The sequence below is a fragment of the Vicia villosa genome, linkage group LG1 (assembly GCF_029867415.1).
Source record: "Vicia villosa cultivar HV-30 ecotype Madison, WI linkage group LG1, Vvil1.0, whole genome shotgun sequence".
In the NCBI taxonomy this organism is placed as follows: domain Eukaryota; kingdom Viridiplantae; phylum Streptophyta; class Magnoliopsida; order Fabales; family Fabaceae; genus Vicia; species Vicia villosa.
In genome coordinates, this window is record NC_081180.1 from 54,373,620 (window position 1) to 54,517,798 (window position 144,179).

Below are 144,179 nucleotides of genomic sequence, written 5' to 3' on the forward strand. Positions count from 1 at the left end.
GTTCTGACCTCACCCACTTGCCCGGTTCTAGGCATGGCAACAAACCCGCACCTATGGGTATTCACCCGAACCCGCCCCGAAGTTAATGGGGAAAAACTCGCTTTAATTGGGTTTAGGTTTGGATTTTCCCCGATTATAAAATATGGGGACGGGTCGAGTAATGGGGACAATAGTATCCACCCAGAACCCGCCCCGTTTATTTTATTATGTACATTATTATTATTTATATTTTATAATTTAGAATATTAACTATGTGGCCAATGTTTTGATATTTTGATTTGTATTTATTATTTAAAATATTTGAAATGTATGTATGGAATTTTTTGAAATTATTTTATTTTATTATTTATAATGTAATTTGATTTTGGAAAAAAAATAAGTATTTCTATTAAAAAATTCATTTCAATAAATGGATGGTGGTGGAACGGGGATACCCGAACCTAACCCGAACCCGTTTGAGTCGGGTTTGAGTTTTAATTCTCCATCCCCATTTGGGTTTTAGGCAGAGAACGAGGATTGTTTAAGGATTCGGGTTTGGGTTTGGAGAGGTAATAAGCATCCCCGACCCGCCCTGTTGCCATGCCTACATGATTCTTTTCCTTATTGGGTTTGGGACTCCCGAAAGCATCATGTCCATGAGAGCTAGATTTGCCATGGTGTCTGGGTGGCATTGCCTCTAACATATTTCTTCAAGTAGCCTTCTTAGATCATATGCGTTATCTCCTTCTTGAGTTGATATCAGTCAGCGGTATAACTCTCATTGACCTTATGAAACTTATACCACGTGTTGGGTTCGAGCCTTATGACGTCTGACTTGAGTGTTCGAGGTATTGGAATATCATGCATATGAAGAACTTCACTCCATATTTTCTCACGACGAGTGTTTAAGGGAGTGAAGTTCTCTACAAGTTTCCCAATCCGTTTAAACATCACCCTATCTTTAATGGACGAGTATGAGGAATCAAGTCTGCTAGCTTTACGGTCTTTGATATCTCTATACTTCTTTTCGGATTTGCTTTCCTCACCATTTATATAACATTAAGCATGTGTCACCACCTTTTCTAAAGACATTGCATTCTTTTGAACGAGAGATTATTAAAATGCCCCACCCTCAATCCATTTTGGAATGATCCAACAAACATTTCCTTATTGGGGGTGTACGACCTTAATAGTCACCTCATTAAAGCGAGAAAAGTATTCCTTAAAAAATTTAAAAGGATCTTGGTGAATGTTGATGAGGCTGATGGTAGATAATTTCTTCATCAGGTCCTCGTAGTTGGTGACCGAGACGTCATGGTAGGCTAATATACCACGTTATGGTTGCATCTCCGAATGTGCTAGATGGAAGTTTGCATTTTAAAGAATTAGAAGCTCTAATAATCACCATTTGCATGTTGATGGAGGCGATATGTTCATATAAGTCGTTGTGCCCATCAAACTTAGAAAACAAAGACGGGTGGAAGTTCTCTAGCGCCCTCATATCTCATCAGAGAGAGGTTAGGAATATATGATTTTGATTTCTCCGGGAGTGTCAATCTTATGCTGTATTGCTGGATGTGAGAGATGTTGTCTTCTAGAGTTTGGTTTTGACAACGTAAGTCATCAATAGCGGCTCAAATTTCTCGTGACGCTCACATCATCATCAAACTCACCATCAGTCGGAGTTTCTACCTTCTTGTTTACCATGTTGGATAAAATGGTTAGAGACGTGGGTAACAATCTAGTTGAACGTTGTGGTGTTTATCCATATCAGTTTTACTGGTGCCCACAACGAGTGCCAATTGTATTTGCTAAAAGTACAATACGTGACAACCCTTTGTAATGTATGACTGTCAGAGGTTTTTAGGGTTGTTATGGTGTTAGAGTAAGCTCACGTAGCAATAGTGAGAAGCTCTATATACTAGTGTTTTTACAAGTTGAATTGAATGTCCCTCTTAACATCAGGGTTAAGGTATTTAGAGAAATCTCTTAGGTCTGAATCTTAGACTTCAAGAAAGTAATACCATATTTCACGAGCATGGAAATCATGCAGATATCTCCCATATTATTGTAGAGAATGAAGCTTCCTTTTTTTTACTTCCTCCCCCACACCATTATAGATAAGGAAACATCACCTCCACGTTTTCACAGAAAGGCGAGTGATACGAAAAATAGTCACCATAACCACATGATGGACACTCACTTCAATAAATGGACGGTTAGAAAGTTAACAAGGGCGATAAATTATGTCCTCTCCCCTTAATGAACTTCCTATACCGCCTTTGTGAGTTTTTTTTTTTTTTTTTTACGAATATACCTATACATAGCCCATACTCCTTTAGTACAATAATTCTATTTTGTAGAAAATTCACTCAATTTTATGTTGTAGTGAATCCCAATCGTTGATTTAAAATCAAACAATTTGAATATCAACTTTAATTTCGTGCAATAAAACAATATCAACCATCGATTTAAAATCAAATGATCCATATTCGATAGAGTGTCAATTCCCTCCTTTGTTAGCTTGTACCTGCTTCTTTCTTTGTACTAAGTTGTAAGTAAGAAATCGGTGCAATCCAAGGATAGTGCATAGTAATAAATGATTGGATGTTGAATTGATGACAACCAAAAAAAGCCAAACAAAGTTACACATCCTATTAAACGAGCAAGGCAGGGCCAGCAAATTGCAATTATTTCACTTAAAAAAAAAGCAGCTTTTATAGTAACTTATTACTAGTAATTACCTAGTCACAATTCACTTGCTCATTCCCCTTCTTATTGTGCTGTGCCATTCTGAAAAGATGAGATAGTGAGAGAGGATAGAGAGATAGCCTAAGAAACGTAACCAGAAACCGAAAACTCAGAAGAGAGAATACCCAAACCACACATTCTCTCTCTCTCTCACACTATCATCATCCATCAATGCAATTGTAAAACCATGTCAACTACCTTCTCCATGGCTTCTTTCTCTCCTCTTACTCCAATCTCAACCACTCATTCTTCTTCACACTCCAGACCCCATCACCTTACCCACCACCACCACAACACTCTCACACCCAAAAACCTTACTTTTTTTACCCTCTCTCCCTTGAGAGTTTCTGCTGGAACTTCTGATTCACCTGAAACTGCTGTCAAACCACCACCAGAGAACATCTCTGTCGGTACAAATGGTTCTGCTTCTGCTGTTACTGCTGTCGAGGAAGTTAAGGTTTCCAGCGGGTTTGTTGACCCTAGATGGGTTGCTGGGACTTGGGACTTGATGCAGTTTAGGAAAAACGGTACCACTGACTGGGATGCTGTTATTGATGCTGGTAATGTATTTTAGGCTAAAATTTTGTTCTTTTATTGATTTTATCTGTGAATGTTTAGCATGTGTTTGGTTCTGCCGTGAAAAAAATTGATTTTTTTGAATGAGTTGATTTGGTAATATATTCAATTAAACTCAGATCCATTTTGGGCTATTGATATTATGCTCGCAGAATTACAAGTGTTGGTAGGGTTTCACATATGGAAGTAAACAAATTTCAATAACTATGAGTTTTGTAGATACTAGATAGTACGATTTACAGTGTTTATTTGAGAAGTTTCAGTTCTGTAATCAAGACTGGGGTATAGATGCATAGTGATTAGACTCATATGTTGTCATCTCCTCGTATTTTATTCTTTATTTCCAAATAGTTTAAGCTTCAACTTATCGAAGAATCAACTGAATTTCTGTTTTGGTCATTTCTATACTCAGAGGCGAGGAGGAGAAAATGGCTCGAGAATAACCCAGAATCATCCAACAATGACAGTCCTGTAGTGTTTGACACCTCCATTGTACCTTGGTGGGCATGGATAAAAAGGTTCCATCTCCCTGAAGCTGAACTACTCAATGGTTAGTTTTGTTTTGTATTCTATAATGATATGTGGGAATAAAGGTTTTTTTTTTCAACAAGAGAAAATAGTTCTGTCAATCACAGATCACAGTTAATAGTGGTTTATCCAAATTCCGCTACGCTGCAGCACTGCTATTTGGCAACATTGCCATGTTGTAACGACATAGCCTCTATTTGACAACACTGGAAAAAAAAATCATCTGTTTACCTTTTTTTCTTGGGTGTCATGCAGGTCGCGCAGCAATGATAGGATTTTTTATGACATATCTGGTCGATAGCTTGACAGGAGTAGGTCTAGTTGATCAAATGAACAACTTCTTTTGCAAAACTCTTCTGTTTGTAGCAGTGGGAGGAGTACTTCTCATCCGAAAGAATGAGGATGTTGATACTTTTAAGAAGCTATTGGAGGAGACTACCTTTTATGACAAGCAATGGCAAGCAACTTGGCAGGATGAGAACTCAAGCAATTCCAACAAATGATTACTAGGATTGTTGTTATGTAGTCTCTTAATATAGTGTGCTCTATTAATAACATTGCAAGTGAAGAAAAAAGACATGAATATAATTTAGACATTGTATTTCAATTCCTTTTATGGTTCTAATGCGTAATGATAGAGTTTTTTGCGTTCGCAATGCAAGATTTTTCGCAAGTTAATGTGAAATTGGGTTGTTAGTTTGAGTAACTCTTAATTTAGTTAGATATAACAAATGGTTTGAAGTTGAACTGGTCAAATGAATCAATCCTAGAAAAGACAATACAATCAGTTGTACTTGTTTGAATTATCATCATTAGTTTTCCATTAGTTGAGGCAGTGATTGCAGCTGTGAGATTAGGAAATGCCATGCATCTAATACAAAATGAGTATTTTCCAGTTTTCAACTAATCAAAAGTTTGGTACCAATATGTCATTATCGTTGAACTGACTACAATATTTATTAGAAAGTCTCGCACAACTATCTCAATTAACCAACTAACTCTAAGATACCAAAGGCCTAGCTGAAAGGTAAAATAACTAAGACAAAAATTCTCCTTTTGCAGTAGTAAGCAATGGTGTATCTGATATAACTAAACAAAAGGAGCAAAAATTATTGAATAACTTCTTAAGCTTCCCAACCCCTCAAAAGTGTTGCACGGGCGACACGGTTCACTGCCAAAGAAAAGGCTCCCATTCTTAGATCACATTCATGAATTTTGCACATTGCCTTGATGTCCAAGAAAGCCCTGCTCATGTACCTCTTCAGCTCACGATTCACTTTTTCTTCATCCCACATAAAACCTTGAATGTTCTGCAAACAACATAGACCCAGAGTGAGACTCAACATTATATTATACGAGTATGTATATATATATATATACAAGGGAGAGAGACTTGAGTGTTATTTTTTATTTCCTATTTACCTGAACCCATTCAAAGTAGCTCACGGTCACTCCACCAGCATTAGCATAAATATCAGGTATGATAGTGACTCCTTTCTTAGACAAGATCTGGAAAAACGAATTCCATTAGATAATAAGTTCTGAACATATATGTAATAAGAAACAACACTGTTGCAAAAGTAACATTACCTCATGAGCTTCAGGGTCAGTGGGGTGGTTTGCAGCTTCTACGACAAGTTTAGCTCTAATATCAGCAGCATTTTCCCTTCAACAAGACATAACAGTATTAAGTTGTGGTCTTGAAAACCAAAATGTTAGTGCGTAAATTTAATATAAAACTAAGATTAAGTTGTAGCTCTTCAAAATGTTAGTACAAATTTAAGATTAATTGTTTGTTCTTGGTTTAAGTTTCGGTGACAGATAAACATACTTGCTTATAACTCCACCCAAGGCGCATGGGATAAGAATATCACACTCATGGGTGAGCACATCATCTGCATCCATGACATCTGCTCCTTGAAACTCGGTCAAGTTCCCATTGGTTTCCTTGTGTTTCAGAAGAGCAGGGATATCAATTCCATTGGGATTTCTGATGGCACCAGTGATGTCACTAACAGCAACCACCTTACCACCTCTATCATAGAGAGACTTAGCAGCCCAAGTTCCCACATTTCCAAAGCCCTGAATAATCGTTATAGAAATCGTCATAAAAATGAAATTAATATCTGTTACATACTATATCGTTTTGACATGGTGGTGAATGAATACCTGGATGACAAATGTGTGATCAGAAATTGACTTCCCGTTATCAGCTAACCAAGCCTCAGTAGCGAAAATCACTCCAAGACCTGTGGCTGCCTCTCTTCCCAAAGAACCTCCAAGATCCTAAATGCAGAAACATTAATTTAAAGCCAAATTCACAATTACTAATATACACAAGAATAAGAGGTTTTACTTTTGATGTCTCCAATGAAACATTAGTATTTGATACTTACAATAGGCTTTCCGGTCACAACAGCAGGTGAGTGTCCGTGAAACTTCGAATACTCATCCAGAATCCATGCCATGGTCTGCGAATAAACAGATCAGTTAAAAGGAAATACAAAACTGCAAAATTGTTGGATGCCGGTATCATAGAACGGGACATAAAACAAGTAATACGTCGTAAAAACAATACCTGAGCGTTGGTTCCCATATCAGGAGCAGGAACATCTCGTTGAACACCAATGAGATCGTGAATCTTTTGGGTGAAAACCCGAGTTAGACGTTCTAACTCACTGATGCTTAGATCCCTTGGGTTGCAACCAATACCACCCTTTGCACCTCCGTACGGAATGTCAGTTACAGCTGTCTTCCATGTCATGAGCTGAGCTAGAGCATTCACCTCATCAGGTTCAACCTGGCACAGACAATTTGAGAATTTAATATTCCAAAGTATTATAAAGTATCAAATTGTTAACATTCATAAGAGTATCTAAAGTACCAACATGTAACGATTAACACAACAGAACAAGCACACTGAACATGACATTTATATAAGAGAAAAACCAGTGCACAAAAGAAATAAGCAAATATCACCTAATATCAAATCCAGTGCACCCAAAAAAAAAAAATCACAATCCTTTTGTTACTTCCAGAAGCATTGTTCACAATTTTGCTTGATTACAAAACAATCATAACCAAAGTAACCACATTTAAAAAAATAAAATAACTCAAAGAAATAATCAGAAAACACATGCATGACACCCCAAATACAATTTTTCAATAAAAAAACTCCAAAAATTTTTTTTTCCATCAAATCAAATAAATCAACACTTAAAATAAAAAATATATTAGAAGAACAAATAAGAACCTCAGGATGATAACGAATCCCTCCCTTCATAGGACCACGAGCATTGTCATGTTGGATCCTAAATCCAACATAAGAGACCAGAGTTCCATCATCTTTTGGGATCGTGCATTCAACCTACAAATCACACACAACAACAGAGAAACTAAGAAACCCATTTAAAAAAAATCATTTTTTTACGATGCAGAAAGAGAAAAACATGCAAATTAAAACAGAGGCCAAAACAGAGGATTGAATTGAAACCCCAAAAGAATGGTTGATAAAAGAGATAATGAAAACCTTGATCTCTCTGAAGGGAATGAGGAGACTCTTCTCAAGTTTGGAATCCAAACCGAGAATCCTCGCGGCACGTTGGAAATTGCGGTTTGTTGCTGCTAAAGCATTCATGGTGATGAATTGAATTGCAATAGAACAGTGAGAGAGTAATGAAGAGCTAAGTATTGTTGATAGATCAATAAAAACAACAAGATTGAGAATGAATACAAAAAACACAATAACTCGGAGTTTTATAGGTTAAACGTGTCGAATAATACATTGAACAACGAATGGAAGGAACTCAAATTTTTCTATGTTCATAAATATTTTTTAATTTTATTTTTCACTTTTTCTCCAATACTTGTATTTAGTCATATTTCTTTACTTTTTTCGTAAAATCCATCTGTATCCACGTGTGCATTAATTATATTATATTAATTATATTATAATAATATTTTAATTATATTTTTGAAAATTTATGCAATAATGGTAATATTGGCATATAAATTAGTACCTTTTTCGAGAACAATTAACGTTGTTACAGTTGCTGGACTAAATACACATGTATCCACATGTGTATTCTTATCTTATACTATTACTATGGGATTTGGTGACTTCTTATCCTTGAATTGACCTTATCTTGCACAAGATTAAACTCAATACAACTCACTAAATTAATTTACTTTTTTCATTCAAACTAAAATATTATACTAGCATATTCTTCTAATGTTTGGATTTAGCATAATATCTTTCTCGTTTTAAAATATTTTACTAAATAATCAATTTACTGGCGTTTTAAAATACTCTATCAATTCTGTTTTATAAATAAAATCTGATTTTCTAGATTTATTTAATAAATAATGTATTTAAACTATATCTAAGTTAGATACATTTGAATATTTAATAATTTTAAAATTTATTTAAATAGGAATGGAGGGAGTATATAAATAAGATAAAAAATAATATTTTTGTTTGGACAATTATGTAATGTTATACTTTTTCATTCTTTATTATAGTAAATTTAGTTTCTTTTAAGATGAAAAATTATATTTTTGTTTAAAAAATTATGTAATATTATACTTTTTTATTCTTTATTATAAAGTAAATTTAAATTTTTTAGATTAATTAAATAAATAATGTATTTGAATTATATATAAATTAGATACATCAATTATTTATAAATTTAAAAAATCAAAATTTATTTATGGAAAAGAATTGAAAGAATAATTATCTTTAAATTTAACATAATGTATATTGTATTGTTTATATGATAAAATGTCACTATATTATTATATGTTGATTTGAAGTTTAATTAGCGTGACGGTCTCTAAAAAAAATTATTAATTTTATGTGGATTTTTTTATTTAATAAATATTATTATTTAGTCATTCAATTTTTTTAATGCTAGTTAAATTACTCAATTTCATTAATTTTAATTATAAAAAATTAAGGTGTATCAACATTTTGCGTGTTCCACCAAAAATCTCATTAAATTTTTTGATTTTAGTCATTATATTTTCATGTTAATTTTAAATTTAATTTGTGTCACGGTCTCCTAAAAATACTTATTGATTTTATGTTGATTTTTTATTTAATAAATATTATTATTATTTAGTCATTTAAATCTATTAGTGCTAGTCAAATTAGTCAATTTCATTAATTTTAATTATAGAAATTTAAGGTGTACCAACATTTTGTATGTTCCACCAAAGATTTCATTAATTTTTTTAATTTTAATCATTCAATTTATTTTAAAAAATTTTAAATGGTTAAATAAAAGTCTATCAATTCTTAAACCATAAATACTTAATATTTTTGGAATTTTTTATCATCTTTTTCTCTTATCATATATTCATCTTGTAGTATAAAAATATAAAAGAGAATGCAAAGTTTCTGAAAGAGTGTTAATAGTTTAAAAAGGTAAACAATACTTATATTTAATGTTTTTAGAATAAAAATATTTAATTTTTTAAAAAAATAATAAAGTTTATTTTATTGAAATTACTTAATTTCAATATATTGAAAATTAAAATGAATAATTTATTTAAAGAATATTTTCTTTATATGAAATGCTTAAAGAATGCTTCTAGAGTACTGGTTAGCTTGACCTAAAAATAAATTTATATTTTGATCAACTACTAAATCCAAAAAACTTTAAAGCACACATTTAGGCTATGTTTGGATATCATAAAATCAACGGAGTGATATGGAGCAGAGTGGAGCGGAACGAAGATACCATTCTATTGTTTGGAAATTTTAGGACGGAACAAGGTAAGTTGTTCATTGCGCCTAAATTGGAGGGTAAAAAAATGGTGGTAAGTGATGGAGTGAAATGGAATCGATACCACTCTATTCCGCTCCGTTCCATCCGTTTTTAAATTATCCAAACAATTGAATATCATTTTATTCCATCTTATTCCGCTCTGCTTCATAGGGTTTAGAGTTTAAGGTTTCGTAATCTATTTCTTCATATATTACTAGGAGTTTCTAAGTTATCAAATCCAAGTTATAAAACATAATTTCTAATAATATCTTTAGTTGCATCAATTTTATGCAATGTAATTAATATATTAACAAGAAGTTTTTCTTTTGATATTGTTTGGTTATGAATAGAACAGAAGGAACATGAAACAAAACATTAAATGTGTTTCACATACTCATTCTTTTTATTTTATTTTATGTAAATATAAATTTATTTGATGATAATACAAAATAAATTATTTTTATTTTATTAAATTTTTCATTTAAAACTTTATAAATTTTGATATGAAAGTGCATGAAGATGATGATAAAGATGATGAAGGAGAATGTGAGAGAAGATGAAGAAATATCAATAAACGCTTCAGGAACGCGACATACTCCTATTATTGAGCGAAATTGTGTTGCATTTTAAATATTAAGTACAATATTGTTATATTTATAGACACGGCTGGTCCAACAATTAACCTTGAATTTTTATTTTCCTTTTTCGAGTTGTGTTTTTTTTTTCTTTTATTAGAGATGAAAATGACACTGTATCAGCTCAAAGACAAGGCTTTTGATTGTTATCCGAGGTGACGGCGATACGGTGGCTAACGTGTGGGAAGCAAATATGACGGTGAAGAGTTAAAAGTAAAATATATACGTGAAAATGTGAAAATATATTAAGGAAGGAGATGTGAAATTTTATATTAGCATAAATACATTCAAAAGGAGGTGCTTTTTATATTTAAAATTTTTAGCAATTAATTTTGAATTTTTATTTTCCTTTTTTGGGTTGTGTTTTTTCCCCTCTTTTATTAGAGATGAAAATGACACTGTATCAGCTCAAAGAGAAGGGTTTTGATTGTTATCGGAGGTGGCGGCGAAACGGTGGCTAACGTGTGGGAAGCAAATATGACGGTGAAGAGTTAAAAGTAAAATATATACGTGAAAATGTGAAAATATATTGAGGAAGGAGATGTGAAATTTTATATTAGCATAAATACATTCAAAAGGAAGTGTTTTTAATATTTAAAATTTTTAGCAATTAACTTTGAATTTTTATTTTCCTTTTTTGGGTTGTGTTTTTTTTCTTTTATTAGAGATGAAAATGACACTGTATCATCTCAAAGAAAAGGGTTTTGATTGTTATCGGAGGTGGAGGCGATACGGTGGCTAACGTGTGGGAAGCAAATATGACGGTGAAGAGTTAAAAGTAAAATATATACATGAAAATGTGAAAATATATTGAGGAAGGAGATGTGAAATTTTATATTAGCATAAATACATTCGAAAGGAGGTGTTTTTTATATTTAAAATTTTTAGCAATTAACTTTGAATTTTTATTTTTCTTTTTTGGGTTGTGTTTTTTTTTCTTCTTTTTTTAGAGATGAAAATGACACTGTATCCGATCAAAGAAAAGGGTTTTGATTGTTATCGGAGGTGGCGGCGATACGGTGGCTAACGTGTGGGAAGCAAATATGACGGTGAAGAGTTAAAAGTAAAATATATACGTGAAAATGTAAAAATATATTGAAGAAGGAGATGTGAAATTTTATATTAGCATAAATACATTTAAAAGGAGGTATTTTTTATATTTAAATTATAAACAATATTAAAAACTAAAAAAAATAGTTTAAAATATCTCAGTAGAATTTGACTAATACAATTATGATTTCTATATCGACATTGTTAATATGAAAGTGTTTTAATTAATTAACAATTAAAATTTGATATTGTAAAATATGAGAATATCTATTGACCCAATAATTTTAAAAATAAACACTGAAAATTTGTATTTTAAAATAACGAGATTTTCTTCTAGTGTTTGGATTTTACATTTTAACATAATATCTTTCTCGTTTTAAAATATTTTACCAAAGAGTCAATTTACACACATTATAAAATATATAATTAAGATAAAAAAATAATATTTTTGTTTGAAATTTATGTAATGCTATACTTTTTCAATCTTTATTATAAAGTAAATTTTATTTTTTTAAGATGAAAAATAATATTTTTGTTTGAAAATTATGTAATGCTATACTTTTTCATTCTTTATTATAAAGTAAATTTAATTTTTTTAAGATGAAAAATACTATTTTTATTTAAAAATTATGTAATGTTATACTTTTTCATTTTTTATTATAAAGTAAATATAAATTTTTTATATTAATAGAATAAATAATGTATTTGAATTATATATAAATTAGATAGATTAATTATTTAATAAATCTAAAAAACTTATTTTTTTTATTGATTTATAACCACCGGTTTAGTCCGGTTCGGGAGTCAGTTCTGTCATCAAGTGGTTTCAGTCCCCAATTATAATTGTGGGAGGTCGAACCGTGATCCTCCCTTCCAAGTAACTTAAAATTTACTTTTGAGTGATGCTAACAAATGATCCAAAGACCCCAATTCAAATAAATTGAAAATTCCTTAAATAAATTATTTGTTTCAATTTTCAATGTAATGAATACAAGTAATTAAAAAATAAATTTTCTTATTTTTTTTATAAAAAATCAATTATTTTTATTTATTAAATATTAAATACAAGTATTACTTATCTTTTTTAGCTATTAAACAATATTCTTATTTTTTAAACTATAAACAAATTGCCATAGGACACTCATTAGCATATCATTTCCCTTTATTTTTTTATAAAAAGTTGAAAGGATATTTATCTTTAAATTTAACCTAAGGTATATTGTTTATCTAATAAAAATTTAATTTTAATTTTAGGTTTAATTAGTTTTAAAGAAGTTCCTTAATGATAATTATTAATTTATGTTTATTTTTTATTTAATAAATATTATTAATTAGTCATTTACATTTTTTAGTGCTAGTCAGATTAGTCAATTTCATTAATTTTAATTATAGAAATTTAAGGTGTGCCAGACCAAAAATCTCATTAAATTTTTTAATTTTAATCACTCAAATTTTAAGTTTCGTTAGTGTCACTCAAATTTTTAATGATTGCTTTTATGTTAATTTTTTATTTAATAAATATTATTATTTAATCTTTTAAATCTATTAGTGCTGAAGAAACTCAGAACCACTTATTCTTTGAGTGTCTTGTGGTTAAGGGAGTTTGGAGGAAAATACTGAACTGGATTAATGTGAAACACGAGCCCTTGAATTGGGATAGGGAACTTCCTTGGCTGGTCGCGAATTGCAAAGGGAAGAGTAACAGAGCAAAAGTACTGAAGCTAGCAAGTACGGAATGTATATATGAGATATGGAGATATAGAAATGAAAAGAGCTTTAACACAAATACTCAAGATAGGGACATTGTAAGGAAAATAATAGAAGTAATAGTTTACAGGGGGTGGTATAATTTGAGGATGAGAGAGTATATAGTGAAGCTTATGCTTACTAGCTAGATCTCTTCTTTGTGTTTTTTTTGGTCATTTGATATTGTTTGGGTTGGATCCTAGCGATCGCCTTGTATAGATCGTTTTTGAATTAATCAAAGTATTTTTATTGGTTCAAAAAAAAAATCTATTAGTGCTAATCAAATTAGTTGATTTCATTAATTTTAATGATAAAATGCATCAACATTTTGCGTGTTGCACCAAAGACGTTATTAAAATTTTTAATTTTGATTATATGATTTTCTATAAAAATTAGTACTTATACCCGTGCGAAGCACGGGTTAAATGTTTTCTAAGGTATTGTTTGGCCCAACTTTTTATCTACTTTTCTTCTCCTTATAAGGAGATGGAGGGCCAAACATATTTTTTATAAATCTCTTATGAAAAAAGTAGTTTTTTTTAAGACATAAAACAGAATAAAAGGAGCTTATAAAAAAGGAGTAAAAACTAACTTTTTTGGAGTTTAAAACACGTGGTCGCGGTTCGAATCCCATTGAAAACATTTTTCTTTAAAAAATTGACACTTGTACAATAGACCGTAAGTTTTTTAATTTTTTATATGGTTAACAATATTTAGAGTTATATTTTATTTATTATTTTTTTCTTCTTTCTCTGTTTACATTATCATTTTTGTAGATACTAGTATTTTCCAACTTTTTATTCATTTTATATATTATATATTGTTTTATTGTATAATCATTTTCAATAATAATATTATTAATTTCTTATACTATACACTAAATTATATATATATATATATATATATATATATATATATATATATATATATATATATATATATATATATATATATATATATATTACGAAACAACTTTTAAGTTAAAAATAATTTTAAAGTTTAAAAAATTATCATAACCAAACAACTTTAACTTTATTTTAAAAGCTCTTATTTTTAACTTTAACTTTAAAATAACTTTTAAGACTTAAAAAAGTTGGGCCAAACGAGCTCTAAGTAAAAAGTCTCATTTTAAAAACACTTATAATTTACAAATTTTACTTATAGTTAGATTATTATTATTATATAGATAAAATATCATTGTTATTAATAATATAAATAAAAAAGTTTACTTACCTAATTTCTTTTTGTAAATTATAAAATAATTTGGGCATTTCTAATTTATTAATAATATGTGTAAGTTTTTTAAAAAAATTAACTCGTGAAATAATTGTATCAAAAATTAACTTTTTCCCGTTAATAAAAATATTTGTAACTTATTCCCGTTTATAAAAATAATTGTATCATGAGTTGAATTTTTCTCGTTTATAAAAATATTTATAACTTATTACAGTTTATAATAATAATTGTATCAACAGTAAACTTTTTCATGTTTATAAAAATATTTGTAACTTATTGTTGTTTATATAATTGAATTAATTAATTAATATTTTAAATGTCTCCCATAAAATTAAATATGAGTATTATCAATTGAATAATAATTAAAACTATAATATAAATCTTTAAATTACATAAAAGAGTTTAATAAATATGCATTGATGCTGAGAAAGCTTGCAGAAGAAGGAACTCAAAAGATAAAGAAACATCAAATCTATTTGGAGGACGGCGGGTCGTGCAACGTTTTTATAAATAGTAAATAATTATGTTAAAGTAATGATTTAAAAACATAGATAAAAAATATACTATTAAAAATAATAAATAAAAATATGTCAATTTGTGCTTGTGATCCAAATATGAATTAATTGTATAATGTAGAATTATTTTATTAATTTTTAAAGGAGAAATTATGTTAATTCAATAAAATTAGATATGTAAATTAAATAGTCTCGGTCCCTAGAGCGTGTCTATTTTAAGTAGTCTCAACCCGTAGAAAATATATTAAATAGATCTTTTATTTAATATATAAAAAAATAAATTGAATAAAAAGAATGACGAATTTGTGTTTTTCATACATCATAATTGTCTCATGTCTAAAATAAATATTTATAGCAATTTTTAATATAAATATAATTTGCATAGATATATAATTATGTGTAATTTCAATGTACATACTTCTAATACTAAATTTAAATATATCATAAATATTAAGTTGTATTTTAGTTATAAACTAAAACTCGTTTTAATATGAATCTATTCAATAATAATAATTTATATTAATATATGTTTTATGTAATAAAACTATATCATCTCATTCACTAAAACAAAAATAAAAATGTCAAACTACATTAGCCTCTAAAATAATTTACTAACACAAATGAAAAATGACTCTAATGATATTTAAAGATAAAAATTTGAATATAATGTAATATATCAAATTAATTTATTGATCTTTATTAAATATAGTAAGAGAATATAAATTGTCCAAATTTTACCGTATCAAATTTTATAGTAATAAATTTGCGTATTAATCAATTATTTTAAAAAAAATTAGAATAAATATTAACATTTTATTTTAAAAAATACAAACTTTTTTGATAAACTAATATTTCAATATAATTTGTTATACTTTAATAGTGTTTGTAATTATAGTTAATATATTACATATATTTTTTATAAAAAATATCACAAATAAATAAAATTTATAGATACAAATTATTATATATAATTTTATAAATTTTTTAATAAGATAAAATTTACATCAATACTTTATGTTAAACAAATTTCAAATTCTCAAAATGATATTAAATTTAATTAATTATTTAATTATTGTTATAAATTTATACTTGGTTATAGGTTTAAAAGAATCGATATGTCACTCAAATTAAGTTCTATGTAATGGTCCATAAGAAAAAAAAAACTCTGAATATAAAGAAAAGGATAATGTTAGAAATAAAAAAAATTCTTTTTACCGTTGTTATGACACAAAATCTAACACCCCATACATACATTGCCTAGGATATACGTATATGGCATTAAAATGGTACTCGAAAATCATAAACATAAGCAGCGGAGTGGATAATATATAAGTACAAGTACAAAAGCCCAAACTGTTATGGCCAAAATACATAAGTTCTGGCTGGTACAAATACATATCCATAGTACAAAAGATGATAATACAAAAGATCATGAACTACAAAAGAACACATCGCCAAGAAACACCATCTCGAAGCTAAGGCATCTTACCCTTTCCACGATCCTGCCTCGAACCACCTGTAAAAATAATAATTGGAATGGGGTGAGATTACTAAATCTTAGTGAGTCTCCCTATCCTACGGGTTTGCTCAGTTCTACAGGGAACATGCAGTCAACGGATCCACCGAGGATCCGGGTTACCTCACGGCCAGGTACAAATACAAACAAGGGTACACCATCATTGGAAGTCCCATAACTATCCAAGATGGCATCAACAACAACGGGCTCAACGCCACCACAAACAAGTGTGCAGACCCGTACCCATGTACGAGGAATCCAGGAGTAGAATCTGCCTGTCTACCTAGGCTGCCAAACCACACCCTCGGTGAGTTACTCCTGTACATCGCGTCAAGAGACTCGCACAAGACCACCGCACTATGAGTCAGATGAATCCCATGTGACTTACACCTACTTGGCTACACAATCTCATCTGTGATGAGTTACCGTAGTGACCTCCTAAGTGGTGTCACTACCCCATCAATCATGTATATACGCAGGTGGTTATCCAAATGCGAAAACGCCTACATGACAGTACAAGCCCACCGGGCGAAAGCCTAGTGATTATCTACGTGACATCACTAGAGGTGAGTCCGAAGTGATGTAGCCTACGTGGCATCACGACCCCACCATACCAAGCACGCCAATATGTTACATCAAGGTGGGAAACGCCTTTCAAGACCCTCACCTTCATATTGCAATGGTAGCTCAGGTGCATAAACATACCGAGCACGCATGTGTGTCACATCAAGGTGGGAAACGCCATTCAAGACCCTCACCTTCACACCGCAACGATAAATGATGGACTAAGTCCATGAACAGGACTTACCACCTAGTAGCTTAGGCTTACTCCGATTCAAGCACACACACAGTATCAGCCATCACACAGGCAATCACATCCAAGTGTTCAACCGGAACAAGTGGAAACATCAATAATCATGCCACAATATAATCCACACAATTTGTATTTCACAACATACAAGCATATTCAAGGGATTACGGTCATATCATGGTCTTATACAAATAAAACACTTATCAGAATGTTATACAAGTCATAAGAGGCCTTCGATTCCGATACGAAGCGAAACTGCACTCAAATGGGAGAAATATCAATTCTGCACCAGACTAGTTCGCTACAGCGAACTTCTGTTCGCTACAGCGAACTCAAACAGAAGCTAAACTTCTTCAAATCCAGGTCAGTTCGCTACAGCGAACTCCAGCGAAGCCCCGATTCGCTACAGCGAAGGAAAGTTCGCTACAGCGAATAAATCAATTCAACTCCCAGGTTTATTCGCTACACAGTTCGCTACAGCGAACCATTCGCTACAGCGAAAGAAAGTTCGCTGCAGCGAACTCTGCAAAATCAGCAAAAATGCAGAACGCGTTTGGGGTTCCCAAACCCCAAAATTTCACATGCAATCATTCTAGATGGAGTAATAAGACATGGTAAAAGTACATACACGAATTACTACTAGAATAGAGTCTAAAACATGCATGAATAAGGATTATAGAACACATACTCTCAATCCCTTAATCCCTCACATTTACATAAACCCCAAAATGTTTTCCCCAAAGTCTCTATCTATGAGACTCACCTGATTAAGCTGGGGAAGAAGCTGCGAAAATCAGAAGAAGATGGTTGAATCAAGGATGCATGCAAGGTTGATGATGAAGTTGGAAATGGGTTCTCTTCTCTTTTCCTTCTTGTTTCACGTTCTCCCTCTTCTAGTCTCCACAAAATTCTGTTTTTGTTCCAAGGACAAGAAATGAACTCAGCCAAACAACCCCTTAAGAAATTTATGTCTAGTGCAATGACTTAAGTGCCCTTCAACTAAACTCCAATTACTAAGGTGCCACTTAGTCACATTCCAACTATCTATACTTTCCACACATATATATATATATAATCTCTTAAAATAAAATTGGGACATTACATTCTCCCCCCCTTAAATAGAATTCGTCCTCGAATTCGAAAACTTACCAGAACAGGTGAGGATACAACTCCCGCATCTCTGATTCGAGCTCCCAAGTGGCTTCGTCAGGACGCGACTCCTCCCACAACACCTTCACAAGAGGTATCTCTTTGTTTCTCAACGACTTGCTAGCATACTCCAAGATACGACAAGGTTGCGGTTGGAAGGAAAGATCTGGTTCTACTTCAATCGTATCTGGCAGGATAGGATGAAATGAATCCGGCACAAACTTCCGTAACTGAGACACATGGAAAACGTCATGCAGCCCGGATAGTGAAGGAGGCAACGCTAACTGGTATGCGACTTCACCTATCCGTCTCATGATCTGATAAGGTCCTACGTATCTCGGGCTAAGCTTGCGAGTCTTAAACGGTCCTTTCAACCTCAACCTCGGAGTCACCTTCAAGAACACATGATCTCCTACATCAAACTCCAACGGTCTCCTTCGTTTGTCCGCATAACTCTTTTGTCGATCTTGAGCTTGTTTCATCTTATCTCGGATCATCTTAACCTTTTCTGTGGTTTCTTGAATTATCTCCGGTCCAAGGATTCCCTTCTCACCAACTTCAGACCAACACAACGGTGATCGACACTTCCTCCCATACAAGGCTTCATATGGGGCCATACCGATACTCGCATGATAACTGTTGTTATATGCAAATTCTATCAAAGGTAAGTTATCTTTCCAACTTCCACCAATTTCCAAGATACATGCCCTTAGCATATCCTCAATGGTTTGAATAGTCCTTTCTGTTTGTCCATCTGTCTGGGGGTGGTTAGAAGTGCTCAAATTCAGATCTGTACCCATCTCTTGGTGAAAGGCTTTCCAAAATCGGGAAGTGAACTTCGGATCCCTATCTGACACAATGCTAGATGGTACACCATGCAATCTCACAATCTCCACTACAAAAAGCCTCGCAAGGTGAGAAACCTTGTGAGTTGTCTTAACCGGTAAGAAATGCGCGGACTTAGTCAAACGATCCACTATCACCCATATCGAGTCATGCCCACCTAATACCCGTGGTAGTCCCACAATGAAGTCCATGGATATACTGTCCCATTTCCAAACAGGAATATCCAATGGTTGCAACATACCACCGGGCCTTTGGTGCTCTATCTTCACTTGTTGACAAATCACGCACTGCTCTACATAATCAGCCACATCTCTCTTCATACCAGGCCACCAAAAATTCCCTTTCAAGTCTTGATACATCTTGGTCGATCCGGGGTGGATGGTGAATTTGCTCTTGTGAGCCTCGTCCAGAATCAACCTCTTTAACTCCGCATCATTTGGCACACACATCCTTCGTCCAAAAAGAATGAGTCCATCAGGTGTACGAACGAAATCAGGAAGGTTTGCTTTAGCCTGCAATTCTACATCATTCCACTGTGCTTGACGGATCTTTTCCCGCAACTCATTCTCAATACACAAGTTACTTATCAACACACCCGTTGGTGCCCACACAAATTGTAAATCCAGATTTCTGAACTTCTCCATAAGGTCAAACTCTAACATCATCAGTTCTGCAACTTTAATCTCCTTTCTACTCAAGGCATCCGCTACCTTATTAGCTTTACCAGGATGGTACTTCAAATCAAAATCAAAGTCCTTCAAGTACTCCATCCATCTCCTCTGACGCATGTTAAGTTCCTTCTGATCAAAGAGGTACTTCAAACTCTTATGATCGCTAAACATCTCAAAGTGAACTCCATACAAATAATGTCGCCACACCTTGAGTGCAAACACAATTGCAGCGAGTTCGAGGTCATGAGTAGGATAATTCTCTTCATGAGATCTCAACTGTCTAGATGCATAAGCTACAACCTGTCCATCTTGCATCAACACTCCACCCAAACCTTTCTTAGAAGCATCGCAAAACACTTCATAGGATCGGTTTGGATCTGGAATCACCAACACTGGAGCAGTAGTCAATTTCTCCTTGAGTTTCTGAAAACTCTTCTCACATTCCGAATTCCATTCGAATGAAACTTCCTTCCTTGTAAGCCTGGTCAAAGGTAATGCTAGCTTAGAAAAGCCCATAATGAATCTCCGATAGTAACCTGCCAAGCCTAGGAAACTACGGACCTCAGTTGCATTCTTGGGTCGTTCCCAATTTATCACTGCTTCTACCTTTGAAGGGTCTACAGCTACGCCGCCGCCAGATATGACATGTCCAAGAAACTTAACTTCGGACATCCAGAACTCACACTTACTAAACTTCGCAAACAACTGCTTCTCTCTGAGAACCGACAACACAATCCTCAAATGCTCCATGTGCTCTTCGATAGTCCGAGAGTATATCAATATGTCGTCTATAAAGATTACCACGAACTGATCCAAATATGGTTGAAACACCCGGTTCATGTAATCCATAAAGACAGCAGGAGCATTGGTTACCCCGAATGGCATAACCAAGAACTCATAATGACCGTATCTCGTCCTAAAAGCGGTCTTAGATACATCCGAACTCTTAACCCGAATCTGATGATATCCCGACCTGAGGTCAATCTTCGAGAACACACAGGCTCCTTTCAATTGATCTAGAAGGTCATCAATCCGCGGTAGAGGGTACTTGTTCTTTATAGTTACCTTGTTCAGCTGACGATAGTCGATGCACAAACGCATACTACCATCCTTCTTCTTCACTAACAAGACTGGAGCTCCCCATGGAGAAACACTAGGACGAATGAAGTGTTTCGCCAACAACTCTTCTAGCTGACTCTTCAACTCTCTTAGCTCTGCAGGAGACATCCTATAAGGGGCGATCGAAACTGGAGCGGTACCCGGAACAAGATCAATAGAGAATTCAACTTCTCTTTCCGGCGGAAGAGAAGTAACATCCTCAGGAAATACATCGGAAAATTCACACACAACCGGAATCTCCAATACACTCTTCTTGTCCTTGGAGTCCGACGTAAGAACCAAAAGGAAAGACTTCTCTTGAGCAAAAAGGTAATTGATCATGTTAACTGTACCTTCAAGAAGATGTTCAATGGCATCGGTTGGTGTAGTCTCCTCAGCCGGAATGAAGATAGCCTTCTCTTTACAACCGATGTAAACCGAGTTAGCTGACAACCAGTCCATACCAAGTACTACATCGATCTTCTTAAGAGGTAGACAGATGAGATCAATCACGAACCTACGACCATTGAAGGTAATAGAACACTCCTTGCAAATTTCTCGAGCTTCTACTACATCGTCCGTAGCCGAAGAGATAATCATAGGATTAGGAAGAAGACTCGTTTCAAAACCAAGCCTCCGCACACAAGGATAAGAAATAAAAGAATGTGTTGCTCCACAATCAACTAGCACAAACAAAGGTTGGTTATTGACATAACACGTACCAGCAACAAGATTAGTGTTCCCTTGGGCCTTCCTAGCGTCCAAGGTGTAAACACGACCTGGAGTCCTTTCGGGAGCATCTCGCATAGGACAATCCTTCCTAAAATGACCGAACTCTTGACACTTGTAGCATTTCACCGGGGCTGTCCTACAATCTCCATAATGCTTCTTGTTACACTTGCCACACCAAGAAGGTTGAGTAGAGCGATCACCATGAACTTGTTTCTTCATAGCTGGAGAATTGCGGGGTTTCAAATGCTGCCCCGACCTTCCTGGTTCCCTACGAACCGGCTTATTCTGTTCTCTTTCATCATGGACTCTCTTCAATGTGTTCTCGGCAACATAGCATTGCCTCAAACACTCAGCATAGGTGGTAAACTCCCTTTGAGACACACTGTGCACAATATCGGCATTCAGCCCCATAAGGAACTGATCAATCTTCCACAACTCATCTGGTGCATAGGCAGCTTGTCTGGAATAGGCAGCCATGTCCTCAAACTTCTCAGCATATTCAGATACCGACATGTTGCCTTGCTTGAAAGATTGAAATTCACGCTCCTTCAAAGCACGCACACTGTTGGGATAGCATTTCTCCAAGAAAGCTGTCTTGAAATGTTGCCAATCCTTTGGAATCCCCCGGTTAGTGAAATACGTAGACTCCGTATTCCACCATCTACCTGCTGGCCCCTTCATTTTCTGAGCAGCAAAGATCACCTTCTCTTCCTCTGTGCACTGAATAGCCTGGAATATCATCTCCATAGCATATAGCCAATCATGCGCAATCACAGGGTCTAAGCCACCCAAGAACTCTGGCGGATCCATCCGAAAGAAGGCACGAAAATCAGGCCCTGCTGCAGCCTGAGGAGTAGGAGCAGGAGCAGTTGGTTGTTGCCCTTGCATGCCTTGCATCATTTGCATCATCATCTAATTCTGTTGTTGCATCTGTTGCATTATCTACACCCAAGGCACACCCGCATTCTCAGTTTCAGGCTCAGTCTCCACATTCCTTGTTCTGGGCCTTCTGGGACCTCTGCGTTGTTCAGCCATCTTCCTTTTTGTCCTACACACGGAATCAAGTTGATCAGGCTTAATGCCATAAGTAAGACATAAGGAATCATGCCGACACTACACATATGAGGCATAATTATGCTGACTTATGATGTTTCGTGGCAAAGCCGAGAATCGACCTGCTCTGATACCAACTGTAACACCCCATACATACATTGCCTAGGATATACGTATATGGCATTAAAATGGTACTCGAAAATCATAAACATAAGCAGCGGAGTGGATAATATATAAGTACAAGTACAAAAGCCCAAACTGTTATGGCCAAAATACATAAGTTCTGGCTGGTACAAATACATATCCATAGTACAAAAGATGATAATACAAAAGATCATGAACTACAAAAGAACACATCGCCAAGAAACACCATCTCGAAGCTAAGGCATCTTACCCTTTCCACGATCCTGCCTCGAACCACCTGTAAAAATAATAATTGGAATGGGGTGAGATTACTAAATCTCAGTGAGTCTCCCTATCCTACGGGTTCGCTCAGTTCTACAGGGAACATGCAGTCAACGGATCCACCGAGGATCCGGGTTACCTCACGGCCAGGTACAAATACAAACAAGGGTACACCATCATTGGAAGTCCCATAACTATCCAAGATGGCATCAACAACAACGGGCTCAACGCCACCACAAACAAGTGTGCAGACCCGTACCCATGTACGAGGAATCCAGGAGTAGAATCTGCCTGTCTACCTAGGCTGCCAAACCACACCCTCGGTGAGTTACTCCTGTACATCGCGTCAAGAGACTCGCACAAGACCACCGCACTATGAGTCAGATGAATCCCATGTGACTTACACCTACTTGGTTACACAATCTCATCTGTGATGAGTTACCGTAGTGACCTCCTAAGTGGTGTCACTACCCCATCAATCATGTATATACGCAGGTGGTTATCCAAATGCGAAAACGCCTACATGACAGTACAAGCCCACCGGGCGAAAGCCTAGTGATTATCTATGTGACATCACTAGAGGTGAGTTCGAAGTGATGTAGCCTACGTGACATCACGACCCCACCATACCAAGCACGCCAATATGTTACATCAAGGTGGGAAACGCCTTTCAAGACCCTCACCTTCATATTGCAATGGTAGCTCAGGTGCATAAACATACCGAGCACGCATGTGTGTCACATCAAGGTGGGAAACGCCATTCAAGACCCTCACCTTCACACCGCAACGATAAATGATGGACTAAGTCCATGAACAGAACTTACCACCTAGTAGCTTAGGCTTACTCCGATTCAAGCACACACACAGTATCAGCCATCACACAGGCAATCACATCCAAGTGTTCAACCGGAACAAGTGGAAACATCAATAATCATGCCACAATATAATCCACACAATTTGTATTTCACAACATACAAGCATATTCAAGGGATTACGGTCATATCATGGTCTTATACAAATAAAACACTTATCAGAATGTTATACAAGTCATAAGAGGCCTTCGATTCCGATACGAAGCGAAACTGCACTCAAATGGGAGAAATATCAATTCTGCACCAGACTAGTTCGCTACAGCGAACTTCTGTTCGCTACAGCGAACTCAAACAGAAGCTAAACTTCTTCAAATCCAGGTCAGTTCGCTACAGCGAACTCCAGCGAAGCCCCGATTCGCTACAGCGAAGGAAAGTTCGCTACAGCGAATAAATCAATTCAACTCCCAGGTTTATTCGCTACACAGTTCGCTACAGCGAACCATTCGCTACAGCGAAAGAAAGTTCGCTGCAGCGAACTCTGCAAAATCAGCAAAAATGCAGAACGCGTTTGGGGTTCCCAAACCCCAAAATTTCACATGCAATCATTCTAGATGGAGTAATAAGACATGGTAAAAGTACATACACGAATTACTACTAGAATAGAGTCTAAAACATGCATGAATAAGGATTATAGAACACATACTCTCAATCCCTTAATCCCTCACATTTACATAAACCCCAAAATGTTTTCCCCAAAGTCTCTATCTATGAGACTCACCTGATTAAGCTGGGGAAGAAGCTGCGAAAATCAGAAGAAGATGGTTGAATCAAGGATGCATGCAAGGTTGATGATGAAGTTGGAAATGGGTTCTCTTCTCTTTTCCTTCTTGTTTCACGTTCTCCCTCTTCTAGTCTCCACAAAATTCTGTTTTTGTTCCAAGGACAAGAAATGAACTCAGCCAAACAACCCCTTAAGAAATTTATGTCTAGTGCAATGACTTAAGTGCCCTTCAACTAAACTCCAATTACTAAGGTGCCACTTAGTCACATTCCAACTATCTATACTTTCCACACATATATATATAATCTCTTAAAATAAAATTGGGACATTACACAAAAAATAATAAAAAGTTATTGTTTGATTAGATTTATTGGAACATAATAAAAATAAATAATAAAAATAATAAACATTAATAATAATTTTTTATTTTTTTTTGAATCAAGGTGAATTTATCATTAATTCAAAAAACAGATACAAATCATGCGATCACAAGGATCCAGCAAAACAAGGAAGACTAATTAGCTCCTATTATGTATATCATAAGAGTAAGTCAGCTATATGGTTCCTAATACGTTTATCAACCCAACTCCTATGGACTATGCACTCTGAAATAGCCTGAAGGATGGCAGTAGAACCTGTACCAAAGAGCACACTGTTACGATGGGCCCATATCCCATAGATTACTTCAGTAAAAGCAAGTTTAAGAAGCCTGGCTCTCCAACCCTTCTTATTGAAATTTGCAACAATCCAGTTCAATTCATCGTTCCAGTTCAAAGGGGTATGCTTAAACCCAATCCACTCCAATATAGTGCACCAAGTAGTCCTGGGCAGATTACATTCAAAGAATAAATGCTCTTTAGTTTCAACAGATGATTTGCACATGCTACATATGTTATCCTGCGTGAAGCCAAAACGAACCATTCTATCTTTTGTTGGTAACCTGCCATGACACTGCATCCATAAACAGAAAATTGCCCGAGGCCTAGCTGGGTTCAAAAACATAAGCTGGCTCCATATAATTCTGTCAGCATTCAACAAATGACCATAAATCTTCTGCATTGGGAATTTCATCTCCTGAGTTATCGTGTTCCACTGATTATGAGGGATGATGTCCCGTTGTTTCATGACATTAATAATAATTTTAATTATTATTAATAATAATTATTATTGATAATAATAATAATAATAATAATCAAAATTTTAATACTAAAATTAGTATAAAAATTGAAATATTAAATGTAATGAGAATGAGGTATATTTGCATGGTAACGGACAATAAAGCTAAGGATGGATTATGTATTAAAAAAAATTCGTTTTTTAATTGGAATAGATGTATCAAAAAAATGAACAATCTTCATCTTCAAGGCTCAAAGGTAACTGAACATTCTTATTAGTAATGTTATGGAACCCACCATTATTCCAAGTGTCATCTCCTCTCAGCTTCTTCACGGTTCACACACACAAAATCAAACATTTTCAAATCTGAAAATTTTAACAGATCAAAAAGTAATGTTACCGAAAAAACAAACATTTTCAAATCTGAAAAAGCAACCAATGATGTGGAACTTGAGAAATATCATATACTTATAACAACCATTAATATCCTTACCCCTAATTTTTTAGACATGATTCAGAAAATCAATATCTACTAACAATTGCCTAGACAAACTCCCAACCAAAACCTTTTCAATTTCATCCAATTGCAAAATCACCTAACCACCGCAGCACCGGGACCACAAACTCCGGTCAATAACGAAGACACCAACGCAAACTCAACTCTGGTCAACAAAGAAGACACAATTAATCTCTTAAGTTCCACTCAAACTGTAACCAAAATCAAATCATGGCAAACAAAAAGAAAACAAACTGACAAAGAGTGTTGCAACGGCGGTGATGAATTCCATAACATAACCTTCCGACAGATCTGAAACAGAGAGAAATAGAGAGATAATCAAGAACCAAGATTTACATCTGTTGTTCAAAAACTTTAAAAGTTTATGAACTTCAGAAAAAACCAATCTGTATTATAGAAATGGCTCTGAAATAGGATTAGGGCTCTCTAGGGTTTATATTGGAATACAGTAGAATCCAAAAAGTTTGTATTTTAATGTATGAGAAAAATCCAAAAGCCATCAAATATTGTTTGAATCAATGAATAGTTTGATTAATGTGTGAAGGAAATATCAAAAGGGCATGGAAATGGTTGGAAATGAAAAACTGAATTGATTTAACCGTAAAAGTCTATCATATTGGAAGAATTGGAACTGATGAATTGTGTAAATAAGTTGGTTCACGGTTGAAAGAATTTTTCGAAAACTAAATGGTCCATAATTATTATAAAAAATTATGTATATTAAACAGGGTAATAATTAATTATAAATAATAATGATAATACCAAAAAGAATATACAATAATTTTAAAAAAATGAATTATTAAATTAACAACTATAGTAAAATTTCTAAATATAGAATAATAAAAATAGTAACTTCTCTATAATAGTGACACTTATCAGAATTGCCAAAAATTTCATTTTGCTTTATTATATTGTATGATTTCAAACGGTTAAATATTAAAAGTCTACAAATTCTTAAAATTTTTTTTGTCGTCTTCTCTCTTCTTCATCTTTATTATCACTTTTAAGTAGTAAAAAAAAATTAACTTATATTTTATTCAACTATTAAATTTATAAGGCAATTTTTTTTCCACCCTCGTGCTTTCTCACAAATTCTCAATGAAATTTTAAAAATGATTTTAAAATTCAGTGATGCATCTATGGACATATTAATTTTTCATAAAATTTAACGCAAACGAGTGAGTCACTCTATTATAATTAATTTTGGAATGAAAACACCCTAGTATTTTTGGATATGCATATCTAAAAGTTCTCTATTATTTATTCTTTAATTTAGTATCAGGTATATCCGGATAGGCAGACCTAGTAGGCATACGTTAACAATGCAACAAATATGTATTTACTAATCATTTTCCTATTGAGAAAAACAGTTGAAAAATAGAAAAACAATTAAAATAAAATTATAAAAATATGAAAGTACAACTAAAAACCAAATAAAATCAAATTAAGTGTCGACAAATTTTTACGGATTTTTTCGAAAAATATAAAAACAAAAATTAAATTAAATAAAATAAAAAAACAAAGAATTTAGGGTGGTGTCCCGTATTTTGTCCAAATAATTGGAGTTTGATCCCTAATTTTTTTCTGATGAAATGACATGTAAAATTTTGATTCAGAGTTGATTTTTTAAAAAAATTAATTTTTTACGACAGGTGTCGCAAAGGCTAGAAACGCAGGAACCCAAAGGACAGAATGCAGGGATAGAATTCCTATGAATCTAATTTTAGTTAAAATCGATGGAGAATCCACAAAACAATGCAAATTTCAATGAAAAACGTGTAATAAATAGGGTAAGGTGTATTTTAGGATATGTTTCTCCAAATTCATCTTGGAAATTTTCTAAAATGCATTTCCGGACCAAGTTTTGACAAAAATGAAATAAAGTGCGTCCGGAAAAGTGTCTCAGAAAATTTCCAGAGACAATTCGAATTTTCAGAGGTGTAAGTCACACCATAAGAATAAAAAAAAATGGCCAACTTTAAAGCATAAATCTAAGGTTTCTCAATATATTTCTTCATATACTAAAAATTTCTAAGTTATCAAATCCAAGTTATAAAAACATATTTACTAGTAGTATTTTTTTTCCTATATAGTTGAGTTGCATTAATTTTATGCAATGTAATTAATAATATCAACTAAAAAAATTTCTTTTGATATTGTTTGATTATGAATAGAACTGGAAGGAACACGAGGCAACAAAATATTAAACCTTCAAGGGTTGGTTTCATAGACTTACTTTATTTTATGTAAATATAAATTTATTTGATGACTTGAAGGTTGCAAATTAAATTATTTTTTATTTTATTAAATTTTTAATTTAAAATTTATAAATTTTTATATGAAAGTGCATGGAGATGATGATAAAGATGACTAAGGAGATAGGAGAGAAGATGAAAAAATATCAATAAATGATTTAGGAACGCGGCAAAAAAACTCTTACTATCGAGCGAGATTGTGTTGCATTGCAAATAGAAAGTGTAGCATTATTATATCTACAAAGACCGAATGTATTTTAAAGATTGTTCAACAGTTTTTATGATTCTAAGCAAAGGTGTTTGGTTTGGTAAAATTAAATGACAGAAAATAAATTAAGATTTTGGTGTTGACGGTAAAAAAAATAGTTGGGGTTAGATTTCATTATTTGTATCCTCATGCATAATCATCAGTCAATAATATGATATTCTACACAACTATTAATACATCCACATGTTGCTCTCATTGCAATACATATGTGAGTCAATTACATGATATCAGTTATATTACATAATAGACAATCTCTCTCATTTTAACCAATACAACAACATTAAGTTCCAGCGGTGAATACATATATCAATTATCAATACACAAACGAGTATTAAGCTTAATTGATCTCTAGTCATTAGCACCCAATAGAAGAGGACTTATCTCTAGTAACGACTGTAAAACCCTAAATTCCCCACACGTCAAATTATGAAATAAATCAAGTATGGATCACATATACACCTTTAGGGTATCACTCATCATTAAACAACACTTGTTATGTAACACTTATAATTTAAAATAAAACATTTAAGTACACCTGTCATCGCATGCTTACCTTCACTTAGAGTATCATCGCATTGAAATTCATCAAATAAATATGCGTCAAAATTGTTAAGTCTCATAAAGGCACGTTATTTGAAATTAAAGCATATATGGAAGAAGCCCCCACAATCAACATAACTCAAAACATATAAAGTATAACATCCAACTCTCATTTAACAGAAATATAATAATAAAATAACATCGTTCACCCACTCAATGTTACATAATCAAAGCATTAAACCACTAGACATACGATAAACAAATGAAAATAACTCCACGAGCTATTTCCCACTCACGACAACAAACTCTACTTCTGAGTATCTGCAAGATGTCCATGGTGGATAACATAAAGCAAAAGGGGTGAGAAATATACTTCGATATAAAATAGTGTAAAGAATGAAACATGTAGATTAAACATACAACATACTAAGCATCTAATACACAACAACAACATCATTTATCTCACGCTTTTCAACCAGATCATGTACATATACACGTGAATGTAAGTGTGATTCATAACACCGACACGATGTATGTGGAACCAATCAACTAAGCTTCTTCATACGAACCAGGTCCACCCTTCTAGACCCCAAACCCACCCTTATAGGTTCAGAACAAGCTACCAGTCCACCCTTCTAGACTTGCAACCTGCATCTTTCAATAACAAGGACACAAATGACGCATGACATATAATTGATGAAACAACAACAACATCAACAACAATATTTATAATCCCCATTCTAACTATAAAGTACAACGAGTATGTACTTCTACATAGTTATCCATAAAGCATCAATAATATGCATTTCATGCAGTCATTAAACATCTCAAGTAATCGCACATAACTTAATCCCTTGTTGTGCAACCATAATAACCACATCCATGAATCATACAATATTTCAATAACAACATCAAAACATCCTTAAACCAGTAGCCAACAATATCCAAAAATAGTACAACTCCCAGAAATCGGAATCAACGTTCAATTCCAAGCAACAAAGCAAAGAACGCTCATCTTTGCAGCATGATGGTTTGCAAGTCACAAGCGTGACACCCATCAAAGCCTTCAAGGCCATGAGGCCTAGGTCGCCATGTCGATGGCCCCCCCATTGATATGCAGAATGCATAATTTAGTTTTATTCTATAGAGTTCAACTCAAAACTCTGATTCTCCATCTCAAGCACTCAAATTGATCAGAGAATCAACATATTAATATCAATCAACCTACACCTATCAATTAACATGCATAATCATCAACTATTCACCATTTTTGGCAATTTAATCGTGATATTCATATCACCTTCATGAACACAACAACATCCAACAATTCATATAGAACAACACATAATTTTCGTGAAAAAATCACTATACAAAAATCAATACAATCATAGCAACTATATCATGTACAAGCATATAATTCAGATTAATTCACATAATTGACCAATTCAAAACATTTCACAAATCAAGGTGTAACATAGAGAGGGTAAGGGTCCCTCTTCTACCCTTTTTCATGCTAAATACCAATATATCTAAGCATTTCCCCTTACCTAAATTATCAACACGAATTCTCTCCAACAATGGAGAATCCTCTTCTCCTTCCTAAGCCCTTGTCTTCCTCTTATTTTTCTCTCCAAAACCTCATTTACATACAGTTAACAAACTCTTATTATTAGTACTATTTATTTTACCCTAAAAACAAATAACCTAATTACATGTTGTCTATTATGTCCCCACTTATTCTCCTAATATTCATGATACCCCTCCTTGCTCTTGCTACCTAAAATTCTCCATTACCTTTTTAATTAATTAATTAAAAACTAATATTTTTATTACTTTTAATTATTATACGATGCACATCCCTTTTTCCCAAGCAAACATATAAACATATACTTTATTTACTTAAATACATAATAATTAAACAAATATGTAATTAATCAAACTAAATCGATTAATATTTTTATTACTTTTAATTATTATACCATGCACATCCCTTTTTCCCAAGCAAACATATAAACATATTCTTTATTTACTTATATACTTTATATACTTATATTATAAATAAAGAACTGTTTACATAGTTTTAGGGGTTCAAACTTGCAAACACTCATACGCTAAACACTCAGCGTATCCAAGCGAACGAGTGAAATGAGTCAAGCAAGGACTATGTATGTTTGAATCACATGCTTTTCTGCAAATTTTAATGTTATTTCGTTTACATTCAAACTTTGTTATTTTCTTTACATATTCATTGTTTAATTCTGTTTAGTCATTTGCAAAAAACACCAACTTCGACATTGAGAGTGTTTGACGCCGTGTCGAACACCTCCTTTTCAAAACAACTATACTCAAAACTCTTACAAAAACTCTTTGATTCAAAAGCGTTGTTATGAGATTCCCTAGTCGATCTCGCAAGTAACCTTTAAAAAGATACTAGCGTTCTTTACCAATTTCCAAGGTAAACACTTACATAGTCTGACACCTCCCAAATCAGTGGTCAATAACTCCAAAAACCAACTCCATGAATCTCTGGTTTCACCCTTAAGAACATCAAATTCTATTGGCAGCATTTGGTCATTTGGGTCCATTCCAATAGCTGCAAGTATCTGTCCACCATAACAGTCCTTTAAGTAACACCCATCCAATCCTATGATAGGCCTGCATTTGAAAAAAAACTATCTTTGCAAGCTTTGAAGCATATATAAATTCTCTGGAAAGATGGATTCAAAGACCTTTCAAGATGTTCACTACTTTCCCCTTCACCTTAGGATTGCTGACTTGTAATTTTCACAGTTGATCCAGGGTTTGCCCTTAACAATTCATGACCATAATCATGGGCTCTTATATATTGCTCCCTAAGTGAACCATCAACAATGTCAACAACTAATGATCTTTCTCTATAGATAAGTGTCCTATTGATTCCTACTTTCCAATTTTCTTTTGTTTTCTCCATAATATTAGTCAACCTCAAATATGGATTCTCCCTTACATTGTTTTGATTCTTGTTGCTCAACCATTTGGAATTAAGGAAATTAATCTAACCTTGTAATCCCTACTACATGTATGTTCGTCCATAATCTTTCTCAACTGTCAAGTATCCTAATCTTAAGTGTTCCACAATATGACTCCCAAGGTCAACCTAATTATCATTTTTCTTAAATTCAAGGTTTCTACCAGAATGAACAACATATGTTCTAATTGCCTCTTTAAAATCATCCTTTGTAGCAAAATATATCCCTAATTTCCACTTATTATCCACCATTTTTTTGGAAGCCTAAATGTTTGAAAATCATTCATAAACCTCTCGTCATCTTCACTATCAATCTCTTGAGGTAAGTAATCATTATCACATTCCTCAATGTCACTATATCCTTGACAATTTTCTTTTGGAACCTCCCCATCATTGTCATCATCAAATAAACCACTTCCCTCGCCTGATTCTCCTACTACCCTTTGCTTCCTTGGTCTCCCAACCTTTGCTTTTACATTCCATTTACATTTTGCTTTTCCATTCCCTTTTCCCTTTCCTTTTCACTTCCATTTTCCTTTACCGTTTGCTTTACCTTTGTCTTTTCCATCCCCTTCGCCTGATTCATCTTCCACATTGCCAACCTCATTATTAACTAAAAACTCTTCACCAATACCTAAATCATCATTATCATATGTATCACCAATGTCTATATTCAAGACATCATCTTCACTTTCATATACACCATCACCTTCATCCCACCTTTTTTCTTGTTACATATAAGTCCCTAAATTTCTACATCAGTTACCAAAGCCTCATTTTCTACTACAACACTTACCAGATAAGGTGTTTCATCACCTACTTCAGCTTATTGCTCAGTTACCATAAAATCAATGGTACTCTCAGTAGTATTATCCATTATTGCATCCTCCATCACAATGGTCCCATATAAAATCACCAGAATCTTTTGGGTCAATGCCTTCAGTGGTCCCCTCCAAGTTAACACCATCACATGTATATTCTTGGTCAATTTAAGCTTCTACAACACCGACCCCTCCTTCATGAAATGTGTCATTAAGAGTATTCAATTCTTGAAAAGTGACCAAATCAGCAAAAGTACCATTTATACCATTATTCAAATTATCGAAATTGTAATTATCTTCAATATTTAATTCATCCAAACTATCCTTTTCTCCTACCTCAGATTCATCATCCATTTCATTGGGTCCTACGTTGACTTCCAAAGAGAGTATTAGTTCTTTTATATAGTCAGGTTGTAGTATTAGATGAACCACATATAAATTCACGACCTGATTAATACGGACTATGGTTTTCATTTTAGTTGTTCCTATATCATCTTCCAACAAAACTATCTCATTATCAGCCATTGCATCATAATACCATAAACTTTCCACTTTTGGGTATCCTAAATATTTTATACCACTAAGTATCTCAATATAATTCCAGAAATCAGGGTCTACTGACCAAACCTCTTCAAACACCTCGTAACCTAATTTCTTAAACTCAACAAATACACCCCCATGATAGACCGCACACTTAAACCTATCAGCCATGACCTAAATGGAGAAAATAATGAAGATATCAGAGATTGAAAACTCGTACATAGCTTGGGAAAAAACTTGATGAATAATGGAGGTGAACGCTAGTCGTCTCCAAGTATCACAACTTGAAGATGAAGGGTTTGGAAATGAACGCTGCCCTAGGATTTCTAATGTTGAATGTTTCAGAATAGTGTATTAGCAAATGAAGCATCACAAAATTGTTTTTCAAACTTTTTATTTTATGTTTCACGAATAAATTTAAAAATTTCCAAAATGTTATTATATATTATTATAAAAATAAAACATAAAGCCATGTCATATATTAAAAGGCTAACGGAATTTCCTTAAGGGGCTATAATGATACATTTTTTACTTTAAGGACCAATTAGACACCATAAATTAAGTTAAGGAACTAAAAGAGTAATTAAGCCTAAAACGTAACAATTTCCTATGCAAAGCACATGCTAGTCAAACATTTGATAGGATTGCTAGTTTGCATTTTTGTTTATATTAGAAGCTTAAAAGTACAAGTCCTTTTGAGCAAAATCCCATAAAATGTGGCTTTTGGAAGCAAGTTAATGTCAAACCAAGACACTAATCAAGATCTTATAACTACTTTTCCATGGATCTAGTTTCATCATTATCCCTAAATCTAATTTGTATGATAAAAATCATTCAATACTTTCTGTAAAACTGAAGGAAAAAACAAAGTGAGACAATGGTTCTTCAACAACAAAAAATGGTACTTCCTCCGGCTTGAATTATAAGCAAATATTCTCTTTTTAAATTCATTGAGTAATTAATGTATCTGGTCTACATAAAAGAGACTATTTGCTTATAATTCAGGCCGGAGGGAGTACAAACAAAGGGATTTAATAAAAAAATCCAAAATGAATCAGATTAAAAACACCATTGAAAGGGGAAAATTCATGAACTCTTTAAAAAAGTGAGAAGAAGATAGATAGGTCATCATCTAAGTGGCATCAGATACGCATGTGTCATACACCAAATTTGACCCACTAAGACTTGTCCTTCCTTATTTATTTTCATTGGCACATCATTTAAAATATGTATGTATTAAGATATATATGAGGGCATATCATATGAGAATGCCTTTTTTATATGAGAATGCCAGAATAAATCTGAACCATTGGATTTTAAAATAAATGGTGGAGATTATGTGTGAATATTTTTTCTCTCTCCTCCATCATTAAAATAAAAGATTGAAGAGAGATAAAAAAAAGATTCACACATAATCTCCACCATTTATTTTAAAATCTAATGGTTCAGATTCATTCTCACATTCTCATATAAAAAAGGCATTCTCATATGATATGCCATATATATATATATATATATATATATATATATATATATATATATATATATATATATATATATGTGTGTGATCAAGATTATAAAATGCATGTATACTTCAATTCAATCTCTTAGGCTTAGCATCCATAAGATGTGAGGTCATTAGGTTTTATTGATTAAATGGGGGTATATATTAAATAAAAGTGTGTATTTAATTGGGCTGATTATTCATAAAATATGAGGCCCCATTTCAAATTTCAAAATTATTTTTAAACTGGGGTTTTATAAACTTCCTTGGTTTATATACAATATTTTGGATTTTGTAATTATTTATTTTTATTTAAAAATATAATAGTTTACTCTTAAATTATTTCTATTTTAATAAATAGAAAATATTTGTCGATGTTTCATATACTTTCAATTGGCTTTCTAATCTTGCGTGGTGCGCTTTAGTTATTTTTGGCTATTTTTGATCATTTTTGCACCTTGCACCTGGAAACAAGTATGTCCTGGTTCACAATTTTGGTAACCAAGATGGGTTGTTGGGCTTTTGGATATGGATTATTTCCTCTTACGGATTTTAACCTGATTTTCTAACTCTATAAAAAGGGGTCTTGACAGCCCTTAAAGGAGGCCTTTTTTTTTTGCTTTCACGTACAATTTTTTAAAACACACTTTTTTTCACTTTTGTTTCTCTACGCTTTTCTTCCCTCTCTGGAAGATTTGTCATAGGGTTAAACCTCTTGAACGAACCCTAACATGCCGTTGTCGGTTAACAGATAACGGCCGACAAACCTTTTCCTTTTATCAAACTCAAATCTCTCAACTCAAACACAAAGAAACTTTTGGCCGATGATTTCATATGAGGTCTCCATTTACAAAACTCTACAATGTTTTTTTTCCGCAACTCTTAAGTCTTTCAAAGGTTTTTGGCCAATGATTTAACATGAGGCCTCCCCTTTTTAAAAAAAAAAAATTGTTTTGGCCAATGATGATACATTTAGGCTATTTTACTTTTATTTTTGCTATACATGTCTTTTGGCCTTTGGTCATTGTTGTCTCGATCTGACAATGACTCTATCAAAATGTTTGGGTTTTACCTTTTGGCCAATATGAGGTCAACCCTTATTTTATATATATATATATATATATATATATATATATATATATATATATATATTAAAACTCTTCGTACAATATATAAAACCTCTCGTTTTTGAAATCCTAAAGATTAAATGGGTCCCTTTGAGTACAAGGGAGGCAAAGGATGCCTAACATCTTCCCTTTGCCTAATTAACCTACTTACCAAAATCTCAATTTTTCTTTAATTTTAAGGGCTTTCCTATTTTTCCCTAAAATGTGGGCGACGACTCTATTTTTATTAAAAAATTTAAACCGGTTGTCATATCATGAATACACATACCTTTTTGAATACTTCAACAATGACAATTAATACCTGGAAGAAAAAAAATGAATCCTATGAGGTAAATGGGGTGTTAAGGCAAATGATACTTTCTATAAGATGTCTCATTTTTCGGAAAACACATTCATTTATCAAACGAAACCACTAAGACAAGAAACAAGAGCATCGAGAATTGTATCTGAATTTGCTTTGTTCTTATATATCTTTGTGTATGATTCCCTATGCATCTTCATCTCTTGTATAAGATGACGACAAACGAATTGGTGGTCATCCTCTCCCTTACCGAGTAAACTCAAAAGAGTTTGAAAACCACAGTTGTCGTCATTTTCAACAGTTACAATTCACTCGACGTATTTGTGCATAAAAGAAGCATTTTTTCAATTTATTTAATTTTTGGTAATGACGGTGGAAGAGATGGTTTACTAATGTGCGCACCCTTGAAAACACTTTTTTTGGGGATTTGGAGTCGGAGCATCCGGAAAATGTCGATTTTACCTTTTTAGGGGCACATTTTGTTTTAACTGGTTACGACAGTGGTTTCAATTTTGTTGTTACTGGATATGCAATCTTCCTAAGTTGCCTTTGATGTGCAACTTCAAGGAATCAAACATGACTGGTCCGTACACAAGCAATATTCTGTTTGACCTGATCCAGAATTGTGTCCTTAACATATTTCAGCAAATATGAATATATTGCACACACACTCTTGAAACGAGAATTGATTCAACATATAATTCATTCATGGAAGAATTTATCAAACCTTTTCATGCATCCATTATCTTTTCCACAACCACGTCGGGTTTGACAACTTTACCATCTTCATATTTGACTTGTTTCGTGCCAATCGCAGGTATCACATTTTTTGTTATGTGATACTTACAAAGTAATACAGAAGAAGTAAAAAATATTGTTGCAACTCATAAAAGAGAAGATTAACATGATTTTGGATGCATCTCCAGACACTTTGAAGAATAATTTTAAAATTTCAAAAATGTGGTATGCTCATATAAAAATGAAAAGAGCATTTCCTAACATAACATCAAAGGGGATCTCGATCCACTTGTGGATCCTATGTGTCCAATTTTTATTTTTATTTTTAAATTCAAAAATCAACTTAAAGATTTATTTTTGAATTGTTATTCTACTTTATTTTATTTTGAGGACTTATTTTAAAAAAGAAAAGTAGTTAAAAAAATCAGTGGGTGGGTGAATGTGACAATGAAATTACAAAGTAAAACAAAGAAGAAAATAAAAAGAAGCAAGCAGGCCATAAGATCCCACGTGTAAGTTAATGGTATTTAGTGACACCATAATTGGGCCGCAACATTATTGACAACGATAAATTGATAATTACATTATGATTTTTCTAACACACATCATAGTTTGGTTAATTCCAATTTCATCCAACCATATAAATCTGCATTATTCTCTTAGCGTAACTTATTAAACATAGGTAACATCTCCTAGCTACTCTAGGCCTGCATAGCGTAGCATAGCATGATGATGCTATCATTAGTAGAATGAATACATAACCAAAACCAAACATAATTAAATTCTTAAAAAACACATGCTCCGTTCTTTGTTCCAAAATGCATACTAAACAGGTGAATACAATTACTTGTACATTTTTTTGTTAATATTTCGTGATGGTTTCTATTCAATTTAAATATTTGATAATTTGTAGGTAAGTTACCGCAATGATAAGACAGTGTTAGTGAAAGTTTATGTTGAGAAGCCTAAGAAGAAGAGATCATCATCAATTCATCAGTATCACCATCATCATCACCATTATCATATTCATCACACGGTTACTCAACAAGTTAATGATGGTTCAAGTAGAGGATATGATAGAAGATCGGGATTGCTTATGTACTCTCGTCTCCTTCGAAATTCTGTAAGAGGAGGAGGATCATCGCCCATGCCATTACTTCCTAATAATTCGGCAAACAATACTATCCAACAGACAAATCAGGTAACATTAATTGTTCGTCTATGTAATGTATTGTGTTTAAGTTTATGACATACTACATGTTCCTAATGTGTAACTTAAGTTTCAGTAATACACCACAATATTATTTAATGTTAGAAATGATGGAATGTCTTTTTGCAGTTGAATTCTATCAAGAAGCAGCCAAAGCATGGAGGAACCTCATCTTGCTTTGGAAATTGGAAATTTCTAGTTCCAAGCTTCTTATTAAGATCATGGTCAAATGAGCCAAAAAAGGAGAAAAAGAAGCAAGGAATTTCAGGAAATGGATTTAAAAAATTGCAGGTATATATAAATGCAAATTTTAGTTTAATATGTGATTATATACTAATTAGTCCTACTCTGATAATATGTAATGTATGTTTTATTGTCAGGTAAGTAAAGGAAAAGGTTTCATTGAGAAAGTATTTTCGACATGCAAATGAGCTGAAGTTCAATTCTGCGGTGGCTGTTCACTTGACTCAAGGTGTAAAGCCTCAAATATGGATTCTAATAGTATAGAAAATAGGAAAGTTAGAGGAAATTTAATATTATGTTGCAATAAAAATAAACATAAATACAAGCAGTGGCATAGTATCTGACAATAATAATATATCATGGACTAGTTAGGTTTGCGTTCTTGTCTTACATTCAAGTTGATTGTTGACAAGTTCCTTCATGTAATTTACTCAGCAATTTTGCTGTCGTTTATGAGATGCAAAAGCTATGAAATTTTAGTAGGGTATGAAAATTCTAATCTAGAACTTCACCCTCGTGTACAAATTGTCTAGGAAAATACGTCCCTCCTTTCTTTTTGTTGGTTAACAAGGCTAATCAATTAAAACAACCGCATCCAAACTACTTATTTTTCTAAATTTTCATTGAGTTTAATTTGAATGCAGTAAAATAATTTTAAAACATCATCTAATTAGAATGAAATATTTTGACAGATGAGAAGAGAGAATTATAGAAAAAGTGGTTATGAAAATAATTTAATTATAATTTATTTATTTATATTTTAAATTTTAAACTTATGTGTTAAATTGTTTCATTTTACTTTTCACTTTTTCACTTTTCACTTTCCACTTTTTACTTTTTACTTTTTCATTTTTTATTACTTTATTATTATTATTTTAAATAAATTATTAATCAAAATATTTCAATAAATTATTTTTTAATAAAAAGATTATTATGATCATTTTAAATGATTATTAATTTACATTTAAAATAGTATTTAATTTTTAAAAATTAACTTAAATAATTGAATATTAATAACGAAGAAATATAATTTGAAATAATTTTTATTTTAAGATACCATATTTTTTAACAAAATAATAATAGTTTTAGTTTTAAAAAAATTATTTCAATTAAAATGAATTTAAAAATATAGTTGAAAAGGTGTATTATTAGATAAAATACAAAAATGTGTGTCACTTATCATTAACTTTAATTTATATGATTCAAAATATTATTATATTAATATATGTCATTAATAAAGTTTATACAATTAAAATAATGTTTGCACAATTAAATATTAGAAAAATTATTTGTTATTGATATCATTTCACAAATATATGTTATCAATGTAAATATGAAATATATATATATATATATATATATATATATATATATATATATATATATATATATATATATATATATATATATATATATATATATATATATATATATTACTTATTCAATTGTAATATACTACTATTATTTATAGTCGAATTCTATTGATTCAGATATTTTTATAAATGATACATAAACAAAAATAATAATATGAGTTGAAAGGTAGTGCACTGGCAGTGTAAAATAGTTTTACACTGTCATCCAATAGAAAATCATAAATGTGTCGTGTCATTAAATTTTTTTAAATAAAAAAATACTTTAATTGGATACATGGGTGATGATTGGTTGACAGTGTAAAAATTGTTTACACTGTCAATGCATCACCCATTTTCTCAAATAATATTTGTATACGGGAAAAAAATTTATTATTGATCTAAATATTTTTATATACAAAAAATAGTATTTAGGATCCAAAAAAAAATTTATTCAAAAAATGGTATACAGGAAAATAAACTATTATTGATCTAAATATTTTTATGTATAGGATACCTAAATATAAATGATATTTGTATATGGAAAAAATTTATTAATGATCTAAATATTTTTATATATTAAAAATGATATTTATGATCCAAATGAAAATTATTCAAAAAAGGTATACGAGAAAAAAACTATTATTGATTTAAATATTTTTATATACAAAAATTTATAATTGATTCAGATATTTTTGTAAACGATATGGGAAAAATTTATTAATGATCTAAATATTTTTATATATAAAAAATAGTATTTATGATCCAAAAAAATTTAATTTAAAAATGATATACCAGCTGCGTTGCATAGGAACCGGTACGTACCCAGTACTCGATACGGGTACTGGTATGTGGTACGTCATTTTTAGAAAAACTAAGGTACGGGTACGTTAGTATAATGCTTTAAAAATACAATTATAACAATAACTAAACAATTATATTATTTAAATAACGATAAAATAATATAATTAAAAAATAATTTGCTTGAATAAATACACTTAAAAGTATTAATAATTCATAAAATCAAGGTTGAATATCAATATTTTCTTCTCCCATGAATGCAGCTTCTAGTTCAGGTTCATCGAGAGAAAGAGTAACAACTTCAAGAATATCATCTCCATCAAATAGATCCAATTCATCTCCACCAATATCCCACATCTTTGTTACTCCTTCATTATAAATCTTACTCTTTCTTGAAAGAAGACGAAGATTTGTATGAAAAAAAACTAAATCCTCGGCTCTTTTTGGATTGAACCTATTCCTTTTCAATGAGTGAATGAATCCATATGTGCTCCAATTTCTTTTCAATGAGTCTATTTCTTAATTTTTCTTTCAGTTTTTTATTTATAAATAGAATAAATAAATAACCTAATTTTTACTTAAGCCCAAATTATGTTATCTAAAAAAAATTAATATTGAAAGAAATAAAATTTTTTGGGTACGTGTACCAGTTGGTGTACCAAAGAAAAATAAAAAATAAAAAATTTGGTACGGCTTCGGTGCGTACCGTACGCGTACGTGTACTGGTACCCGGTACCGGTACTTTACCTAAAACGGAGTACCCGTGCTTCACAGTATACCAGAAAATATCTATTATTAATTAAAATATTTTTATTATACAAAAATTTACAAGATATTTTTCTAAAGAATACATAACAAATATTATTTATATACGAAAAAAATCTATTATTAATTTAAATATTTTTACATACAAAAAATGGTATTTATGATCTAAAAATTTTGATTCAAATTTTAATTTTAAATTAAAATAAATATATTATATAAATAAAAACACGTACCAAATCAAAACCCGTGCGTATCTTACTAGTTTTAGTTAAAGGTATCAGCTTATTTTATTGACAATCCATTGATTATATTTAATCTGAATTCATATCTTAAAAGGTATATTAAATTTTATTGAAATCCATAAATATAAAGTTGACTTTAAATAATGAAGACATTTCTAAAGTTGACTTTAATCAGAGCCACATATTTGTTTATTACAGAAAACAACCATAACAATTGACATGAACCCTTGTTTTGAGGTATACAAAAAGTTTGTACGGAGATACCCTCTTACTGCAAATGAAAACATAAGTGTTGTTGCTATTATGTTTCTCAACGAAATGCAAGTGGCTCCATTCCTTGGTAAAATACAACAAATATTACAGAGTTGGTTGGAGGGATGCACACTCTAGTGTGTAACTGACCTCTTCTAGGAAGAGAACCCGAGTTCAATTCTTAAGAGCCATCTCGGCTGGAAGATGCAAAATCCAACAAATTAGTTCTACCGTACGGGGGATTAATTTAATGGCCAGTCCAAAAGGTTATATAGCCTGAGAGATGTCTTGATGGACATAACTTAATTCCCAATATTTTCAATGCAATGTGATTGACTTGTAAAGTTGATCCAAGTCAGACTATTTGGATCTCTGTTGTCGAGTATATTCCCAGAGAGCAATAGCGCCACTGACGTGAACGTTGAGAGATCTCACAACTCCAAATTGGGGAATTTCGACGCAAGCATCCAAAATATGGATTATATCCACCGGTATACCTTCTTTCTCTCGGCCGAGAACCAGGACCTGAGTAAACAACCAAAGAATATTCTTAAAAAACTTAAAAGTTGTGCCAAAAATCTGTGGCATCAAACAGGAACAAAATATAAGCAATATCAGAGACCGGGACACAGCATCTAACTAATAAAATATAAAGGGGAAACCCTAATGCCTGTTTGGGAGTTGGTTTTTGAACGGTTTTGGTGGGAAAGGCATCGGAGGGTTGCGTCTATATCTTGAAATGTGTTTGATATTTTTAAAATAGTTTAAAAAACAATATACAATGTTAGCACATAAAATCATATTGTTTTTTAAACTTTTTAAAAATCTGATACACAATTCAAAATATAGACGCCAACCCTCCAAAACCTTCCCCTCCAAAAATCGACACTCAAACAGACCCTAAGTGACAAAAAGCAACCACAAATAATTTTAGGCAAAATACTCTTTTTGGTCCCTTATGTTAACCTCGGGGTTCATTTTGGTCCCTTAACTTCAAAAAGTGTCACATTGGTCCCTTAACTCTTCAAAAGGTGTCAATTTAGTCCTTTTTGTCACATTAGCGACGGAAAAACTCAAAAATCGGTCGCTATTTTCGTCGCTAATATGATAAAAAGGACTAAAATGACACCTTTTGAAGAGTTAAGGGACCAATATGACACTTTTTGAAATTAAGGGACCAAAATGAACCCCGAGGTTAACATAAGGGACCAAAAAGAGTATTTTGCCATAATTTTACTTTTTTTAAGAGATGAAAAAATGTATAATAGTTCACTAGTATCTGATAAATATTTCAGTCTTCCAAGTATCCAATATGAGGAGTACTATCAACACCAGTCATTTAATTACCAGTAACATCATATTGTTCATTGGCCATTCAATACTAAAATAATTCCATCAGTTACGTTCTGTAGGAACCAATTTCTTTTGATATTAAGACATACTTGCATAACTTATCCCAATATGTTTTCCACTTCCATCATTCAATATTAAGATAATAGATAAATATACTAGAGGAAAATACCCTGTCCCCCTCTCTAAATATTACTTCATTTCCACAATCTTACAACAAAATATTGAGACTGGAAGGTTGGAATTTGATGCACAGCTTACCATTTTTTTCGGAAAGACATACTGATCAAGAGGTATACTGTTTGCAGTTTGTTCCAAACCCAAGATGGAAAATCCTTCTCTCTTTTTTTTCTGTAAATATGTCTTTATGCTATCTACTGGGACTTCTATGATAGGCACCCACTTTTCAGCTGTCACGCTGTAAACAATAATCAAGTGAATGATTGATACTTATAATTCAATGCATTAAAACCATTTCCAAAACATATATCAAGAAAGATTCCCCTAACATAAAGGGCTCCTCATTTATTTTTTATTTGCTTCCAGGAAAATCATCACACATGAAGTCAATTCAAGAAGATGAAATTTGTTATTTTAAATTAATAAACAAAGAGAAGCTTAATGTTATTAAAAACTAATAAGCAAAAAATGAAAGTTTTGGTACTACTTGTGTCACTCTTTCAATGTCCAGCCGAATGGAAGAACCGGCTAGGTATCAGAGAGGGCATATCCAAGCAGTGTCCTAAATAAATGGATAGTTAGTGTACACACCTTAAAGATGTGATATACACTTACACTTTTGATGTATTTATAACTTTTTATTGACTACAATCTAATTTTAAAAAGCCAGTGGAAACAAGTAGATAGTTTTTCTATTAAAAACAGTCACCAACCCAGAATCTGGCAACTTTTTTAGGATTCTACTGGCACACAAGTTTATATTCATGTGGATGTTGATGGGCATATGAACTGGACATTCGGATGGAGTTAAGGATGTTGTATGAGGTCGACTGTTGTTCCCTCAGGGGCTGTTTGGGAGTTGGTTTTTGGAAGGGAAGGGTTAGGAGGATTGCGTCTATATCTTAAGATGTGTTTAATATTTTAAAAAAAATTTAAAAACAATATACTACATTAGCATATAAAATCATATTGTTTTTTAAAGTTTTTAAAAATATCAAATACATTTTAAGATATACACACAACCCTCCAAAATCTTCCCCTCCAAAAACTAAGTCCCAAACAGCCCCTCAGAGTTAGAGGTGGTTTCATTTGCCTTTAGCAGTTCAAAATCCGTGAAATATTAAGCAGTCAGTTTAAAGATACATGAGTCTGTCCCATCATAAAAAGTCCATGTTCTCTTAAAATTTGAACATATAGAATAATTAATATAAAGGGGTAAAAAATAAAAAATTTACAGTACTATCATGAAAACCTGATTAGTTGGAACTGTTTGTCATTTATGATGTTTGTATCAGCAATGGTCAGCCCTGATGCTTTAAACACCTGCATTAAAAATTGGAATGAAGTTTGTTAGGAAACATAAAAGGAAAAAAAATAAAACAACAATATAGATAATATTGGGAAACGGAGCAGCATGAGTAAATTACCTCACATGTACGTGCCAAGCCAGCAAGATTGGGTATGCGGTCTAGAAGTGATGCTACAAGGATGAAACTCTGTCGAGTTGCCTTCTGTTGATCTAGAGATGATCTTCTTGACTGTAATAATCGGTCCAGAAGGAGATCATCCTTTTCTATCTCTGTCACATTGATATTGAAAAATTAAATTATGGTAGGCATAAAATTATGAAACTCAACGCAGAATGCAGACATCACTTACAACACACCATGGACATTGTTAAGACTCTCACATTTGATGAGATAAGGCTTATACACTGATAAGTGGGGGCGGTTTTTACCTAACACAACCTAAAATTTTAAGATGGTATCATAGCCTGGTTCAAAATTCATTGATTGCATGCTATCAGGTCACCGCTATCGGATGATGCTCTAGGGAGTGAGTGTGTTAAGAGTCCCACATTGGATGACATAAGGCTTAATATAAAAACATAATATAGTATGAGTTTGATTCGGGCTACCCACTATTTATATCCCCTCCCAACACTATATTATTTATATCCACCCGCTATTTATAGAAGTAGAATTACGGTTATCACAGATGGTCTCAGTTACAACAGAATATTAAATTTTAACTAATTGCAGAAAAAAATTAAAACATACCAGCCATTTTACGGTAAGCTTCATCATTGCTATAATGATGACCTGCATTATCATCCCCCACGCCATGTTCGGTAAAAGTAATCTTTTTCTGGAAATCTGAGGACATATCCTTAAATAAGGTTGCTTCACTTCCATTGGATAATTTTTCCATGCAATTATCTCCACTGAATTTTAGAGTCTCATTCCTGATAGTTACCACGTCCTTTGCCATTGAACTTCGTAAGTCTTGTCTAGCATCCTGCAATGATTGGGGAGAAAAACTCACAGGATAAAACAAAAATTATAGCATATATTATTTAAATAGGGAAGTTTGACAAAGCACTTACATTTAAGAATTTGAGAACATGGTCCATGAGACACGTTGGAACACACTCAAAATCGTTTTCCTTAGCACAACAAACAAAAAGATAATTAACAAAAGTATCATCTATAAAAGCATAAATATCTTACAAGTTTATATATGAACATGTTTATATATATGTCAGAACTGGATAAATTGTATACAAGTGCTAATCACAAAAGGCACATTTAGAAAAATCGTCAAACCTTAAGCTTATTTTCTAAAATGATATTAGAGAGTAACCTAGAACTGTTTTTGCTAATCAACAACTTACTTGTAAGTTAGGAATAGTTGACATTCAATCACTAACTTGAGGAAGTAAGATGTAATTCCGTAAATAGCACTATTTGCAGTGTAGCAATACTTTAGCACTATTTAGAATATTCCTTTTGTAGAATTGTTTATTAGGATTTATGTACATTGCCTACATAATTGTATTAGAGCTTGCACTTAGGTGATCTATAGAAATAATATTCATTATTCTCCATTTTTTTCTCTTTCAAGTGATGAAACCATGGTGCAATCTTGGCTTAGCTAACAAATTGAAAATCTAACAAATTCTAATGACAAAACAACCAAATAACAAAGCAATATGAGGATTCGTGTGGTGACTTTTGCACACATGCAGATAGAGAGCGAGAGAGTGGGTGAGAGAGATATAAAAGGGAAGCATGTGACATTGGATTGCAAAATATAGGTCGCCTTGTTTTGCAATTTACATTTCTTTTCCCCAAAGGTTAACTATAGTAATTTTTGAATGCCAGGTTTAATGTTAACTTTAGTATAGTTATCCAACAATACAGTGCACACAAATCCTCACCTCAACTCGATTGATGAATATTCCAGCAGGTGAGGAAGAGCAATTTGGATTATAAGCATCAAGGTATCCTTCCATTGACACACGTAAGCTGAAAAAGAAGATAACATAAATTAATGAGTACAGTTCATTAGACAATTATAAATCAGCTATTGCAGCCCAAATTACAAAATGTTAAAACAATAGGGTTTATGTAGAGGAGAAAAATATGATAACTGATTGATTTCATGGCATAAATAAAACAAAGCACCAACACTTATTTGTACCGATAATTAGGAAGTATCTTACTAATTGAAAGCCCAATCCAAATAAAAAACAAAAATGATATTTTGACAACAAAATTCGACAACAGTTTCGATGGTTAATGAATACGACAAAATCTTGCAACTCATTCACCCATTCATTGAACATAATTAACCACGTTTTTCAGGTGTTCAAATATACATGATTTCCATTAGTCGCGAGGAGTGTTAGAAACACTTTTTTCAGCATTTTCTCTTACATTCATATGGGTCCCACTACTTAATGTGGGTCCCATTTCCAATGTATGGGAACCAAATGGATTTCACCCAATTAGAGTGAATATTAGAGTGTTAAAAAGACTGATCATACCACTCCTCGCCATTAAAATTGTATTCAAATATACACAATTGATTCAGATGTTCAAATATACATGACCCAGGCATACCACTCATATTTTCAATTTTCTGACAAGGTGGAAAATTCAGTTTAGAGCAGCAACATAATAGTTTTTTTAAGCAAAGAAGTTAAAGTGAAGCAAGAGATGAAGGGACGGACATCCTAACTAAGTTGACAACCTTACAACCAGATCCAAACCATTCAACTTTAATCAAATATTATTATAACAAAAGAAAAAAAGAAAATGCTTGGGAGGACTAGGTCAAAACTCATAGGCCAAAACCCAAAGTAACAACAACATAATAGATGAAGAGCATACCAAACAGGGACAAAAATTCGTAGTCTTTTACACATGCCTTAACTAGAAATCTACGTAAATCAACCACGACAAAGATTTATGGATAAACATAGATATATAACAAGGAAAAATAATAATAATACCGTGCACAATCAGAATTCCTTGCAAGGTATGTTTTCAAATCTACAAAGCACCTCTTTTCTAAAGGTATCTCAGAAGATCCATAATTCAACATTGGAAACAATTTGTGCAGAATTTGATATATGAGTAACTGCAAAAATAGCCAATCATATAAAGATGTATCCATTTGAGTGTGAATTAAATATATACACATTAAGAAAACAACAATATTAACGCCATAAATGATAACCTGGGTAAAACCACGTAAGCTGTGATGATGTGAAGTTAGCAATGGAACTAGAGGAGGAAACAAATCATCTAAATGCCTAGATTGAACATCTTTAGATGAATTGAGAATGACATTAGCTGCAATGAAAACATATGAAGATAGTGCCTGCATTTCGAACCTCACAAATTAGAAGAAATATTTTTAATCATACCGCAATATATTTGATCCTACTTTATAATTAAAAAAGTGGAAGTAGTAAAATAGCCATATCACAAATATAGTACTGAAAATATGACGATAAACATAAAAAGAAAATTTTATGTCAGACCTAGAGTACATGCAACTGCCATCCTGAGGCATAACTTATACTTTCAGTACCTAATAGAAACATTGACAGCTAGAAAGTAGTTATGGTGATTCAAATCTAATCGGCGATTATGGGAGTGAGTGTGTTTTTGAAAATATTGGAGTCAAAGAAACTAGTTTGATTCTTTATTATTGAGCTTGTCAATGTAAAATGTACTTTCTTTTTCTTTTTACCTATGGGCACCCTAGATACCCAAAACATCTGTCTGATTTCTACAAGTCAATCTTTAAGTTTCACAAGCTACTACCACACCGGGTTCAGTCTCCCTTCAGCTCAAGTCTCGAGATTCTATATTCTCCAAACATCATTCCATTACTCATTCTCAATATTCCTTTAGGTAGATGCACAAAGGAAAAAGCATGGCAAACATTGAAATGTCAAAAGAATATGTTAAGCCCCTGCCGCTACATCACTTATCATAGACCACATATTATGTCACATAACAGCTCTGTCCAGCTCAGAAACAGCAAACCTCGTGTTTCTATAACATTTAGTTTAGACTAAGTTATTCGAAGATTTAGTGAATGTTTAGTGTCTCCAACCTAAATATTTAGTGAATGTTTTGTGGAAAGCCCTAGAGAAGAAAGAGGTTAGCATTGCATATATTCAAACTATCCAAGATATGTATGAAGGGATATTGACTCGTGTGCGGACACAAGATGGATAGACAGACGATTTCCCCATCACAATTATACCACAATGAAATTTAGAAGGAAGCATGTTGAGTGATGTTATAGAGCTTATGCATCAATTGGTAACCAATTGCCTGTAGTTACAATCTAAATTTACACTCTGGTGAATAGCAATTTAGAATAACAAAAGCACAGTAAAGCCAAAGTTTTCATGCCCTAGAAAACAATATTTACCTGTTGTTTCATGTCATAATCCCGCAATATAGGGACCAATTGTTCTTTAACCTGTGAATTTGACATTATGTAAGTGGGATAGAAAAATAATTTCAACAAAGAAATGTCACAAATTACAAACTCGTATAATAGGTTTGACAATAAATTTTGCAAGTAATGAATATACTCAAGAAACTATTCTGACCAACATTCTCTAACAACTGTAGGTGATATTAATTTGAACCTACAAGGAATCTCAAAGATAAGTTATTACTCTCTCCTGAATGAATTATAAGCAAAACTTGATTGAACTACGCATATTAAGAGAGGTAGTTGATCACATTTAATCTATGCAATCTTAATAAAAACTTAAGTCTGTTGCCTGAAATTTATCCTCCATGATTAATAAATTTAGTTAATGAAAATATAAAAAGTTAAATTAAATGAGTAGTAAGAGATGCTATTATTAAAATAGGAAAGTAGTTAAGATTTGTTTATATTTCATTCCAAAAACATGAGAAGTTTATTTCATTTTGGAGGGAGTTAAGTTTATTTCAACCAAAATGAGATGAACATGTACCGAACCAGACTTCATTTAAATATTAGTCCCAAAAAACAAAGGGCCATTAGTAGAAGATTTTTTATGCTAAAAATGAAAAGCTATTTTGATTAGCTTTTGAAAAAAATTATTTATAATAGAAGGGAGAAATACTAAAATTCTTTTTATTCAAAAAAAAAATTACACAAAAAGCATAAGACTTAAATGCACTTTTGTTCTTATTTTAATCATTCTATTTTTAAAACCAATCTTTTGATCCCTATACTTTATATGTTACGGATTTTTCATGGTCCTCAATTTTTGATGATGTGGCTATATTATTAATGATGTGGCAGTGTTGTGGCAGGGTTGACTAATATAGAAATGAGTCACTGTCATTAATCCCACCCATGTCACTATATAATAACGGTAATGATCGCGCAGAGCAGAATGATTATTGTGATTCAAAACATTTCAATGAGAAGCAATGGTTTTTGGTATATTTGATTTTATCTTTCTCCAATTGGGCTAAAATCCAAATTGTCCGAGTTTCTAAATTTAGTGAGATCTGAGATAGGTTTCTAAATTTTTGGGTTTTCTTAGTTTGTTGGGGTTCAATTTCTTTGTTTTCTTTAGTAAATCAATTTGAGAAAATGAACATAGGTTTATATACAAGGTGAATGTTATTCAGCATCGATTACTGCAGCTTATTAGGGAGCAAAAAATCAACACCAACTGGAAACAATGTCATCAGTACCATTAGAGCATTTCTGAAACTGTTTTGAAAAGAGGAAAGAACCATGAACCAAAATAAGAAACCAAATAGAAACCATGAACGAAAAATAAGATCCAATAGAAACCATGAACAAAAATAAGATCCAAACGAAAAGAAAACAAGACCCAATAGAAACATCAACAAGATCAGGATCATTTTCGTCATCCTTCTCCTTATTACCTACGCAATTTTTTCTCAATTTCCAACCCAATTTTATTTAAAAAATTGCAGGGAGGGATAGAAAGAAAATAAGATTTAGGCAATTAGTACTATAGAAGAGATGAGATTGAAGAGATGCAAAAAAAGATTTGAGCAATGAAAACAGAATGAAATTTGAGATTTGATGATGTTGAGTGTTGATGATGTTGAGTTTTGATCTTGATGATGATGCATGGTGTAGATGATCAAGAATTAATTAACTTAAATTAAGTTTTTAACTTAAAACAAAATAAAGAATTTATATATTAAAGGAGGAGGGTGTTCATAATTTGGAAACAGTTAACTTAATTTTCTTTATAAAAAAATAAGGCATACTTTATATATTTAATTAAAATGTTGTTATAGATTAATTTATTCCAAATCAGAATTGTCATCTCAACGCCACATCATAAATGAGATAGACACATCACCAAAAATGAAGGATAAGTGATCTTAACTATTGTCTTGCTTATTGGAAAAGTGATTTTAACTAAGCCCTGATATGGTTTTGAACCCCTCTCTTTAGAAGGGTTTCTCACTATCACTACTGGGGACATACAGGGAGATTAGTGATCTTTGCTTATATTGTTTTTTGGGTTTCCTTAAGGAGGATATTTTGTCCTCTAGTTTTGTGCCTGATTTCTATTCCTCAATCAAAACAATAAAAAAAAATTTAGTTGCAAAAGCATAATATAAATATAAAGAGAAAAATAACAAGGAAAAAGAGGAAGAAGAAAGTCTTACAAGTGATGGAAATTTCAAGTATATGTTGATTGCAAACGTCTCCAAGTATTGTCGAACGGCGGGTAAATTATTTCTCTGCAGGAATACAAAAAAGATTTAATCATTTCCAACTTCATGTCAAAGAAGAATCAACACAGGTTACGATTTTCATTTATTTTCTATTAATCTTTTTTGGCGTCAGGATCTATACGATTATCATTCCTTTTTTGGATCTAACGTGATTTCTATTTAACATATGACGATGCAAATATAATCAATCATGGAATGTAAGTATACATCACAAACAAACACATAGAAAGAAAAGAGAAGCGAAACCTAGCAACTATCTTAAGATTCCATGGAAAGACGTGAAAACTTAAGCGTGTGTGTAATCTGATAAAATAATATAATGAAATTTCAATAGAGAAAAACGTTCATAAGTTCAAACATAATATATGCATCCAACACAATCAAATCCACAGCATAATGAAAATATGAAAGTAAACACCACTGTCATACGGAGGGAAATTAACTTACATTAAGTGATATATACAAGTAACTTAAAACTTTCCCAACTATATCTTCCTCAACAAATGGTGACAAGATACATATTATTTGCCAAACCCGTATTTTGCGCCGATGAATCTGTAATGCCAATATTACATAGAGCTAAGTGAGTTGTAATAGATAAAGATAAGTGCACAAATTGCAGTAGCAATAAGAAATATCTGGTATCATGCCATATTTAAAACATTGAAATCAGCAAATATTTAGAGATTCTCTTGGAGATAAGACTAATTGATAAACCATTGAAATCAGCCAATATTTAGAGATTCTCTTGGAGATATGCCGTCAAGAGTCGTGTTGCTCAGTTCAATGCCCAATCGAGTGGCCCTAGCTTACATTTGAGCATTGAAGTGTTAATACAATTTCTCCCAAATCCTCCAAGAACGAAAGTATCCAATAGCTTGTGTGCAAATACTCTTGGTTAAGAAGGACTGAGGCCAAGAAAGGAGTAAGTACTATTGTTCCTTCTATGTCCCATATGTATCATTCATTCATCAAATTCATTTTGTCAGTCAAAAATGTGGCAAAATGAATTGATTCACCATAAAGTTACAAAGATGATTGACGTTGATGACGGGATTCATTTACTTATGTCCTCATCTAATTTTTCTGCAATCGAATGAGAAAATGGCACAGGTGCTAATGCCAATGAGGTGGATATAGGTGGTGTACAAACTTGTGGAACCTTTGGTAGGTTGGAGGTGGGGGCTTGTGGAGTCTTTTCCGTAGCAATTTCATAATTGTGAACTAACTAGTACATCAGAAAACTGGGACCGAGATTAAGTTTTTTGACACCGTCTTATCATGCTAAAAGAAAGTAGAGAACAAAGAATGCTTACAGAACTATATTTTTTGTATAACTCCTTAGCAAGATCTTTATCATTGACCTACATCAATAGATATTATAATCAACATAAGCATTCTAAAATAACCATCTGAACTTGTCATAGATGAACATCATGCACCCAAAAAATATAAACAAAACCGAATATGGCATTACCAAAGAAGATAAGGCCTAAAAAGAATTTACAAAGAATGGCACCCCTCACCTTGCAAACTTGTTTTGTAAGGATGAGTTAGACCCAACATTAAATACATAATACAGTATTGGGGCCTATCCATTCGGGCCCCACACTAAATTATCCACACACCAAGCCCAATAGTGTTGGGCGTGAGGGGGTTGTTGGAAAAACTCAATCTCACATTAAAAAAGAGACAAGGCCTAAAAAGAATTATAAAGAGTGACAGCCTTCACCTTAAGTCAGTTTTCTAAGGATGAGTTAGAGGCCCAATATATAAAAACCAGACACATACTTACAATAGTGGGGCTAGCTTTCATTTTACTTCGCTTACATTGATAGTATTCAAAACCAGAGGACAATCAAAAACATCTTTTAACCTATTAATAATTTCAAATAACCCCAAACAATTCTTCCAAGGTCTGAAGCCAGATAGTAACATAACAAGAAGAGCAAAGCAGGCATACACAATACCAGAAGAACATAATCACTAGGCAGGCCTAGTACAGACCATACAGTAAATATTTCTGAATTTAAACTAATGAACAAAAAATTATTATAAATTTTAGCATAAAAATGTATTCCTTATCATCAAATAATAGTAATATATGATAGTAATCAACTACCGCGGAGTCAAGAAGCTCTAGCAGAAATGATCTGCCAGAATCTAATGCCGCAATACAATCTAGGTCTTCATTTGGTGATCCAACCATACAGGCCAAGTCTGCCAACTTGTAAAACAGAACAGCAACCGATACACGTGCGTACAACTCTGTATTAATAAATGCCTGTTAAGAAAAATGTCCAGTTATTACAAAGTCAAAAGCTTCTAGAATTGTTTCTAATAAATAAAAAGTTATCACATTAGCAATTAATGACAATAAGCATACCATGGTGTTATGATAAAATGCTATCATTGTTTAGGAAATTTGGGTAGACAAACAGAAAATTGAAGTAGTCAAATCTTTTGTTAAATCTGATTTTTTTTTTCTCTTATAAGGGCTATAGAGGTGTCTATACAAGAAACAAAGTAAACACAATCTCATAATATTGGGAGAAAATCAAATCAGTACCAGTCTATTTAAGGATGTGAGGATCCTATCAAATAATCAATAACATAATCAAATAATAAATACAAAATATATATTTACATTTTACAGTTATCACTTTTAAATGTTGAGTTGCTTACTTCTGTCAGCTCAGGATCAGGGCTACTGGCTAATAAAGAGACCTCCAGCCTTGCATCATTATTGTCAGCTAGCTCACCTTCAAAATCCTCATCAAATGCAACTGAAAGAGACAGCGTCATATTCACATGATAATTTGATAGTAATAAAACAGCAGATAGCTAAGTAAATTGCAAAACGATATAGCAAATAAACATGTTAGGTACCTGAACCGTAGAGAGAGAGCAGTTTAAGCTCTTTCAAATAAAACTTTATAATCCTAGGATTTAAGAGCCACAACCCTGTTAAGTGCAATGCTGCAAGTCGAATTGTCCGAGGACTCTTTGTGCCTTCCTCAAGAAGGTTTTCGATAAACTGAGTGTCATAGATTAAAAGAAAAAGTCACTATTTGCAAGAATTAGAAGAGAAAACACACAAGAATAGAAAACTTGTGTAAAGAACACATACCCATTTCAATGGCCCTGGTGCATTGTCTCTTTGATGCATGCTCTCATCATTAAATAATAAAGGATGCAAAACAGATGACAAAAGAGCAGCAATCGAAGCAACTCTTCGCTTGTTGCAATTTATATGTAATATCCAAGATGAATGCACCAAATTCCAAATAACCTGGTCAATTATTGCAATTTAAATGTCATTAGGTTAGCAAATACTGGTGGTGGGGTGAGAAGAGGATGTTAATGCAAAATTAAATAGAAGGAAGTTCCGCCATTTTGATTAGAAATTATCACAAAATAGAATTAAACAATTTCATGCATGCTACAAAAAAAAAATTAAATAACACTAAGTTAGAAGAAATGTGATGGACGGTACAATTTCTCAGATCACAAGACTACTTTAACCAACTATAATTATAGGATCAAAGTGGCAAATTATCAATATCAACTAGGATCAAATTCAGTTAAACAGGATGTAATTAATCTTTTTTTCCATTTGATTACAAAAATATTCTAACTATGGATTGTTAACTTTATTTTTCTACTCCATTCCGTTACATCCCATTCAATTCCATTCCACCAAATATCCAACATATCCCAAATGCCTCCATGGTTGTGTGTCTAGTATTATTATACACGGTAATATTTTAGTGCTATCTCGGTGTTATGTTTTTCCAGAAATATGCAGCAACATGCATGCACAATTGATTTTGACAAATGCAGTGAAACCATCATTCTTGAAAGATCGCCAAAAGGCCTTTGAAATTTCAGGAGCCAAACAACTGCATCGAAAAATAAACAAACCTAGTAACAGACTAGCTTATCAAGGTATCGGGGGTTATCCACACAGAATGAGAAGCTTTATATCTGGGCACAGAGCTGATATTTAAAATCATACCTCCAAGTTTATATAATGGAAATATGTATTCTTAAAATTCATTCTATTAAAGGCAACACAGTGAACTGAATATATGAAATATAAACTACATAGTAGGCTATGAAGCACACCTGTGCATCTATCACATGACTACAGGAAACAACCGCACTTGGCGTCACTTTGGCAACTAGCTCAAATAACATTCTAAGTGATCTCAGCATGGATAAAACAGAACTTTCTCCAGCATTTTCAAGGCTGAAAAACACATATTTCGGTAAGCTAAGCCTCGTAAATAAGACAAACAAGGAGGGAGAAGACATAACCAAAACATGTAAAGAATATCATTTGACAATATTGACAAAGTTTGATAGTCTCAACCATAAATAAGCCAAAATGTGGCAACATAAATTACATAAATCACATGTGATCAAGCATGCATAATTGCATATGGATTATCCTGTTTCTAACCTCTCAACAAGATCACCAAAAATGCATCTCAGGGTGTCATCTGAGAAGAAAGCATGGTTTCCCTCCAAAAGAAACCCATTTTTGAGGGCATGAGAAGGAATTGACAGCAAAGATTCTAGGCACGCCCACTGAATCAGTAAAAAGAAACCAGTTAAAATCTTTCAATTAACCAATTAACATCCTGTATTTAGTGTAACTATACATTTAATAATTTGTTCACAGCTAAAGTTTTATCACCAATAATTGGAAGGAAGATTCGCCACAACACAGGCACAATCGAGTTAGACAAACAAATGAGGAAATGAATATGCAAATCTGAGACTGAGTTTATCACAATCCAAATATCATATGGCAAAAAATAATAATTGCCCCAGGATAAAGAGAAAGATCACCACCTTAATATCCAGCAAAACAGCCCTTCGAGTTCTTGCCAAAATTCCGGCTCCTAGGAGTTCATTAATATTTTGAACGAAAGATACACACATATGATCTAACTGAGGCCTGCCTTCTATATCTGAAAACAATTGCTCATTTTCCTCAATGAGATTAAAAGATTGAATACAGTATGTGGAAGCTAGAACTTTGAGAACTGGGACTAAGGATTCATATGCTGCAAGACAAACTTCTGCCTGTGTCTGCGTTAAACATACACAGCAACAGCAAAAAGTATATCATCACAAACTTCAAGCGTGAGAAAAACACAATTTTATAGCAGATAATGCAATATGCAAGGTACCTCTGAGAAAGAATGTGGAGATCTAGCTGTCCTCCAAAAGAATTGCCACATGAAAGTAAAAGCAGAGCTAAGCAAAGCATCTTTTTTAATTTGTTTGCACCACAACAATATTAATGACATGGTCTTCACTGACATCATCTGCTTGGTTAAACACGGGAATATCAGACAAGTTGTAAAGAGGGAAATAAAAAGTATGGCTTAATCAAAGCAAATTTAAAATAAAAATAAAAAGAGAGAGAGAGAGAGAACACGAATGAACTCCCGTTCCTGATTATTTATAATATCAACTTGTAGAAACATTCAAGTTTTAAGCTAAGATAAACCAGCCCTTTGAAAAGAAATAGAAATAGAACAGGATGAAACTGTGAGTTTTGATAATGATATTGGCAGTACATGGATACAACAATGTAACATCCTTTCAGGCATCAATAATGGTACTGCGACAGAAATCGCGGCTTGTAGTGTGCATTTCTGCGACGACAATTAAACCATTGGAAAACTCAACATACCCTTAACATTTACATTACTCCATAACCCCATCCTATCCAATTGCTCTCCCATTATCAACAACTTTATGGACATGATCTGGTATTTTCTGGCAAGCACCGAGCAAGTTCCAACAACTCAATCAAGCACTTCGTTTTCTTTTTCTTCTCACTCTCCAGCAGGTTGCAATTCTTCTCTCCTTGTCATCTTCGTTTTCCATTGTTTTGTTTCTTTGGGGTATGTTTATTACTTTTTGTTCAATATTCTTTTCTCTACCCTGAGATCTGTTCTTTTTATTTCTTTGTCATTTCCTTGTTCTGTTTTTCGTGTTGTCAGTATTTCAAAGACCCAAACACATAGACTCTTTATTTGTTATTGTTAAGAAATGTGGTTAGGCCTAACTCAACCCTACAAAACCGATTAGTAGGGTGAGGATTGCCCCCATTCATAAGCATATGTTCAGGCCATAGTTTATTACTTTTTGTTCAATATTCTTTTCTCTACCCTGAGATCAGTTCTTTTTATTTCTTTGTCATTTGTTGTGTTTTTCGTGTTGTCAGTATTTCAAAGACCCAAACACATAGTCTTTATTTGTTATTGTTAAGAAATGTGGTTAGGCCTAACTCAACCCTACAAAACCGGTTAGTAGGGTGAGGATTGCCCCCATTTATAAGCACATGTTCAGGCCATATATTGTCCGATGTGGGACTCTTAACACACTCCCTCACGTCCAGGACTAGGCAACTGGAGCGTGGAAATAAATGGTGGGTGGCCCGATAGCGGAAACCATAATAGGCGGCCCACCGGATCTTAAACGAGACTCTCGATACCATGTTAAGAAATGTGGTTTGGCCTAACTCAACCCTGCAAAACCGGCTTATAGGGTGAGGATTGCCCCACTTATAAGCACATGTTCAGGCCATATATTGTCCGATGTGGGACTCTTAACACACCCCCTCACGCCAAAGACTATGAAATATTTACACTGTTGTTCGGCATGAGCTGTTGCATCTTTTGCGTAAGGCATGAGGGTTGCGTAACTTGCTTTCAAGGCATCAAACTTACTCAGATAAGCTTGCACATCCATATTTTCCAACGTCGGTGTGTTGAGTTTGTGGATGACACTGTATAGAGAGTGAACGTCGTTGGAAAAGACTTTCTTGACCTTTTCTCATACCTCATAACAAGTGGAGAAGGCTTGGTACTGCGCTTGGAGGTTAGGTGCATGGAAAACCACAACACGGTACACAGAGAGGCATCTGTTTTCTTCCATTTAGCGAGTTTATCGGCAGCAACGGCAGACAATTTTGTGGTTAGGTGCTCTTCATATCCCTGACCGTGAAACCACATATCAACAGCACGAGCCCATATGTTATAGTTTGCTGATCCTGTTAGTTTTCACATGGGATCAGCGGAACTTTAGTAAACGAGTCTCCCATAGCTTCAAGTTAACAAAAACAGGATTGTTTGAACTGGAGGGCAGATTTTCGCAAGTCGGAAGAAGAAACAGAGACCGGATCTTTGATCAGGGGACAAAACTGAGCAAGACAAAAAACGTGAACAGTACCAAGATAATCGCCGGAAAAAAAAAAAAGGCAAACCTGAGTGATGACACGGTTTGCAGAAGAAAATTTCTCACCGGAAGACAGTAGGTCAACCGGGTTAAACGAGACTCTGATACCATGTCAAGAAATGTGGTTGGGCCTAACTCACCCTACAAAACCGGCTAGTAGGGTGAGTATAAATACATGTTCAGGCCATATATTGTCCGATGTGAAACTCTTAACAGTTATCCTCCGTACTGGTTACTAGTTATGAGCTTATGATTCTCCCTTTCACCATACACAGAAACAGAACTAAAAAAACTGTATTTTTAACTGAAGATTCCTATTAACAAAAACTTTGATTAAAATTTTAATTTTTTTACATAACTGTTGTTTGTATATACTTGTAAGTTGTAAGAGTATATCTACAACCCGCCATTTTAGATTCAAAATTCTACACAGGGCCGGCCCAACCTATTTAGAGGCCTAAATCAAATTTTTAAAGTGAGGCCTTTAAAATATTAATTTTGTGGTTGCTAAGAGTTGAGCTCAAGACCAAAAAAAAAAGAGGTCTATATTTTATCAACTCAACTACAATAATATATGTAACTCAAGTATCAATATATAATTTTATAACTAAATGAAAAAAATTTGAGGCCTTTTTTAAGCCCAAACTTTTGAGGCCTAAAGCCCTAGCTTGAGTAGCTTGACTCTTGAGCCGGCCCTGATTCTACAGAACAGTGCACCCACAAAGAATAATGTTCGCAACTAACTATAATAAAAGAGCAGAAAGCACCTACCGCCTGCAATACAGCAGTGGTGGCAGAAATTGGCAACCTCCGCTGACTAGGACCTCCAAGTTTTCCTCTCACTGCACCAGGCAGTGCAGTGTCATCTGCAACAGCACCAGACCAGAAAACGGAACAAGACTGGGTTGCAAACTGAACCAGATCGTCCTGCATTTCAATAATCATTAAAGGATCACAGATGGATAAAAGGAATTCCACACCATAATAAGAAGAATCATAAGAAATAATACCAACAAATATAGAAATATATCAACAAGCTTCTTAGAAATGTCATTTATGAAACTCCAATCATCAACTACACCAGGAAAGCCACTCTCTATATTTTTTGTTCTGGCTTTGTTGTCATATTCAATCACTCTTTCCGTTGTTCTGCGAAGCTCCAGAACAAAACTTGAGGCAAGAATCAAGAATTTGACTCTAATGTAAACTGCATCATGGTTTTGTTTGAAGATATTAGAGCCAGTCTTTTGAATGAACTGCAAAAATAATAGGCATCCATTTATACTGTTAGTATACAAACCGGATAATGATAGAGGGATGGCAATGCAGTGAGCAGTTTATCAATAGCAAGACAGAGTGATCCTAATACTGCATAGTATAACTAATATAGAGCCCACGCCATTAATAATAATCCCAATTTTCGGAGGGAGTTAGTTGCATCATATAGAAAATACAAAGGGAGAAGGCAAAAGCAAACCATTAAAATAGGTTCCAGAGGATGCTCCTCCGTTATTGCAAGGAAAAGCACTCTTGCCCATCTATTTGCTTCAAACTCCCATGCACTAAAGTCGCCGTCGTCGTAATTAAGAGAAATATCAATGGAAAGATGATTACTAATAAAGCTATGTGGGAAGTCATAAAGACTCTTGCAGAGCTTCATATCATTCATACAGCAATTGGCACAGCAATCCTTGTAACCACAACCAGAGAACCATCGTTGCACAGCCGACCTTAATTTGCCTGTGGGGAAGAGATGGAAAGTGGTCACATTCTACAAACAGAAAATTACATCACCCAGAATTCAAAGGCTAATTCATTGACCAACAAAAGGCAGGATATACCAGCATCACGCAGAACAGCAGCATATGTGATGGAAAATATACAGTAAACTTTTTATCATATATCCCCAACAAATACTGTAAAAAGTAATGCTCCCAAGTCCAAACTCAAAAATTTTGACACTAACATCAGGAAGGAACAACAGCAGAATAATTTAGAAAATATCCAACCAGGGAAATTAGTTCAATTGTGGCCAGATAATCGATCTGAATTTCACATTTGCATTGTGCCTGATTCTTTTAATTCCATCAAACCCTGTTGAATTTTTCCATTAAACTATAAAACAGTAAAACCTAATATGATACTCCCTCCGTTCCTTTTTAAGTGTCGTTTTAGAAGAATTTTTTTGTCAATTATACCCTTCTTTTCTCAATAACTCCACCTCACATTTTTCAATTAGTTATTTGAAAAAGAGAGTGTATGAATGAATTTATTTGGAAAGAGAAAAATAAATAAGGGTATGATAAGAAAAGTAACTCTAACAATCCACTAACTTGGTTGAAGAGTTTTTTTGCTAAAATGACACTTAAAAAGGAACGGAAGGAGTATATCTGAACATATCAGTATGAATGCTAGATAGCTGAATCATGAGAGTCCGTTCATTAGTTAGCCCCGAGAGATGGGGACATGGACCACATGTGGTGGTTTAGTTAAGTGCAGATGGTGCGTACATTTAACATCATTTATGAAGCATGTATACAACTGCTTTTTCATTGGGCTAATGCTTTATCTTGGTGATGTCACCCATTGTCCACATTAGGGAAGATAACATCAAGCACGAACACTTGTGTCAAAGTTACAACAGATGAGAAAGGGTAATTTGTTTTGGAGATCATGAGTGAATTTGAGAAGATATTTTGTGGGTAAGTAGGGTATTGTTAGGACAGAAGAGAAGGGGAAAAAAGTCAGAGACAGTTAGAGTGGTCAGCTGGTTAGATGGAGGGAATTAGTAATATAATAAATAGGATGATGCAATGTAGAGAGGGATCCTTAAGATTTGTAAGCATTTGAGTGAACAGAGCAGTGATCTCTCATTCTCAATATTCAATAAAAACAAGTCTTCTATTCTTCTTTCTATCGAATTCTATTTCTGTTCTTTGGGATTGTAACAGTAAATTAGTATAGAAAATGGATAGTAATTGATAGTTCACTTTTCCAGCTTCATTGGACCAGTAGATATGAACAACATGAAGATTTTGTATGTTTACTTTCTTTCCACTCGCACGCAATTAAAGGGAAAATAGAGTATTTAGCATTATATTTTCTTTCCACTGTCAAAAATAGAGTAGTGACACAGGTTTGTGACTTAGAAAGCACTAGATATTAGAAATTCCACATACCACCATAATCCGTAAATTCATGTGGCAATGCTGAAATGAAGAGCAAAAGAGTTTCAAGAGGAATATCAAATGCGCACACCACAGAAGCAGCAGCCTCAAGAATCCTGCCACAAACTGAAAAACATAATCTAGGTGTAAGATGACTCTATGGCTCATAAATTATGAATATGAAAATGAATACTAAGAATCATATTATCCAACTACACTGCTATAAACCTTGAAGTCGGTAACTGGGATTGAAATGTTGTTTGCTGCTCTCAATCACATATCTAAAGATATCCAGTAATTCTTTTTTACCAATTTGACTTTCCATTCCAGTAACAAATTCCACTGGGAGATTTCCTGTGAATGATTCTGTCCTGGCATGAATAAGTATTCCAATACCAGCAGAAGCTGAAGCAATGCATTCAGCTAGACCCATAAGTCCAGCCCGTCCAAAAGATTGATGTTTTGTGGTGGATGCTAAATTGCATAAAAATGCAAAGAGCTTCCTGTAAATAACTTTTAGACAATAAGAAATGTAAAGCCAAAGTATTTCATTACACATTTACATTTAAGAGAAAAATAAAGGAAAAAGATAAATAGCATTACCACCAAACTATAGGTAAACAAGCATGTTATATTTTTAAAGAATAAAAGTGTTTGTGTGTGTGTTTGTCTGTCTCCCATATACTGTGCATTTCATTCAAGCCAAATGCACTGGAACTATGCAACTGCACTTTTACTCCCAAAACCTTAAAAGAAAATATTGTTCCACAAAATTAAGCAGGTAGTATGTCATTCACCATTAGCAAAGAAACGAAACCAAATACCTTCTATAATCTCACAGATATTTAGAGATGGGTATGGTCCTAAAAACTAATAAACTAAAACTACTCTAGTACCGTATTATGGAGTTTGGACAAAGTTGTCTAAGTTGTTCAGAGACTGCATGACATTTACCTACCAATTTGAAAGTCTCTTTACTTATTGGCATGAAGATTTCGGGTGTAAAAAGGATAAGCTAATGAACTACTCCCTCCGTTTTTTATTATAAGTCGTTTTGGAAAAAAAAATTGTATTTTAATATAAGTCGCTTTACAATTCCAATGAATAATTAATGTTATTTTTCCTATTATATCCTTAAATATTAATTATTCTCTCTCCTTTCAATTATATAAATTTATCTTCCACATGTCATTAATGAAGGATAATTTTGTAAAAACCTTCATAATTTCTCATTTTTATACAACAATTATTATTTTTCTTAATCTGTGTGAAAAGTCTAAAACGACTTATAATAAAAAACGGAGGGAGTACTATTTTTTATGAACACACTGTATAGCTGTCTATTTACTAAAAAGTCCTGACTATACCTTGGTGCTAGAAAACTAACGTACTGCCGGAAAAACTGCGCTGCACCTTTAATCACGGTTGATGTGTAAACTCCTTTAACACCTAAAATATCAATTAAATCATGGCAGTATTCAGAAGAATGTAATATTTGTACAGTAGCATAAGGAGACAGACACATTTTATCAATGCCAGGGAAAGCAATGTCAGATTTGAAGAAATTAATCATTTGGGTGACATTAAACCATTAAATAGCAAAAAAAAATTAATAAAAAATGCTAAAACCCCACATCGTTTTGAAATAAAGACAGAGTAATGTTTGGATAAGGCTCACTCCTTGAGCTAGCTTTTAGAATTGAGTTTGACCAAGCTCAGATTCTAAGATTGAATAGATTCTATCCTAGATTTGTTATTGGATCACCCATATTTTTCCACACTCTAGATGTCTAATTTTGAATAGGAGAGGAGTGTGTTGAGAACTTGAGATCATACATTGACTAGAGATATGGCCAAAGTAAGGCTTGTGCAATCCCCATCCCTAGATCTAGCTTTTGGAGCTAAGTTGGGTCTAGTCAAAATTCTAAAAGGGGAAAAACTTAACATCAAATTCAAATATGAACAAGAAGAAATTCATTTGAAAGGAGCCAAAGGAGTGAAGCACATACCAAATTCTTTATGGTGAATTGGATCATTCAACCCTTGCATAAATGGACCGAGAACAAAGGTTTCAGGCACTGACTTTACGTAGTTCACATGATCCTCCAAATTGATGTCAAGGAAAGACTGCATGATCAGGCACCTTACTGCATTTATTTTGGAAACACCATAAAACGAAAAAATGATGAAAGGACTAATTTAATATGTGACAAACTCCGTAATTTGGATAATGGTATTCATATTTTGATTTAAAAGTTTTACTAGTAAAAAGACAGGTTGGCCCTCACTTGTCCATAATGATGACGATACTAACCTTGAGGATTGTCATGTTGGAGGCCCCGTTCCCATAAAATGGATAACCAGTCAAAAGGCTGGCCACATACTTCAAATTGATCTTGATGAAATTTACTGATATTTGTTGCAACATTGAGATATGATTCAGAGAACTGAAGCATCAAGGAGACCTGTATGAAAGAATTACTTAACACATTAGATGCAATTGTAATGGGACAGCATAAAATACAGAACCAAAATACAGAATGCATGAACTAGGAATTATTTATTTGAGTGAAACTCTAAACGGCTCAGAGAGAACAAAGTGTTGACAACTTTGTATTCCAAAATACACTAAACTGTCTGCAATTTAAATGGGTTTCTTGATTAAGTGAGCTATATCAGGAATTGTTAAAAGGACAAAAACAATGTTTATGAGCTAGAAAAACACATAATATTTATATCAATATCAAAAAATAAACTTAACTCATCATATAATGACCTCTTTCTCTATGTAGATAAAGAAATTTTCTTCTGAAGTGCGGGACTAAAATGACAGTGTACTAGGGAAAGATGTAGTAAATTTCCTACCTTTGTTCTCCTCACTCATTTCCTACTTCCCAATTTTATTCCTAAATACCAAGCATACCTCCATCTTCATCAATCCAAAACCCAACATTTACAGTCGGGTTTTGAAAATTGTTAAAATATTAATAAGAAAAAACTCAGAAAATTATCATTGTATCTTAAAATATCCTAAATGATCTCTTAGGAGAAATTTCCATGATTTGTTTCGTCATTCAATTGGGATTGGAATTTTGTATTAGTATAAATAAAAGTTAGTGCATTTGTATTTGTTAGCACTTCATTACAAAGAAACGCATACACAAATATATAATAAATATACACATACACACCAAATTTTTTCTCTTTTGCATGATTACACGGGCCATTCGTTATAGATTTAAAAAATAATAATCTTTATATTTCCAAAAATGATTTTATGAAAAAATATTTAAAATAGTAGAAGTTATTTCGAACTCATTTTTTATAAATTTAAAGACTAATTTTGACATCCACTAACATAAATACACGTTATTGAAGATTAAAACATAGTCAAAATCACATAAATTTTTGAAGATATATTTCAAAAATTATTTTTACAAAAATTTATTCAAAATAGTTTCAAAATTAAATGATTTTTTGAAATTTTACTATCCAAAAATAGTCATAGCAAAAGGATGAAATGCCTAAAGTAACATTTTACGAAAAAACAATTTAAACTAATTTTTTATTTCAATCTTTTTTTTTAATTCTTTATAAAAAAATTTAACAAAAATATGTAATACTGTAAAAATAACTTTTTAAAATAAACCGAAACAAACGGGTCTCATACCTGATGATTCCAAGCTGCTTCAACTAAATGAGTACCATACTCCTCTAGCATCTCGTATAGAAGCACAAAGGCACCCCAATATTGCTGGCTGTTATAAATAAGCTCATCTAACGTTGAAAGCTTCCCAACACCAAGTGACTTCGCTTCTTTGAGAGCCCATAGCTCCTTCCTTGTCACCCCACAAGGTACAGAACACTTTCCATCGGTGTCGCTTTTTGAAATGCTAGGGAGGGAATTGGATCCTTCTTGTATATTTAGAGCCATCTTCAATATATGTAAGCTTTGCTTCCTCACTAAACTCTCCCTGTCAACCTGAACACATTTATTTGGGTTCTTAGTAAGCAGAGCATCAACAACTTAAGCAATCAAACAGAAAAATACTAAACAGAGCACAAGTACCAGCCCCGTCTTTATCTCATCCCAAAACTCTTTATCTGCTCTTATGTCAAACTCTTCAGTTTTAATGACTGTATCACTATCAGAAATTTCATATTCATCTGCCAGCCAGGAAAAAGAGAAATACAAAGAGAGTGTGTTGTATCCCTCTCTTCTCTCTAGAGGTCCCATTGAAAATAATGTTTTGCAGCAGCTCCATATTTTCATGAAGAAATGTGCCCTGAAAAACCAGTAATATACAAGACAAATTCATACAAATAAAGAATGTATATTAAAGCATATAAATATTAATTAATCCATTTGGTTATACCGAGATAAACCATATTTATGCTCACGAATTGTGATTTCAAAAGAGCGAATGACATGGAATGTTTTGAGAATGATAGGAAGAAGAAAGCCAATTGCGCAAGATCTATGTTCTGGACTATGTAAAAGCATCCGTTCACTCATACTACATAATTCCAAAATCAAAACTTTAACAAATGTATCAGCAATACACCCTTCTTTTTCAGCTGACTTGGAGACTGTATTTTTATGCAGAAACTGAAGGACAAGTTCCAGAATTACAGACAAAACATTGCATGATGTTGTCAATTTGTAACAATTTGATGAAGATGTAAACCGTCCAGCGTCAACTACATCATGTGAATCATGGTGAGACGATTCTCTACTCCATTTATAGAAACTTGAAGCATCGTTATGAAGCATCCCCAGTGAAAGACCGACTGATCTTATAAAAACTGGCACCAAAGTTTCTTCAAGAACTTCCAAGGTGCCGGTTTTAATCACAACATCCATGAGTGATTCTGTGATCTACCATATCAGATTACAAATTAGTTAGATGATCAAAAAGAAAGTTCACAACAACTTCCTAGCTATTTAATTTGACATTATATTATACCTGATTAAGCAAGTCATGCTGAGATGGTGGCAACACCTTAGATAAAGGAAGAAAACACCTCCAAACAAAAAGTCGTATCGCGTCAGAATCAGCCCCTACAAATAAAAAAATTACATGAAAGGATTCCCAGTTTAAAAAAATAAAAAAGACGAAGTGTAACTTAACTGCTGCTCTAAAAGCTCCATTTCAGCATAGCATTATAGTTTCAATTGATAAATGCATTTCCAACCAGAACAAAAACTACACATAAATGAGAAGCAACTCACCTGTTTTCTTCATGAGGTGACAAAATGCGGCCACTAATGACACCAAACGGTGTCGTTTATCAGAATCCAAAGTACCATCCTCCTTGATAATGTCCTATTACATCCAACAGACATAAATAAAGAAATCGTAAATAGTAGATAAACAATATTACAAATTCTAGAAACCTAATATTCAAGCAGCAAATAGCAACAATATCAGGTCTGGAGCATAGTTTTTATGAAGTAGTTAGGAAAAAGTGAAGATAGGAACTGAATTGAATTGAAGATGCCTACCTTTAGAAAACGAGGAAAATCATGGAGAAGTGAAGCGAATAGTGAGGGCGGAGACAAACCGGTGGAAACCAGAATACAGTCTAGCACCGCCGGGACTGCTGAAGGAGGCACTTGATCGAAGCTTTTGGATAACGAAGCAACGACGGAAACCATTGAAGCAGCTTCTGCTTCAGCTTCGGACATTGTATTCACTCTCCTTCTCTGAAAGTGGTATTCAGTTGAAAGCTTGATAAGTTAAAGAGGTCGATAAGTTAAACCCTAATTTTCGGTTGATAAACCCTGTTTCAAGCACACAGCACGTGTCTGGATCCGTTTTCAATTCTTCGCGCCTTCGTATCCTTAATATATTAAGGCAAAATACTAAGTCACTCTTTAGGCGCCTAAATCTTGCATCCTTTCCGCCTAAACCTCTACTCATTTATTATTTTACCTCCCTTTTAAAACACATAACTTAACCTCCCTTTTTAAGTGCCTAAAAATTTGCATTCCATCTAACACTCAATCTCATTTTAACCAAATCAAAATATCTCTCTCTTTTTTTTTTTTACAACACACTTAGAATAAATTTGGTCAAAAAAATAATATAAATAAATAATAATAATAATAATAATAATACTAATAATAATAATAATAATAATTATTATTATTATTATTATTATTATTATTATTATTATTAACCTGCTTCCAAGAGTCTCTTTTTACTAGCCGACGTGATGAATATATGCATCAACGTATTAAAAAATGGAAATAAGTGGAATATATGTTTTGATGATTATTTATAACAGCTTATACATATTTTCCTGACTTTAATTTTCATTATTGTTTTCGGTTACCATTTAAAGCCATTTAATTTTTGTGACTTTAATTTTCATTACAGCTTATACATATTTTTGTATTTAAAGCCATTTAAAGAATTGCTTGATACGAAAGTGGTAGTATCAAGTGGAATAATTTACGATGAAAATATGCATCAACATATTAAAAAATGGAAATAAGTTCCAAAAATAAAAATATATGCATCAACATTTCGGTTACCATTCAAAAATATGCATCAACATTCTTTTCCTTCTTTTCAGCTTTTATTAAAAAATGGAAATAAGTTCTACATTCTCAAACAACTACCTTTCCATATTCTTAGTAATAATTGCTAGACAATAGGTTAGTAATAATTGTTAGACAATACCAATATTAGGTTAGCCCACATCTTTATAATTGAGACTGTTCACTTAACGAGGAATACCAAAAAAATTCTGCTACACGTTTTCCCTATTCCTTGAATATAGCTTTTCTTCACTTTACCTTTTCCCTATTCCTTGAATGTAGGTTTTCAATAATTACACCATTTTAATTTTATACGTTCTTCAACTTCCTATGCAGATTCTAATAACTCTATATCATCATGGTTTTAGTATAAATAGATCCAACATCCATTTTATTTTTATTTTTATGCTATCTAAACCCTAAACCAACATCAAGGTTCTACAATCCAGGGTTCAGGTAAAGAAAATGTTTATTGGGAGTTTTTAATCCAAGTATATTTTCATGGTTTGGCTTCGTCTCATTCAATTAATAGTTTTAATTTTTTTTCTTTTGTGATTTATGCAGAATGACTCTATGTCTCAGTGTGATTTCTGACATCGTTCCTCCAAAACTGAACTGGCAGATTAAAGTTCGTATACGAAGTTTGTGGAAAGTTCATTCTTGGAATGACCACAATACTATTACCAGTTTAGAAATGATTTTGATTGATGAAAAAGTGAGTGTTATAATTGGTGTTTATCATCTTTCATTTTTTATTTAGTTTTTTTTGTTATTTTCCTAAAATATTGCATTTTTACTTCTTCCTGTGTTGTTTTTCAGTGTTCAAGTATCCAAGCTTCGGTGAAATCGACACTAATCAGTGAATTTGACTCAAATCTTGAAGAGGGATCTTGCTATATAATTTCTAATATATTGGTTGGATTGCATGATCCTAAATTTATTATGACAGACCATAAGTACAAGATTAACTTCATCAAAACCACCAGTTGTACTAAGATTGGAGATGTTCCATCCATTCCTAAAACTTATTTTAAATTTGTAACTTTTCCTCAAATTTTGACTGGGCTTGACCAAACACGTGCAATAGGTTAGTCATACTTCAAATTTAAATTTTGCGAATTTAAATTTACGATTAACTAAAGTTTATTTGACCATATTTTTTCAGATGTCATTGGTCACGTGATTAAAAAGTTTGACATGAAGGAAACAATGAGAAGTGGAATTAGAGTTAAACTCTTAGATATTGTGTTAGAAGATTTGGAGTAAGAGTTTGCACTATCATTTCGTTATTATGATTATTATTATGTTTATATTATACAATAACACTCATATATTAATTGACTAAAATTGTTGTTTTATTTGTGTCATCAATGCAGAGGAAATAATGTGGATTGTACTTTATGGGCTGAACATGCTGAACAGATGAACACTTATTTAACTGATAATGGTTATGATAAGTCTGTGATAGTCATTTTACAGTTGTGTAAGCCTAAAATTTTTCAATGTAAGTGACTTATATTTTAATAGATTATATTTTTTGTAGTTGTACTATTTACAAACCTTACTAACAAAATAATATCTAAATATTTTTCCAGCAATTCATGGCATATCAAATGCCTTTAATGGTACAAGAATCTTTATTAATAGCAATCTAAAGGAATCTCTTGAATATAAAGAGAAGTAAGTTCAATTTATTTTTTGAATATAAAGGAGTCTCTTGAATATACAAGAATCTTTATTTTTTGTTTCATTATTTATTTGGATTTATATTTTATGTTAATTTTATGTTGTTAGGTTGGAGAATGGAAATAAGTCATCAAACCAAATGATTAGTTATGTATCTAGCCAAAGCAACAATGTTTCAATGGATGATTTTCTTAAACATCCGAAAATGACTATTTTTGAAGTTCTTCAATGTTCTAAGGTAATAATCTTTTTTTTTAAAAAAATTTATATGTATAAATCCAATTTCTTCATTTAGATACATATATTTAATCAATTATTGTTTTATATATGTGTATTTGCACATTAGGTTTCTACTGTTGTTGTTCTTGCCAAAACAATTGATTTTGACCACACAAAGAAATGGTATTATCAAGCATGTACTAGATGTTCAAGGAGTGTACGTACAAAAAGTGGAGATTTGTATTTTTGTGAAAGTTGCGTCGATGTTCTTCCAGCGAATCCAAGGTATCGTAATAAATATTTGCTTTGTTTTTTTATTAGTTTGCATTCCATTGTAATTTGTATTCTTTACCTGTGTGCAGAATTAAGATACATGTTCAAGTTGCTGATGTGAGTGGATCTTCAACTTTTATACTTTTTGACAGATTGGCTACACAAGAATTAGAAAACCCCAGTCTAAACCTGTTTGAGGTAGAACATTCATATATTTTGTTGATTAGGTTTCTCTTTTTTCTTTGTTTAACGATCTCTAATACTTGCAAAATTTATAGGATAATAATGATGTCACCTTATGGCCTGCTGTTTTTAATTCATTGTTGGACAAGACTATGCTATTCAAGATTCATGTTTCCAATGGTAATATTGAAAAAAAGTGGCAAAGCTATACTGTGGTAAAAATTACTACAGATCAAAATTTGATTGATCAATTCAAAATGAAACATGACATCCATGACATGAATGTAAGATTGCTTGAAACACTTTAATTTAACAAAAATTATTTTCTACTGTCTTGGCATTAAAATATATTTGACTTAAACATATAATGATAATGATAGGATAAGGATGAAATTGATCAAGTTAGTAATAACCATACTGAAGTTGAAGACAACCTATCCAAGGTATTTTTTCAACAAGTATTATATTATTTGCTTCCTTCTGCCATAATAATAATGAATCACATATCATATTGGAGCTGATTATTATATAAAATAACTTATAGGAATCTATTGCTGAAGAGTTTAATCATGCTTATGACAAGGTATCTACCTAAAATCCTATGTTCCTGTTTTTCTACTTTAGTATTTGTTAGAAATTAATTTAATAAATTGTAAATTTGACTATTTTTTTTATTTTAAAATATTCAGAATAATATTGATGAGAGTACTCCAACCACCTTGATGAAAGGAAAGAGGGTGTTCAGTGATGTTGAAGTGCCGTCAACAACAATTGAAGAGTGTGATGTTCAAGCATCAACCACTAAAATGCCAAAGTTTGTTCATATTAAGAAGGAACCTGCAGAGTAGAAGTTTTTAGTTTAGAATGCAACTTTTTATTGTATTTGGGATTTTATATTGTGTACTTTGTATGTTTGAACATCAGACCTTATTAATATTTAGGATCATGTTATTTTAATGCAATCCTGTCATTTATTTTTATATAATATAATTTGTTATTGGATTAATAACTTCTCGAACTATCCTTTATGTTCGTTTCCTCTTCCTAATTTTAAAAGTTCAAATAATCATCTTCATCTATTTTATTGTATTCATTCATATCATTTCACCAGTGTGCTTTCATATCTCTGGTCATTAGCTTAAGGTATTCTTATTAACTTTGTCTTAATTTAACATCTTTCTCTCTTCTTTAACTCACTGTTTTCCTACATAAAAAATATCAGCTTTGTCATTCTTTCATTATGATTTTATAATATAATAATGAAGGTGGATCTGATAATTTAAAATTGTATTATTGGGCACTTTATCGAATAACTGATATATTTTCATTCATTTTTCATGTTCACACTTATCAAAATTTCTATGATCATGATATAGCAAAACAAATATCTTCATTTTTTTTTCTCTTAATCTACCATTATCTTTATTTTCATTCAGCCTATCATTTCTATTTCCTACACATACGTAATTTAATGTCTCAATTAAAGAAAATAATGTTATAATTGACCTTACTTTTAAAGTGTATAAAAAAGAATGGATGAAGTATTAATGTATTTATTATATCTTAATTGAATTTTTTTATTATTTGTAATTCCAATGCATATTAAATATTCTTATTTTATACTCACATACCAATATGTATATGATTGCTTTTTTGATGAACTATTTACGATGAAATATTTCATAACTTTCACGCTTCTCAAACAAATTTTATGACGTGTTTTTAATGATGGTATGATTACTTTTTTAACTCCTCAATAAATTGTACTTATAGTAGTGTATTTCACTTCTCTAATTTTGCTTTTGGTGTAAATGTTTATATTGAGCAGGTGTATCAACCCACAAAGAATCCTATGAACACTTTCTTCATCAATATTATAATTATAATATCTCACATGTAAGTTTCTTTTTTGTTTTTTTTTTTTATTTTTCTTTTTAATTTGGATTTGTGGTGTTATTTTTTAGTCTCCGAGCAATATGTTCTTTTAGTCTTTATTTGGAGTAACTAAGAGTATAATAGAATGAGTTACTTTTACAAACTTACAAACTTACTATTTGAGTATCACTGCTGCACCATGTCACTATCAACCCACTAATGTTCAACCTTAAACCTCCTTCAAATACCCACTTCACCCAAACGACAACACCTTCCTACTTTCTCCCCCTACTCAACAACAATTGAATCAATAGCAGTAGCTCTAGCAATACTGATTCTATTTCCGACGATCTTGGTCTTTGGGTTTACCATCATTCCGGTTTACTCCAACCGAGTTTCAAGTTCGTTTTGGTACCTATTTAATATTTTGAAATAACTGAATATTATTATTGAAATCCATCATGGCATACATATTATTATATATACCATTATCAATAACTAATATCCTAATCCTTAATGCAGAACATAAGTTGCAGTTTTAAAGTACGACAATGGAGGAATTTGAACGGCATGTCAGCAAACGCGCGAAGTTAAGTGGCAACCTATCCAGACCTTCAGAAAATACTTATATGTCAACTGCTTCTAAATCGACGGGTCTTCAAACAAAAAACACTACACTTCAAACCATCTTTGTTCATAATAACTTCGAAAGATTGCCGTTGTCCAACATCTCAAATGGTATATATGTGTATATGTATTAGTTTATTATCTATTAACATTGTATACATGTTTGTGTTGTAATTCAAATTTCAATATTGAACATACTGATTTTAACTATAGTTTTAAAATAAAAGATTTAGGCCATATGAGGGAAGGAAAAATATCAGCTAGGAGATTTATTTTGAATAATGGTACCCTGTTACGACAATCGGAAAATTGCAGTAAACTTGATTGCCAAATGTCTCCTTCAGCTTTGGGCCATATTAATAAAAGAAAAATATCAGCTGGGCGGTTTATTTTGAGTAATGGTACTCTGTTACGTCAATTGACAAATAAATCTAAATATGATCACCAAAAATCTCCTTCAACATATTCAGATATGGCCTCTGTAGAAGGTACTTTTTATATTTTTCTATTAATTACTATAAATACTCATTTCATGATTTCTAATTTACATGCCTTAAGTATATTTATGTTGCTTTCAGCCATCCATGAAGTTCAACATTTTAATTTTTGTACTCGAAATAAGTGTAGTGATGTCTTGCAAAACACTCACAATATTTCCTCAACCCCAATAGAGGGTAGCTGGAAATCTAGAAAGATAGGACCTGGTAAATTTGTCATAAGAAATGCAAATACATCAGGCTCTTCTATCTTGATCCATAAGGGGCATATTAATTTGTCTGATCAGGGAGGTAAGTCATCATTATATCATTCTAAAAATACATTTTATACTATTTTTATAGATATGTATTTCAACTAATTTGTCAACTTTTAACTTACACTATTTCATATGATAATTTTATTTATTTGTAAATTATTTTTTACAATTGAGCAGGTTTTACTTTGTCTACACGTTCAGATTTGCAAATGATAGATGCTGAAAATGTAAATCCTGATACATATGGTACTTATGCTACCTATTCAAATAACAAATCAAACCATCCTAAAAGATTTGTTTTGTGCGGTACAAGAATTGGACGACGTTTGTTTCATGATAATGTTGATGATATTACTCAAAGTAGACCTATTGATTCAATTCTGCAGCCTTTACCTGGTATTAATTAATTAAGTAAATAATTTTAGACAATGTGTTGATTTTCTACCTGCCAATTGTAATGTTCATATTATGACGAATTCCTTTTTGAATCAGATTCAAATGTTGTTGACGCGGATGATGTTGATGTGAATGGAGATACTTTTATGCATGATCAATTAGATGGTTTGTTTAATAATAATCAAATAAATTTTTCAGGTTTCTTTGAAATGAAATTTGACTAATTCTTTTATATTAACAAATAATAGCCAATACACCTGTCTCTTATTATTTGTGTTTATTGTGCTAATATAAAATCCAACACTTTAGTTTTTTCTTATATGATGATGCAGAACAAAGACAACATGAAAGGAATGGTCCTGAACAAGAAGCACAACGACAACATGAAAGGAATGGTCCTGAACAGGAAGCACAAATACAACATAAAAGGAATGGTCCCGAACATGAAGCACAAAGACAACATGAAAGGAATGGTCCTGAACAAGAAGCACAATTAAATCTTTCGATCTTGCAAACAAATCAAAATGGTAGTTGTCTATATACAATAGTAATTTATGAAATTGTGTATTTAATAAAACACATAATTGTTCTTTTGTATATCTTTCATAGGAAATGCAATTGAAGATGATGAAGACAATGACATTCACAGTGAGTTAGCTGAATTTGAATATGGTTCAAGTCTAAGTGAAGGTTTGTTTGAAATATGTCATATCTTATCTTATTAAAAGTAATGGTTCAAATGGATTTGATTCATCCCTTATTCGTACGAGATTAAAGAAAAGTATACGTGGAGCTAAATTGTTTAATAAATACTAATGAACTTGCACAGATTATTGGGACATCGATGATCCAAGATGGAGTTGTCGACATTGTGGTGCCATGATGTGGTACGAAGAACGACTCGAAAAACATCGTAATTCTGAAAACCCAAAGTTCTCAATGTGTTGTTTGCAGGGAAAGGTTTCTCTTGATAAACTATTAGATCCTCCGCCAATTATTAGAGATCTCTTTCTAAACAATGATAGAAAAAGCAAGCATTTTTTGAAGCATATCCGTTCTTTCAATATGATGTTTTCATTCACATCTATGGGAGGTAAAATTGTCAATGATATAAATGATGGGAATGGACCCCCAATGTTTGTAATGAATGGTGAGAATTATCATCAAATAGGAAGTTTGCTGCCACCTCTTGGATCGAAACCAAAGTTTGCTCAATTATATATATATGACACAGAGAATGAAATTAATAATCGAATGGATTCCGTTAGGTACAAGTTTATTTCTAAACAAGTAGTTTTAAATTGCTGAATTTTAAATATTATTTACTATTATTTTCTTAATTTTATATTCTATATTGTATTTGCAGAATGGAAAATGACAGATCATCATTGAGGGCATCTATTATTAGTGACATCAAAGAAGCACTTGATGAGTGTAATCCATATGCCAAAACTTATAGGATGGTCCGTGACAAGCTACAAGAAGAAAATGTTCACCATTTGAAATTAAGGCTTATAAGTAAAAGAGGACGTGATTGTCGAACACATAATCTGCCAACTGCATCTGAAGTGGCAGCACTTATTGTGGGTGATTTTGATTCTGCAGATGCTGAACGGGATATTATCGTAGAGGAGAGATCGGGGCTTTTGCAACGTGTTTATTTGACAATGCCATCGTATCTACCTTTACAGTATCCAATTTTGTTTCCACAAGGAGATGATGGATTTCATCCAGGAATACCATTAAAGTTCTTTAATGAGACCACAAATGCTAGACAAAAAGTTTCAGTCAGAGAGTGGTTTGCATATAGGATTCAATATAGAGAGTCAGAGCATCCACTTTTACTACTTTCTAGAAGACTGTTTCAGCAATTTTTGGTTGATGCATATAGCATGGTAGAGTCTTCAAGATTGAATTGGTACAAAACACATCAAAAAGACGTAAGAGCTGAGATGTACAAGGGACTTACAGATGCCATACTTCGCGGAGAAACTGATGCTGCAAATGCAGGAAAAAGGATAGTTTTGCCATCGTCTTTTACAGGTGGTGCACGTTATCTAATTCAGAACTATCATGATGCCATGGCAATATGTAGATGGGCTGGATATCCCGATTTGTTCATCACTTTCACTTGCAATCAGAAGTGGCCTGAATTACAAAGAGTATTGACGCAACAGGGACTTAAACCAGAAGATAGACCAGATTTGCTTTGTCGTGTTTTTAAGATTAAACTTGACCAATTGATTAAAGACATAAAGGAAGGCAAAATATTTGGCAAAGTCAAGGCAGGTAAGTATTGATAGATCAAGCTCCTATTTTGATATTTAAAAAAACTAAATAATTTATATCATTGATTAAATTTATAATTTTTTTTTTATATTTACGTTACAGTTGTTTACACCATAGAGTTTCAGAAGCGTGGATTACCACATTCCCACATACTTATTTTCTTGCATCCTGAATTTAGATGTCGAACAGCCAATGATATTGACAAAATTATATCTGCTGAAATTCCTGACAAAAATCTTGATCCTGTCTTATTTCAAATTGTAACGACACTGATGATACATGGTCCCTGCGGACGTCAAAATAAGAACTCGCCATGCATGCAGAGTGGAAAATGCACAAAACATTTTCCTAAAAGATTTGTTGATAGTACTACAATCAGTGACGATGGATTTCCTTTATACAAAAGAAGAGATAATGGTATCACTGTAAAGAAGGGTGGTATTGAAGTTGATAACAGGTTTGTTGTACCTTATAACAGAAATTTGTTATTGAGATATAATGCTCATATAAATGTTGAGTGGTGTAACCAATCCCGTTCTATAAAATATCTCTTCAAATATGTCAATAAAGGTCAGGATCGTGTTACGGCAACATTTTATCAAAGTGCTGGCCAAGGAGAGAAAAGATGCGTAGATGAGATACAATTGTATTATGATTGCAGATATTTATCCTCATGTGAAGCAGCTTGGAGATTATTTTCCTTTGATATCAATCATAGAGAACCTGCCGTTGAGCGTTTGTCTTTTCACTTGCAAAATGAACAGTATTTAGTTTTTGAGGATGATGTTCCATTGCAAGATGTAATCAACAATCCAAACTCCCACGTGACAAAATTCTTGGGTTGGATGGATGCAAATAGAAAATATCCTGAAGCAAGGGGCCTTACATATAGTGAATTTCCTTCAATGTTTGTTTGGAATAAACGTAGCCGTGAGTGGACAAAGAGAAAAAAAGGATTTGCAATTGGAAGATTACAATTTATTCATCCAGGAAGTGGTCAACTATATTACATGAGAACCTTGCTTAATCATATCAGAGGAGCAAAATCATTTAAAGATATTAGAACAATAAACAATGTTGTTTATGACTCATTTAAAGATGCTTGCTATGCTCTGGGATTGTTGCGCGATGAAAAAGAATTCATTGATGCCATCATAGAAGCAAGCCATTGGGGGACATCTTATTATTTAAGGAAGCTTTTTGTAACCTTATTGGTTCTGGACCAACTTAACAAACCAGAATTAATTTGGAGCAAAACTTGGCAATATATGAGTGATGACATTTTGTACCGGCGAAGATTAGAACTCCAAATTGAAGGTATGATGATCTTACAATATGATTAAATATTTATTTTTAAAATAGTGTTTTGAAAGAAGTATTTTTTTTTCACTGTATCATCATTGTTTTGATTCCAGACACCAAGAAATTTCTAATATAATAAATGTTCTTACTTCTTTGAATATATATGGGAATGAATTATTGGTATAAATTATTTAGAAAAGATATATTAGTTTCTTCTACAAATCTCTAAGCTACGATTTCTATAAGTATGAAATAAGTGGGATATATGTTTTGATAATTATTTATAACAGCTTATACATATTTTCCTGACTTTAATTTTAATTATTGTTTTCGGTTACCATTTAAAGCCATTTAATTTTCGTGACTTTAATTTTCATTACAGCTTATACATATTTTTGTATTTAAAGCCATTTAAAGAATTGCTTGATACGAAAGTGGTAGTATCAAGTGGAAAACAGTTTAAATTGGTATTTTATTTTCCTTACTCTTTATGCTATAATCTAATAATGTATTATTCTAATATTAAATATAATTGTGTTAATTCAGATTTAGTTTTGACTGATGAGGAGTTACAAAATTTTGCTCTTGCTGAGATAGAGAAATTACTACAAAGCAATAACACAACTTTGAAAGACTTTCCTGCTATGCCACAACCAGATATGTCATTGTTATCTAATGGTCAGAATAGACTCATACAAGATGAACTTAATTATGACAGACAAGCTTTGGCTATCGAACATGAAAAGTTGGTGTCATCGATGACTTCAGAGCAAAGAGGGATATATAACAGTATAATGCAATCAGTTGCTCGAGGTAAAGGTGGACTTTTCTTTGTCTATGGATATGGGGGAACAGGAAAAACTTACATTTGGAGAGCTATATCTGCAGCTATAAGATCAAGAGGTGAAATTGTGCTCACTGTTGCTTCAAGTGGAATAGCAGCGTTGCTAATACCAGGTGGTCGAACTGCACATTCAAGGTTTGCTATTCCATTAAATATTGATGAATTTTCTACTTGCAACATTGCACCAAATAGTCCTTTAGCTCAGTTGATAATTATGGCTAGACTTATTATTTGGGATGAGGCTCCAATGATGCACAAATATTGCTTTCAAGCTGTTGATAAAACTTTTAGAGATATTCTCAAGTCCTCCAATCCTAATAGTAGAAATATTCCATTTGGAGGTAAAGTAGTTGTTTTGGGTGGTGATTTTAGACAAATTCTTCCTGTTATACCGAAGGGAACAAGAGAAGATATTGTGCATGCCAGCATTAATTCATCTTATCTATGGGATTTTTGTCAAGTAATGACATTAACCAAGAACATGAGGCTTCAAACTGGATCGTCAGGATCTGATGTAAATCAGATGAAGCAATTTTCTGATTGGTTGTTGAGCATTGGAGAAGGAAAAATTGGCGAGGATAATGATGGAGACTTAAACATTGAAATTCCGGATGATATGATAATTAAAAATTCAGGAGACCCCATTGCTTCTATAGTTGCTGATACTTATCCATCTTTCTCTGGGAATTTTCATGATCCATCGTATTTTCAAGATAGGGCTATTTTGACACCAAAAAATGAAGTTGTTGAACTCATAAATGATTACATGTTATCTTTGATTCCTGGTGAAGTTAAAACATATTTGAGTTTTGATACACCATTGGAACAAAGTGAAACTCTTGATGGTCCATATAATATTCTTACTCCTGAATTATTGAATACCATCAAAGCTTCAGGCCTACCAAATCATCAATTGAAATTAAAGGTTGGTGTGCCTGTTATGTTGCTCAGAAATATTGACCAATCATCAGGATTATGTAATGGCACGCGTCTCATTATTACTCAACTGGGAAATTTTGTGCTTGAGGCGAAGGTCATTTCTGGAAATAATATTGGCCAAAAAGTGTTTATTCCGAGGTTGTCATTGACTCCTTCTGACATGAGAATTCCATTTAGATTTCAGCGCAGACAATTTCCCATATCTGTTTCTTTTGCAATGACGATAAATAAGAGTCAAGGTCAATCTCTTAAACATGTTGGGATCTACCTTCCACAATCTGTTTTTACCCATGGTCAGTTATATGTTGCAGTTTCTAGAGTTACTTCACGAGATGGTTTAAAACTTCTTATCACTGATGATGATGGTAATGCCACTAATAAGACTTCAAACGTTGTTTATAAGGAGGTCTTCCAAAATATGAACAACGTACGTTACTTATTCTATGCTAAATTATTATCAAATTTTATTTTATTTTTTATTTAACGAATTATTTTAACAACTTAATTTTCCTTTGCCGGTTTAGTCCATTGGTTGATTATGCTCTTGAATGATATTTGGGTGGTTAGAAATTTTTTACTTCAATACTGTTATATCTCAATATATAAATATAAGAACTCCATTAATTTATGTGGTGTTTATTTTTTTTTAATATAGGTGGATCACTAATAGTACAAATTCAAACGGTTTTGATGCATATTATTTATGGTGTAAGTTTGTTCAAATTACTATTTTAATTCCTTTACAACATTTGTATTTCTATTTTAATTTACTTTATTTTTGTTCAATTGCAGGAAAAGTCAGAGAAAGCAACAATTGCTAATTACTCTTTTAACCTTTTTGTAGCCAAGGATGCTTCTTCTGTCTTCCTTTGCAACACCATCTTTGTTCTCTGATTCAATGCTAGCATCAGCTCATGTCTTTCATATTCGTTCTTTCTACCATCTTTTTTAAGCTGAAGAACTTCCTTTTCACGTGAAGCTTTCCGTAACCTAAATTGTTCAGATTCCTGTTTAATTTTGTGTTGCAGTTGAACCTTTTGAGATTTAATTCTTTGGATCTCATCCTGCAGTTTCTTTGCAGCTTCATTACCTTTCTGTTTTTGTCTCAACATATGAGCCTGAGCATCCTGTTTCTTCTTCAGCTAAGAGACCTGTTATTCAAGTGTATTTAATTTTTGAAGATATTATTCTTTTAGTTTGTGAATGCTATTACCAAAGATGGATTTGAGTTCTTTAATTCTCCTAGCAAATATTTTTCTCATATTACAACTCAAGAAATTTCTTTTCATAATTTTATTTGATAATTGAAGTATTGTTAAAATATATAGTTTTTTTATTTTAAACATTAATATTTTTATTATAAACATAAAATATCTATTAGAAATTTGTCGCGTGCAACGCACGGGTAAAAGTACTAGTAATACATAACGGCGCTGCACGAGGGGTTTCTGGGTTTTGTGTGTGACCAAACTAAGTTTTGTGTGGGTTTTTTTTTTTTTTTTTTTCTCTCATTTATTTTTTCATTTTTATTTATTTTTACTTTCCTTCCCAATTATGTATTTGTTGAGATTATCAAGCGTGAATATTGAGAAAATAAAGGTTCTTTTTGGTAAAACTAGCTGGTAGTTTATAGCTGATAAGCTAATGTGAGTGTTTGGTAAATTAGCTGTTTCATTAGCTGATAAATACAAAATGACATAAATGATCATTTTAATTAATAAGGGTATAAATGAAAAAAAAGTCACAAGCTAAAAGCTACAAGCTCAAAAGTTACTTCAAATAGCTTTTGAAAAAAAAGCTAAAAGCTAGTAAAAAAGCTACAAGCTAAAAGCTAAAATAGCGTTACCAAACAGAGTTTTTTTATTAATGTGAGCTGAAAAGTTAAAAGCTAAAAGCTCTTTTTTAGGTGTTACCAAACAGACTCAAAGTGCAGGGAAAACTCATATTAATTAGAAAAGTGAGACTTAAGCATTTATAAATGAGAGAACTCACACACGTAATATCTTAAGACTTTGGTGAATATGTAGTGTGTCTCTTACAAGGTGTGTAGCTCATAAAGAACAATGAAAAATATTCCCTCTCATTGACCCCCAAATTGATGACTTGACGAAATTAGGTGTTACCCTAGGATTTCGACTTACTAAAGAAATGGGCAACTAAGGCCCAAAATTGGCAATTGGGCCTCAATTTGGTGAGAAGGCCCTAAATTGGTAATTGGGCCTCAATTAAATAATTACATTGCCATTTGGGTCGAAGTGGTTCGACCAAATAACGCTTAGTAGTCGAAGCTGTTCGACTAGAAAGATGATCAGAGGCTCCAGCGTTCGACCAAACCAAAAGGATGCGAAGACTTAAGGATTTTTGGCTGTAGAAACTGAAGTGGAGGTCGAGAGGCAGTAGAAGTTAAGAGGCAGTTCCAGGCAGTTTTTCTGGCAGTTCTCATAGGACGCGTGGAAGTCTCACAATTGAAGATCTTGTATGTCGAAGACACGTGTTGACTGATAGCCAGTCGACCGTTAGTAGTAGTTATTTTATTTCTCTATTTAAGCAAGTTTTATAGGAATAGTTAGGGGTCCGCATTTTCTACATAAACACAAGTAAAACTCAAATCTCTGCGCAATGAGTAACGAGTGCAACCTTGGAATGTACGTATGCGTACCAGTTTAATTAAATGCAATCATTTTACATTACATGTTATCTTTCAGTGCACATTTACTGCCTTCTTTTTTATTGCTTTGATTTACTTTAAAGCCTTTAATTTCAGTGTTTACTTTTACGTTAAAGTCACTATTTTACATTTAATACAAATCAGATACACATAACATAACAAAATAAAGCAATCAGTCCTGGAGTATTCTAGTTGACTCCGCAAAGTAACCTTTAAAAAGGAAACTAGCGCTTGTTTACCATTTTTCTGGGTAAACATTAGGTCAAACCCCAATAGTGGTATCATGGGCCGTTGGTTAGAGTGAAGGATCGACTCGCTCGTACCGCCTATCATTTACTCCCAAATCGATGACCTAACAGAGTTCGGTCAAACCCCAATAGTGGTATCATGAGTCGTTGATTCGAGTGAAGGACCGACTCGCTTGTATCGAAAGTGTGAATTGAAAATGTTGAGAAAACAATTTGTGGAGAAATCTCACATTGATTAAAAAAGTAGAGACTTGAGCATTTATAAGTACTAGCATCCACACACCTATCATCTTAAGGTTTTTTGTGAGAATGTGGTGTGTCTCTCACAAAATGTGTTGCTCATAAAGAAAGATTCTAATTAAAAATGTTCCCTCTCGTTGACCCCTAAATTGATGACCTAACAGACATACACACCTATTACCTTAAGATTTTGGGTGAATTTGTGGTATCATGCGTGAGAGGGTGTATGAGAAAGATTTCAAAGCCCACATTGGTTAGAGATAGAGACTTAAAATAGTTTATATACAATGACACCCTTCACCTTAAAATTTGGTTTTGTATGGATGAATTAGGCTTAACCCAAATTCCAAGAGTACTCAGTATATTATTTTTCTTCTTTAAGTTGCTTTCTTAAAAAAAATAGTTTTAGGTATGTTAGTATTAGTGGTATGAGATAAAATAGAATGAAATGAAAACTAATAAGATTATATTATTTGGATTTATAAATAATGCATGGAATGGAATAGAATATGATGGAATCCATTACATCACATTTCATCTAATTTTTCATTTTTTTTTCTATCCAATTTTGAGTGTATGTGATGGAATGAGACAATTTTAATAAAATAACCAAACAATTGAGTGAGATCTATCTTTCGTTATATTCCACTCTATTCTACCATATTATATTCCATTCAACTCCGCTTTGATGAAATCCATCTATCTAAACATAGCCCTAGTTTCCATTTACAACCACTCACGTAATTTATCCATCAATATTAAGGTTATCTAATATGTTTCTCCTTTTTTTAATGTAAATATGGTGATTTGACATATTTTGTGTATTATCCAAAAAAATTACAAGTGTGTGTCCCCCTACAAAGGCAGGCAGACTCAGAGGTCTTAGTAGGTATATTACATGTTTAGGAGTGAGGGCTAGCTCTTGGTAGCGAGTAGCCATGTATAGAGGTTTTTGAGACTATTTTAGGGACCAACTCAAATGAGGTGAGAGGTCATGTTGTTGGCCAGGACTGTTAGGTCGCAGACGAACGGTTGAAATGATGTTGCTAAGGTTACTCATAGCGGAGTACTCTCTAAGTGGTGTTTGAATGGGTGTGTGTAGGTAAGTATTACTTTAGAGCTGTCTCTTATTCTTTTTGGGGGGATAATGTATTTATAGGAATACTCCTAAAACTAGAGTTTTTGCCCCATTGAATGTGGTTTAACCGCTTCTTTTATTGAGGAGATCATGGTCCGACTATATTTTTGGAGTCAACAAAGACTCACTCTTACTTAACCACCACGTCAGCCGGACTGTTAGAGTGGTTGCTAAATCGGTAAAGCGGCAAGCAACAAAAGTTTTTAGAAATATTTATCTAGGAAATTATCGTCTCCACAGGGATTAATGATTATCGAATTGTCGCTCGACAAGTCTCGCGTTCTTGAGTTTGGGTTTGAATGGGTTAAAGTAAAAAAGTATGAACAAGGAAATAAGTGCATTCTTTGGAGAGGAGAAACTTATCAAGCATGTATCTCTAACAATCCAAATCCAAACATAAAGCAAAAAGCAAAAAAATGAAGGTTTAGATTTATGAGGTATATATATATAAAGACAACCATCCCTACTCAAGATTTGTGAGGTATATATCTATAACAACCCAAATCCAAACATAAAGCAAAAAGATTAAGGAAGACATCAATAATGATTTATAAAACAGATTTTATACAACAATATGATCAACAAATATACATAGGTTCAGAGTAAGCATACAAACCAACCCATCAAAATAGATTTTACAAAAAGAGAAAAAAGAGATAAACCAAAACATCTCGAGTTGTCAAGACGATTGGTGAGAATCCACCTCCGATTTGACAAGATGCAGGCTTTATTTGTTATTTTCAAGCCCTCTCTACCAAAAAATGGTCTATGATGGATTAGGGTTCAAAAATATCCAAAACATACCTTAAAAATATGTTTTTCCCTATTTACACACTTTCAAAATCGCCTAGATCGCGCTTAGCCCGCTCAACAGAAAAATGAAATCTTATTTGGCTATAACTTCAGAACCGTAACTTCGATTTTGCGCCCAGTTCAATGTGTCGAAAAGATTATTCAATGATGTATCCAACAATGAATAAATATGAATGAAATTGATGATTTCTTCTTCTTTGATTTGAGCCTTATTCTTTGATGAATTGCTCAAAATAGTGCATTTGAAGCGGTGTCTTCGACACTTTATTGCTCATGCTCCAAATATGCATCAATACCTACAAAATGACTAGAAAACTATCAAATGGTACACAGATAATTAAAAAACACAAATTATGCACAATATGTACAAATCTAACTAAAACATACGCATTCACGCACAAGTTGAGGAAAAAGAGACGATAAGAGCCACAAAACTATATACAAAAATAACCCGTGCCCAATGACTAATAATCCAAGTGTCTATTATTCAAGTATAGTAGACCATCCAAGACGTTAATTAATCAAGGTGCAAATATGCTTTATTTTATTTAATGTTGTCAATGATGGTTTTTTTTTAAAATTGAAAACGATTGTGGCATGTGTAAGTAGTGTGCAGAGTTTTGAAAAAAACCACGAAGAGTCTTCTATATGAAAGATTTTTCTCCTTATTCCATTTTACTTTATGCAACTCTGTTCGAGCTATCCTTTTTAGATTTTTCTAGCGTAACTTTTGAACTTCTCACAGGTACGAGACTTGTCTCTCTTATAAATATTTTGTATGTCTGATTTCAATGGGCATTATAGGATAAAGACCCTTTTTTGATGTTAGACATATGATTTTTTGGGTAGATGATTCATTTTTGATGGTTGTGAGTTGTGACGGTGGTGGTGACTCCCTTTTGTTTTTTGTTTTCACGAGAACAAAATGTCTTCTTCCTCCATCATTTCTAAAGGCGCACACGACTTTGTCTATATCTTCTCTTCTAGGGGACAAATCCAGACCTTATTGATGGGAGTGGGTGTCTCATCCTTGGCGAATGAGAATCAAGTTATTATGGATGGTTTCTTACCTTCGGAGAGGGTACCCGTGCATGTCTCTTCTCGCCCCCCTCACCGTACTTCTACTTCTGCCCCTCTCCTCATTAAAGACATGGGGGTTCTTTTTTCCCTTTATTCCTTTTTTCATAGAGATCCTTATGGTACTTAATGTAGCCCCTCTTAATTTTTATCCAACAGTTAAGGTTTCATTAGGACTTTTGAGATGGTTTGTGAGAAGTTGGACATCAACCCTTCCATCAGGGTCATTTTCCCTTTTTATGGCTAAACTAGTGAAAAACAATTGGGTGACCCTGAGTAACAACCAGGCTCGGGGCCTTTATATCCCCACTCAAATAATTACAAGTATTGGAAGGACAAGTTTGTCCAGGCGAGGGTCGAAAGGATTCCCTTGATATGTTGGATTTTAACGACGTTCCTCTCTTCCCATTATCTGGGACGAAGGTCCCCGTGATAGTTACGGACTATGAATAAGTGTTTATGTTCATTGTGGAGAGAAGGATTGTTCGCTTTCTATAGCTGTTCGAGGTTATGGACTGTCGAGAAATGATTAAACTCTGGCGAAGGGGCGGTGACTATTTCGCTGCTTATATATGTAGGGGACTATCTTTTTCGCCTATGGGACTTTATATATATTTTTTCTAACCCATGTTTTTGTTCATGTATTTTAGATGGAAATACCTCAGCCCAAGAGTGCAAGGAGAAATGAGATAGGATTGGGTTTTACAATTCATACGCCAACATTTCGAAGAGCCATCCCGGGCGGATGGCCATTCGAGGGAAGAAAAGAGCGGTTGTTACTTTGGCCTCCGCGTTGTCGAGAGCTAAAGTTCTAAGATTGAAGGGGAGTCCCCTTTCTACTGTTGGTCAGGTGGAAGAGTCTGTCGGGGGCGCGGGTCTCACTCCTTGGTGGAATGAGTCAACCTCGACTTTCTTTGCTTTAAAAGCTCGTACTTCCCGTTTTCCAAGGAGTTCCCTGCCGAATATCGAACCCTTAGTTCTCCATCACCCTCAACTATTACGAATATGCAAGACACCGCTCTACTAAGGGTGTTGATGCTTCTGGACAGTATGACAATGATGAAAGTGATCAGGAGGCGAGGCTCCAAGAATGAATGTAAGTGACTGCTTCGGTTACTCCAACAAGATAAGGATAAGCGGGGGAAGTAACTAGAAGATGCCCAAGCTAAAGTTATGAAGGTCTTCGTCGAGACAAAATCTCTTCAGGACTCTTTAAACGCAGTTCTCTTCCACTAAAAAGAATTAGAGAATGAGGTCTCGGACCTGACCGATGAACTGGGTTAGTCTTTGGGAGATCCTTCGAGAGGGCTAAGGAGGAAGTCCTCTTCGTGTACTCTGCTATGGACCCGAGCCTTTTGAACCCTTTCAAAACCTTTAGAAGCGGGGTCTTGATGGTTAAAAAAATGACCCCTCCCAAACCCGAACCTTTCCTTTCTCAGGTGAAGGGCGTGATCCACGAGGATGGCGCTCCGGGAAGTTTGCAGTTGGAGCTTGATGTTAAGGAAGGAATCCTTGAAGAATGATGTTTGCCCTCTGTGGTTTTTTGTTATTTGGTTGTAATCCTTTTTTACCTTTTCAGGGGATTTTGTAATTGTTTGGAACAACGACGCCCCTCAAGGGGCATTTTTATGTTAAAGATTCTTAGTATTTGATTGTTCTATCGTTTTCTTTTTTAGACGCCGTGTGGTAATGGTCACCCTTTATGGGTGGAAGAGATCTACCACTGGGAGATCCATCAAAGATAATTGTTTCCATGGGCGGCAAAGATCCAGCCTCGGGGGATCCAACAAATACAAATGCCATTATGAGCGGCAAGGAACCACTTTTGGGGAATCCAACAAATACAATTGCCACTATGGGTGATAAGGATCCATCCCTAGGGATCCAACAAATACAATTTCCACTATGGGCAATAAGGATCCACCCTTGTGGTATCCATCAAATACAATTAGCACTATGGGTGGCAAGGATTCACCCTTATGGATCCAACAAATACAATTGCCTTTATGGGCGACAAAGATCCACCATTGGGGAATCCAACAAATACAATTGTCACTATGGACGACAAGGATCCACCATTGAGAGATCCAACAAATACAATTGCCATTATGGATGGCGAGGATCCACCTTTATCGGATCTAAAAAATATAATTGCCATTATGGGCAGCAAGGATCCATCCTTGGGGAATCCAACAAATACAATTGTCACTATGGGCGGCAACGATCCATCATTGGGAGATCCAACAAATACAATTGCCACTATGGGCGGCAAGGATCCACCCTTAGGGGATCCAACAAATACAATTGCCACTATAGGCGGCAAGGATCCACCCTTTAGGGATCCAGCAAATACAATTGCCACTATGGTGCGACAAGGATCCACTAATGGCAGATCTAGAAAATACAACTACCATAATGGGCGGCAAGGATCTCCCTAAAGGGATCCAATAGATATAATTTCCACTATGGCGCGACAAGGATCCACATTTGGGGGATCTAGGAAATACAATTGTCACTATGTGCGACAAGGATCCATCAAATATATTTGTTCTTCACAAAGTTAAATTTCCTGTATAGACACGTGATAAATACATAATGTAGATAAATCTAGAACGGAAAACCTCGTTAAAAACCATCGCCCCTGGTAGGCAGAGGGAAAATAATGCATCTCGCCTAATAAATTGTTCTTAAAGCCGACATAGTTTTATTACTTACCCACAGAAAAATGTCGATTAAGTAAACAATAAAAAATAAGACAATTAACACAATAACTAAAAAAAAAAGAAAAGATAGTTTGTATTGAATGCTCCTAAAGAGAAGGAATCCCCTTTCCCTTTCAGGCTTCCTTGCGCTTTGAGGATGGATGAGGTACCAAAAAAACTTATGAGTTCATTTTTAACAAGTTTCTTTTTTTTGAAACACATTTTTAACAAGTTTGAAATAATGAAAAAAAAGACTTTTCAAAGATGATGCGGCCAAGTGTAGATTATAATTACAATGATGAGTAGAAAATATGAAAAAGATTATTTAGGATTATAAAGATTATTGAAAAATGAAGAAAATAGGAAGAGGAGGATTGGGTAACTAACTAAACAAAAGAGTTTGATTGGTTTATACAACTTTGAGTCTTTGACTCATCCTACTATTTTTGTTAAGTTTTTCAGTACTCACTACTCATCACTGTCCAACACTTCCACAGTCTCCTATCACTCATCACTCTCAAAATGCCAAGTATCTTTCTCCTTCTCCTCATTTCAGGTACCATCTTCTTCTCCACCTCCCCTCTCCCTTTCACACTTTCGTTTCCATTCATGTTTTTCGTCTTTTCAGGCGTGTTCAGCTATTCATCAGCCGAACAAGGGTTTTGCTCTGCACCTCCCGCGCTTAACACCGAATCCAAATCCAAACCTCTTTATTCCAAAATTTACGACTCCACTCTTTCTCCTCTCGACCTTCAAAGTAAGTACGACGAGTTCGTTTCGCTGATTGTATATATTTTCATATTTTAGATAGCGTACTTTTTACTGCTACTCTGTTGATATATGAATAAAATGGTTACCAAAAAAACATAATTTTGTTTAAATTGTATTGAAGTGACTTTAATGTGGTTTCGTTTGTCAGATTTGCCGGGATTCACACGCAGCGTTTATAAGAGAGATCATGCTTTGATATCACCAGAAAGTCATGTTTATGGCCCATTGCCTCACTGGTAGTACTCTTAAATTTCATCATCTCTTTTGGTTTAGAGAGAACACAATGGCTAATCTGTTTTGACAGGGTCAATACATTGGGGGCATATGTAATTTCACCTGAAATGGGCTCACACTTTGTAATGTACCTAGCAAAGTTGAAAGGTTTGTTCTATTTTTATTGTTTGGCAATATTTATTTCCTTCTCTTTTTAGGCATCACAATGGTTTCGACTTACAGTTGCCATTATATTCTCCAAGCACATCTTCATACTTTTCCTTAACTCGTCTGTGTTGGCATTTCGTACGAGACTTTAATGTTTAATGTACTGTGCAATTTGAAGTTTGTCACCGCAACTGGTTTGGCTGCTATGCTTCTGATTTGTGCTTTGTCATTTTGCAGAAAATTCAAAATCAGGACTACCTTTGCGTGATGTAGAGAGGTTGCGAATTTTTCATTTTCTGAATTTATTGCGCTCTCAATTCCATTTCCATGATGCTCTAAACCATTTGACATTGTTTCTAGCTCACACTTGTTTGATATATTTACAAGGTTGTTATGTGTAGATTCATCTTTGTGCTCCATGGTGCTGTCACAGTCACCAGTGCTCATGGTGTGAGTGATGTACTAAAGGTGAGAAGTTTATGATTGTTATGCAAATGAAGTTTTCCGGTCAGTCTGATACTAGTTTTGAGTTCCGTAGTAATTATTGTATAAATTTCAGTTTGGTTCCGAAGTACTAATACTTTTTGCTTTTTAATAATGAAAGAATAAATATTGTAATTCTTTCCATTTAGGAATTGCAACTCTTTAAGACAACCATGGGTAAATTTCACCAAAGAAAAACTTTGAATATAAAATCGTCCTATAACAAACCTAAAACAAAGACTCCACGGACATAAACTCGTGGCCTCCTGACTCCAAATGTCACCAAACCTAGTGCTCACCAACAGCCCACCTTACCATGCAAAAATTAGTAGGACGTTGTTTCTAAACTAGATCTACACTGCATTCATTAACCACATATAGAACGTGATTTGACTACTTTCCATCTTGTAAACTCTAAATCATTCTTAATCCATTTTTGTAGATCTTCCTCCGCCTTTAGTGATTTGGCTATTTTTCATCTAGTCTACTCTCCTTACTATAGAATATACGAGTATTCTCTCTACATATCCAAATCACATAAGCCGAGTTTCCACCACCATTTCTACGATACGCGCTACCCCAACTATCTTTAATGTTGCCATTTCTAATTCTATCATGTCTAGTGTTACTACACATCCAACACAATATCCTTATTTCTGCTATGCTTATTTTATTCTTGTGTTGATTATTCACTGCCCAACACTCCTTCCTATACAACATTGCCGGTCTTACAGTTGTATGTTTTAATTTTTTCTTCAGCTTTAGCGGTATTTTTCAATCACATAAAACATATGAAGCCCTTCTCATTTCAACCGCCTCGCTTGAATTCAATGGTTTACACCTCCTTCTATTTATCTGTCGTTTTGTACTATGGACCCAAGATATTTAAACCCCGTAACTTGTGGCATGATACGATCTCCAACTTTCACCTCCAAACTAAAAATACTTGTCTTTTCCTTAAATTGCATTCCCTATACTTTATCATGCTTCCGCTCTTACTAGAGCCATATGCTTCTAAGGCTTGTATTCAAGTCTCCAACCCCATTAAATTTCCTCGTACTATTGTTTATACACTTCTATTTGTGGAAGAGGTGTCATTAGTTAATTTGTTTGAGGGAAAATGCATAACATACTGTTATTATCTGATTATTTGCCCGGTATTTATGCATTTATAGTGGAAAAATATGGCCGTGCTATGATAATTGTGGTTGTCTCTTATTTTATTCCCTTCTCACCACTAGCCTGTCATATCATATCCTTGAAAAACTTGATGATTCTCAAGGCTAAAAGAATTTTGGATGCCATGTTTTTGATTCCAGGTGGATTCATATGCTTATTTTCCTCCTAATTTTGAACATTCAATTGAATCCGATGCTCCTGCTATTATTGTGGTATTTGAACGAAGGTTTGTATTTTGTACCTCCACTCTTTTACAATTTATAAATGAAATCATCCCCATGACCTGGTCATTCATCACAATGAGAAATCATGTAAATAATAGTATTGAAAATGGATGGGTGCACGGTGAACCCTTTCACATTTGAATATTCTTAGTAATCACTCTCACACACAATATAAGTTTGTAAAACTTTCAAGGATCGGTTATTTTCATTCAATTTGCCAGCAGTCACCTGAGTAATCTAAATATCCTGTCAGGTATGCTCAGCTGGCAAATCATGTCCCCGAGCCACTATTTAATTCAACAGATAAGCAGCCACTCCTTGAAACTCCTGGGGAGGTATGTTGGTCCTATGTATATACTGGCAGGCATTTTGCTTTATTTTTCATTTTTGTATAGGTTCAACCAGAATATTTTTTCATTATATGATGATAGTTTGTTTAAAAGTGAATGCTACTGTTATCAGTGTTAGTGTCATTTCCCGAAGCAGTTCTTACTTACAGTCTTTGGCCTCAGGTCACTATCATTAATCTGAGAGTCCATATTTTATTACTTGGTTGGAACATGTAAATGTCTGGCTTTTCTGGAGGGTATCTCACTGACGTACTCAACGATTAAGATTAGTTATTCAAGTTAATTTGAGAGTCCGTGTTTAATAATTGATACAAGTCACTGTATGAATAGACCGTAGGTTATACACTTGTGATACATTAGGATTCCCCATATTTGATGCACACGCAAACTCAATAATCAAGTGTGAGTTTTGTCTAAGTCTCTCACTCTCCATCTCTTGTTGGTAAGCTAGATTGCAAATTTTATGCATGTGCAAAGTTTACACGGCTTTAATTTCTTTCTGTATGCATTATCAGGTTTTTGAACTGCGAAAGCTACTTCCATCATCTTTGGCATATGATTTCAATATACATGTAAGCCCAAATCTCATGTAGTCAAAGTCCAAATTTAGTTTTGGTCAGTTGTAGATAAATTTAACTGATGTGCCCATGTCTGCAGATAATGGATTTTCAGCCTGGAGAATTTCTTAATGTTAAGGTAATCATATCCACACCACAGTTAGTTTGTTAAAATTGTAAGTTTTAAGGCATTTTATAAATTTATAAACTGTGGCTTTTGCAGGAGGTCCATTACAACCAGCACGGATTGCTGCTATTGGAAGGCGAAGGCATTTATCGTTTGGGTGATAGTTGGTAAGAGTTATAGACCTCACCTGTCAACAATATTGGTTTAGGCCTTATAAGTAATAAAAGATAATGACATTCTTTACTTCCGATAAACATTACTTCTACATTGAAAGAGATATTTTTATGTGAACAGGTACCCAGTTCAGGCGGGTGATGTTATTTGGATGGCACCATTCGTCCCACAATGGTTAGCTACATAAAACTACACTGTTTCCTCCTCCGCCGGGCACCTTTAATCCGAGCATACAAGCACATTCTTAACTATATAACATTACATGTTACTTCCATATCATCTTGCAATGAACTAATACATGTGGTGCTGTCTACAGGTATGCTGCACTGGGGAAAACTCCAACACGATATCTTCTGTACAAAGACGTAAACAGAAGCCCGCTATAATTGTGATTTTGATTGACATTAGATAAATGACACGGATAATATTAGCCACCACCTTATTTAGAACTTAAATAAAAGAAGGCTTGTTGCTGTATATATTTATTAGCTCTCATATCATTAGGTCGTAATATGTTAACTCTAATGCACTGGATGTGATTCTATGCTTAATGTCTCAGTATTTGTAACTTCAATTTCATTTCAGTGTTGAACAAGCTCTACTAAATTGTCTTTAGAGTCAAACGGCACCAAGATGAGTTTTCAAAGAGTTCAAAAAAAGATATTAGAAATCATGAATAAATTCTCTCCAAGTGTTGAAGGCATGTTTTTACAGCATTTTTAGTTCTACTTAGTGCAAAAGTCTTTCAAACTTGAACTATATACATTGTCAAGTTCAATTACTTAGTGTCAAAATCAACTTTAGATGAAAATAATAGAACTATGATAAGATCAAGTTCTGAACTTCTCAGCCATACAACATTGATATTATGTCATTAACCAATTATTTACAAAATTTCCTCACCTTTCAAAGCATCTCTGCCAATATGAGAATGATTAAATTAATCAGGAGTTGCATTTAAAAAGCACCCAAGATAATATAGTTAAACACTACCTTTACTTTGGGGCCCCAATTGTAGATTTTTCTGAAGAAAGTCTTATGCCTGCTTGTTTAGCTTCTTCAGATTCTTCAACATTATGCATTGCCTTCCTTCTGTGTGCTATACATGTGGTTCATCTATGTCACTTAGTTTTGTATGTTTATTGTTATGTAGCCCTGACTTTTGAAGGCGTGAATGATGTTCGACATTGACATATTTTATTATACTCAATAAATTTGTTTTCTAAAATGATTACCGGTGTTGAAACCAGTGTCGTGTTTATATCAGTATTTTATAAATTATAGCTATTTTTTTATTATTTATGTTCAATAGAAAAGTTTATTTACTAACAGTTATGTATGTTAACTTTCTTACGAAGGTTAATTATACTTGTGAAGATTATTATAACAACTGAACTTTATCTCATTAAATGAGGTTGACTACATGGCTCAATTTCTGCCGTAATATTTTATTTAGAATCATGCTTTTATCCGAATTATTAATCTCAAGATTTTTTTTAATAACTTCTCTTATAATCTTTCAAAGTCTTTCTCCTTTTATAGTTGTTTGACTTCTCTTCATATGATAAACTCTCCTTATCAGAAAATATACAGATCTTCTCTCTACATGCCAAAACCACATGTTAAATCCTAACTGCCAAACATTCTGTCATGTACAATATCACAAGCCTTGCCATACTCTGGTAAAAAATTTCCTACAATTTGAGGGTACTTTTTCATCACATAAAACCCTTGAAGTGCTCCTCCATTTCAACCATCGAACTTGAATTTGATGATTTAGATCCCATTCTATTTCTCCATCATTTTGTATTACAGACCTAAAATATTTAAACCATGTGACTTGAGAGATGATATCGTTTCCAACTTTCACCTTTAAGTTAGAAACAGTTTTTCATTTGTTAAACTTACATTCCATATACTCCATCTTACTTCTAGTTAGGTGAAAATCAACGGTTCTAAAGTTCATCTCTAAGTCTCTAAGCTCTCATTTAAATCCTCCTTCGACTCTCCAAGTAGGACTATATCATCTGCAAAAAGCATGCATCTCGATGCTAGTTCTTTGGATGTGTTCCGTGAGTAAATCCAAAATTAAGGTAAAGAGGAGGGGCTTAGAATTGAACCTTGATGCAAACCTATTGTAATGGGGATCTGTCTACTTTGTATGCGCACATTAGTCGACACCCCTTTATACATATTTTGGATAGCTCAAATATATGCAATTCTAACCCCTTTATTCTCTAGAGCTTTCCATAAAATCTCTCTAGGCACTCTATCACACGTCTTCTCCAGATCATTAAGGATTAAGTACAAGTCTTGCTAGTCCGTCCGATATTGCTCTATCATACGTCGTAGTAGATAGATCGCTTCCATGGTTGGTTTTCGAAACATAAAACAAATTAATTTTCAATAATTTGAGTCTTTTTTCTTAGTATCTGATCAATCACTTTTATCCATAACTTTTACTCACAAGTTTAATCTTATAATTTGCATAATTTTAGTATCTCAATCCACTCCATAATACTCTTAGGCATCTGACGCAATTACATTTATGTCTCCTGCATCCGGAGATACACATTAGGAAATTTTTTTTGGGTCAAAATTTGAGTTTTTTCAGAAGTACACCCACAGAAGTATTTTAAATTGGAAAACTTTGGAGAAAACTCTAAAATAATTGAGTTAAGAGAATGTTCCATAGATGCATCTATGAAACAAATCAGCGTTGAATTAAAAAAAAGTACTTTTAGAGATACACCTCCGAAAACAGGAGGATATTTTTTACAACGCACATTGTATCTAAAAACCTTATAGGATGAATTAAGAATTTCTCAAATATCTTTGATTTTATTTATCACCTTGTTTTTATAAATTGGAATTAAAGGCTTCTTATGTTTGTGAAGACCATTGGTAAGAAAAATCTAGTTGATTGTGTACCACTCTGGATGTATTATGAAGCATTACTAGGTTGAAAAGAGACAATATGGAAAACTTAGGGAGACAAAGTAAGAGTGAAGAAGCTGTAGAAAAGAAAAATCAGCTACTTCATAGCCAATAGTCAAAGTAAAATCTTAAAAGTAGAGGTTGTGAAGATATTGATGAAAAATTCTCATTCTTATGATTATTATTTAGGACTGTATGGTATAAACCTCAAGACTCCAAGAACACTTCACACTTATAAAATTATGCTCTGACAATGGGAACACATAATTTGGAATCCCCTTTACCCTATCTTTGGCTTTGTTATATTATTATAATCAATAATCAACAACATTATCATCAAAAGATGTTTACTTTCTCTAAGGTCCAAACAAATCAATTTAGAATTTTGATTAGAATAACTAGTAACATGTGGTATATGAGCTTCCATGTCACTCACTTGATAATTTATGTGAATGAATCTAAACTAGCCCTACCCATTGTTTGTGTTATGATTATTGATTAGTAGTAACAAAGGATTAAAGCAAAATCATATTATTAATTAACATTGTCTGCTTTTTTGCTGTAAAGTATTTCATCTTTTACATTTATATTTTGTGAGTCTTCAAAGTTGTCAAATCCTATCATAATTTTTCTTAAATTTGAGTTCCTTATTGGTCTCCAAATTTGATTCTAGTGAATTCCTTTATATGATTCTCTGGCTTGAAGCCAATGATTATGCTCCTAATAAGAGACCAATAATGTCTTTCATGGCATTAGATTATAAGGTGATTCTAGCATATTTTCACAACTAGTTTTCTGGCCACATACTCTCTCAATTGTTAATTCTAGATACTTGATCAAGGTGGCTTTAGCTTTTCAAATATTTGACTCCTTTGAAGCACAATGTGGCCCTACAATGTAGAGCTTCATCAGTGGTTTAGACTATAGGGATATACAAGAATTCTTGATGGTCTAAGTAGGGATAATGATTGTTCTATGTTTAGTACAAGATGTATATTGTTTGTAACCACTAATCTGGTCATCAGAAATTGGTTCCAATAACCAACCAGCATGACCCATTTAATTCTTTTCATTTTCAAATGGAGCTAATGCAGGTTATATTATACTCCTCAAGACTCAAATATAAACAAACAAATTATAATGGACAATAAAATATGAAAATTTTAAGTGGGTTTGATTTGTCAAAAGACAACAAATTAAACATAATTGATTTTGTTCTTCGAGGGAACCAAAAGTGTGAGATGAACAGTAGTGATGGGTCAGTGAGATTAACACTTTTAACATATAAGTAAGTGAGAAAAAGAGAAATAGTGAAAAGTAGAGATGCATTTGAATTACTAGCAAAATAATGTGTTTTTCTCTTTATATAGCAAATGCGGTTATAACCGCTTTACGTGAAATGCAGTGTATCGTGACGGGGATCGTCCGATTAATCTGGACGGTTTGTGATGAGATAGGGGCTGTAATCGTCTATGCTTGAGAGTACGAAGGTCATTCTTTCTATTGCGTGGTTCTCAATAGCGCTTAATTTTGGGCCTCCCTTATTGGGACTTATGGGAGACCCAGGAGAGTTGACCCCCAAACCATTTTCTCTGACGAGCAGAGGAAGAGTTTTGCCATGCATGCCTGAAATTAGCCGGTGTTTTAGGCCAAATGAAGGGTAATGATGGGTCACCACTAGCATTGAGGGCTCGCGCTTTAAATGCATTTCCTATGCCATATATCTTACCGCTGAGGAACTCTTGACGCGTGCCCCTTGCATGCAAGTAAGGATGACCTTCTGGTCCTAAGACACTTGAGTGTTTGGGATGACTTTCGAGGAGATCTGAACTATCTGTAGTGCTCCCTTATCTCTTAGTTGTAGAAGGCTGCACTGCTCTCGTGTTAGGCTTGAACGATCAACGAAAGAGGAAAGTGTACCTACAGACACTCCGATGCTTAAGTTAGATCGGATGAAGATATAAGTGAGAAAGAGTTTTAGAATATAATACCTGACCCTCCTGTAGAGGAGGATATTTATAATGAGCCCCAAGCGCTGGGCCAACGGTCTCCGTTATGGGTTGAATGTCCATACCCATAATAGATGATTGTCAGGATTCCCACGTGAAAGTAAGGATGAGCAGCCCGTGCTCATCGTCCTGGATCAACTGCCCCACGATTTCTGGATCGTGGGTGGACTTGCCCGTTACGAAGGCAAGACGGTTTTGCTAGTCATATGAAACGTGGGGTGCAGTTGGTGATGTGTCATAGAATGAGAAGCGTGTGAGGAACGTGTTTCCTGTTGGCTCTAATGGTTTGAGTCAACACTTTGAGCCATCTTCGACGTGGACATGGATTGGGATATGCTCGGCGGTAGATCAGCCACAAACCCAGTCCAGAACACTATTATTTGTAATAGGGACAAAATAGTATTTTAAAAAAATACAATACTTTTTTTTTCTCTATTTTTTTGTTTATTTTTATCTTAAACCAATCAATATCATAAATCTACTCTATTTCTCACAATTTTTTCCCTTAAACTTTCCCTTATTTATTTCTTTCTTCACCAATTATCTTTCCAACCAAACACATTTTAAGAGAAGACATAAATTGAATAATTCAAAAAAGTACAAGCCTTCATTCTTTTTTCAATTACAACTTACAAAATACAATCCTTAAAATAGATGTGACCTTTCACTCACCTACTCATATAATATAATGAGAATACACAACTTTCAGAGAAAATATGTATTCTTTCAATGGTGGGAAGCGACAATCCTTCAAAGAATTGATGTGACTTTTCACTCACACATTTTATACATTTTGATGAAAGAACACATAATATATGTAACATTCTATGAATCTTTTAAAGAATATATACACATATTCATGAAATAAAACATCTTTTGGACAAGATTTGAAAATCACAGAGACAAAATTAGACCAAACAATCTTTGTTTTATGAAATAACTAAATGAAAAAAAGAAAATTTATATTTTTTTTAACTCTTTTAGATAGTCTTTTTGTGGTGTCAAATTATTTTTAGATTATCGTATTCATATAGACTTGCCATATATTTCAAATATTTATTAATTTATATAAATTTAAGTAAAGGTTGTGAAATGACTTGTTTGAAAAAAATAATTTAAAAATATAAAAAAAATTGAGAAATCGTATTAGGATTAAATTTTATTAATTAATAATCTAAAATAAGCTCTTAATTGATTATATAATTCTAAGTTTTATAAGTAACTTAAGAGGTATCTCACATTTTACACATAGATAGATAAAGAGAAATTTATCAAGGATTTGTGTAACATATGCAATATTGCACGACAATTAAAAGTAATAATTTTCTATTAAAAAATATTAATTATTTATTAAAAATTATATATTTAATATAAAATAAACAAGTTTTAAGATAAATTTATTATTTTAAATTTTTTAACACGTACAAATTTGAATAGAATAGAAAAACTCATTTGTTAAATATTTAAAGTGGCAGTAAAAATTGTTTACAAAATTGTTATTATAAACTAATTAATTATTAACATAAGTTAGAAATTTCAATTAACTATGATCTTATTTATCTATAGTTTAACTTTGACAAAACCACAATAAAATTTTAAACTATGTATTATAGTCTAGCTTTCAAACCCTGTAATATAGTCTACCTTTCACTAGCATACACTAATAAATTATTGAGGAATGATACTTTTACACAAATATGTGACATTTACACCGTACTTCCATACGGTTTAATTTTTTTTATTATACTATTTAATAATTATTTTGTAACTTTTTCCAATACAAATGAGAACATATCTTGCTGTATTTTAATTAGTGTAACTATAGGGTGTAAAATTTCAATGTACATATCAATCCTCTAAATTATTAGCATAAAATTGACTCTATCAAGGTGGAAAAGATGAACAAGTTGCACGGACTCTGACACAGACACCGAAATACGATAAGGACACTCCGACATTAATAATCTAAAAAATATAAGAAATTGACACGGCTACATATATATGATGATATTATTTGACATTTATTTATCCATTTATTACTAAAAGAGTTACAAATCTTTTAATAAAAATTAATGCTATCGGTTTCTCACTGATAACATTGTTTCGATATATGGCTAACTATTTTATATGTGTATAATATTTTTTTTAAACAACTGTGTGAATTGTCTCACAAATTTTGAATGAGTGTCTTATGAGTGTCGGACACCGATTCAAAGAGTGTCAAACCAAAGAAAATAACAATTTTTTGGTGACACTTGTTTGACTTTTTCAACATTTATTTGACTTTTCCAACACGTGTCGTATGAGTGTCATACAAGTGTCAGACACTTACACGTGTTAGACACCACGACACGCCAGCTCCAAGAGGTGTCTGTGCTTTATAGACATCATGTGACTCCTGGTTCTCTTTCCTACTCTTTCATAGAAAAGGATGGAAAGGATGGAAGACAAAAGAATGGTTTTTGAAAAAAATAGGAATACTCTCATAACTATTAAACTACTAGTACTATTTGTATAGAGAGAATAATTCCTTTTAAGTTAGGGACTGTCATCACTTACTTCCTTTTTTTTTAATTAAACCTCCCATTTACAATTGAATGGTGGCCACTCCATGATGTGCTATTCTATTTTTTACTCAAGAATCAAGACCAACTATTCTTGAGTTTAGTGCAAAATTTTTTTTGGGTGCTTTTGTTGATGCTAATCACATCTTTTTAGTGTTTAATCTATAGAGAAAATTTCAAAGAATTAGGTCAAATATATACATAGAAATACTAGGGGATATATATATATATATATATATATATATATATATATATATATATATATATATATATATATATATATATATATATATATATATATATATATATATATATATATATATATATATATATATATATATATATATATATATATATATATATATATATATATAGGGCTAACTAGGGACATTAGAAGGGGACCTCTTAATATATAAATAGTTTTAAAATAAAGCAACAAACCAATGGCAATAATAATTCCCTCTCCATTCTTATTTAAAAACCATCAATCCAACACCTTATTGAAGCAAAGAAAAGCCAAGTGCTCATATACAATAATGTCTAGCTAGCATCCACCACACTATAACCAACACCATGACAATGTTATCAAACTATTTCTATTCTCTCTCACAAACTCCTCATAGGCTTAGAAAAAGAATGCTAGCAACATGGACACCAGACCAAGAATTCAACCAAGTAAGACATAGGTCTGGTGCAGACATGAAAAGGAAGCTTAATTGGTATGATCTTGTAGCTCTTGGAGTTGGAGGAATGCTTGGTGTTGGTGTGTTTGTTACAACTGGTCCTGTCGCTCTTCATCAGTCCGGTCCTTCAGTTTTCATGTCTTATATCATAGCAGGAATATCAGCACTTTTATCTTCTTTGTGTTACACCGAATTCGCAGTTCAAGTTCCGGTTGCTGGAGGAGCTTTCAGTTATTTAAGATTAACATTTGGTAAAAATAAGTATTCTTCTTCTTTTATTATTGAAAGCGTACGTACGTGTCTGACATGTGTCGCTATGCCTTTGTTACAATAGTTATCTGCGTTGACGTGTCTGTGTCATGTCTGGTATTGTGATGCAGGAGAATTCTTTGGATATTTTGGTGGGGCAAATATACTAATGGAGTATGTTTTTTCAAATGCTGCTGTAGCTAGGAGTTTTACAGAATATCTAAGCTTTGCTTTTGGAGAAAAGAATCCAAATGTATGGAGAGTGGAAGTTCATGGATTACCAAAGGACTATAACATGTTGGATTTTCCTGCAGTAGCTCTCATTCTTCTCCTTACTCTCTGCTTATGTCATAGGTTTGGTTCTTTCATTCTTTTTTTTTTTTTTCAAACTACAAATTAGTGATCATTCTTATGATTTGATTGTTTCATTTCAGTACAAAGGAAAGCTCTATATTGAACCTAATTATGACAGTGTTCCATGTGATTTTCTTTGGATTCATTATTGTGGCTGGCTATTGCAATGGAAGTGCCAAGAACATGGTGAATCCAAAAGGGATAGCTCCTTATGGTGTTAGAGGTGTTCTTGATGGAGCAGCAATAGTTTACTTTAGTTATATAGGCTATGATTCAGCTTCAACCATGGCTGAAGAGGTTAAGGATCCTTATAAGAGCCTACCAATTGGAATTGTGGGTTCAGTTCTTATAACCACTTTGCTTTATTGCCTTATGGCTCTCTCTTTGTGCATGATGGTTCCTTACAATAAGGTCAGTAATGTGATGTTTGTAGTAAAATCCAAAAAGTGCACATGATATGTTTGTTGTTTTGCATTGATCATAAATTGGTTAACAGATATCAGAGAAAGCTTCCTATTCAATGGCTTTCCTCAAAATTGGTTGGAGTTGGACAAGCAACATTGTTGGAGCAGGTGCAAGTTTAGGTATAGTGGCTTCTCTTCTTGTTGCAATGTTAGGACAAGCAAGATATCTTTGTGTTATAGGAAGGGCAAGGCTTGTTCCATCTTGGTTAGCCAAAGTGCATCCTTCAACAGGCACTCCATTGAATGCAACTATATTTTTGGGTAAGCATTTTGTTTTTCTTCGTCGATATCTTATGAAAATAAGTATTTGAAATATCAGCTCAGTGATAAGAGTTTGATTTTGTTTACGTAGGATTTTGCACGGCGTCAATCGCGCTATTCACGGAGCTAGACATTATAATAGAGTTGATTAGCATCGGGACGTTGATGGTGTTCTACATGGTAGCAAATGCTCTGATATACCGTCGCTATGTAATCACGGGCGGTACTCCGCCTTTACACACACTCTTGTTCCTATTTCTCCTCTCCCTCACTTCCTTATGCTTCTCCATAGTGTGGAAATTCAAGCAGCAATGGTGGGGTCTATTACTCTTTGGTGGCTTCATTATCACAATAATAGCCTTTTTTCAACACATGGTACCTTGTGACAACAACCTTGTACAGCAACAATATGCTCATTGTTGGTATGTCCCATTCATGCCATGGCCACCATCAATGTCCATCTTTCTCAATGTTTTCCTGATGATGACGCTCAAAACACTCTCTTTTCAACGATTCGCTCTGTGGTCATGTTTTATTACCATGTTCTATGTTCTCTATGGTGTTCACTCTACATATCAAGCTGAGGAGATTGAGAATTTGAGTGGTGTTAATCAAGTGGTTATGAATTTGAGTGTACCTAACTTACAAACTAAGGTTGAAATTCAGGTGCATTAGTTAGTTAGTTGAAGCAATTTTTTATACAATGAAGCAAGTTATTCTCCTACACACTATAATTGTACATATATATTGTGGGATAGAATGATGTTTGATGTGCTTGAAGAATGTTTCTTTGGTGATAATGCTATATAGATCTTGCAAGGATTTTGATCATCTTTAACGTTTGCATCAATGTAGTAGAAGCGTTGAAATATAAATCAGCACCACTACATATGATTCGGACACATGTAAAGAGACAAATTAAACAACCCAAAAATCATTCTTTAGTAACGAAGTCTTTGAAAACAAGTGATTAATAAAGAAAATTTCTTTACCCACCTCCCTATGGGTGGTCACCTCCTGCGAAAAACCAAAACTACCCCTGCTTCGGAAGTTCATTTCCGAAAGCGTGTTTTTTAAAAAAAATTGACTTACTTCGGAAGTTCATTTCCGAAACAATTATTTCGGAAGTGAACTTCCGAAATACTGCGATTTCTGCAGATTTATCAAAACACTCCCCCCTCCCCCAATCATTTACCCTAAATCAAAACAAAAAGTGGCAGAGGCGAAAATTTGTGCAAACGGAATTCCAAAGCTGCATCAAGGCTCCAATCACACTGCTAAACAACATTCAAAAGCCCTCAATCCTAACACTTTGTAAGTTTTGAAATTTTTAGATCTATTATTCAAATGCATGTTATTTAGGGTTTTAATTACATAAATGATATATGGCTAGGTTGTTAGTAGTATTTAGGTTGTTTAGAAGCATTTTGATTTGGTTTGAAGGTTGATTTAGGGGTCTGGCATGGAAGTTGCAGAAAATTGCATCGTAGGGGTGTTTCGGAAGTTCATTTCCGAAAACACCTCCATCCCAGTTTTCGGAAATGAACTTCCGAAATATATCAGAAGTTCAAATTTTTTTGTTTTTTATTTTGTCTCGCATATTAATCGATTTCAACTGTTTACAGGAACATGTCAGACAACCAACAAGCACGCAGGACTGCGTCTTCTAAAGAGGGCGCTAAGGGAAGAAAGAGTTCTTCAAAGAAGGAGGTGAAAGAGGTGAAGGAGGTGAAGGAGGTGAAGGAGAAGAAGAAGCTTTTGACTGGTTCTGCTTCTCGTCCCCTGGGAGTCCATGGCTCGGACGCGCAGGCTCAGCCTTCAGGCGTGATCAACGCTGATGGTTCTGATAATGAGTGGGATGAAGATTGGTATAATTATCTTCATTCGGAGGAGTTCGCTCGTCGAGAAGAATAACGTGTTTTTATTTTGTTTGATGTGTATTTTGTAACGCTCGTCGGGCAGAATAACATGTTTTTGTTTTGTTTGACGTGTCTTGTTTTGTTCTGATTTCGGATTGTATCGAATAATGTTTTTGTATTGGATTTATCATCTTAGTTTTTGGAAGTGGTAACCGGGGCTGGAACATATGACGGAGGAGGTGGATGTCCGGAGGAAGAAGAACCGGAGGTACGTCCACCGCGACACAAAGGAGCCAATCAATGTAAGCTATAGTTTATCATTATCATCTGGGGACATGTTGGAGCGGTAAAGCGGCAAGCAAAAAGTAATAGGTATTATTTATTACCGGGTGATATAGGTTATATCGTATTGTAGTCCACAGAGATTGGTTGAGAAGAACTGCCGTTCGACTATCTCGCGTTCTAAGTTTCATGATTGGTTGCGGAAAGGTAAATGCGGGAAAAGTAAATAAAAGCAGATAAACAATCTCAATAGTCTAAGAGAAATAGTTATGGAATTGCATTTCGTTCTACCCGTCGAATACTTAAATCTGAAGATCTATCGCTCGACACTCACAATACGCATCAACATCACCGGGCATCACTCGAGATGCCACATCGGTGTCCATGTCTGCAACACCGACGAAAGCTCAACCGTACTATTCACATCAGCGATTTCTCCACCGACACAAACAACACGGAGGCATTAGACTCGATACCCACTACGATTGTTAGTCCTGAATCCATGTCTGCAACCCAGAAACTAACAGTTATCATTCCTAATCAAGATCTATGGTGTCCATGTCTGCAACAACACAAATCCAGAGCATTTAAGCAAAAAGATCAAGAACAACAACAATGATGATTTGTAAAGCGAATATATAAACGATCCCAAGATCCACAAATATACATACAATAAGAGTAGAAACATACATACAACACACACCATTGGAATGAAACAAAGGGAAGAGGGAAGATGAACCGTAAAGATCTCACCGGTACAATGAAATCGAGACAGATCCATGATCAATCCACATGACGTCGCACCCAATGGTGTTTCCTAAGCCTCTAAACTATCAAAATTGGACCAGAGCCACTCCATGGGGGAAATGGATGATAAAAAACCTAAAAAATGTGTTTTTACAACATATATACAAAAAATGAAGTCGCAGACCGCGCTAAGCGCGCCTACCGCGCTAAGCGGGCTGTTTTTTATTGTTCTTAAGCCGCCAGACCGCGCTTAGCGCCAAAAACCCGCGCTAAGCGCCCAACTTTCTGCCAAACTTGCTCAAAAATGCTCCCATACCGCGCTTAGCGCGGTCAAGCCCGCTTAGCCCGCTCAACAGAAACAGCAAATCTTGTTTTGGTCATATCTTGAGAACCGTAACTCCGATTTGCGCCCGGTTCGAAGCGTTGGAAAGCTTATTTCATGCTCTATCTAACAATGAATAAATATCAATGAAATTGATGATTTTTCTCATATTTATTTTGAGCGTTATCCGCCGATGAATTGGTAAAATCGCGTGCTCGCCGCCGTGTCTTCGACACTTTATTCCTCAAAGCTTCGAACACACATAAATGCCTACAAAAAGACAACAAAACGATCAAATGGTATATATTTACACGAAAACGTAACAAAACACAAACGATACAAATATACACAAAAATGAGGAATTATTCAAACGGTATTAACAAAAAGTATCGATAAGTGCCACTATTTACAAACACAAAATAACTACATTTTGGCACTTAACAACTCTCCCCAACTTGAATTTGTTTGTCCTCAAACAAGGCCAAACACTCAAATCTCAAAAGTAAAAATCCAAAGAATCAACAAAGTTTAGAAAAACAAAACAATTGTACGGTTCAAACAAAAACGTACCAACAAAGTAAATACTTACCACAATCCTACAACGACAACATGAAAATGAAACTGATCCTAAGTACAAAAATCATACAAAACATTCTAAAACAAAACAAGCTCAATCACGAATCACGCCTAGCAAAAATTCATCGGTAGATGAAAAAACACCGAAAGGTGAGGACTTTGACACACACCCGACAAACTTGCAAACAATAGACAAAATTATGCGTTCATCCAAAAATAGTATCGAAAACGAAACGGCACGAATCACAAGGGCTTTAAAGGTTGTAATGTGGCTCGGTTAACAAACAAGCGATAAGTCCTAAAGCTAATCGAAACAAAAACTTGCCTAAACCTAAGGGAGTAGTTACTTCCACAAAGTTCCAAACAAAGGAATTTCAATCAAACTTTCTTTTTCATCACATGTTTCACACCAAACCCAATACTTATTAGCACAATCTTATTCCCAACTCTTTTTGTTATTTTCTATTTCAAATTTTTTTCTCTTTTCTCTTTTTTCTTTCTTTTTCTTTTCTTTCTTTTTCACATTTTTTTCTTTTCTTTCCTCAACCTCACATCAATCACAACATAAACAAGCAAACATCCTCTCCCCAACTTGAATTCAACCACAATATAAAGTGAATACTCCCTACTTTCTAAGGCAAGGTAAAAATACAACTAAACATCATAGTTGAGGGTTCAAGAAAACAAAGAATCAACATCCATACACAAATGAAAACCAAACGCTCAAAGACAAGCATTAAGCAAAAACAATATGGATATTGACAAAAAGGCTCAAAGGGGGTTACTAATGCTCACACACTCACAAGGTGAATTGATATTTAGTTATGGTAGTTGTGCTCAAAATCAAACAAGTGCCTTGATCACTTTCGTGCATTCACAAAATCAATACAGACGAAAGATTAAACATAATAATATCCAGTTAAAACAAGAAATGTCGGTCACTCACATATATACACAATGGAAAGCCACCTCACATTTATGGTAAAAAGGGGAAACTAATGTGATTCAAGTCATGAGCAAGTTATGCAAAAAGAATGAATGATATGAAAATTGTACAAATGAAAAGTCTCTTAAACATGTTATGCTATAGAAAGCGATAAACGAGTACCTTGCTATGTACAAATTTGAACAATCATTACCGCACAATTGGCATGTTGAATCAATCAAAATTGAAGAATTACCAAATGCGACTTCAAGTAATCGAGCCAAAATTTGAGTCTAAACAACAACAAAAGAATTAAAATTATAACTATAAAATACAAAACTATAAAGCCTTGGTGTAAGTGGGAAAAAGGCGAGTCAAATGAATCATTAAAAAGAATTCATTAGCCAAAAGCTACAGACCGCGCTAAGCGCGGTCTAGCACGCTAAGCGCGCTACACCAGAAAGACAAAAACCAGTGCAACAAAACAGAAATTCTAGTGTGCCTCCACTTAACACATTTACATCTCATTTACAGAAAAACAGAAAAATAAAACCGTTGGGGTGCCTCCCAACAAGCGCTCGTTTTACGTCGTTAGCTCGACGCCTTTTATTGCTTCACGAATGGTAAGAAACTTCCTCGTGGTACGCCAATGCTTTCGCCTCAAACGCAACCTAAAGGAAACGTCCTGCCCAAACACTTAACAAACGAATCAAAAGCAAAAGTATATACAAGTATGTGTAAAAACATAATATACATAAAACACAATATTTACAAAATCCTTATTTGGCTAAACAAATTGAAAAAGTGAAGATTTAGAATTTACGAACTATCTGAGTTCAATTTGTTTAGCCAACTTCACCTTGCTAAATAGCAAAAGTAAAGAGGAACAAAATCAAGCACACAAACATGTATAAGTATGAAAATATAAACATGTATCAATATAAGAAAATATACAAGTATGAGAATATGCACAAAATATACGATATTCACAAAACTCAAAAACAAAGAAACTATCGCAATGCGAATTCAATAAAAACACCAATCCCCGGCAACGGCGCCATTTTGTTGGAGCGGTAAAGCGGCAAGCAAAAAGTAATAGGTATTATTTATTACCGGGTGATATAGGTTATATCGTATTGTAGTCCACAGAGATTGGTTGAGAAGAACTGCCGTTCGACTATCTCGCGTTCTAAGTTTCATGATTGGTTGCGGAAAGGTAAATGCGGGAAAAGTAAATAAAAGCAGATAAACAATCTCAATAGTCTAAGAGAAATAGTTATGGAATTGCATTTCGTTCTACCCGTCGAATACTTAAATCTGAAGATCTATCGCTCGACACTCACAATACGCATCAACATCACCGGGCATCACTCGAGATGCCACATCGGTGTCCATGTCTGCAACACCGACGAAAGCTCAACCGTACTATTCACATCAGCGATTTCTCCACCGACACAAACAACACGGAGGCATTAGACTCGATACCCACTACGATTGTTAGTCCTGAATCCATGTCTGCAACCCAGAAACTAACAGTTATCATTCCTAATCAAGATCTATGGTGTCCATGTCTGCAACAACACAAATCCAGAGCATTTAAGCAAAAAGATCAAGAACAACAACAATGATGATTTGTAAAGCGAATATATAAACGATCCCAAGATCCACAAATATACATACAATAAGAGTAGAAACATACATACAACACACACCATTGGAATGAAACAAAGGGAAGAGGGAAGATGAACCGTAAAGATCTCACCGGTACAATGAAATCGAGACAGATCCATGATCAATCCACATGACGTCGCACCCAATGGTGTTTCCTAAGCCTCTAAACTATCAAAATTGGACCAGAGCCACTCCATGGGGGAAATGGATGATAAAAAACCTAAAAAATGTGTTTTTACAACATATATACAAAAAATGAAGTCGCAGACCGCGCTAAGCGCGCCTACCGCGCTAAGCGGGCTGTTTTTTATTGTTCTTAAGCCGCCAGACCGCACTTAGCGCCAAAAACCCGCGCTAAGCGCCCAACTTTCTGCCAAACTTGCTCAAAAATGCTCCCAGACCGCGCTTAGCGCGGTCAAGCCCGCTTAGCCCGCTCAACAGAAACAGCAAATCTTGTTTTGGTCATATCTTGAGAACCGTAACTCCGATTTGCGCCCGGTTCGAAGCGTTGGAAAGCTTATTTCATGCTCTATCTAACAATGAATAAATATCAATGAAATTGATGATTTTTCTCATATTTATTTTGAGCGTTATCCGCCGATGAATTGGTAAAATCGCGTGCTCGCCGCCGTGTCTTCGACACTTTATTCCTCAAAGCTTCGAACACACATAAATGCCTACAAAAAGACAACAAAACGATCAAATGGTATATATTTACACGAAAACGTAACAAAACACAAACGATACAAATATACACAAAAATGGGGAATTATTCAAACGGTATTAACAAAAAGTATCGATAAGTGCCACTATTTACAAACACAAAATAACTACATTTTGGCACTTAACAGGACGTCATTTCTAAAAAATCAAGATTAAAAATAATAAGATTTTTTTCCCAATTTTTTGTAATGACGTCCCCTGATGATAATGATAAACTATAGCTTACATTGATTGGCTCCTTTGTGTCGCGGTGGACGTACCTCCGGTTCTTCTTCCTCCGGACATCCACCACCTCCGTCATATGTTCCGGCCCGGGTTACCACTTCCAAAAACTAAGATGGTAATATTATCGTTGTAATCTTCACCCGATTAAATAAAGCGAATTGAAACTTTAATTTTCGTTGGAAGTCTTTTTTTCTCCCCACCACTCTCTCATCCCCACCTACCCATGTTCAACAATATGTAACTTAAATTTTATGTAATATTATCGTTGTAATCTTCACCCGATTAAATAAAGCGAATTGTTGTTGTTTTTCATTTTATTCTGTCCAAACCTATTTTCGGAAGTGCATTTCCGAATTCCTCCAAGGGGGGTGCGCTCGGAGATGAACTTCCGAAACACCACATTTTCTGAAAAAGTCACTTTATTTCGGAGATGAATCTCCGAAATCAATATTTTATATTAAAAAAAATACGTTTTCGGAAGTTCATTTCCGAAAACACCTTTTTCAAGAAAAAAAGTACAGTTTCGGAAATGAACTTCCGAAACAAGGGGTATTGTGGTAAATTCACCGGAGGTGGCCAAGAAGGTTGGGAGGTGGGTGAAGAAATTTTCTTAATAAACTCTATTTAAGGAGGAATCATTTGAAAATGGTGCCTGTTTTCATCAGGGGCCCGCCCTAGAAGTCTAACCCCCACGGCTTGCCTTGAGGAAAAACAGGGATAAGACGTCAAATTGTCTATAAATACATGTGTATAAAGTCCCGGTCATAACTCTTTGAAAAGTAGACAGTCAACAACTTTCTCAATCAAAGACTTCCCACATGGAGGATGAGTTCACCAGATTCCTTATCGCGTGAGAAAATTCAAGAACATGAAAGAAATGCTTCAGAAACAACGATTCAGAAAAAAGGAGAAAGAAAAACCTAAAAAAGAAGTGACTTTGGTTCTTCCTATATTTATGAAGTGACCTTATGAAACAAAAGGTGTATTATCAACAGTCACTTCTCTCGCACATAATACTTGAATATTTTAATTTCTAAGAAAAATCATAATCACTTCTCCGAGGGACCCAGAGTTACCAAGTGGCAGAGGCAGTGTAGCCGAAAACTGATGCCTAAAAACCTTTAATCCCTCACGGTCATTTCCTAACAAAAGGGCTTGGGGAGAAACTGTTCCGGCCTAACAATATCTATCTTGATCAAGCCTCACCTCCATGGATCCGATCACCATAAATACGTAACATCCCTGATCTAAGTCAGATATATACTAAACCTCTAGAACATTCCGCTGACCATTGAACCCTCGAAGACTTGGAAGCATGAGATATATACCTCCAACACATCCGACGCTCCTCCGCATTCCACGCTGGAAAAATAGCGAGGCAATTATTCCTCTTACCTATTGTTAGGTGCCAAATTGTAGTTATTTTGTGTATGTAAACAGTGGCACTTATCGACGCTTTTTGTTAATACTGTTTGAATAATTCCCTGTTTTTGTGTAATTACGTTTACTTTACGAATACTTGTATTTTCATACACTTTTATATTGTTTGATAGTTTTGTTGTATTTTTGTAGGTATTCTTGCGTTTTCGGAGCCTTGAGGAATAAAGTGTCGAAGACACGGCTGCGAGAGAAAAGAGGAAATAATTCTGCTGTTCTGGTGCAGGGCTCTACGCGCGCTGGAGGGGGCGTCGCGCGCTGTGAGGTTGAAGAACAAATTCTAGCAGAATATTGGACGCGTCGCGCGGTTTTTAGGGCGCTTCGCGCCATAAGGCGGTTTGGTACATAAGTGAGAACGCGCGTCGCGCGCTCCAAGGGCGCTTCGCACGCTGTGCGTAAATCAGTTTTGTATAAATAGCTTAGAACATATTTTTCTAGGTTTTTTATCATCTCTTCTTTGACAAGTTGAGCTCTGATCCATTTTTGGTAGTTTAGAGGTTTAGGAAACACCATTGGATGCTAAATCATGTGGATTGATCGTGGATCTGTCTCGATTTCATTGTACCGGTGAGATCTTTCAGGTTCATCTTCTCTCTTCCCTTTGTTTCATTCCAATGGTGGGTGTTGTATGTATATTTCTACTTTTATTGTATGTACATTTGTTGATCTTGAGATCGTTTATATATTCGCTTTACAAATCATCATTGTTGTTGTTCTTGATCTTTTTGCTTAAATGCTCTGAATTTGTGTTGTTGCAGACATGGACACCATAGATCTTGATTAGGAATGATAACTGTTAGTTTCTGGATTGCAGACATGGATTTATGACTAACAATCGTAGTGGGTATCGAGTCTAATGCCTCCGTGTTGTTTGTGTCGGTGGAGAAATCGCTGATGTGAATAGTACGGTTGAGCTTTCGTCGGTGTTGCAGACATGGGCACCGATGTGGCATCTCGAGTGATGCCCGATGATGTTGATGCGTATTGTGAGTGTCGAGTGATAGATCTTCAGATTTAAGTATTATACGGGTAGAACGAAATACAATTCCATAACTCTTTCTCTTAGACTATTGAGATTGTTTATCTGCTTTCATTTACTTTTCCCGCATTTACCTTTTGCAAACCCAATCATGAAACTTAGAACGCGAGATAGTCGAACGGCAGTTCTTCTCACCAATCTCTGTGGACACGATAAATCCCGGATAAATATTTCCAAATCTTTTGTTGCTTGCCGCTATACCGTTTCAACACCTATATATACGGGATGGAACCATTTTAGGTAATAAATTTCAAACACAATTTTATTACTCTCTCATCATTCACGTACTGAGTTAGTGTCAGAGTGTTAACCTTGGAAGTACACCCCCGCTTCTTGCAGATACCTTTTAACCTCACCAATAAATGGAAGGAGAATATGCATATATGTGCTTGCAGGTACAACTATCTGCAAGTATTCAACACCTAATGTCAAACAATTTTCAGTAGAGTCCCTAATGATCCCTAGTCAAGCAATCTCTGATGATGATGATGTTTATCTAAGAAGTTATATCAAACTTCATTCATTGAAGATTCAAGTCCCAATTAAAGTTCTAAGTAATGAGGAATCAAACCTAATTTTTTTGAAGTCTTTCTCTTTTTGATAAAACACCTAAGAATATTGTTATGCTCGTATCTAAGTGATTACTAGCTAGTTTAAGCTATTATGAGTGGTTTTTACACTTGATAATGGATTAACACACTATGGTTAATCGATTTACTCTTTTGTAACATCTCTCAATCATTTAAGAAAGCTTCTAATCAGTTAGTGACAGTGGATTTAAAAAGTTTCCATATTTAGCTTATCTAATTGATTAACCTTACGACTCAATCGTTTTGATCATTAAAAAAGCTATGGATATTTTTTTTCCTTTATGAGCATTCTTTTCTCCTATAAATATATGGCTTCTTCTTATTTCAAAATACACAAGACATAAAATCTATAACTATTATTTATCATTTCTAATCTCTCAACTTCATCTTTTTTATTTTTCTTCATGAAGTTTATCTTAGTGTCAAGAGGGTAAAAATCACCTATGAGAATTTGGCTGTGCTGGTGAGAGATGTATTTGTTCTTGTTCAAGGGTGTGATTTTATTGAACAATATTTTTATTTTTTCTTGAGATTAACCTGTTAAAATCTATTTTTGGATCTTGAATTCATTCAATTAAAATCTATATTGGGTTTATGAGCTCATCTTGTTAAATGCTACATTTGGTTTTGGGTGTGTAAAATCTCTCATTGTTGTAAAAGGTTCACAGGCATATCCTTAAAAGCTTAATACTCGTTATTAATGGAACTCTCAAGAGGATGCTCTTGAGACATGAATAAGCTAAGTGGTACGTGGAACCTATATAATTCATCTGCCTCACGTGTTTAAGTCACTTATTCAACATTGAGCATAATTGGTGCTCAATCTTTTAATTTTACTTTGTTTTTAATATGTAGGATTAACAAATATGACGAGCACTATCCCGACATTTAAGCAAGACTATTTCCTAGCAGACTTCGAGGTAGAAAATGTTGGTTGAGGTTGTTACTTAAGCGCTGACACTGAATTGTAATAGATTCTAGAGTAAGAAATCAGGGTTGAGTTGTCACATTAATGGATAAGGATGAACAAAATCTACTACAAAGATGCATATGGTCATATTGTCTCCCATGTGCGATGTAATATCCTAGTACACGTACAAGCAAAAAGGAATATGATTTATTCATTTGACCATGAATTATGGATAATTGGAAAAGCTTAAGACCTAAAATGGAAGATCGTTTGTTGCGGATAAGAACCTTCTATAAATAGACCAATAATGGATTTGAATGGAGATTCGAAAAATATTGAGATAACTCTAAAGAGAAGAAGAAGAAGGAAGAACTATAGTTCTCAAGTTCATCTCTTTCCCTCGTCAATTATGAAGGAATATAACATGGAGAGGCCCGTCTAATGAAGTCACTTGTTGTTGATAGATTGCAAGTGATTAATGTTTCATTCTTAGGTTTATCATTTCTAATCACTTATTTATGAATGCATAACTTAAGTTCTCATTCTGTTGTATTTACTTTGCTCAGTATGAGATGAAAATCCTGTTGTTAGATAATATGAAGTTTAATGAAATAATAATCTTGTACATGAAATGAATGTGTTATTTTGATATATTTAGTTCTTGTAATTTCTTGCCATTTGTTTATTTCTTAGTCTGATCATTTTAAAAGTAGATAAGAGTTTATTAGGTTAAGGTATCGTCTGACAAATGGATTTCAAGAACTAATATGTTAGTAGCAAGTTGATATACATTGTTTACTTAGTTACTATAGGCATAAAGGAGTAAGGCCATATGGGTAAATAAAATAACTTTTATAAGAAATTCATTGGTGTTATTACGAGGCTTAGACATAAGTTTCATATTGAATCCATGCATATTTTTATGTTATAGCCATTGGAGTTGTCACGACATCACACATCATATTAATGTCCTAAATGAAGTCATTAAAAGAAACACTATCTAACATATTATTTTCCTTTGTTAAAATCATTGATTCATCTACCTGATTTTCTTATTTTCAACCATGTGACACAATTATTTTATTACTATTGTTCATGTTTACTTCACAAATTCTTGTATAAAATTCAAGATGCTCAATACAATCCTTATGATACTTTCTTATCAGTTGCTAATAGTATGTGTTACAAGATGAAGACAATGGTGATGACTTGAAGTGCAAGGAAGCTAATTCAACATGTGACGAAATTAAAAATAACTAAATTAGAGTAGTTAGTTATTACTGTTAGAGTTAGTTAGAAGTTATGATCCAATGTTGGAGAATACACACTCTTAGCATGCATCATTTCTTATTCTATAAGTAACTTTGTATCTTATTCTTCATCTTTTCAATTAAGCAAAATTTCTTTTCCTCCAAGTCATAATAGTATGAGTGTCTATACTTTTACTTACAAAATGGTCATCATGAATCATGAATCCTCCTAAACTCACCAAATATATTGAAGTAGATTTCAAATCTATCTGCGAGGCATATGATAACCATGTTGTATCACTCCTTACATTAATATTCAATTTTAGATTGTATATAATTTTACTAAGACTGTCATAAAAAACCTCTCTAGATTGTATTCAATTTTTCGATGTTCATTTAAGGGGGGCTGTGATAAGAAATTAATGTGTCTCCTTAATTGTCTTTATTAACATTTCTAGAATGAAAGATATTTGTTATAACAAAATGTAATATCTCTTCTAATTAGGATTCAAACTCACTCTTGCATGAAAGAAATTCTATATCATATACATTTCTCACCAAGCATCAATCAAATAATGAAATAATATCATTTTCCCACACAACATATAATTCACAATCTGTTTTTTTTTATAAATTTTTTATGTATGTTAGAGCCATGATTTTTGCTCCTCCGTAGTCTCATAACTTATATGATTTGTTCTAGAAATTACAAACTAAAAATAAAATTGAACACACATATTTATTATATAACACACAAACTCAAGTATTTCACTACATATCTCATTATTATAATTCATATATCATTCCTATTTTGAAAAGTCTCTTGTGTGAGATTGCAATAGATTGTTCTCCCTGTCAAATTCTTGTTCTTCAAGAAGCAACAAGCATAGTTCACAACAATTTTATTCAAAATAGAAGAATTTGGATGAGCCACTACCTCAGTTTAACTTATCATATATACCACACTTTTTTCTATTGCTTTAAGGTTTATAAACTTAATTTCCTCTCCAGGTCCTTGAATCATAGGGGCATAGAAATTTGATGATTTTGTCACACTTCGGGGCAATGATCTAATTGAATCTGATGAGACATGAGACACACCAACACTTGGGATGATTCTACTACAAGTATTAGTAGACTTTGGTTTCACATCTTCCATTTGACCACTCTCAATAATAGAAATAGGCATTGCTTATTCTTCACTTGTTGCTGCTGCTACATTAGTAGTAGCAATAGTCCCTTCATTAACCTCAAGCATGAAATTCTTTTGTTGAATGAATCCCTTGATGTTTTGTATTAATTGTGACTCGAACTCTGCATGCTCCTCAAACACATCGTTGTAACCGCGCCTCACGACACATCAAAAAATTATATACTCTCTCGGCTGGACTTGTTGAAACAAAAACCTCTCTTCCAATGCAACACTAGTAATTGGAACAGTCTTGATAGAAACAAACACAACCACATAATGAATCGACGAAACACTAGCTACGAAATGCGGGAATATCGGAGGAATTCCTTGTACGAGCTCGGAATAGAGAACCTAACTGATGGATTTCTCTATTCCGAGCTCGTACAAGGAATTCCTCCGATATTTCTCCATTTTGTAGCAATTGTTCTTTCGATTCATTCTGTCGTTGTGTTTGTTTCTATCATGACTGTTCTTGTTAGTAGAGTTGGGACAGAAGAGAGGTTTTTGTTTTGCCAAGTGGAGCTGAGAGAGTATAGAATTTTCCGATGTGTCGTGAGGCGCGGTTACGGTGATGCGCTTGAGGAGCTTGTGGAGTTTGAGTCACAATTAATACAAAATCTCAAAGGATTCATTCAACAAGAGAATTTCATGCTTGAGGATAATGAAGGCACTACTACTAATACTAATGTATTAGTAGCAAAAAGTGAAGAAGTAGTAGTGCATATTTCTACTACTAATGAGAATAAACAAATGGAAGATGTGAAACCAGAATCTCCTAATACTAATAGTAGAATCATTCCAAGTGATTGTGTGTCTCATGTCTCATCAGATTCAATTAGATCATCACTTGAAAATGCGACAAAATCATCAAATTTCCATGCACATGTGTTTCAAGGACCTGAAGAGGAAATTAAGTTTATAGACAAAGCAATGAAGAGAGGCGTGGTGGATATGATAGGTGAAGTTGAGATAGTGGCTCCTCCAAATTCTTCTATTTTGAATAAGATTGTTGTGAACTATGCTTATAGCTTCTTGAGGAAGAATTTTAGACACGGAGAACAATCCATTGCAATCCCATACAAGAGACTTCTCAAAGTAGAAATGACATATGAGTTATAACAATGAGATATGTAGTGAAATATTTGAGTTGGTGTATTATATGATAAATATGTGTTCAATTTTATGTTTAGCTTGTGATTTCTCCAACAAGTCATGTAAGTTTTGAGACTATAGAGGAGGAAAAGCCATTGCTCTAACATAAATAAAAAAGTAGATTGTGAATTATATGATGTGTGCAAATTGATATTATATAAGATGTTTTGATAAAAATCATAAGACATTAATTTTAATTAATCACATAACATGTCAAATGATTCTATACTTTGATAAAAGTTAGCTAGAGCAACGTATATGATATAAAAGTTAGCAATGTGATGAACTGATTTCACTAACAGCAGAAAGAACTGAAATGGAAGAAGTGAGAATGCCATCTTCTATGATCGCTAGAAGTAAGAGAATAATTCTAGCAACATGACTATGCTCAATCTTTTGCTTTATTTTATTGGCTCTTTTCTCTTTGTAAGATGGGATTTCAAGTTTGTAGTTAGAAAGTTCCATGTCCTCTGGTTGTTGATTGGGTGCCAAACTCACTTTTATATGCCTACAAATCAATGAGTATAGTGCAAAAGCTCCACCTATATTATATACATATCCATTCAACTTTTATTATTATTTCATATCAAAATTTAAAATGAAAATTAATGTTTTACGGTGAAAATTCTTAAATTTATCTCAGCGGATAGAAATTAATCAAATGTCTTATTAAGTTAGAAGTCATCAATAACTTTCAAATAATACGTGTGAATGAGCTCAATTTTGAGGCATTAAGTTGGGAAGGTTTATTGATATTATTACATGTTGCAGCATTAATCTAAGGAGTAATGATTTGTATCTTGCTTATTTGATTTTGAATTGTAAACAATAATTACAAATATTAACTGAATATTAATCTCATTATAAGTTTTTTATTAATCATAAATACGACTATTTGACATCACTATCAAAGATCACTATCATAATGTTATGGACTACTTACAAATTCTACCTCATCTGTTTAATTATAGAAAATTTTAGTAAAATTGTTATACATCTCTTTCACTGGTAAAAAAATGGAGAGGTTTTATCTTTAGAGTATTTTTTTTAGGTTAATATGAGAGGGACTTTTCATCTTTCGTTATGACTTTTTTTCTCAAATAAATTTTAAATATTTATTTCTATTTATATCCTCACTTATCATTTTTTGGGCTAGCTATCCAATGTAATTTTGATTCAGTGATCTCACTCCGTTCAATGCCCTTGTTACACAAAAAAAATAAAATAATAATAATACTGACAAAAAATTCCAAATATAACTTCTTCCCATTTTAATACAATTTGGAAAAGATATACTAAAAATAGTAGAATTTATTCTGTAGAGTTTTTTTAGGTTCATAGTAGGGACCTATTTAATGAATTATTAACTCTCTTTTTGCCAATTATATATTTTATTTACAAATTATTTTACACTTCATTTTAGAGAGAGAGGGTAAATAATTGTTAGAATATTCTTAATATTTACTTATGAATCAAAGTTATTTTTTAGTTTGCAAATATACATCGTTAAAAACTTTATTTAATATATCTATTGTGTGTGGATGTTCACAGTATACACATAAATATGTTTTAACTTACCTTTAATCACTCAAGAGACTTAATTAGTATACTTGAATTTTTTTTGAAAAAAATAAATAAACATAACACATAATTAGAGATATATATATATTTTCAATATTAATTTCTAAAGAACTATAATATTTTATAATATGTAAAAAAAAAAGTTAGAAATAATATTTGACATACCGTTTCCATTGTCCCTAGCCCATAAAACCATGAAAACATATTTGAGCATGGGAATAAGAACAATGGTGTAGATGATGAGAGACAATACTCCAAGAATATCATCCCTGTTTTTTATTCCATCTGTGAAAGTACTTGCATACACATAAAGTGGTGATGTCCCAATATCACCATACACAATCCCTATGCTTTGAAATGCCAAACTCAAAGTCACACTCCAACCCATCTACATCACAAAATCAGATTCATGTTTTATGAATACAAAAAAATATAAAATCAACAAGAGAAACTCCACTCCGATGAATATAAACCACATACCTTGGAATGGTGATTTGCATTCATAGAAACTCTTCCAGCCTCCAAATTGAGAGAATCTACACGGCGTAGTTTCGCCCATGAAACCTTCCGATCTTTCAGCTTCTTCTCGGGAACCTCCTTTGTTATTGTCTCAGTTTCTTCCTCTATCTTCACTTGACTGGTTTAACCTCCAGATATTTTAATGAATCACTTTTTTTTTCTCTAATGGCTTAGGGTATTTTTGGTTATAGTGAGAAAATGAAAAGAGAGAAATAAATGAGAAAGATTGTAAAATGAGAGAAATAGATAAAAAACAGAGATGATTTGATGTATTGCTTGTTATAGGAGAAAGAGAAAAGAAATAGAGAAGAAAAAGTGTTGAATTTTTATGAAAATACCAAAATGCCCCTAATTAAAAAGTTCATCTTAAAATTATTTTATTAAATAACTTAATTTAACTTTTTAGCAATTAATAAAAAATAAATTTATTTTATATCAATGGAGATTATTATTATAATTAAATAAATAAAATTTATTTTTGACTTTATTAATTTTTTTTGGAGTAAATAAATTTTTTATTAATCCAAAACATTTTATTACAAACCGATCTGAAGATCCAGGTTCCAATTACCAAAACGACAAACAAGACTCATCTAAAATTTGTATTGCTCACATCTCTATGAGGTCTTAATTTTCTAGTAGTAAGGTATCTATTTATCACTCTATCTTGGGTAACAGGAATAATATCACTTCTAAGGGGACTTTGGGTAAACACATCAGCATTTCTAGCAGTCCAAATTTGATAAATGGTCTCTACCAACACTATTATGAGGATCTCTCTCTTCCACCCCCTTCTTGGTAGTTTCTTGAATCATCCACATCTTCTCATGATCCCATTGTAAAAAATTTCGATGGTAACCAAGCCAATCCAACATGTTATCCCATATTCTATTAGAAAAATTACAGTCAAAGAAAAGATGGGATAATGTTTCATCATGATCACAAAAGCAACATTTTCGATCTTGAATGAAGCTAAATCTCCTTAGTCTATCCTTTGTGGGAAGTCTCCCCATTAGGGAGAGCCATAGAGTAAATCTTGCACGAGGGGAAGCACGATTTTGGAAGAAAATTCTTTAACAAGACACATCCATGCTTTCACCCCTCAGTTCCTTATATATATTAGTATACTGGAATTTTCCTTGGTGAACAGCTTTTTGCCATGCTTCATTGTTATGGGTGAGGATCCTGCATTTAAGTATGCTATTCACCATCCAAGAACCTGTTTTAGACACCTTCCGCTGTAGAATAGGAACCCCTTTCATAAAGTAGGTGTCTAGCCATCTAATCCACAATTTATCAGCTTTCATATGTATGTTCCACAGAAGCTTCATCATCATCATCATCACCTTGTTCCATATACTCATGTTTCTTATGTTAAGGCCTCCAGCATTCCTAGGTTCACATAATGTCTCCCAAGCCACATAGACTTCTCTGCCCTCAGCTTTAGTAGACCACAGAAAATTCTTACATAAGGCTTCTACTTTGTTGATCACCTTTTTAGGAATTGGGAAGACTTGCAGCCAATATCCTGAGATGGACATTAAGACACTATTAACTAAATGTTGTCTTCCTGCATAGCTTAAAAGTTTGACTGACCAGTGCTGGATCTTCATAAGCATTTTGTCTATTAATGGCTGGCACTGATTAATAGTCAATTTCCTGCTAGATATTAGGACACCCAGATATTTAAAAGGTAGTTTACCCTCAACAAACCTAGTGACCTTTAAAATCTCCAGCTAATCTTGCACAACAGTCCCACCAAAGAATACCTTGCACTTATCAGGGTTAGCCCTAAGACCAGTTGCCTCTGAAAAATTATTGAAAGTTTCCATCATCTATTAATGACTTTATTAAAAAAATTAAATAAACCGTATGAAAAATAATAGAAAAAAATATATTTATATTTAAATAAACCTCAATTTATATTATTCACTTTTTATATAAGTTTATTTAGAAACATGCATTGGTGAGAAAGGCTTGGAGACCAATTTAATTACAAGAGTAGAAATAACAAGCCTAAAATAAGAAATATTACATTTGAAAAAAAAGGGTGAAAGTCGAGTAATAAAATTTAAGAGCAATTCTCTCTTCTTTCTTCTCAATTATGGAGAGAAGATAAAAAGTGGTGGGTCCCACCATTTTTAAATCCCTCTTCTCTATTTCATTGCATTCCAAGCAAAAGAAAGGGAGCATCTCTCCTCTCTTTCTCTTTTTCCTACTTCTCTTCAAACAAACAAAGGGTTAGTGTGATGTAGAATTTGGCCACCAACATTATTTGATGGGTTAGACTAATATTTATTCTATAAAATAAAAAACTATTTTATAGACCTGAAAATTGTTTTATAGACCTGAGACCTGTAAATACACGGTCTTCAGGATTCAACAGATTCTTTCCAAATTCTCATTTATGAATCTAGGATATCAGAACGAAATACTCTTTTATGAATGGAAGATGTAACCGGAAAACAAAATAACAAAAAAAAGGAAGGGAGGGAGGGGGGTGGGGGGGAGGGAGGGGGGGAGAGAGAGAGGGGGGTTGGTTTAATGACTTTAACTAATCAATTCAACAGTACAGTAAAACAATTATTAATCAAATTAAATCTTGTTATAAATTAAAAATAAATTAAATTATAATAAAAATTATAATTTTTTTAAATGTATTTTTTCATATTTGTCACTTAAAAATTGAAACTAAATTTATTTAAAACTTTTGAAATATAATCAAAATTTACATTAATCCCCCACATATTTCAAAAGTTCAAAAGAAGAATAAAATAGATTTTTCTAGAATAACATCATGGATGTGATGCATTAAACTAGTATAGCAAGCTATATGAACTAGTTCTAGAATGATAGTACTTAACATACACTGAAATTGGTGTAGCAAGTTATATGAACGAAGAACACTTTAAGTATGTTAGACTGTCACGATGTTGAATGATCTTTTCATAGAACATCTTGTTCGACATGTTACACCAGATGTAATTGATAGAAACATCATGTTCAACATATATTTTCTGCAATGTTGTTTAATTTATTTTACTAAAATTAATGCCCATACAAATAGAGAATCTACACTGAGAAAAAGTGATTCAAGGGTTGGTGTAACCGGTTAAGCATTTGTACTAACCGGTTACGCATTTGCAATAACCGATTATCACTGTTATAGAATTGTTTTTGTGTCATCTGTAATCGATAAGAGATTTTGTATAACTGGTTACATGTCAGAGAATTTAGTTTTTTAGTTATTTGATGTTGTAACTTATGTTTCAATCCACTTGTAGTTCCTTAAATACTTTAGAAGTATTGTTATCAATGTTAATAAAAATATTCCCATCCTCTCTCTCTCTCTCTCCTCTCTCTCTCTCTCTCTCTCTCTCCTCTCTCTCTCTCCTCTCTCTCTCTCTCTCTCTCTCTCTCCTCTCTCTCTCTCTCTCTCTCTCTCTCTCTCTCTCTCTCTCTCTTCTCTCTCTCTCTCTCTCTCTCTCTCTCTCTCTCTCTCTCCATTCAAAACTCTCCATTTTCACTAGGGAAGGGAATAGGTCATGCCGATCTACACGGGCCTATATCCTAACCTATTTAAAGCTAGACCAGATCAGATTTATTTAATAAAAAAGTCAGACTTAAACTTTTTTAAAAGACTATTTAATTAAATAGGTCAGACTTAGGCTATTAAAAAAGCCTATAAAATCTTATAGGCCGACATATATATATATATATATATATATATATATATATATATATATATATATATATATATATATATTAAAAATAGTTTAAATATGTTGGTTTATATATGGATATATATTAGAAAAAATGCTGAATAAGTAGGCCTATATATGCATATATTAGAAAAAAAATGATAAATAGGTTGGCCTATATATGCATATATAGATCGAACTATAAGGGTTCTTAAGTAATATGAATTAATTGAGAACGTTAATGACAAATAGGCTTTTAAATAAGCTTTTAGGTCAGTCCAAATTTTTAAAAATGTCATGTCAAGTCAAAAAAGAGAGTATATAATAGGCCATAGGCCAACCTCAAACTTTGTAAGTTTATTGTAGGCTAGACTCATACCTTTTAAAGTCTAGCCTATTTCCATCCATAATTTTCACCAACCAAATTATTTCAATTTCTAACGTATAAATCTTATATAATATTCTCTCCGTCTCATATTAATTGTCACAGTTGATCATCTCACACATATTAAAAAAAGATAATAAGGAAGAAAAAAAAAAGAATATTATCTTTATTTTTCTTTTAAGTTTTATAACTTATTTTAAATAACAACTCATTAATATTATGACTTATAAATTCCAGCTCAATAAATATTGTCATAAATGAAATTAATACTTAAAAAAAATAGTAGATAATATTGTGTTCTAAAATAGTACTACATTGAAATTTGTTTTACTTAAAAACAATATAGGAAAAGTAAAAGAATAAATCATTAACAATATTCTCCCTTTAAATAATTAAAAATTTCCACCAAATAGGAGTACATTAAAATTTATAATTAATGAATGCATGAAAACCGAAAAGAATAATGAGGTGCATTACTCAAGGTTTTTTTAGTAGTTCTATTCCATTTTCATTAATTCTAGCGTGAGAAATAGTAGTTATTCTAAGAAAAACTATATATTTTAGAAAATTAATTAGAAGCATGACTTGAATTATTTGACTGATTATTTTTGAATAAATTATATTTTCAAATACGATAATTATTTTGGAACCGAGGGTCTAATATATATATATATATTTTTTTTGATAAAAGGGAGGGCCATAGGCCCGAAACAAAACAAACTACAACAAATCAAAAAAACATACTACTCATCCCTAAAAAAATCCGCCGCTATAAGGGGCCATAAGAAATCAGACGTTTCCTTATGAACGGTAAAAGTCTTGTCGATATAACTATGCTTAGCTAGAGCATCCGCGCATATATTAGTGTATTTTGCTTAGATGCATTTTGCTTGCATTTTATGGGGTCTTTTATGGTTACATAACCGTATGTATTATTATGAATTTTTTCCACATTTTTAGGGGGTAATATTTATGTGACCACATGGGAACTATGAAAAATCTAGAATACATTAATTTACTTGATGACAAATAATTGCCATAATTGTGTATAGTAACTATTTGTTGAAATCTACGAAAAGTGTGTAGTTGTCTTGTCACATTCACATATAAATCTTTGGAGCAATTAATTAATGATCTTGTGAGGACAAAAGAATATTCTCGACATTGTTTTTGAAAATTTCTTTATCAACCCCGTGTCTTCTTGGTCACCTCTGGTGAAAATCCAAACTACCCCTAATTTCGGAAATGCATTTCCGAAATGCAAGAAAAAGGTGTTTTCGGAGATGCATCTCCGAAAGCGCCTTTTTTTTTTGAAAAAATTGTCTTATTTCGGAAGTTCATTTCCGAAAACAGCATTTCGGAAATGAATTTCCGAAATAATGCGCGTTTTGCAGATTAAGCAAAACAGCCCCCCCCCTAATCATTTACCCTAATCATCATCAAACACTTCCAAACTCAAACTCTCTGCAAAAAATCTGCAAAAACAAGTGTGAAGTAGCCAAACTCTTCTTCCAAACTCAACCAAACTCATCATCAAACACTAATTGGTAAGTTTATCATTGTTTTTTCAAGTTTTAGATATATTTGATTAAACTCTATTAGGGTGTTTAGAAACTGAAAAAATCACATTAAGATAGTTTAGTACTGATATTAGAATGTTTAGTAGGCATAAAAATAGTTTTGGTTTAGGTTTTTGGGGTCTGCCATTGGAGGTTGCAGAGAAGCTCTGCGCAGGGGTGTTTCGGAAGTTCATTTCCGAAAACACCTCCATCCCAGTTTTCGGAAATGAACTTCCGAACTGTATCAGAAGTGCATTTTTTTTTTTGTTTTTTCATTTGTCTCGCGTATTAATCGATTTCGATTGTTTACAAGAACATGTCAGGCAACCAACCAGCACGCATCAGACAGGGTAGGGAGACCCAGACTGCGTCGGCTAGACGCGAGCGGGCGGCGGCGCAGCTGGCGTCGACCCAGGGACGGGGGCACGGTCGGGGACGCCGTGTGCGAGTTCCCGTGGGTGAGGAAGAGGGTACATCTGCTTCAGGATCTAGGAGTCGGCTGGCTCGGGCATCTTCTTCCCGCCAGCGAGAGGAGGAGGAGGAGGAGGAGGAGGTGGCGGCAGTGCCCTACCACGAGCCGGAGGGGGTACCGGAGGTTGACCCTCCAGCCGGGGAGGATGATGAGCAGGAGGACGGCTATCCGGGAGGGCCCTTTGACACCTCTGTGCTCATTAGCTACCACGATCACGTCGCTCGGCGTATCTGGGAGGGAGAGGTATTTTTTATAATTTAACCGTTTAATTGTCACCATTTTTTATAATTTAACCGTTTATTTGTCGCTTATTTAATATATGTTGCTTATTTGTTTTTTTTGTAACAGGAGCGAGAGCCGTTGAAAATGGTGAACCACGCCCGGAAGATTTTCAGTCTGTTTAAACCAGCAGCTGAGTGGTTTAACGACCATGTGCGAGGTTCAGGGCTTAGCGGGCTCTGCATGACGGGGTACACCACCATCAGCACCGGCATGCAGGGGGCATTTGTGGAGCGCTGACACAAGGAGACGTCCTCTTTCCACTTGCCGGTTGGGGAGATGACGATCACCTTGCATGACGTGCAGTGTCTTCTCCACCTGCCGATTAGGGGGCCGCTGTTGACCCACTCCAAGATCCAGAGGGTCGAGGCCATTGAGTGGATGACGCTCTATTTGGGCATGGAGCACGAGGTTGCTCACTTTGAGTGCGCCACGACATCTGGGCCTCATGTCCGGTTCACCATACTGAGCTGCTATTTTGAGCACCACCTGGACGCGGCTGCCGAGGCTGAGGGTGAGGGTGACGAGCTATTCACACAGTATCACCGCGGCTGCGCTCTCCGATGCTGGTACATGTTTGTGGTAGGCGCTGCAGTCTTTGTGGACAAGAGTGCAAGGTACGTCGACGTGACCTACCTTCGCTACTTCATGGACCTGGATACCGTTCACCAGTGGAACTGGGGGGCAGCTACTCTGGCATACCTCTACCAGAAGCTGAATGAGGCCTACAACTGGAGGACGAGGCAGTTAGTCGGATCCTGCACACTACTTACGGTACGTTTTATTTTAAGATATTATCGTATTTATTTATTTATTTATTTATGTTTCGTATTTATTTTTAATACATTATCGTGTTTGTATTTCAGAGCTGGATCATCTCCTACTTCTCCCGCATCCACGGCTTCCGCTACGATCCTGCATACGTGGACGCCATGCCCAGGGTCGCCAGATACGCTCTCCAGAGGGGGAACGATGCGGTGGGACCATACCGTTTGTACTTGGACCGCACGATGCACGACGACGTCACCTGGAGGCCGTTCGTCGACTACGCTCAGATTGTCCCCTTTGACGGCATTGCTCTATATTCAGGCTGGTTGGCATGCGGGACCGGCATCATGGTCCGGTATCTCCCTGAGCGGTGCATGCATCAGTTCGGATTCGTGCAGCGGATACCCAGGTCACCCTTTGAGGCTGCTCCCGACACAGTGACCCGAGTGCAGCTCACTGCCATATGGGAGGACTGGCAGCATCATGTGGTACCGCAGGAGTACCGTCTCACTCGGGTCACACAGGACTGGCACAGTGAGGAGGGGTACGTCACATGGTTCTACCGGGTGTCCCATCCTCTGCTGAGACTCGACGTTCCCGGCGCTCCTAGGCCAGCACACGAGGAGATCCTGGAGAACCAGCGGGCCGAGGATGACCATGCCATTGATCTCATGCCGATCTGCCAGCGGATAGAGATGCTTGGGCGGGACGCGTTGGATCGAGGTATCGTTGATCAGGGCGGTCCAGAGGCAGTCGCCGTGATGGAGATGATCGTCACTGATGCGGGCCGTACGGCGGGGTACAGGCGGCAGAGGAGGGCCCAGGGTGAGAGGGTTAGGCATACCCAGTAGTGGTCAGATTTATTTATTTTTTGATTTCAGATTGTATATTCCGCACAGTATTATTATTATTTTCGGATTGTATATATTATTTGGATTTGATTTATCATATTAGTATTTTCAGTTTATCTGTTGCTTATTTTATTTGGCGTTTGCGTTTAATTAAAATGCGAGACTGTTAAGAAAAAGCATAAAAAAAACACAGTTTCTGCATAATTCGGAAGTTCATATCCGAAGACACCCCCATGAGGTGTTTTCGGAAGTTCATCTCCGAAGACACCCCCCATGAGGTGTTTTCGGAGATGCACTTCCGAATTGTGAAAATTTTTTTATAAAAAAAAGCGCTTCGGAAGTTCATTTCCGAAGCAGGGGTATTTTGGGATTTTTGCTAGGGGTGACCCCCATAGGGAGGTGGCTAAAGAAATTTTCTTGTTTTCTAGTTTTTATTTTTTATTTCAACATGTAAATGGAAAGTAGGGAGAAAAATATGAGAACCTTTTTTTTTAATAACACTAATTTTCTTAGAGAAAAAAAATTCTTAAATAACCACTATTTCAACAAATATACCAAACTAATCATATTTTAAAGAAAAATATTTTGCCACACAGAGGAGGCACCACTCCGTATGACGCATGCTCATCTGTCATGTCATACAATGTAGCACATGCACTATAGGTGTAAAGAGGATGCGTCATCCAGTGTGCCTACTCAGATGTTTTGTTTTTTTTTTTAATAATTACAGACATCCATTTCCACCATTTACCACGCATCCTCTCAATCCACTCTTAAATATGTCTTCCAGAATGCTTATACTGTTTTCAATTACCAAAAGAATTGATGATCTTATTTTTAGGCAACAAAACTTCTGATGAAAATCCGACTTTAGAATACAGAGACCTTCAAGCATTTTCAGAGGAGCTTGATCCGCTGATTAGACGGAGACATTGCTGACGGTTAACCGTTCAGGAGAATTGCTAGGCCTGTTACGGTGTTCAACAAAAATGGATAAACTCCTTCTTAGAAATCTGTTAAAATCGACTATAATGGCCTTATGATAATGCTTAGACCAGCTGATATTATCTTGATGGTTGTAATCTCATAGTTACATTGATGTCTTTAGTCGTTTTATTTGTTTATTTTGTTGTTATTTTATGTGTGATTGTTGTTTTATGCTTGGACCAGCTGATATTGTCGTCTTACACCTATGGTGCATGCGCCATACTGCATGGCATGACAGAGGAACATGCGTCATGCAGTATGGTGTCTCCTCTTTAATTTGCATGCATGTGCCACAGAAAGTGGCGCCTCCTCTGTGTGGCCATTTTTTTTGTTTGAAATGTGGTTAGTTTGGTATATTTATTGAAATAGTAGTTATTTGGGAATTTTTTTAAAAAATTGAATATTAAAAAAATCAAAATATGAAACCAAAAATAATGTATTGAGAGAAGCATGCTTTTTTTAATTATTACAGAGAGAAACATGTTTTTTCTTCGAAGACTTTGTCCCCAAAGTCATGCAATTTGATTTCTACAAGCTTTACAAGTGTTTTGAATAATCGACTGATTTTGTCCGTTCTAGCCTTCTTCGACTACGTACAGTTATTGCATCATTGGAAACCTCAAAAGCTCTCTAAGTCCATAACATATATCTTTGGTCTTTGTGATACTAAAAGTTCGACCAAAGTTATTTTGCCATTCAACGAAACAAATTACTAAAATGGTCGAGATTGACCATTTCAATTTGAAGATCAACTTATTTCTCAGGATTGTTTCTAATCTCCAAACCTTGAAGCTTTGTATAGAAAATTTGAGATAACAAACCGACAATCATACTCCACCATAAAAAGTATAGTCAATTGAAGTTACACCACTCCAAGAATTTTCACATTTTCTTCAGCGACAATCATAGTTTTTAAAACTATCATACTCTACCTAAATAAGAGTATACTTCACTTGAATTTAAACCACTTCAAGAATTATTCTCATGTTGAAAATCAGGATAAAAATTTATGGTGAAACTTCCATGTTGGTAGGAAGCTCTTCAACCGTCAACATAATCTCACAACACATTTTGCATCAATGCTCAAGTGTTAATTCACTAGCAATAACTCGTCCCTTTCCATAACAGCAGAAACATCACGAGGACACACTTCTCAATTTTCAAAGAAGATCATCATCTCTCACGGCAAGAGAGACATTACTAGCATTTGACTAATAGCCCTTCACTGATGTTACCCCCATCAGTACAATTATACGTTATATGTCCAAGTTTTTCACATTTTCAACATCTCAGACCAGTTTCATTATTTTTCTCACATACGACCTTCCTCTACTAACCAACACCGAATTTGATGAAGTATTGTCCTCACCCTTCAATTTTCTTTCTTCAAAAATAATTTTACCAGCAACTTGTTCAAAACTCAAAGTTTCTTTCCCATATATCAAAACAGGTTTAATATGCTCATAGGAAGATGGAAGAGACCATATGAGTCTCAAAGCTTTAACTTCATCTTCAATCTTGACTCCAATAGTTTCTAATTCAGAAATAATATTATTGAGAACATTTAGATGATATGATTCTTTTGTATGTTCGTCTATACGCAAGCTATGAAACTGCTCATTTAACAACATGATATACCCTTTTCTTGATACAGCCCTTCAAGTTTCTCCCAAAACTCTCTGGCTGACGACATATCAAGAACTTTCGCAAGAATATTCTTAGCCAAAAAAATGCAGATTGTACTTGAAGCTCTCAAATCTAGTTCCTCCCACTTCTCGTTATCCATTTTGGAAATGTTTCCTTTCAACGTCTTGTGTAATCCTAATTGTACCAAAACATCTTTGACTTGAATTTTCCACAAGGCAAAATTGATTCTTCTATCAAATTCCTCTAAGTCAATCTTCACTGCACTTAAATTTTTTGACATTGTAGTAAAAAACTTTCCTGCAGCAAAATAAAATTTTCCCAACCAACACATAGTATAGAATTTCTTTTCTGATGTGGAAGATTAGACAAAACTGTAATCATAGAGCATGCTAAAATATTTACACCCCACCAAACCAAGACTCTGATACCACTTGTTGGAAAAACAAAACATAGAGAAAAAAGAGGAACACAATAACAAAACAAGAGACTAACGTGGAATCTCCTAAACTGGAGAAAAAATCACCACCATTGTCAAATGACAACTAGAAACAATATGTGAAAATTGTTACAACACATAAACTACTCTCAACCACCCCAAAGCCTCAATACACACGCACTTTCCAAAACAAAATATTTAACTACTCCTCACAACACTCTAAAATAAGAATATAAGAAAAATATCAAAACTCAAATAAAAGTTTAAAATATTTTTGTCTGAAACATCTTATAAAAAAAATTTAAAATTAGTTTAAATATTTTTGACTGATACATCTTATAAGAAAATTTAAAATTCTTTATACAGGCTTGAACTGTCTCTTCTATCACAAAATTAAGTGATGTGAAACTCTTCTCAATCAACCCAACATAATTTTGATAATGAAAATAATAATGGTGACATTTCAATTGCATCTACGATTATGAGACACAGAATATATGTTTCAATGTATATAAGAGATATATTGTAGTATTGTACCATAGTGAGTGAATGAAGAGAATTTTCACGAACTATTTAAAATTTAATCTTATTTGTATTAAGATGAATTTAAAAGTATTCTATGTATTTCTTTTAATTAATTAATATTGTAATTAACTTATTTAATAACAAATAATTATAAATTAATAAAAGGAAATTATAAAATATTATAACAAGATAGTTGAGTACATAATTGCAGAAGGGAGGTAAAGTTGAATATAGGGGTGATCGCGGTGCGGTTTGGGCGGTTTTGACGAAAAAAATCATCCGAATCGCAAGAGAAAAAATCGTGCGGTTTGGTTTGGTTCGGTTGGCTTTTAAAAAAAATCCGAACCAAACCAAACCAAACTAATGCGGTTTGGTTCGGTTCGGTTGGTTCGGTTTTTTACAAATATTTTATTGAACAATACATACATATAGATGACAACATAACTTTATATTTAGACATTCATACACTATCAAATAACAACAAAACTCGTCATGTTTTGACAACAACTTTCTATTTAATATGTAAAAATTAAATTAGACAAAAGTTAAATAATAAACATAAAATAATAGTATAAAACAATATAAAAATTATTAGAAATGAAACAAAAAAATAGAAGAGAGGAGAGATTAGTGAAGGTGAAAAAGAAAAAACAAAAGAGTTGAGAGATTAGAGAAGAAGATGTGCGATAAAAATGAAACTGAAATAGGGAACATTTGCATAAAAATAAGAAGGTAAAAAAGGAAGAATATAAGAGAGTAGAGATTATGGAAAAAGAGGGAAGATGTATGTGGCAAAGAAGGCGCGATAATACTATTAGAGATTTGAAAAGATCGGGACTAAATCATATGTGTAAGGACGAGAAAATTGTTCTTAATCATAAGGCTAAGGTACAATACATTTAAGTTTGGGTTGGATGTGAGTTAAGTAAAAGTTAGGTTGTAACATAATGCGGTTTGATTCGGGTTGGTTCGGTTTACAAAATACAAACCGCAAACCGAACCGAACCGTGCGGTTTTATTAAAAGATGACCCAAACTAATCCGAACTAAATGCGGTTTTTTACGGTTTCGGTTTGGTTTTGTTTGGTTTGCAGTTTTCTATTGGGTTGGTTTGGTTTTGAGCACCCCTAGTTGAATATTATCCTTCCAAAAGTTACTACATGTGTTAAAAATCATATGTCGGTGTGTCATTTCTTTTAACTTTTTTTCCATGAGATAAGAATCTCATTACGGCTTTGAACAAAAAAGAAAAGAAGAATCCGGCCATCCATTAGTGACTAGGTCATGATTTCTTTGATTTATTCACCATGCATGTCTAAATGAATGTCCATATCTATATGCAGTGTATGTTTCATTTCATTTTCAAAGGAGACAAAGTTGATTATAAATTTATAGAATTCACTTCTTAAATATTTGGTTGTATTTTATTAAGATGAAATTTGTCTTTATATTTAATTTTAATTTAAAATTAAAAAACGAAGCTTTTAAATTTAAAATTTTATTTTATTTTAAATTTATTGTATAACTCGATTTTACATAAATATATTTAAATATGAAATCGTTTTATTTTCATATTAATTTTAATCAGAATTAATTTTATAAAATTAATATAGTCAAAGAAAAACTGTATTTTACCTGGTCAGTGAGATAATTTATTATTGGTCCCAAAGAAAAAGTTTAGGCAGCGCCTAATTCATTTCCACAGCACCATTTAAGAGTTCTTTTACTTATATCTCATTTGAAAAAATAGTGAAAATTACTTTTGAAAAAGTTGGTTCAAGTGACAAAAAGATATTATTTTTCGAAAAAAATCTTGAATTATGTGGGGTATACTGATGTTGCTGTATAGCTATTATTGGTTCAGAAGAGAGTATATAGAACACTGATTATGATGTATTAGAGGAATAGAGCATAGAGGCATAGTAGGTGGAAACAAATCAACAAATGCAAAACGTGTTGTCTCATTGAAAAGTAGATTTTTGAAAATATACAATTTGCCATAAGCACTAATGGTGTCTTTGGAATAATAAAGAAAGTAAAATTAAAAAAGAGAATGATAAAGAACTAATAATATTAACAATATTAGAAAGTAAGATGAATTTTTTATTATTGGACAAAAGTGAAAGTAAAAAGAAGAGAAGAAATAAAACTCTTTCCCATATATATATATATATATATATATATATATATATATATATATATATATATATATATATATATACACACACTACAAAAAAAATGTTTTCAGCCACATTCATGTAAATCACGTCACTAACATGTTATTTGCGACATGTTTATTCACGTGGTAGAGGACGTGTGGCAACTAAGTTGTGACTTAATTTTAACTTCACAACTTTATCACGTGAAAATTACGTCGCAACACTATGATCTGTATTTTCAGTTGGTGCATGTTAGATATATATATATATATATCTCTATGGTAATTACCTGAATGTATGATATAAACTCTTCATGCACATACATAGATGTACTACATAACTACTTTCAGATAATAGTTTGTTACAGTGTGGTAACAAACTTTTCCTTGTATAGTTACCCTTAGCTGAGTGTGTATTCAGGATATATAAAACCTGCACACGTGTATGTGTTAACAATCAATGAAATCTAATCTCTTTTTGCATTAGCTTCTCTTTCCTGGTTTTCACTTTCACTTGCAGAAGATGGAAGAGACTCACATCTTCAACATGGTATCATTCGCTTTCTGATCCAAATCGCTTCCGCTTCACCTGCGTCCTATCGTCGTCTCTGCAGCATCATCAATGGAGTCCTCAGATAACCAGACCTCACCACTCAAAGAACCTTCTCCGACGCAAGTCCTTTCGTCAACAATCACTTCGTCCAAATCCAATTCCTTTGGTCCCAAACTCTCAATCAAGTTGCAAGAAAACAACTATCTCCTATGGAACCAACAGGTTGAAGGCGTTATTCTGACTCAGAAGATGCACAGAATAGTCGTGAATCCGCAAATTCCTCAGAAATTTCAGTCCGATCAAGATCGTATCACAGGTACGATTTCTGAAGAGTATGAATCTTGGCTTGTTCAAGATCAAGCTGTTTTCATCTGGTTGCTCTCTACTATCTCTGAATCTGTTCTGCCTAGAGTCTTAGCTTGCAAACACGCGTTTGAGGTGTGGGACAAGATTCACCAGTTCTTCAATGCACAGATGAAAGCTAGGGTTCGTCAATTGCGAGTGGAACTCAAGTCTACCAAGAAAGGGAACAAATCAATCACTGAGTATGTCCTGAGGATCAAAGCCATAGCGAATTCCTTGCTGGCTGTAGGTGATGTAATCACTGATCAAGACCAAATTGATTCAATCTTGAATGGACTCCCTGAGGAGTATAGCCCGTTCGTTATGCAAATGTATGGGTGTCCAATTGCACCAACACTGTGCGAAGTAGAAGCTCTACTCTATGTTCAGGAGGCACAGCTAGAAAAGTTTCGCCAAGAATTGGCTACATCAACTGTTGCTGTCAATGTTGCTCATTCAGGACATGAAGCTGGTAACTCCAGAGGAGCTTACTCAAGCAACCGTGGGCGTGGAAATCGCTTTCCCCGTGGAAGAGGGCGTGGCAGAGTCACTAACTCCACCGGCAACAGACCTACCTGTCAGTTATGTGGGAAGTATGGGTACTCAGTTATGTCTTGTTGGCACCGCTTTGATGAGAATTTTGCACCACCTTCTGCAACAAATGCCCAGTCAGGCCAAGCAACAACATCTGGTCAAGAAGCCACCAAAGGTGCATCTCAGAATTCTCAGTCTGTAGCTATGATGGCCACTACAAACCAACAGTCTCCCTTCACTCAGGAGTACTCCTTGCCATCAGACTTGGAGTCCCAAGCCTGGTTCGCCGACTCAGGTGCTTCACATCACTTGACTCCTCATATCTCTTACTTACATAATAAGAAATCGTACCTAGGATCAAATAAAGTCTATGTAGGTAATGGTCAGTCTTTAGATATACAAGCAGTAGGGTCCTCCCAATTTTACCAATTTTACTCTAACATCTTCCCAAATCATAATTTAGTTCTCACTAATATCCTTCATGTACCTCTTATTACTAGAAATCTTCTTTCTGTTTCAAAGTTCTCTAGTGACAACAATGTTAGTTTTGAATTCCTGCCTAATAAATGCTATATAAAATCTCAGGCTTCTAAACAGGTCCTTGTTGAAGGCTCACTTGATGCAAGTGGTCTCTATTGTTTTCCCAAGCTCCTGCCTCAATTGAAGCAATCCAGGTCCAATAATCTTGATACAGCATTGAGTGTTTCTCTTGGTGCTCATAGCTATGTTGCCTCCAATTTAAATTCCTCTAGTAATAAAAGTAGTAATACTAGTATTCTTTGGCACAATCGCCTAGGGCATGCTAATTTTCATTCTGTTGCTCAAATTCTCAAACAATGTAACATTTCTGCTATTAATAAACATAGTTCTTTCTGTTGCACTGCTTGTAGTCTTGGTAAAGCACATAGAATTCATGCTCCTTTAACTACCACTATCTATTCTAGTCCGTTTGATATCATTTATACTGACTTGTGGGGACCTTCTCCCTTGCCCTCTAGCTCGGGCTATAGGTACTATATAGCCTTTGTTGATGGTTGTACCAAGTATACTTGGCTGTACTTACTTAAACAAAAATCTGATGCACTTAAGGCATTCAAGTTGTTCCATTTGTTTGTTCAAACACAATTCCAGGTTACAATTAAGTCTGTTCAATCAGACTTTGGTGGTGAGTTTCGTCCTTTCACAAAATTTCTGACTGAACTAGGCATTACACACAGACTGACATGCCCTCACACTTCACATCAAAATGGAACAGTTGAGAGAAGGCACAGACATATAGTTGAGATGGGTCTAACCCTCTTAGCTCATTCTAAAATTCCCATGACCTATTGGGACCACAACTTTTCCACTGCCACTTATTTGATCAACAGGCTTCCCACTGTCTCACTGCCTAACAAGTCTTCTCCCTTCCATGCTCTGTATGACAAGCAGCCAGATTATAATACTCTAAGGGTATTTGGTTGCTCTTGCTACCCTCTCCTCAGACCCTATAACAAGCACAAACTGGAACTTAGAAGTCAAGAATGTGTCTACTTAGGGGTTTCCACCCAGCACAAAGGGTTCAAGTGTCTCAGTACAGAGGGCAAGATATATGTGTCCAAAGATGTCACATTTGATGAGTTCACATTTCATTTTTCCAGGTTGTTTCCCACTGTGCAGTTAAATACAAGTTCCATGCAGGACCAATGTACTTTACCTTGTCCTGCTGTGACTGTACCAGGTTCCTTGGTCAATGCTCAGTCTGCCTCTCCACTGTCCCAAGCAGAGTCCCAGTCCCCTACACATGTGTCCAATACTATGCCTATTGCCCAAAATGATCACTTCAGTCCTCCTGTGTCAAATCACAGTGTGCAGTCTGCCAATGCTAGTCCTACACTAAATCACCAGCACCCTTCTTTATCCCCTGAACAATTCACTTCTATGCCTCACAATGAGGGTGTCTCTAGACCTACTAACTCATCTGCTTATCCTGAGGATAATTCAGTAAATCTCATCACAAATGAACTGCCTCTTTACCCTGAGGGTAATACCGGTAACCTGCCTATTGTTCCAGCTCACAACCCTGAGGGTACTACACATAGTGAGCTGCCATCTTCTCCCCCCAGAGTCTCTATTACCTTAGACTCAATTCACCTATCTCCTTCCTCGAATGAACTAACTATCTCCTCTCCTATTATTGTCTCTAGTTCTTCAAATTCTCCCTCGATTAATGCCTCTGGCTCCCCTCCTACTTTTCTAGTCAATGATCACCCAATGTTAACTAGAGCCAAAACAGGCCATTCAAAACCCAAAGCCTTTTTAGCCAACACTACTTGTGAACCTACAAGTGCTAAACAGGCCCTGAGCAAACCAGAGTGGGCACAAGCTATGCAGACTGAGTTCAATGCTCTGTTAGCAAACAAAACATGGACTTTAACCACTCTGCCCCCTGATAGAAAAGCTGTAGGGTGCAGGTGGGTTTTCAAACTCAAACATAATGCTGATGGGTCCATCAATAAGTATAAAGCCAGGCTTGTGGCCAAAGGCTATCATCAAGAGGAGGGCTTTGATTTTACAGAAACTTTTTCACCTGTGGTTAAGCCAACAACCATCAGAGTTATTTTAACCCTTGCTCTTACTCATCAATGGGATATTCAGCAGGTTGATGTCAACAATGCCTTTCTGAATGGCATTCTTCAGGACGAAGTTTATATGACCCAGCCACCTGGCTTTGTATCTAGTGACAAGTCTCTTGTGTGCAAGCTTCACAAAGCTCTCTACGGACTTAAACAGGCCCCTAGGGCTTGGTATGAGAAGCTCACTCAAGCTCTCCTGCAGTTTGGTTTCACTGCCTCCAAATGTGACACTTCTCTGTTTGTTTACTCCAAACAAGGTACTTCTCTATATGCCTTAGTTTATGTGGACGACATTTTGATCACTGGATCCAGCTCTGTTCTCATTCATGATATTATCAACAAATTACATCTTAAATTTGCTCTAAAGAAACTAGGCAGACCCAGTTACTTTCTGGGAATTGAAGTGCATTCTCAGTCTAATGGGTCTCTACTTCTCACCCAAACTTAATATGTCAGAGATCTCCTTTCCAGAGCTAAGATGAGTGGTGCAAATGGGGTTCCTACTCCTATGTTAAGCACCTGCAAGCTGAGTAAACATGGCACCGATCTTTTTGCTGACCCTCATTTGTACAGGTCCATTGTTGGAGCTCTCCAATATGTTACCTTAACAAGACCTGATATTTCCTTCAGTGTGAACAAAGCCTGTCAATTCATGTCAAGCCCTCTGGACTCTCATTGGGCAGCTGTCCGGCGTATTCTACGATACTTGAGTGGCTCAATTACTTGGGGTTTGGTTCTTTCCCCTTCAGTTGCAGGTTCTAAATTCCCTGTGCGCGCTTATAGTGACTCTGATTGGGCTAGCGATCCAGATGACCGAAGATCGACCTCAGGATCTTGCTTATATTTTGGCCCTAATCTAGTTGCGTGGAGCTCTAAAAAGCAGTCGTTAGTCGCCAGGTCGAGTACAGAAGCTGAGTATCGTGCGCTGGCGCATACCACCTCTGAATTGTTATGGTTGGAATCGTTACTTGCACAGCTTCACATCCCTTTTCACACACCAGTTCTGATGTGTGACAATCTCAGTGCTGTTCTCCTCTCCCATAATCCTGTGTTACATGCTCGTACGAAGCACATAGAATTAGACATTCACTTTGTGCGGGAAAGGGTCGTGGCCAAACGAATGCAGATCCAACATGTTCCTGCTGCTGCTCAGATTGCTGATACTTTAACTAAACCACTTGGTTCTACTGCCTTTGAACAGCTGCGTCACAAACTCAAGGTTCTCTGCCCTCCATCGACCGCTTCAGTTTGAGGAGGGGTGTTAGATATATATATATATCTCTATGGTAATTACCTGAATGTATGATATAAACTCTTCATGCACATACATAGATGTACTACATAACTACTTTCAGTTAATAGTTTGTTACAGTGTGGTAACAAACTTTTCCTTGTATAGTTACCCTTAGCTGAGTGTGTATTCAGGATATATAAAACCTGCACACGTGTATGTGTTAACAATCAATGAAATCTAATCTCTTTTTGCATTAGCTTCTCTTTCCTGGTTTTCACTTTCACTTGCAGAAGATGGAAGAGACTCACATCTTCAACAGTGCAGATTGGGCAGAGTAGCCATGCGACAGTGAGTTGCGACGTGATTTTTATGTGACAGAATTGTGAAGTGAAAATCACGTCAAAACAATTTTTTTTAGCAAATAATAATAAATATTATTCTAAAAAACAGTTGGAGTACAAATGCCGATCCAAAAAGATCTAGGCATCACATGGACAAATACACCAGTAGACTAAAACAAACTAACATTCATCCAACCTACTATAAAACATAACTAATTTCTCATTGTGATCAAGTTTCCTTTTAATAGCACATATAATCTCTTTGTTATCTATAGCCTTGCACTACATTCCTTGAAAGATGATTCTATTTCTAGCTGCTCAAACCTTATAAGTTGTCTCTGCTACAGCCATCTTGAGGAGTTTACTTCTGCAACTTTTCCTATTCACGTGATGACTGATCCATATCAGTTCAGACTCCCAACTGAGAGGAGTGTGGTTCACTTTTAACCACTTCAAAACCTGACTCCAAGTGGACCTGGTTTCACAGCATTCAAAGAACAAATGGTTGCAACTTTCCAATTGGTCACAAAAATTACATATCCCATTTTTCATAACACCAATTTTACTAAGTCTATCCTTAGTTATAAGCCTCCCTCAGTATGCTAACCATAAAATGAAGTTGGCACGAGGCCTGGCCAAATTCCCAAAGAATAATTTCCTCCAACTTACCTTTGACTTGCTACCTTGGAGTTCTTTGTACATGCCTTTAGTACTGTATTTTCCTTTTTCATAAGATGTCTTTCAAGCTTCCATTTAGCATATTGTCTCACTATGTTTGAAGAAAGACTTAACAATCCAAGAGCTATGTATAGGAGGTTTGTAGGTGCTAGGATCATTGGTTTTGATGTAATATAAGTGGATCCATCTAATCCACAACCTGTCCTTCTTCTCACAAACATTCCAGAGCATCTTAAAAATAGAGGCTTTGCTCTAATTACCAAGGAAGAACAAATTCCTGCCACTAGCAGACACTTATATTGGAGTTGCGATATGATATTCACATGGCAAACTTATGAAGGAAATATCACGTCACAAACAAATTGTTTTAAAAAAAATCTAGAAATTATTTATTGTTTTTCTTTATTTTTAATAAATATATTATATTATATTTACAATATTAATAAAATTAATTTTATTTTTAATAAATATATTATACTATATTAATAAAAAAGCTATAAATAATAAAATTGTAAAATAATAATTTTATAATATACTAAAAAAATTTAATTAGTATCTTACAAAAATTAAAATTTAAAACTAAAATATAAATAAAATAATCTCTATGGGTTGAAAAACTCGTCAAGGTCAAGATCGTCATTCTCCGCATCCATCGGTTCTTGACCACTAACTCCTTTATTTTCACCAAACGTTTGATTACCGCTAATTTGGAATGACATAAATAGCTGCATTTGCTCCTCTATATATGATTTCCTCTTCGCCATTGCCTCCATTTGTCATAGTTGCTCCTCCATTTGTGCCTTCAGCGTCGCCTCATGTTGCGCTAACTCGCGTCTCGCCTCAATTAGCGCCAGTTGTTTTACTGTTTCTAACATTTCAGGTTTCAATTGTGGTCGACGTGACGTTCCTTCCCCATCTCTAACTCTTTGAAATAGAGTTCTTTTCCCACTTCTCAAGCTTCCGACCATATTTTCAGCACTGAAAAAAACACCCATTATAAAATAGTAGAATTGTTTGTTGTTTCCAAGATATTTTACATTGAAGATAACTTTACCCAACTTTATGAGTTGGGTAGATAAGAATTCACCAATAAATTATATTTTTCTAAAAAAATACACCTAATAATTTAATACAACAATCAATAACCCAATATATCAAAATCTGAAGAAAAAAATTAAATAGCAAAAATACCTTCTTTAGAAGTTCTTATTCGTGACAAAAAAATTTTCTTCTATCTTCTTCAAAAAAACCTCCTTGAAACAATAATTTGCTTCAGAGAAAAAAATTGAAACAAAATTAAAAACAGAAAAATATTCTAACAAAATTATAAAATAAATGAACAAGAAATAAGTGTTACTCATACCTTTGAGACAAAGTGAAGAATTGTAATGAAGAATTGAGAGAATGTGGGAATGTGGTTACTGGAAATTGGGTGAGGGAGAGAAATTGAGAAGTTGAAATGAATGACTGAACGGGTCTGTGATGGAGAAAATTTGGGGGAAATATATAGGCCAATCAGCGACGTGAAATTCACTTCACAAGTTTGTGAAATGAAAATTAAGTCGCAACAAGCTAACAATATTATTTTTGCCACGTGAATATCATGGCACTATATAAAGGTGTTAGTCAACCTACACTAATCCACTCCTTCGTCAGTCAACTTTCCCTTCATAAATTATTTGATTTTTAAATTTTAAGTTGTGACGTGATTTTCACGCCACAACTTGAATTTTGAAAAATTCAAACTTTCGCCCATGTGTAAATCTGGCGCCTTTAGTTTTTTTATTTTAACTTTTGAAGTTGTGACGTGTTTTTGACGCCACAACTTTTTCTTAAAAAAAATTCTGACTCCCTGTGCTAACTTACTTTTATTTTTTAAAATAATTTAAACACTTTGCGAAGTGATTATCACGTCGCAACTCTCATTTTTGGCCACATGTTTATCGTGTCGCTATATCACAAGCCTATAAAAGTTTTTTCTTGTAGTGGTATATATATATATATATATATATATATATATATATATATATATATATATATATATATATATATATATATATAATGACTATATATTAATTGATATAGTCATTTGATATCTAATTGATTTCTACTCATTGTTAGTTGGATTTTTCAACGTCTGGAGAAATGAACGTTTACGATGGTTATTTAGATTTCATTATAAATAGGAAATTCTAATGTTAGATTTCGTGTGTTGAAATTGCTACAGAAACTCAATATACTCAAAGTATCCGAACGAAAGTGAGAAAATAGTTAACCGAGTGCAATGTATGTTTTCAAACACCACCTTTTATTATACTTTTTTTTTTACATTAAGTCATTTTCTACATTTTACTTTTTGTCGAAATCATTACATTTTCTGCATTCATATTTCTGTCTTTTACTTTATTTTAAATATTCCGCCTGCGTCAAAATCTACATCTTTTTATATAAAAACAAGAGAAACACGAGAAACTTTGTGCACATATGTCCTGGGATCACCTAGTCGATCCTGCAAGTAACCTTTTAGAAGACTAGCGTTTGTTTGTCAAATTTCACACCAAACATGCATATAGGAAATATTAACATAAATCTAAACAAATCTCTATGAGTCACATAAGTCATCGACTCACATCCCTTAAATCCATACCATAATTCCTTTATAGAATGATAGTAGAAGTGTACCTGAGTTTGCCATTGGAATCTTTGAAGGTTGAGGGCATGTGATCTTCCAATTTGTAGAACTCCTTAAAATTTCTTGAATCTCTTTTGACGAGGATGAAGAGAGAATTCTGATAAACCATTTTTTGTAAAATTCTTTACAAATGGGGACCATAACCCATATAAATAATCGTAGGGTTATTTTTTTTAGTTTTTTAATATTCTAATTTGGCCCCTCATCAAATTAGATATTGACTAATTTATCTATTTTAAAATAACTTTTCATGACATATATGCTCCTAGCCATATACTTAATATCAATTAGACCACTTTAGTTTTTACTAACTAAACAATGGTCCTAACACATGTAATATTACATTCGTGACCCAAAATTCTAACAATCTCCCACTGGTCACATATGTAACTTTACACACGTGTTAGACTTTATGAGATTAAAATTTGCCATTATATTATTTAAGTATATCCAAATTATCCCATCCATTATGCATGACAGTATAGAAAATAAAAGTGAATTCCGTTATATCAATCATAACTAAACCCATAAACTAAATGACATAGATTTATCATTAATTGTGTAGCATGAAAGTCACGTGAAGCTGGTATGTACATGTCAATTTTCAATTGGTCATACTTTACTTTATTTAAACCATTCAATATTATTGTACAAAGCATAAATAGTTAAATGTCAAATTTTATAAACCAAAAATATTCAAAATCAGAGTATGTATACATAATATCAAACATAAAACATAAAATTCATAAATGACTAACTCCCACTAAACTAAAGATTCCTCAAACTGTAAAGCACCCGTGTGAGCAGTGTGCTCATGAAAGACCTTAGGTGGAAGACCTTTTGTAAGAGGATATTTTATCATGAAGTTTGACCCTAAGTGTTGTATGGAAACTCGTCCACTTTGTACCATGTCCTTAACAACTTGGAACTCCATGTCAATATGTTTTGACTTGGTGGAGCTCCTATTATTGTTTGAGTATAGGATGGCCGATTGATCGTGTTATACCCCAAAATTTGCCCGCATCTTTTTTCAAGAAAAAAACTCCAATCTAAAAATTAAGAGTCTCATATAATCATGGATTTTTATTTCAACAAATATCCTGATATATGAAATACTTAGTTTTTAGAATTTTCCTTATACAGTAATTTGGCTTGCAGTTGAATTTATTCTTACGCAAACGCCAAACGCTGTTTATTACTTCACACATGCTATTTATTTATTTACAGATAAATAGTACTGACACAATTGGTACAGAGTTAAATCTTTTTGCAGGCGCAGAATCAGGAAACTCAGACTGTACTGGTAACAAGTAGATTATTATTATCTTTTTTTTCCCACTAATTTTTGTACTATATTCCATTATTTTCAAAAATCTTTTCAAATCTCTTTTTCAAAAAATCACATCTCTCTTTTTCCCAACACTATCTCCACTTTCTTTCAAATCTTACTTCCACTCAAATTTTCCTTTTGTACGGAATCACATCATTCCCCAACGTCTCTATCCTCCTTTCCATTCTATAAATACCTCCCATTTTCTTCCATAAAATCTCACATCAAATTCTAACTCATCTTTCAAATTCCTACC

The 144,179-nt window shown here is 33.8% G+C and overlaps 10 protein-coding genes across 11 annotated transcripts; 6 read left to right on the forward strand and 4 right to left on the reverse strand.

The window, feature by feature from the left end:
• The first annotated feature begins 2,700 nt into the window (after positions 1-2,700).
• On the forward strand, positions 2,701-4,495 carry LOC131638221 (light-harvesting complex-like protein 3 isotype 1, chloroplastic). The gene is made up of 3 exons (XM_058908772.1): positions 2,701-3,290; positions 3,719-3,856; positions 4,090-4,495. The coding sequence occupies exons 1-3, from the start codon at positions 2,918-2,920 to the stop codon at positions 4,335-4,337; spliced, it is 759 nt and encodes a 252-aa protein (XP_058764755.1). The 5' UTR covers positions 2,701-2,917; the 3' UTR covers positions 4,338-4,495.
• Positions 4,496-4,706: 211 nt separating this feature from the next.
• LOC131638212 (glutamate dehydrogenase 2-like) lies at positions 4,707-7,604 on the reverse strand. Its single transcript, XM_058908762.1, has 9 exons — positions 7,364-7,604; positions 7,088-7,201; positions 6,413-6,634; positions 6,231-6,305; positions 6,004-6,120; positions 5,666-5,916; positions 5,425-5,500; positions 5,257-5,343; positions 4,707-5,144 (listed from the first exon to the last, which is right to left on the reverse strand). The coding sequence occupies exons 1-9, from the start codon at positions 7,469-7,471 to the stop codon at positions 4,959-4,961; spliced, it is 1,236 nt and encodes a 411-aa protein (XP_058764745.1). The 5' UTR covers positions 7,472-7,604; the 3' UTR covers positions 4,707-4,958.
• A 17,591-nt stretch (positions 7,605-25,195) lies between these two features.
• Positions 25,196-25,783, reverse strand: LOC131639954 (uncharacterized). Its single transcript, XM_058910406.1, has one exon. It carries the CDS (start codon positions 25,781-25,783, stop codon positions 25,196-25,198), a length of 588 nt encoding a protein of 195 aa, XP_058766389.1.
• Positions 25,784-38,053: 12,270 nt separating this feature from the next.
• LOC131606589 (uncharacterized) lies at positions 38,054-39,367 on the forward strand. Its single transcript, XM_058878786.1, has 4 exons — positions 38,054-38,225; positions 38,306-38,593; positions 38,732-38,893; positions 38,983-39,367. The coding sequence occupies exons 1-4, from the start codon at positions 38,211-38,213 to the stop codon at positions 39,031-39,033; spliced, it is 516 nt and encodes a 171-aa protein (XP_058734769.1). The 5' UTR covers positions 38,054-38,210; the 3' UTR covers positions 39,034-39,367.
• A 2,696-nt stretch (positions 39,368-42,063) lies between these two features.
• On the reverse strand, positions 42,064-68,111 carry LOC131638230 (uncharacterized). The gene is made up of 35 exons (XM_058908779.1): positions 67,757-68,111; positions 67,484-67,577; positions 67,218-67,312; positions 66,627-67,129; positions 66,320-66,536; positions 65,921-66,232; positions 64,565-64,715; positions 64,260-64,397; positions 63,618-63,699; positions 62,479-62,753; positions 62,263-62,376; positions 60,561-60,823; positions 60,094-60,339; positions 59,855-60,010; positions 57,025-57,162; positions 56,684-56,923; positions 56,289-56,416; positions 55,952-56,075; positions 54,954-55,115; positions 54,713-54,860; positions 54,509-54,609; positions 53,946-54,107; positions 53,140-53,187; positions 52,271-52,378; positions 51,755-51,829; positions 49,521-49,571; positions 48,309-48,452; positions 48,082-48,209; positions 47,005-47,092; positions 46,171-46,230; positions 45,845-46,082; positions 45,212-45,363; positions 45,037-45,107; positions 43,866-44,022; positions 42,064-42,779 (listed from the first exon to the last, which is right to left on the reverse strand). Exons 1-35 carry the CDS (start codon positions 67,937-67,939, stop codon positions 42,615-42,617), a joined length of 5,517 nt encoding a protein of 1,838 aa, XP_058764762.1. The 5' UTR covers positions 67,940-68,111; the 3' UTR covers positions 42,064-42,614.
• Positions 68,112-69,362: 1,251 nt separating this feature from the next.
• LOC131640044 (replication factor A protein 1-like) lies at positions 69,363-72,006 on the forward strand. The gene is made up of 12 exons (XM_058910481.1): positions 69,363-69,512; positions 69,617-69,884; positions 69,963-70,059; positions 70,174-70,301; positions 70,393-70,477; positions 70,592-70,721; positions 70,830-70,987; positions 71,065-71,173; positions 71,254-71,442; positions 71,539-71,601; positions 71,703-71,741; positions 71,848-72,006. The coding sequence occupies exons 1-12, from the start codon at positions 69,363-69,365 to the stop codon at positions 72,004-72,006; spliced, it is 1,575 nt and encodes a 524-aa protein (XP_058766464.1).
• A 3,123-nt stretch (positions 72,007-75,129) lies between these two features.
• Positions 75,130-80,720, forward strand: LOC131640131 (uncharacterized; the record flags this gene model as incomplete). The annotated part of the gene is made up of 7 exons (XM_058910564.1): positions 75,130-75,337; positions 75,420-75,500; positions 75,640-76,078; positions 76,177-77,099; positions 77,202-78,416; positions 78,948-80,611; positions 80,709-80,720. Coding segments are annotated over 7 exons (4,542 nt in total), but the record flags the coding sequence as incomplete, so codon positions are not given.
• An 8,756-nt stretch (positions 80,721-89,476) lies between these two features.
• On the forward strand, positions 89,477-93,895 carry LOC131638237 ((S)-ureidoglycine aminohydrolase). Its single transcript, XM_058908789.1, has 13 exons — positions 89,477-89,626; positions 89,699-89,827; positions 89,990-90,077; positions 90,146-90,222; positions 90,460-90,499; positions 90,624-90,690; positions 92,025-92,110; positions 92,362-92,443; positions 92,974-93,030; positions 93,116-93,154; positions 93,239-93,309; positions 93,437-93,490; positions 93,633-93,895. The coding sequence occupies exons 1-13, from the start codon at positions 89,593-89,595 to the stop codon at positions 93,700-93,702; spliced, it is 894 nt and encodes a 297-aa protein (XP_058764772.1). The 5' UTR covers positions 89,477-89,592; the 3' UTR covers positions 93,703-93,895.
• A 7,396-nt stretch (positions 93,896-101,291) lies between these two features.
• Positions 101,292-104,879, forward strand: LOC131638243 (cationic amino acid transporter 6, chloroplastic-like). Its single transcript, XM_058908801.1, has 6 exons — positions 101,292-101,760; positions 101,890-102,112; positions 102,193-102,523; positions 102,609-102,837; positions 102,929-104,151; positions 104,463-104,879. Exons 1-5 carry the CDS (start codon positions 101,400-101,402, stop codon positions 103,510-103,512), a joined length of 1,728 nt encoding a protein of 575 aa, XP_058764784.1. The 5' UTR covers positions 101,292-101,399; the 3' UTR covers positions 103,513-104,151; positions 104,463-104,879.
• A 6,136-nt stretch (positions 104,880-111,015) lies between these two features.
• On the reverse strand, positions 111,016-120,093 carry LOC131638248 (potassium transporter 5-like). 2 transcript variants are annotated; one of them, XM_058908810.1, is made up of 3 exons: positions 119,799-120,093; positions 119,484-119,706; positions 111,016-113,048 (listed from the first exon to the last, which is right to left on the reverse strand). In XM_058908810.1, exons 1-3 carry the CDS (start codon positions 119,820-119,822, stop codon positions 112,996-112,998), a joined length of 300 nt encoding a protein of 99 aa, XP_058764793.1. In that variant the 5' UTR covers positions 119,823-120,093; the 3' UTR covers positions 111,016-112,995. The 2 variants fall into 2 exon arrangements, with proteins under 2 accessions (XP_058764793.1, XP_058764787.1); XM_058908804.1 differs by lacking the exon at positions 111,016-113,048 and adding an exon at positions 118,003-118,279.
• Positions 120,094-144,179: the final 24,086 nt, after the last annotated feature.

Excerpts from the sequence above, each read along its gene's own strand:
- LOC131638221 (XM_058908772.1), top strand. The coding sequence starts at position 2,918 with ATGTCAACTACCTTCTCCATGGCTTCTTTCTCTCCTCTTACTCCAATC. Across the intron at positions 3,291-3,718 it reads GGATGCTGTTATTGATGCTG|AGGCGAGGAGGAGAAAATGG; the intron begins GTAATGTATTTT and ends TTCTATACTCAG. Across the intron at positions 3,857-4,089 it reads TGAAGCTGAACTACTCAATG|GTCGCGCAGCAATGATAGGA; the intron begins GTTAGTTTTGTT and ends GGTGTCATGCAG.
- LOC131638212 (XM_058908762.1), bottom strand. The coding sequence starts at position 7,471 with ATGAATGCTTTAGCAGCAACAAACCGCAATTTCCAACGTGCCGCGAGG. Across the intron at positions 6,306-6,412 it reads ATATGGGAACCAACGCTCAG|ACCATGGCATGGATTCTGGA; the intron begins GTATTGTTTTTA and ends GTTTATTCGCAG. Across the intron at positions 5,145-5,256 it reads GCTACTTTGAATGGGTTCAG|AACATTCAAGGTTTTATGTG; the intron begins GTAAATAGGAAA and ends TGTTGTTTGCAG.
- LOC131639954 (XM_058910406.1), bottom strand. The coding sequence starts at position 25,783 with ATGAAACAACGGGACATCATCCCTCATAATCAGTGGAACACGATAACT.
- LOC131606589 (XM_058878786.1), top strand. Across the intron at positions 38,594-38,731 it reads CTATCCAACAGACAAATCAG|TTGAATTCTATCAAGAAGCA; the intron begins GTAACATTAATT and ends GTCTTTTTGCAG. Across the intron at positions 38,894-38,982 it reads ATGGATTTAAAAAATTGCAG|GTAAGTAAAGGAAAAGGTTT; the intron begins GTATATATAAAT and ends TTTTATTGTCAG.
- LOC131638230 (XM_058908779.1), bottom strand. The coding sequence starts at position 67,939 with ATGTCCGAAGCTGAAGCAGAAGCTGCTTCAATGGTTTCCGTCGTTGCT. Across the intron at positions 64,716-65,920 it reads AAGCAGCTTGGAATCATCAG|GTCTCCTTGATGCTTCAGTT; the intron begins GTATGAGACCCG and ends TCTTTCATACAG. Across the intron at positions 46,083-46,170 it reads ATGTTCTCAAATTCTTAAAT|GATGCTAGACAAGACTTACG; the intron begins GTAAGTGCTTTG and ends CAATCATTGCAG.
- LOC131640044 (XM_058910481.1), top strand. The coding sequence starts at position 69,363 with ATGACTCTATGTCTCAGTGTGATTTCTGACATCGTTCCTCCAAAACTG. Across the intron at positions 69,513-69,616 it reads TGATTTTGATTGATGAAAAA|TGTTCAAGTATCCAAGCTTC; the intron begins GTGAGTGTTATA and ends GTTGTTTTTCAG. Across the intron at positions 71,742-71,847 it reads TTAATCATGCTTATGACAAG|AATAATATTGATGAGAGTAC; the intron begins GTATCTACCTAA and ends TAAAATATTCAG.
- LOC131638237 (XM_058908789.1), top strand. The coding sequence starts at position 89,593 with ATGCCAAGTATCTTTCTCCTTCTCCTCATTTCAG. Across the intron at positions 93,031-93,115 it reads CATATGATTTCAATATACAT|ATAATGGATTTTCAGCCTGG; the intron begins GTAAGCCCAAAT and ends CCATGTCTGCAG. Across the intron at positions 93,310-93,436 it reads TATCGTTTGGGTGATAGTTG|GTACCCAGTTCAGGCGGGTG; the intron begins GTAAGAGTTATA and ends TTATGTGAACAG.
- LOC131638243 (XM_058908801.1), top strand. The coding sequence starts at position 101,400 with ATGACAATGTTATCAAACTATTTCTATTCTCTCTCACAAACTCCTCAT. Across the intron at positions 102,113-102,192 it reads ACTCTCTGCTTATGTCATAG|TACAAAGGAAAGCTCTATAT; the intron begins GTTTGGTTCTTT and ends GTTTCATTTCAG. Across the intron at positions 102,524-102,608 it reads TGATGGTTCCTTACAATAAG|ATATCAGAGAAAGCTTCCTA; the intron begins GTCAGTAATGTG and ends ATTGGTTAACAG.
- LOC131638248 (XM_058908804.1), bottom strand. The coding sequence starts at position 119,822 with ATGAATGCAAATCACCATTCCAAG. Across the intron at positions 119,707-119,798 it reads ATGCAAATCACCATTCCAAG|ATGGGTTGGAGTGTGACTTT; the intron begins GTATGTGGTTTA and ends TTTGTGATGTAG. Across the intron at positions 118,280-119,483 it reads GGCTAGGGACAATGGAAACG|GTGGAGCTTTTGCACTATAC; the intron begins GTATGTCAAATA and ends TATATAATATAG.